Source organism: Schistocerca gregaria, chromosome 9, assembly GCF_023897955.1.
Source record: "Schistocerca gregaria isolate iqSchGreg1 chromosome 9, iqSchGreg1.2, whole genome shotgun sequence".
NCBI lineage: Eukaryota > Metazoa > Arthropoda > Insecta > Orthoptera > Acrididae > Schistocerca > Schistocerca gregaria.
In genome coordinates, this window is record NC_064928.1 from 112,398,326 (window position 1) to 112,542,504 (window position 144,179).

Genomic DNA, 144,179 nt, shown 5'->3' on the forward strand with positions numbered 1-144,179 from the left:
GTTGGTAGAGGAAGGAAGTTTCTCATAAAAGCTTTTAGATTTGGATCGGATCTTCTTTGGATCCATCTTTATTTGTAAGTCTTGTGAATCGTGGTGCTCCTAACTAACCATAGAGCACGCAATATGGTAAGCAATACCTTGTTTAGAACAACTTGAAGTTTGTGGAGATGTGTAGTTGCGGCGTGTCCCCATGTGGGTTAGGCATACAACAAGATTGGTCGTATTACCGATTTATAAAGTAGGAGACTGTTTTTCCAGTTTAGAGAAGGGATACGTGCCAGCTAATACATTTTGTGCTCTATTCGCGGAGTCGGTTGTATCTTTCTTAAAAGTAAGACTTTTATCGAGGTGAACTCCTAGATCTGTGGCGGAATCAGTCCAAAGAATTTCTTTGTTGAATAGATGAAGCGGGTTTTGTAAATCCTGTCTTTTTCTTGTATAAAGCGTGGCTTGACTTTGGCCACATTTATAACTGCCCGCCATGCCGTAAACCATTTCTCAAGCAGTTGTAGAGCCTGCTGGAGTTTAGCATTAATGTTCGGTACGTTGTCAGTGTAATATTTCGCCGTATAATCAGCGAAGGAAATTTTAAGATAAAAGGCTACCACGAAAAACAGCAACAAATAATAAACCAATTACACCAAATGAAATATGTCAGTCCCAAAAGGGAACCTTGTGGCACGCCGGTGCTTGTAGGTGAGACATCAGGGGCAGTGTCACCAATGAATATACTAAAAGTACTATCACTAAGATAGGAACTAATTAATCTGACAACGGAATTGCAGTTTTATTAACTACGAGAGTTGAAACGTTAATAGTGGTAACTGTTTATTTACAGCTCGTACAAAACAGATACGTGTTTCAAAGTTTTACTGACCTTCAAAGTAGTCACCAGCATTGTGTATAACTCGTTGTCAGCGATGTGGAAGGCGTAGGATACTCTTAGCAGTGCCAGTTGTGTTGACAGTTCGAGCGACGAATTTGTAGCAGTTTTGAAGCGAATGCCGTGAAGTATTTCATTCAGTTTAGAAATCGAGGTGGTAGAGCACTCAGCAGACCCATCAGTCAAACAAATCAGTAAAAGCTTGCACTGTACGTGCTTGAGCATTGTCCTGCAAAATGATGGTCAGGTCGTGCAGAAAGTGTCATCACTTCTGTCTCTGAGCTGGTCATAAGTTGTTTTCCAAAACTGAACAGCATACGAGCTGTAAATAAATAGTTGCCACTAATAAAGTTTCAACCCTCGTAATAGCGTAAAGGCTTGAGCAATATCCAGGTATGTTAGTGCCGTTCATTCAGCAGCTTTATAATCACTAGTAACTGCTTACACTAGTCGCAGATGAAACCCAAAGTGCGTTATTTGGTACAACTGATTAGTAGTTCAATGGTCGCCGAGCCGAGGAAGTATGACCCGCTCCGCTACTTTCGAAATGGATGATAAGAAAGTAACTGCCCCGTATTTTTGGGATACCTATGTAGTTGTTGTGATCTTCAGTCCTGAGAATGGTTGATGCAGCTCTCCATGCTACTCTATCCTGTGCAAGATTCTTCATCTCCCAGTGCTTACTGCAACCTATATCCTTCTGAATCCGCTTAGTGTATTCATCTCTTTGTCTCCCTCTACGATTTTTACCCTCCACGCTGCTCTCCAATGCTAAATTTGTGTTTCCTAGATGCCTCAGAACATGTCCTACCAACCGGTCCCTTCTTCTTGTAAAGTTGTGCCACAAACTCCTCTTCTCCCTAATTCTGTTCAGTTCCTCCTCATTAGTTATGTGATCTACCCATCTAATCTTCAGCAGTCTTCTGTAGCACCACATTTCGAAAGCTTCTATTCTCTTCTTGTCTAAGCTATTTATCATCCATTTTTCACTTCCATACATGGCTACACTCCATACAAATACTTTCAGAAATGAATTCCTGACACTTAAATCTATACTCGATGTTAACAAACTACTCTTCTTCAGAAACGCTTTCCTTGCCATTGCCAGTCTACATTTTATATTCTCTCTACTTCGACCATCGTCAGTTATTTTGCTCCCCAAATAGCAAAACTCCTTTACTATTTTCAGTGTCTCATTTCCTAATCTAATTCCCTCGGCATCACCCGACTTAATTCGACTACATTCCATTATCCTCGTTTTGCTTTTGTTGATGGTCATTTTATATCCTCCTTTCAAGACACTGCTCATTCCGTTCAACTGCTCTTCCAAGTCCTTCGCTGCCTCTGACAGAATTACAATGTCATCGGCGTACGTCACAGTTTGTATTTCTTCTTCGTGGATCTTAATTCCTACTCCGAATTTTTCTTTTGTTTCCTTTACTGCTTGCTCAATTTACAGACTGAATAACATCGGGGAGAGGCTACAACCCTGTCTCACTCCCTTCCCAATCACTACTTCCCTTTAATGTCCCTCGACTCTTATAACTGCCATCTGGTTTCTGTACAAATTGTAAATAGCCTTTCGCTTCCTGTGTATTACCACTGCCACCTATGTTCCCATAAGCTAAACGCTGTTCAGTGAAACTGGCGCTGGCTTATCGGTCAAGACATCTCATTGGGGAGTTCAAAAATGGTTCAAATGGCTCTAAGCAAGGTCATCAGTCCCCTGGACTTAGAACTACTTAAACTGAACTAACCTAAGGACATCACACACATCCATGCCCGAGGAAGGATTCGAACCGCGACCGTAGCGGTCGCGCGGTTCCAGACTGAAGCGTCTAGAACCGCTAGACCGCAGCAGCCGGCTTCACTGGGGAGTATTTTTATTTGTAACTGTGTTTTTTTTTCCGTGTCGAAGTGGGTAGAAATAGAGGAGAGTGATAAGGTAATCCTATGATAACATCACCTGAAAAATCGGTACTGATAATTTACAATGTATTGTGCTACGTATCGTCATTGTATCTGCGTGGTTGGGCATTACTCTCTGGATTTCCAGAAACACATTGCAATTCTGAAGCCTCGAAATAAACTTCTCTCTCGCGGCCGCGACTGCTACGGTCGCAGGTTCGAATCCTGCCTCGGGCATGGATGTGTGTGATGTCCTTAGGTTAGTTAGGTTTAAGTAGTTCTAAGTTCTAGGGAACTGATGACTACAGATGTTAAGTCCCATAGTGCTCAGAGCCATTAGAACCATTTCTCGCAAACAAGCGTCGCGCGATCCGCTGTCTGCTGTCCCTCGTGACAGGAGTTGTAAAATTACCGTAGACTACCGTAAGTTAACGTAGACAACGGTAGTTTTTCTAGAAGCTTTGGCGGCTTAATATCGCACCTGCGTTACCCGTGCTTTACGTGTGTTGCATACCTATACGCGTTGCGTCATTTCAATCGCTTTCTTTGTGTATGTGATCCGTGCCTTACTAATCCCCTCCAGAACTGGAAGCGGTGAACTGCCTACATCTACATCTACATCTACATCTACATCCATATTCCGCAAGCCACCTGACGGTGTTTGGCGGAGGGTACCCTGAGTACCTCTATCGGTTCTCCCTTCTATTCCAGTCTCGTATTGTACGTGGAAAGAAGGATTGTCGGTATGATTCTGTGTGGGCTCTAATCTCTCTGATTTTATCCTCATGGTCTCTTCGAGAGATATACGTAGGAGGGTGCAATATACTGCTTGACTCTTCGGTGAAGGTATGTTCTCGAAACTTCAACAAGAGCCCGAACGGAGCTACTGAGCGTCTCTCCTGCAGAGTCTTCCACTGGAGTTTATCTATCATCTGCGTAACGCTTTCGCGATTACTAAATGATCCTGTAACGAAGCGCGCTGCGCTGCGTTGGATCTTCTCTATCTCTTCCATCAACCCTATCTGGTGCGGATCCCACACTGCTAAGCAGTATTCAAGCAGTGGGCAAACAAGCGTACTGTAACCTACTTCCGTTGTTGTCGGATTGCATTTCCTTAGGATTCTTCCAATGAATCTCAGTCTGGCATCTACTTTACCGACGATCAACTTTATATGATCATTCCATTTTAAGTCACTCCTAATGCGTACTCCCAGATAATTTATGGAATTAACTGCTTCCAGTTGCTGACCTGCTATTTTGTAGATAAATGATAAGGGACCTATCTTTCTATGTATTCGCATCACATTACACTTGTCTACATTGAGATTCAATTGCCATTCGGTGCACCATGCGTCAATTCGCTGCAGATCCTCCTGCATTTCAGTACAATTTTCCATTGTTGCAACCTCTCGATACACTACAGCATCATCTGCAAAAAGCCTCAGTGAACTTCCGATGTCATCCACCAGGTCATTTATATATATTGTGAATAGCAACGGTCCTATGACACTCCCCTGCGGCACACCTGAAATCACTCTTACTTCGGAAGACTTCTCTCCATTGAGAATGACATGCTGCGTTCTGTTATCTAGGAACTCCTCAATCCAATCACACAATTGATCTGATATCCGTATGCTCTTACTTTGTTCATTAAACGACTGTGGGGAACCGTGTCAAGAAACACGGCATCTACCTGTGAACCCGTGTCTAAGGCCCTCTGAGTCTCGTGGACGAATAGCGCGAGCTGGGTTTCACACGACCGTCTTTTTCGAAACCCATGCTGATTCCTGCAGAGTAGATTTCTAGTCTCCAGAAAAGACATTATACTGGAACATAATTCGTGTTTCAAAATTGTACAACTGATCGACGTTAGAGATATAGGTCTATAGTTCTGCACATCTGTTCGACGTCCCTTCTTGAAAACGGGGATGACCTGTGCCCTTTTCCAATCCTTTGGAACGCTTCGCTCTTCTAGAGACCTACGGTACACCGCTGCAAGAAAGGGGGCAAGTTCCTTCGCGCACTCTGTGTAAAATCGAACTGGTATCCCATCAGGACCAGCGGCCTTTCCTCTTTTGAGCGATTTTAATTGTTTCTCTATCCCTCTGTCGTCTATTTCGATATCTACCATTTTGTCAACTGTGCGACAATCTAGAGAAGGAAGCACAGTGCAGTCTTCCTCTGCGAAACAGCTTTGGAAGAAGACATTTAGTATTTCGGCCTTTAGTCTGTCATCCTCTGTTTCAGTACCATTTTGGTCACAGAGTGTCTGGACATTTTGTTTTGATCCACCTACAGCTTTGACATAAGACCAAAATTTTTTAGGATTTTCTGCCAAGTCAGTACATAGAACGTTACTTTCGAATTCATTGAAAGCCTCTCGCATAGCCCTCCTCCCACTACATTTCGCTTCGCGTAATTTTTGTTTGTCTGCAAGGCTTTGGCTATGTTTATGTTTGCTGTGAAGTTTCCTTTGCTTCCGCAGCAGTTTTCTAACTCGGTTGTTGTACCACGGTGGCTCTTTCCCATCTCTTACGATCTTGCTTGGCACATACTCATCTAACGCATATTGTACGCTATCTGTACTTGAGACAAAACGTTTGTGTTGAGCTGTAAACTGCTTTTTGTCACTTTTGCTAAACAGAAAAATCTTCCTACATTTTTTAATATTTCTATTTACTGCTGAAATCATTGATGCAGTAACCGCTTTATGATCGCTGATTCCCTGTTCTGCATTAACTGATTCAAATAGTTCGGGTCTGTTTGTCACCAGAAGGTCTAATATGTTATCGCCACGAGTCGGTTCTCTGTTTAACTGCTCAAGGTAGTTTTCAGATAAAGCACTTAAAAATATTTCACTGGATTCTTTGTCCCTGCCACCCGTTATGAACGTTTGAGTCTCCCAGTCTATATCCGGCAAATTAAAATCTCCACCCAGAACTATAACATGGTGGGGAAATCTACTCGCAATATTTTCCAAATTATTCTTCAGGTGCTGAGCCACAACAGTTGCTGAGCCCGGGGGCCTATAGAGACATCCAATTACCATGTCTGAGTCTGCTTTAACCGTGACCTTCACCCAAATCATTTCACAATTCGAATCTCCGTCAATTTCCTTCGATACTATTGCACTTCTTATCGCTATAAACACGCCTCCCCCTTCACTGTCCAGCCTGTCTCTGCGGTATACATTCCAATCTGAGTTTGGGATTTCATTACTGTTTACATGTGGCTTCAGCCAACTTTCTGCCCCAGTACTATGTGTGCGTTGTGACCGTTTATTAATGAGAGCAGTTCTGGGACCTTTCTATAGACGCTCCTGCAGTTTATTATTAGCACACTAATATTGTTATTCCATGTGCCCCATCTCAGGAGGTGTCTTGTCGGGCCTAGGGAGGGAATTCTCTAACCTAAAAAAACCGCATGTGCACTCCACACGTACTCCGCTACCCTCGTAGCCGCTTGCGGCGTGTAATGCACGCCTGACCTATTCAGGGGGACCCTACATTTCTCCACCCGATAGCGGAGGTCGAGAAATTTGCACCCCAGCTCTCCGCAGAATCGTCTGAGCCTCTGGTTTAAGCCTTCCACTCGGCTCCAAACCAGAGGACCGCGATCGGTTCTGGGAACGATACTACAAATAGTTAGCTCTGATTCCACCCCGCGAGCGAGGCTTTCCGCCTTCAGCAACTCCGCCAACCGCCTGTACGAACTGAGGATGACCTCTGAACCCAGACGGCAGGAGTCATTGGTGCCGACATGAGCAACAATTTGCAGTCGGGTGCACCCAGTGATCTCTATCGCCGCCGGTAGGGCCTCCTCCACATCTCGGATGAGACCCCCCGGCAAGCAGACAGAGTGAACACTGGCCTTCTTCTCCGACCTTTCCGCTATTTCCCTAAGGGGCTCCATCACCCGCCTAACGTTGGAGCTCCCAATAACTAATAAACCCCTCCCACCGTGTGCCTGCTCGGACCTTGCTGAAGGAGCGGCCACATGTCCACTCACAGGCAGAGCGGGCGATGCCACACGGACAGCCTCCACATTGACCCTCCGCCTCGTGCGCCGCGAACGCCGCTGAACCCGCCACTCCCCTTGGGGAGAGGGTGGCCCAACCGCGCCCGGTACCCGCGAAGATGTCTCGACAGCAGGGACAGTGGGTGAAGCATGTAACACCTGGGGTGTACCTTGCGACGCACCAGACTCCCCACTGCCGCTACACTCCGAGGCAGCAGCCTGAAGACGGCTGACCGCGGCCTTCAACACGCTCAGCTGTTCGCGAAGAGTGGCCAGCTCCTCCTGCATCCGTACACAGCAGCCACACTTCCTAGCCATCCTAAGGAATCAATTTACTGAAGAGACTTAATCAACTTTTAACTAGACTGCTAATTCACTAAAGACGGCTGATTATTGACTAAACTGTGATTGCTAACCACTGCTTGTAGAAAACAATGAAAATAGCACTACCTGTCTCTGGACTGTATTGAAAACAAACACTAGCACTACTAGCACTATGGCTGACTAAAGGGACTCTCTCTGACTGAATTCAAAACAAACACGAAATCTATGGAACACTAATAAGCTTCCTAAAAGCAAAAACACACCGAAGAAGAAGTGACAAGTGAGAAAAATACAGTTAATACTTAAATTAAGGTAGCTCGCTGCACAGGAGACGTGAAGCAGACGGCGGTTAGGGCGACACTGAGGATATTGAAAGGACCGTTTAACCTATGGGATATTTTTTTCTACATGCTAATTGTGTCTGTTTCTTGAAAATAAACAGTATTCATAGCAAAACTGAAATGGTCAATGTTTCTTTCAGGTTTTATTTGAAACAAAACAGAGAAATGTTGTAGTAAAAATAAAGAAAACAATACAGATGTATCATTCAGCACTAGAAAACACAATATACTCAACAAAGAGCCGAAAAAAACACAAAATAAAAATGTATCAAACATCGCTTCAATACTTCATCGAACTTATATAAAACATATTTCTGTTATTCAGAAACAACTTTCGCAATTATCAATAATAACATGAAACCGTCGCGTTTGATCACAATGAAGAACGTTCCATTAAAAACAAAATAACAACAATAATTGTATTAACCTTATGTTTTTGCATGTAAAATGCTCCTGGATCAAAAGTAATTGCTTTGGGTGCATAAAAACTGAGAAGTTAGGCGAGCATCTAATTTTTCTTATTTATAAAACGCAATTAATATTTTTAAGAATGTAAAATACACAATGGACTAACATTTAATGAAGTGAGGTTCTAATTATATGCAAAACAAAGAATCAAACAAAACAAAAGAACAAAGACAATCTGTCGGAACTCAGTTCCTCTCTTACGCATTCATTTATGTTACTTTCCCTATCAATGCTACCAATGTGCCATTTATGTAGTGTACAAAACTATCGAACGGTAGTTTTGGTAGGGCAACTTATTATGTCTGACTGTTTAGAGGCACAAAACGCGTGGGTATTTTCAGCTCGTTACTAAATGCAAATAAGTAGGAGGCTGAGTTGATAGGAGCTGAAGGAGTCCAGGTTGCAATAATATGCGGTACCGCACACTGTTAGAGAGAAGGATTATTATTCAAGAAACACATAGTACAATGAAAATTACTTATTTTCAGTAGTTTGTAGAGCTGCAGCTACAGCTATAACTAACAGGGACTAAGCCTGATGGGCTCTCCTCAGAGAATCAATGAAAACATTGCAGAACTGCCTGAGTGCCGATTATAAAAGTGCGTCTACCTAGGTTGGAATCTAGCTAAGAAGTGAAGGAGGCACACGCCAGTTCCGTCGAGTTGCACAGCCCGGCAGAGTGCGCTGTGCTCGGCAGACGACGGGCTGCCAACCTTGTGTTGGCGCGGCGTTGTAGCAGTATCTGTGGCAATGATACTACACAACTACCCTCGCGACGAATTGGCAGCAGTCTAACTCGTAGCTCTTATCATAGAACGACCCTTAAACATTTAATTCTTCACTAATCCAAATGAATTGCGAAATTAAAGATGCGAGTCGGCAGATCCTGTGTTCCGAGGGGCCAAATGTGGCGTCCTCGCTGCTAATGATAAATGGGTGGAAAGTTTCCAGAGATCTGTCGCCGTACGAATCTATACACGGAAGCAAAATGTTTATTGACACAATTGTACTTGAACAGATATACAGTGTTCTACTTGTGGATGAAGAAATTCTGCTCTGTTGACAACTCGTGGCAGACGCGGTTAGCTACAAGCAGAGCCGGACACTGGCGTGCGTCTGCCTACACTGAAAGTTTGCCGGCAGAAGTGTCAACAGCCCGGTTAACTTTTGGCACCTACTAGCAACTAGAAGTAATCTTGAAGTGGAAGACTTGTGTCCAGGTGGCTGCGGCTTATAACACCGTTCTGGAGGTCGTCATTGGTCGGCGGCCTGGATCTGCATTGGCGGCGATTTTCAAAGCGCCGCTCGTGGCGTTTGCACGAATATACATCGATGCGCCGACTCCGACAGTATCGATAGCTTACGACACTGCAAAATTTGTTCGCCTACTTTGTTATTACTCCTTATTGTTATTCTTACCTTGTTAGCCCTCCTATTCTATCAACTTCGAAAGTAAAAACGTGCAAAGCAGAAAAGGGAGCAAAATACATTTAAAAATCGGACACGGGTCCTCTGCTTGCCAGCCAGATTTCTTGGTAGCCAAACCAGCGGCGCTTTCGCTGAACAGCGTTCTAACTTCTGGGCACATAAGCAGCAGCCGCAAGAGTTTCTTTCCTCGATTTCTAGCAAAATATGGGTTTGCATACACCATTCACAGTATAATGATGAAAAATGTTCAGTTTTCAATTATCTGTCGACCTCGTGAATTTCAAGTCGATTGCTCGTCTTGAACTTTAGGGGTAGTCTTCGCAAAAACGGGGTGGGGATTTGAACCAAAATATCTTCAAGCCTTAATTTTTAAGTTCCACACAAGCGACCTGTCAAATGCGTGCCGAATCGGTTGGCCGTGTCTGAGATCTTCCCTTGTCAGTGACAAGTACCAGGCGCATTCAATAAGTGACGCAACACACTTTTTTTTTTTCTCAACCTATTTTGGTTCAATACGGTGGAACATACGGCTTCGGCCGCTATAGTTTGATGTAGTTCCGATAGATGGCAGCTCTGTAAGTAGCCTTCAAAATGGCGTCTGTAACGGAGGTTTGTTCCAAGCATAGGGCTGTCATTGAGCTTCTTTTGGCGGAAAACCTGAGCATCCTAGATATTCATAGGCTCTTGCAGAATGTCCACGGAGACTTGGCAGTGAGTCGTTGGGGGAGGGAAGTGTCTTCATGCCAAAAGAAGGGAGTGAGGTGGTCCACTGGTTAGCACACTGGACTCGCATTCGGGAGGACGACGGTTCAATCCCGCGCCCGGTCATCCTGATTAAGGTTTTCCGTGATTTCCCCAAATCGCTGCAGGCAAATGCCGGGATGCTTCTTTTGAAAGGGCACGGCGATTTCCTTCCCATTCTTGACACAATCGCCGGCCGCTGTGGCCGAGCGTTTCTAGGCGCTTCAGTCTGGAACCGCGCGGCCGCTACGGTCACAAATGGTTCAAATGGCTCTGAGCACTATGGGACTTAACTTCTGACGTCATCAGTCACCTAGAACTTAGAACTACTTAAATATAACTAACCTAAGGACATCACACACATCCATGCCCGAGGCAGGATTCGAACCTGCCACCGTAGCGGTCGCACGGTTCCAGACTGTAGCGCCTAGAACCGCTCGGCCATTCCGGCCGGCGCTGCGGTCACACGTTAGAATCCTTCCGCGGGAATGGATGTGCATGATGTCCTTAGGTTGGTTAGGTTTAAGTAGTTCTAAATTCTGGGGGAGTGATGGCCTCAGATGCTCAGAGCCATTTGAACCCTATGACACAATCCGAGCTCGTGCTCCGTCTCTAATGATCTCGATATCGACGGGACATTAAAACCAATCTTCATTCCTTACTTCATCCAAGAAGGTCGCCCAAACACGTCTAATCTCCCGCGTGCCAGCCGCCCGCACACAGCTGTAGCCGTTGTCGTGTTGGAACGTGCCTGCTTCCTGACTCGAGGTCGTCTAATCACAAACAACTCGCTGCTCAACTAGACCTCTCTGTTAGTAGTGATGACGCACTCCTGCTACCTTCAGGAAAAATGCTCGTTATTCTACGAGAACACTTGCCTTCACACATGTCTGCGAGACCCGCGAGGAGCTCGCAAAACTTAACAGTACTGTTCTTGGTGATGCGCTCTACAGCCTTGATCTCGCACCTTTCTACTTCCATCTGTCTGTGCAATGAAGGGTGCACTCCGGAGCAGGCAGTAAGTGGATGATGCGGAGGTTGTTGACGTAGCGAGATGTCGGCGCTGACTTCGACTGGCGCAGCGGTACCGTGCTGGCCTACAGGCTCTCCGAGGAAGGTGGCGTAAGGCCTCTGCGTTGAACGGAGGCTGTGTGAACAACTACGTTTTGTAGCCAATAACACGGTGTGTTGGAATCCTGAATAAAACCAACCTGATCTCAGAAGAAAAGTGTTGCATTATCTGGTGGATGCCTCGTCTCTACTGCATTGACCGGCCCAGTAATCCGGCCCCCCCTCCCTCGTCTGGGACTGCCCGCAGCCAGTGCCCCCCTGTGGCAGAGTTCAGTGGCTTCTGGGAACGCCGCACTCTTCTGGCCCAGTTGGCATCTCCACAACGCGCCAAACCGCGATCAATACTGTCGCGCCACACTGTGTTCTCCTGCAGTATCTCCGCTCGTTTCGCCAGTACTGCATTCTTACATTGTGCCGTAGCTTCACTGCCTATCGTTAGGCCGCAGGGGTCTCCAAACTACGGCCCGCGAGGGCCGGCAAACCGGCCCGCGTTAGCTCGCTGGACATCCCTGGTACCCGGCCCGCCAAATGTTTGAGGTGGTGCCTGTACTGCCAACAATTGAGTTTCGAGGCCTATCGTGACATTGTCGGAGCTCTATCTTTACAAAGCAGAAGGTCGTGGTTAAACTTGTAGCTATCCACAATAAACAGACAGACCTTTCTCCCTGCGATAGTGAAAAAGAAAAAAAGGTTAACAGACTAGTTTGGCGAAAACAAAATGGCTCTGAGCACTATGGGGCTTAACATCTGTGGTCATCAGTCCCCTAGGACTTAGAACTACTTAAACCTAACTAACCTAAGGACATCACACACATCCATGTCCTAGGCAGGATTCGAACCTGCGACCGTAGCAGTCGCGCGGTTCCGGACTGCGCGCCTAGAACCGCTGGACCACCGCGGCCGGCGGCGAAAACATCTTAAGTAAAAAAAAAAACTCTTTGCATTTTATTCTGCTCACGAGTCTGGTGCAAGTCTTTCAAATGGACGCCACTTCGGCGACTAGCCTTAGTAATCAATCATTATGGAAGATGCTTCTTAAGCGAGGTTTCACTTTCGTTACGTATTACGATTTTCCGATTTTCTTGCCTCTTCGAATTCAAACTTTGAATTGTTCCACACCCACTAGTACAGCGATAAAACACTAAAAAAACTCGTGGGACACTCGCAACATAGACACAATCATGCAACAGAACTATCAAATACATGCTCTGGCTCTGCTACTCGCTACAAGACTACGTAACTAAACTTATTGTTGCACTGCTTGAAATAACAATGCTTTGACATACTCTACCTCTGTTACGTCTTGCAGTAATAGTGTTGCTAACAATGATTTTGAGGTTTCGTTAACTTTGCACGACGCTTTCGTGAAGAATGTGCAGTGACATACTTTTTTGTTAGTGAAATTCGCCAGAATAAAATATGCCAGAAATTCGGTCAGGTTCGTCCACCAATCAAAATTATGTAATTAAATAAAAATCGTAGTTCGTTTCAGTGCTAGCTATTCCCACAACCTTAGATTTTTGCGATTTCATCTTTCCTTTAGCCTTACATTACTGTGGTCATGGAGTGTTAGGGTTCTTTAATCCCACGAGGTAGATCTTGGCCCTTATGACTTCGTGGAGGTATCAGTGTGGCCCGCAGACTAAAACGTTTGGAGACCCCTGCGTTAGGGACGTCCAGTATCTGCTCAGGCTTGGAGGATAGCGACATGCCTCGACAAGCCAATCTCCCAGGTTCAGTTGCCCTTACGGATGTGGTTCGCGTCTAAAATCTGATGACCTCGATGTTGAGCGCCCATAAGCCCCAACACACCTCGCGTCTAAAATGCTGCTATCCTGTACACAGCGTCTTTGACACGAAATTTGTCGTAAAATCGATTAGTAGACTGAAAATAATCAATGGGAACAATCAAAGTGAAAAGAAGACGATCCTCAAATACTGAAGAATGATCAAGTTGGTTTGAAGTTTCCTTAGTGAGTAGACACTGAAATAACAAGTATAGCAGTAGGCAGTTATAGAGAGTAACCTCTAAAAAGGTTAGTCAGTGAAGTGATACCTCAACCGATATTGAGAACAAAACAAAATATTCTGGGGCATTACTTTTCAGCACGACGTCCTCGTTTCAGGAGTACTCTGAGAAAGTAACGACTTTTTACAATACGCTTAAATGATGTAGGTGGATAATGTCGCAAGCTCTATAGAGCTTTTCGCAGGTACCCATTTGTTTATAAGGAAGTAACAACACAAGAAGACTAGCGAATAGCAGGGATTAGGGAAGGGACTGGTAGTTTGTCGTGAACTGTTGCGTAGCGCGCACATTCGTACGTAGGCCAGCACATCCACTATTGTTCCATTACCCACTTGAACTGGTAACTGGCGTAAAATACCTAGGATTACTTATCCAGAGAGACTCAAAGTGGATTGGCCATACAAAAAAAAAAAAAAAAAAAAAAAAAAAAAAAAAAAAAAAAAAAGGGAAAGAAAATGGTACGCTGATTCATTGGAAAAATCTTAGAGAAATGTAAATCCTCCACAAAAGAAGTGGCTGACAAAATACTTGTCCACCAACCTGGGACTCTTACCTAGTAGGATTATTGGAAGAAATAGAGAAGATCCAGCGAAGAGCGGCCTGACAAAAAATGAATGACTCAGAAGGGGAGGAGCAAACGAAAAGGTGTGTTATCTTAGCGAACTGATTACAAAACCGAGTCAAATTTCCAAAGAATTTGGCAGTATTAGTCCACATATCACCACGACCCTGGATACATGCACCTATTCGTCTGGGAAGGGCGTCATAAACACATCGCATTCTCTCCTGAGGAGAGATATCCCGGACACCGGCACTTGGACAGTGTTGATTTCCGGGATGATACCCAGGACAGATTTCGAGATCTAGCTCTCCATCTGAATATCTCAACATCACGCACACGATTCTTAGAGACTCGTGCAATGTGAGGACGAGAATTATCCTAAGGAAAAATGGCACCAGGGTACAGTCGAGTGAAGGCAACACACAAGATAGCAGGATGTCCGTGACGTACGCTTTGCCATCGGAATGCCCTCAATCAACACCAGCCGTGACATGAAGTCAAATCCGACGGCTCTCCACACCGTGATGCCAAGAGTAACATAATCCGATATTTTTCCACGAGATAACACAAGAACGCATGTTGTGCTTATTTTGTCCTAACCTGCTTCAATACGGAGAGCGTTCGAATCTTTACCTGGCCAGCACATCCTCCAAATATTTCAGCGACTGAAAACAGCGGGACACAGGCTGTTCAGCGACGGCACGCAACACCTTACTAGCCGCCTCTGGCGCAGAGTTGAAGCAGCATGGAATGACGCACCTGCAAGTGTCATGCAAGCTCAGTTCCTATCCCTGTCAGAACCTTTGTTTGTTGCTCCTACAAACTGAACCATGTGTTCTTCGTACTGTATTCTGCACGCGCGATAAGTAAAACTTCGTTATTTCCTGTACCAGTATAAAGGTCAGCGGCGTATTTCGCTGGAACCGCCCCGGTTTGTTTTCACACCTATTGAAAAAAGTCTGGTGATTTGCTTAACCCACTAAGTCAAAGTGGCCAACTTCGCCGGCACAAATGGCACCGTGGTTGACACACTGAACCCCGTCTGTTTGTCCAGATTCAGGTTTCCATGAATACCTTGAGTCGGTGAAATCGGTTGTCAGAGTGGTTGCTTTGAAACGGGAACGGCTGATTCACTTCCCCATCCTGCCACTGTCCGAACTCTTGCTTTGACCTTTCTGTCATTGGTTAAAGTGTACTCACCCTTCCCTTCTTAGCGAAAAACGTTGGATATAATTCGTTAACGAACGCTAGTTTGAGCCTATCTTTCGCTTGCCTTTGCTGTAATCAACTGAGCTATCTACGTACAAATCATGACCGGCCCCTAAAGAAAGGTTCAGGGTTCAAGATACAGTGCTGCATACAATTATTAATAGCCAGGAAGTTTAAAAAACCCGACACTGTTGCACAGTGAATGATTTTTTTTTTTTTTGGAAAGAATCCGGCAGGCTAATCCACTGGTCTACATCTACAGGGTGTCCGAGGATGAATGGTCAATATCCAGGGGTATGGCAGGAACCAGCATTTGAGCCAAAAAGTCTAGTAAACATGGCTCTAAAATGCGTGCCTTAAGAACTATGACAACTCGTTCTGTAGAAGAGACGTGTTTCAAAGTAGAAAAGGTGAATGTTCATGCTCTTAATGTATTCATTTTGCAGCCAGTGTTTACTGGACACTTTTGGTGCTCTTTCGCGTCATACACCTGAATATTGGCTATTCGTCCTGGGACGCCCTGCACACTCCCTCCGCAAACCACCAAACGACGTGTGGTGGAGAGTACTTCTAGTATCTCCAAATTTCCCACGCTTCCCTACTGCATTCGGTAATGATGTGTGGGAAGAACCTACGTATTAGTTCTAACTTCTCGCTTGTGTCATTTTCTGAGACGTGTGGGAGGAAGTACGGTGTCTCAGTCTTCCCGGATCGCACACTCTCAGAATTTCAGTAACAAACAATTCTGCCATATACACTCCTGGAAATTGAAATAAGAACACCGTGAATTCATTGTCCCAGGAACGGGAAACTTTATTGACACATTTCTGGGGTCAGATACATCAAATGATCACACTGACAGAACCACAGGCACATAGACACAGGCAACAGAGCATGCACAATGTCGGCACTAGTACAGTGTATATCCACCTTTCGCAGCAATGCAGGCTTCTCCCATGGAGACGATCGTAGAGATGCTGGATGTAGTCCTGTGGAACGGCTTGCCATGCCATTTCCACCTGGCGCCTCAGTTGGACCAGCGTTCGTGCTGGACGTGCAGACCGCGTGAGACGACGCTTCATCCAGTCCCAAACATGCTCAATGGGGGACAGATCCGGAGATCTTGCTGGCCAGGGTAGTTGACTTACACCTTCTAGAGCACGTTGGGTGGCACGGGATACATGCGGACGTGCATTGTCCTGTTGGAACAGCAAGTTCCCTTGCCGGTCTAGGAATGGTAGAACGATGGGTTCGATGACGGTTTGGATGTACCGTGCACTATTCAGTGTCCCCTCGACGATCACCAGAGGTGTACGGCCAGTGTAGGAGATCGCTCCCCACATTACGATGCCGGGTGTTGGCCCTGTGTGCCTCGGTCGTATGCAGTCCTGATTGTGGCGCTCACCTGCACGGCGCCAAACACGCATACGACCATCATTGGCACCAAGACAGAAGCGACTCTCATCGCTGAAGACGACACGTCTCCATTCGTCCCTCCATTCACGCCTGTCGCGACACCACTGGAGGCGGGGTGCACGATGTTGGGGCGTGAGCGGAAGACGGCCTAACGGTGTGCGGGACCGTAGCCCAGCTTCATGGATATGGTTGCGAATGGTCCTCGCCGATACCCCAGGAGCAACAGTGTCCCTAATTTGCTGGGAAGTGGCGGTGCGGTCCCCTACGGCACTGCGTAGGATCCTACGGTCTTGGCGTGCATCCGTGCGTCGCTGCGGTCCGGTCCCAGGTCGACGGGCACGTGCACCTTCCGCCGACCACTGGCGACAACATCGATGTACTGTGGAGACCTCACGCCCCACGTGTTGAGCAATTCGGCGGTACGTCCACCCGGCCTCCCGCATGCCCACTATACGCCCTCGCTCAAAGTCCGTCAACTGCACATACGGTTCACGTCCACGCTGTCCCGGCATGCTACCAGTGTTAAAGACTGCGATGGAGCTCCGTATGCCACGGCAAACTGGCTGACACTGACGGCGGCGGTGCACAAATGCTGCACAGCTAGCGCTATTCGACGGCCAACACCGCGGTTCCTGGTGTGTCCGCTGTGCCGTGCGTGTGATCATAGCTTGTACAGCCCTCTCGCAGTGTCCGGAGCAAGTATGGTGGGTCTGACACACCGGTGCCAATGTGTTCTTTTTTCCATTTCCAGGAGTGTAGAATGCCTCTCTTGCAACGTTATCTAATGGGCGCTCTCCCGTCCACTGGTCAGTTCCGTAGTTAAAGGTGCCTCTCTTCGTTGGGTCGTCTCTGGGTCTTCCATTAAACCTAGGTGGTAAGAGTCCCAAGGCGATGACCAGTACACGATAGCCATTAGAACAAGCACTTTGTCAGCCACTTTTTGTGGAGTGTTTATATTTCCTTAAGATTTCTCCAGTTTTATTTTCCTACGATTTGTTTTATGTGGCCAGTCCACATTAAGTCGTACCACATACTTACTCCTAGGTATTTTATGCTAGTTACCATTTCCAGCGATCTGCCGCCAATTGTGTAACCGAATAGTACTGGCCATGTTCGCCTGTGAATCCGCACTACTTTAAGTTGAGGGCCAACAGCCTGTCCCTACACCAGTCGGCCCACGGCGAGTCTTCCCGCAATTCGCTACACTGTTGCGGTGTGGTTATCTTCTTGTAGACAACCACACCGGACGCGAACAGCTTCAGGAAGTTTCCGAAATCATCCTCCAAATCATTTATATACACACATCAAAAAACTTTTGCAACCTCTCCGTTCCACGATTTCCGGAACCTGTGCAGAAAATTTGAATAGAGATCAAGATAAACATCATTTCCGCCCTTTTTATTGCTAATGAAAACCATTCAATGCATGTTGTACCACCATACAGTGACACATTCAGAGGTGGTGGTTCAGGATACTGTACACACCGGTACCTCTAATACTCTGTAGCACGTTCTTTTGCATTGATGCATCTCTATACTCCTTGTGGCATACTATCCACGAGTTCATCAAGGCAGTTGGTCCAGATTGTCCCACTCCTCAACGGCGATCGGCATAGATCCCTCAGAGTGGTTGGTGGGTCACGTTGTCCATAAACAGGCCTTCTCAGTCTATCCCAGGCGTCTTCTATAGAGTTAATGTGTGGAGAACATCCTAGCCACTCTAGTCAAGCTATGTAGTTATCTTGAAAGAAGTCATTCACAAGATGTGCACGATGGGGGCGCAAATTGTTGTCTATGAAAACGAATGCCTCGCCAATATGATGCCTATGTGGTTGCACTATACGTCGGAGGATGACATCCACGTATCGTACAGCCTTTATGGCTCTTTGCATGACCACCAGCGGCGTACGTCGGCCCCACATTATGCCACCCCAAAACAGCAGGGAACCTCCACCTTTCTGCACTCGCTGGACACTGTCTAAATGGCTCTGAGCACTGTGGGACGTAACATCTCTGGTCGTCAGTCCGATAGACTTAGAACTACTTAAACCTAACTAACCCAAGGACATCACAAACACCCATGCCCGAGGCAGGATTCGAACCTGCACCCATAGCAGCAGCGCTGTTCCAGACTGAAGCGCCTAGAACCGCTCGGTCACACCGACCGGCCGCTGGACACTGTGTCTGAGGCGTTCAGCCTGACCGGGTTGCCACCAAACACGTCTCCGACGATTGTCTGGTTGAAGGCACATGCGACACTCGTCAGTGAAGTGAATCTGATGCCAATCCTGAGCGGTCCAATCGGCATGCTGTTGGGCCCACCGGTACCGCGCTGCATGGTCTCGTGGTTGCAAAGATGGACCTCGCCATGGACGTCTGGAGTGAAATTCCGCCTCATATAGCCTATTGCGCACAGTTTGAGTCGTAACAGACGTCCTGTGGGTGCACGAAAACCAGTATTCAACATGGAGGCGTTGCTGTCAGGGTTCCTCCGAGCCAAAATCCTTAGGTAATGATCATCTACTGCAGTAGTAGCCCTTAGGCGGCCTGAGTGATGCATGTCAATGAGAGTTCCTTTCTTTGGATGTCCTCCATGTTCGAACAACATCCCTTTGGTTCACTCCGAGATGCCTGGTCACTTCCTTTGTTGAGAGCCCTTCCTGGCAGAAAGTAACAATACGGACGCGCCCGAACCGCGGTATTGACCGTCTAGGCACGGTTGAATTACAGACAACACGAGCCGTGTACCTCCTTCCTGGTGGAATGACTGGAACCGGCTGTCGGATCCTCTCCGTTTAATAGGCGCTGCTCATACATGGTTGTTTATATCTTTGGGTGGGGACGGTCGGTGTGGCCGAGCTGCTCTAGGCGTTTCGGTCTGGAACCGCGCGACCGCTACGGTCGTAGGTTCCAATCCTGCCTCAGGCATGGATGTGTGTGATGTCCTCAGGTTAGTTAGGTTTAAGTAGTTCTAAGTTCTAGGGGACTGATGACCTACGATGTTGTCCCATAGTGCTCAGAGCCATTTGAACCACCTTTGGGCGGGTTTTGTGACTTCTCCGAACAGTGAAAGGTACTACGTCTGTGATACAATAGCCACAGTCAACGTCTATCTTCAGTTCTGGGAACCGGGGTGATTCAAACCTTTTTTTTATGTCAGTGTATTGTAAATACTAACGGTTCTATCTTGGGATCCTATTGAAACTATATTTAGATCTGTCGATTTCGCTCATTAACAGCGACGTGTTGAGTTATGACTGCAAGGAAGTGGCGCGTCCATTCACAATGTAGACAAGTGTAATGTGCTGCGAATACATAGAAAGATAGATCCCTTATCATTTAGCTACAAAATAGCAGGTCAGCAGCTGGAAGCAGTTAATTCTATAAATTATCTGGGAGTACGCATTAGGAGTGATTTAAAATGGAGTGATCATATAAAGTTGATCGTCGGTAAAGCAGATGCCAGACTGAGATTCATTGGAAGAATCCTAAGGAAATGCAATCCGAAAACAAAGGAAGTAGGTTACAGTACGCTTGTTCGCCCACTGCTTGAATACTGCTCAGCAGTGTGGGATCCGTACCAGATAGGCTTGATAGAAGAGATAGAGAAGATCCAACGGAGAGCAGCGCGCTTCGTTACAGGATCATTTAGTAATCGCGAAAGCGTTACGGAGATGATAGATAAACTCCAGTGGAAGACTCTGCAGGAGAGACGCTCAGTAGCTCGGTACGGGCTTTCGTTGAAGTTTCGAGAACATACCTTCACCGAAGAGTCAAGCAGTATATTGCTCCCTCCTACGTAAATCTCGCGAAGAGACCATGAGGATAAAATCAGAGATATTACAGCCCACACAGAGGCATACCGACAATCTTTCTTTCCACGAACAATAGACTGGAATAGAAGGGAGAACCGATAGTGGTACTCAGGGTACCCTCCGCCACATACCATCAGGCGGCTTGCGGAGTATGGAAGTAGATGTAGATGTAGAATGAATAACTTTCGTACCTCTTCAATAAATTTGTCATTCACTTACTTGTCACTATTCTGTACTAATTTTTTCTATAGCTTCATATTTCTTTCAGATGCCAATGCTTGGAGGAGGAATTCTACTGGACACCTGACTTGATTTTATTTTTCTGTATACTCATTTTTGGTCAGCAGCCTCATGCCGTCTGATACGTATAACAAGTCCTGGCAAGACTCTTATTCTTCGAATAACTACTGCAATTTACATCCTTCTTAATGTGCTTGCTGTATCATCTTTTGGTCTCTGTCTACGATTTTTATCCTATACACTTCCCTCTAATATTAAACTGCTAATCACTAGACGTCTCAGAATGTGCGCTGTTAACCGATCCCTTATTCTGGTCAGGTCGCGCCACAAATTTCTTGTCTCCCGAATCATGTTCAGTATATTCTCATTAGTTACACTATCTGAGCATCTAGTCAGCATTCTTCTTTAGCACTATAATCCAAACGCCTCTATACTCTTCTTGTCTAGACAGTTCATCGTCTACATTTCACAATATTTAAATTACTTTTTACATGTGAAATTTTGTTATTTCTAGTGAACCTCAGTACCATGAATTCAGTTTGTTGTGTGGTCTTGTATTCTTTCATGTAGAGGCTCTATATTATTTATTAGTTTGACTTGTATCAATCCTCGCTATCTAAAATCATTATATTCAGCTAGATGTGCGCAGCATTAATTCTTTTTTTTTTAACCCCGTCGTGATCCAGAGTGAATTTCTCATTCCTCGCTATGGTATGGAGTGACATGTGGTCCGGCTCCAGTGCTATTTAGTTGGCATGCACATTAGCTGGAGAGATCTCGGGACCGCCATCTAACAAGTGCTGTTGTTTGGTATTAAACAAAAGCTTGCAGAATTTTACTGTCAGTGTCCCTCTTGCATTTCACTGTCGATCTGATAGACTAACACTGGTGCATGACACTAAACCTATTCTTAAGTAGATCAGGATCCATGTGTATAAACAGGCTTTCCCTGCTCGTCATCAGGCAGATTGACTCTACCAGCTAGGATTGATCAGTCAGCAGTGCTGATAATGTTCTGTTCGGTATTAACCTTTGGTAGTAAATAACTAGATTGATGAACGCTAAATTCATTGTCAATCAAGGTTATTCCGAATTCCTTTTCTTTTATAGAGGAAACATGTTAAGTAAGTTGCTTGCTAAGAATTCATATTGAAGTAAATAAATTCGTCACTACATGGTGGTCTCGGATTTTAGCTTTTCTTCTGTGTTTGCTTTGCCTGGTCTGCCTACCAAAATCATAGGGCTTCACGTTTGATAATGAAGTCATAATCTAGAATGACCGCGCACATGTAGTGAAGGAACAATTGATAAAGCGATGTGGTAAAGTCAGCGTAGCTAGTGCTTTCAATTAACAACCGCTGTCAGTTAAAAGATCACCCTCTTTAAGTCGGCTCTTTCAGCCGTGATCAATTAAAAATAAATATGGGAATCGTTTCAACAAATCTAATCCGATGCAGGACATCAGTCTTGGCACTATGCTAAGTTTCGCGAGATGTCTGGTCCGAGAATCCATGGTGCTTTTTATAGAGGAGATTTTCGTTCTCCAAAACCGTCATAATTCACGGACATAAAACATGTTCTTTTTCTTCCAAGAGTACTAGAATAGAGCATCGTATGCAGGAGAGGTACATAGTTCGGCAAGTCTATTAGTTAAGTGCATGGCTACATCACTAGAAATTAATATCTGCAGGTACCTCAAACTACAAACACATATTCAGGATAGGAATGCAGTCTATTTATCCCTCCGTCATGACTAAGAGCTCTGTTGGTTCGCCACGGTAAGCTCTCAAAGGACATTCTTGAACTACGTGGTGAACGATTTGCTTTTCAGTGCCGCAACCACAGCGTGGCCAAGTTATTCTCTCCCACTTATGCAGAGCCCCGTCATACCTGCCAGGTTTAAATCTTATTCGATTAAGAATTGACCAGATCTTGCGTAGTAGTTTAACGCCAGGTGGCTTGTCGATATGCTCCGCACCGTAACTTGTTCCGTCGTACCATTACTCTGCCATGTATTTCTCCAGCAGTCATTAGCATTGAGGCCGTTGCCAACTAACATCTTTACAGTTTTCTGTGGTGGGTGACGAGAGCGAAGCATTGCTTTACTGACGGACTATCTGTGTGAAAATGGATGTGAGAATTTTTCTGTAGTTTTTTTCCCGTAGAGGGGTACTGGCAAAAGTGAAGCTGTGAGGGCGGGTAACTCATCATTCCTGCCTAGATCAGATAGTAAGAACATTGGCCATTAAAGACAAGGTTCTGTGTTTGACTACCAGTCAGGTGCACAGGCACAATCCACGAAAATGTTCCAAGGCATAGGACTCATTATCACCATCTTGTCCAGTATCACATGAAAATTAGCTGGAAAAAAGGTCATGGTGCCCAATAAACATCCGCAATCGACGTTAGGCATCCCAAAGAATAGTTAAGAGTTCCTGGCTTGTGTGAACTTTCGAACCAGGAAGGTTTCGGATTTTTTTCCAGTTCTTTGCTTATAATTCAAAATCGATGATTCCTGCAGAAAATTTTCGAATATCATAATAAAACAGCATAAAATGTGGGGTAGAATGACCAACTTAAAAGCTGAAAGCGGTTCATCCGATCGTCAAAGGTCGGCAATTTTTATCAGCTGGGTGGAAAGGTGAGTGATGCTCATGTTAAAACTACTATTCCAAAAAACAGCTACTTCGTGTGAAGAGTGTCATGCACGAAAGTTGTAGAGCTTCAAATTCTGCATAAAAAGAGCTAGATTTTAAGATACGCTCACTACTGTGGAAAGATACCAATAAAACATGCAAGTGTTCGTAGTGATAAATTCCTGCCAATATATTTATGTGAACTATTTTCAAAACTGTACAGAAGTGCTTTTCCTGAGGAACAATCGAGTAGTGCGCCCCTGAGCTGTGAAGTATACAGTTAAGGTGAGCGGTGAACCGGTCTGTGTCAGTCCCGATACAATTTTCGTCGAATCCTTTTGGACAACAGCTGAAGTCATATTTCTGCTTTGTCTTAGTCCATCCGCCTGGCAATCGATGTGTCCGCACACCAGGCAGGCCGTGCGGGCAGCCGCCTCGCCAGGAGGACGTCTGTAAACAACCCTCATAAACACCGAGATACTTCCTTCCATGGCCTGGGCCGTTTGCTACGGAGCTAAGGTCGATTCACACTTACCGGAACGTCACCGTCACCTAACTGTCACGTTTTTGAACGTCGATGGTCAGAGGAATTCCTGAGCATTTACACTACTCCGAAGAGCATCGTGACGCTACTTCATAAAATGCTCACCAGAGACGCTACTTTGTACTTTGTGGCAGATCGTCATAAAATGGCAACTTTTAGTTTAACGCAGTTTGCAGTGATTGAAGTTGCACTTGATGAGGATCAGAGAGCAAAAAGAGTCTGGGTTAGAAAAATGTAAGGAAATCGAGACTGTGAAGGATAGTTCTGCAGTCTTTACAGGGAGCTGGAAGAGGAGGAGTCAGCGTTCTACAAATATTACAGAATGTCTAAACAACAGTTAAGCGAGATACAAATAAACATTATGAAGAGAAATTCAAGCTTCACAATTCCAGTTTCACTTTGATAGAAGCTGATCGTTTCCCCACAATACACCTAGATGTGCCGTTTTAGTATACTTGAACAATGTTTACGTACATTCCTGCTACCTGCTGTTCGTTATTAATTTACTACCAATCTTATTTTAAATTTCTGCATACCACATGAGCTTTACTACCAGTTTGTCTTTTCGCTATTACAGTGGAAAAATCAAGAGTGAAGCACTGAACAAGACATGAATCGTTTATTTTGCAGTGTATGCCTTCAGTGTAAGAAATATGAAAAAATACTTTAAGTTAGTATTGTCTTCCAGTACATATCAAGATCTTTTCGCAACAGCAGTCAGTGGGGAATACTCTCGTAATACACTGAAAAGCAAAGGAGACTGTTATACCTGCCTAATATCGTGTAGGCGTCAACACGGCATGGACTCGACTAATGTCTAAAGTAGTGCTGGAGGGATCGGGCACCATGAATCCTTCAGGGCTGTCCATATACCCGTAAGAGTACGACTAGGTGGCTATCACTTCCGAACAGCACGTTGCAAGGTAATCCAGATATGCTCAATAATTTTCATGCCTGGGGAGTTTGGTGTCCAACGGAATTGTTTAAACTCAGAACAGTGTTTCTGGAGCCACACTGTAGCAATTCTGGACATGCGGGTTGTCTGCATTGTCCTTCTGGAATTTCCCAAGTCTGTCGCAATGCACAATGGATATGAATGGATGCATGTGATCAGACAGGATGCTTACGTCACCTGCCAGAATTGTATCTAGACGTATCTAGGGGTCCCATATCACTTCAAATACAAACACCTCACACCACCAGCTTGAACAATCACATGCTGACATGCGGGGTGGAGGTATTCGCGAGGTTCTCTCCATACTCGTTCATCTCCATCTATTCGATACAATTTGAAACGAGACTCGTCCGACCAGGCAACATGATTCCAGTCAAGAACAGTCTAACGTCGGTGCCGACAGGCCAGGCGTGGTGTAAAGCTTTGTGTCGTGCAGTCATCAAGGGTAGACGAGAGGGGGTTCTTCGGCTCCGAAAGCCCATATCGATGATGTTTCGTTGACACTTGTTAATGGCCCAGCACTGAAATCTGCTGGAGGCTATAGTTCTGTCACGTTGAACGATTCTCTTCAGTCGTCGTCGGTCCTTTTCTTGCAGGATCTTTTTCCGGCCCCAGCGGTGTCGGAGATTTTACCGGATTCCTGATGTTCACGATGCACTCGTGAAATGGTCGTACGGGAAAATCCCCCCTTCATTGCTATTTCGGAGATGCTGGGTCCCATCGCTCGTCCACTGCCTATAACACCACGTGCAAACACAGTTAAATCTTGATAACCCGCCATTGAAACCGCAGTAACCGATCTAACAACTGCGTCAGACACTTGTGGTGTTATATAGGCGCAGCCGACCGCAGCGCCGTATTCTGCCTGTTAACGTATCTCTGTATTTGAACATGCATGCATATACCAGTTTCGTTGGCGCTTCACTATAGCTCACACTATGTACTTCACGTAACAGTTGCTCGCCAAGCAAGCTCGCCCGTCGAAACATTCTTGCCGAGAAACCTTGACGGGACCTAACATGACGTGACTTATCGATGATGTTCCGTTGACGGCGCGTATGAATGCCGCCGTTTGAAGTAGAGAGGAGAATCTTTTGACGTTCTGTCACGTGTGAATCCACCGCTACCCGGCGCTTCCTCAGCGTCTGGGGGCGCCAACGTCGCCGACAGTCAGTGTGCCTTCTGCAGCAGGGAGCGGTATCGCCAGGGGACTATATTATAACGCGGATCACGTGCCTTCGCGGCACCGCAAGGGTAGCCATCCGCTCACAATTAGGCCACCGCCGGACGCTGCGAAGTCAGTCAGTTGCGCCCTTCGCTCTAACAGCAGCTCCACGCGGCCTGAGTCCCAGCGCTAGCAGTTGGCAGCACTGCCATTTTGTCCCGTCTCTCCATACGCCGGCAGCACAGGCCCAGCAACGTCCCGGATGCTCAGGCCGCCTCCTACCACGGCTCCAGGGTACGTCGTGTGGTTACATCACAGACGTCGTCACAGGAGTAACATTTGTGTTGTATACAGGGTGTTACAAAAAGGTACAGCCAAACTTTCAGGAAACATTCCTCGCACACAAAGAAAGAAAATATGTCATGTGGACATGTGTCCGGAAACGCTTACTTTCCATTTTAGAGCTCATTTTATTACTTCTCTCCAAATCACATTAATCATGAAATGGAAACACACGGCAACAGAAAGTACCAGCGTGACTTCAAACACTTTGTTACAGGAAATGTCCAAAATGTCCTCCGTTAGCGAGGATACATGCATCCACCCTCCGTCGCATGGAATCCCTGATGCGCTGATGCAACCCTGGAGAATGGCGTATTGTATCACAGCCGTCCACAATACGAGCACGAAGAGTTTCTATATTTGGTACCGGGGTTGCGTAGACAAGAGCTTTCAAATGCCCCCATAAATGAAAGTCAAGAGGGTTGAGGTCAGGAGAGCGTGGAGGCCACGGAATTGGTCCGCCTCTACCAATCCATCGGTCACCGAATCTGTTGATGAGAAGCGTACGAACACTTCGACTGAAATGTGCAGGAGATCCACCGTGCATGACTCACATGTTGTGTCGTACTTGTCAAGGCACATGTTCTAGCAGCACAGGTAGAGTATCCCGTATGAAATCATGATAACGTGCTCCATTGAGCGTAGGTGGAAGAACATGAGGCCTAATCGAGACATCACCAACAATGCCTACCCAAACGTTCACAGAAAATCTGTGTTGATGACGTGATTGCCCAATTGCGTGCGGATTCTCGTCAGCCCACATATGTTGATTGTGAAAATTTACAATCTGATCACGTTGGAATGAAGCCTCATCCGTAAAGAGAACATTTGCACTGAAATGAGGATCGACACACTGTTGGATGGACCATTCCCAGAAGTGTACCCGTGAAGGCCAATCAGCTGCTGATAGTGCCTGCACACGCTGTACACGGTACGGAAACAACTGGTTCTCCGGTAGCACTCTCCATACAGTGACGTGGTCAACGTTACCTTGTACAGCAGCAACTTCTGTGACGCTGACATTAGGGTTATCGTCAAATGCACGAAGAATTGCTTCGTCCATTGCAGGTGTCCTCGTCGTTCTTGGTCTTCCCCAGTCGCGAATCATAGGCTCAAATGTTCCGTGCTCCCTAAGGCGCCGATAAATTGCTTCGAACGTCTTCCTGTCGGGACACCTTCGTTCCTGAAATCTGTCTCGATACAAACGTACCGCGCCACGGCTATTGCCCCGTGCTAATCCATTCATCAAATGGGCATCTGCCAACTCCGCATTTGTAAACATTGCAGTGACTGCAAAACCACGTTCGTGATGAACACTAACCTGTTGATGCTACGTACTGATGTGCCTGATGCAATGAGTCGCATGTCAACACGAGCACCGAAGTCAACATTACCTTCCTTCAATTGGGCAAACTGGCAGAGAATCGAGGAAGGACAGTACATACTGACGAAACTCAAATGAGCTCTAACATGAAAATTAAGCGTTTCCGGAGACATGTCCACATAACATCTTTTCTTTATTTGTGTGTGAGGAATGTTTCCTGAAAGTTTGGTCGTACCTTTTTGTAACACCCTGTATAGCTGTGTCAGCACTCATACATTATAACCGAATTGTGGCTTTGTTAATAAACCGAGACTCGAACTCGGGCGTGAGTCGTGCTTCGGTAGCTCAGTTGGTAGAGCACTTGCCCGCGAAAGGCAAAGGTCCCGATTTCGAGTCTCGGTCGGGCACACAGTTTTAATCTGCCAGGAAATTTCATATCAGCGCACACTCCGCTGCAGAGTGAAAATCTCATTCTGGAAACATCCCCCACGATGTGGCTTGCCATGTCTCCGCTATATCCTTTCTTTCAGGAGTGCTAGTTCTGCAAGGTTCGCAGAAGAGCTTCTGCAAAGTTTGGAAGGTGTTGTTGTTGTTGTTGTCTTCAGTCCTGAGGCTGGTTTGATGCAGCTCTCCATGCTACTCTATCCTGTGCAAGCTGCTTCATCTCCTAGCACCTACTGCAACCTACATCCTTCTGAATCTGCTTAGTGTACTCATCTCTCGGTCTCCCTCTACGATTTTTACCCTCCACGCTGCCCACTAACGCTAAATTTGTGATCCCTTGATGCCCCAAAACATGTCCTACCAACCTATTCCTTCTTCTAGTCAAGTTGTGCCACAAACTTCTCTTCTCCCCAATCCTATTCAATACCTCCTCATTAGTTACGTGATCTATCCACCTTATCTTCAGTATTCTTCTGTAGCACCACATTTCGAAAGCTTATATTCTCTTCTTGTCCAAACTAGTTATCGTCCATGTTTCACTTCCATACATGGCTACACTCCAAACAAATACTTTCAGAAACGACTTCCTGATACATAAATCTATATTCGATGTTAACAAATTTCTCTTCTTCAGAAACGCTTTCCTTGCCATTGCCAGTCTACATTTTATATCCTCTCTACTTCTACCATCATCAGTTATTTTACTTCCTAAATAGCAAAACTCCTTTACTACTTCAAGTGTCTCATTTCCTAATCTAATTCCCTCACCATCACCCGATTAAATTTGACTACATTCCATTATCGTTTTGCTTTTGGTGATGTTCATCTTATATCCTCCTTTCAAGACACTGTCGATTCCGTTCAACTGCTCTTCCAAGTCCTTTGCCGTCTCTGACAGAATTACAATTTCATCGGCGAATCTCAAAGTTTTTACTTCGTCTCCATGAATTTTAATACCTACTCCAAATTTTTCTTTTGTTTCCTTTACTGCTTGCTCAATATACAGATTGAATAACATCGGGGAGAGGCTACAACCCTGTCTCACTCCTTTCCCAACCACTGCTTCCCTTTCATGCCCCTCGACTTTTATGACGGCCATCTGGTTTCTGTACAAATTGTAAATAGCCTTTCGCTCCCTGTATTTTACCCCTGCCACCTTTAGAATTTGAAAAAGAGTATTCCAGTCAACATTGTCAAAAGCTTTCTCTAAGTCTACAAATGCTAGAAACGTAGGTTTGCCTTTCCTTAATCTTTCTTCTAAGATAAGTCGTAGGGTCAGTATTGCCTCACGTGTTCCAACATTTCGACGGAATCCAAACTGATCCCCCCCGAGGTCCGCATCTACCAGTTTTTCCATTCATCTGTAAATAATTCGCGTTAGTATTTTGCAGCTGTGACTGATAGTTCGGTAATTTTCACATCTGTCAGCACCTGCTTTCTTTGGGATTGGAAATATTATATTCTTCTTGAAGTCTGAGGGTATTTCGCCTGTCTCATACATCTTGCTCACCAGCTGGTAGAGTTTTGTCATGACTGGCTCTCCCAAGGCCGTCAGTAGTTCTAATGGAATGTTGTCTACTCCGGGGGCCTTGTTTCGACTCAGGTCTTTCAGTGCTCTGTCAAACTCTTCACGCAGTATCGTATCTCCCATTTCGTCTTCATCTACATCCTCTTCCATTTCCATAATATTGTCCTCAAGTACATCACCCTTCTATAAACCTTCTATATACTCTTTCCACCTTTCTGCCTTCCCTTGTTTGCTTACAACTGGGTTGCCATCTGAGCTCTTGATATTCATACACGTGGTTCTCTTCTCTCCAAAGGTCTCTTTAATTTTCCTGTAGGCAGTATCTATCTTACCCCTAGTGAGATAAGCCTCTACATCCTTACATTTGTCCTCTAGCCATCCCTGTTTAGCCATTTTGCACTTCCTGTCGATCTCATTTTTGAGACGTCTGTATTCCTTTTTGCCTGCTTCATTTACTGCATTTTTATATTTTCTCCTTTCATCAATTAAATTCAATATTTCTTCTGTTACCCAAGGATTTCTAGCAGCCCTCGTCTTTTTACCTACTTTATCCTCTGCTGCCTTCACTACTTCATCCCTCAGAGCTACCCATTCTTCTTCTATTGTATTTCTTTCCCCTATTCCTGTCAATTGTCCCCTTATGCTTTCCCTGAAACTCTGTACAACCTCTGGTTCTTTCAGTTTATCCAGGTCCCATCTCCTTAATTTCCCACATTTTTGCAGTTTCTTTAGCTTTAATCTACAGGTCATAACCAATAGATTGTGGTCCGAGTCCACATCTGCCCCTGGAAATGTCTTACAACTTAAAACCTGGTTCCTAAATCTCTGTCTTACCATTATATAATCTATCTGATACCATCTAGTATTTCCAGGATTCTTCCATGTGTACAACCTTCTTTTATGATTCTTGTACCAAGTGTTAGCAATGATTAAGTTATGCTCTGTGCAAAATTCTGCCAGACGGTTTCCTCTTTCATTTCTTTCCCCCAATCCATATTCACCTACTAAGTTTCCTTCTCTCCCTGTTGCTACTCTGGAATTCCAGTCACCCATGACTATTAAATTTTCGTCTCCCTTCACTACCTGCATAATTTATTTTATCTCATCATACATTTCATCAATTTCTTCATCATCTGCAGAGCTAGTTGGCATATAAACTTGTACTACTGTAGTAGGTGTGGGCTTCGTATCTATCTTGACCACAATAATGCGTTCACTATGCTGTTTGTAGTAGCTTACCCACATTCCTATTTTCCTATTCATTATTAAACCTACTCTTGCATTACCCCTATTTGATTTTGTGTTTATAACCCTGTAGTCACCTGACCAGAAGTCTTGTTCCTCCTGCCACCGAACTTCACTAATTCCCACTATATCTAACCTATCCATTTCCCTTTTTAAATTTTCTAACCTACCTGCCCGATTAAGGGATCTGACATTCCACGCTCCGATCCGTAGAACGCCAGTTTTCTTTCTCCTGATAACGACATCCTTCTGAGTAGTCCCCGCCCCGAGATCCGAATGGGGGACTATTTTACCTCCGGAATATTTTACCCAAGAGGATGCCATCATCATTTAATCATACAGTAAAGCTGCATGTCCTCGGGAAAAATTACGGCTGTAGTTTCCCCTTGCTTTCAGCCGTTCGCAGTACCAGCACAGCAAGGCCGTTTTGGTTAATGTTGCAAGGCCAGATCAGTCAATCATCCAGACTGTTGCCCCTGCAACTACTGAAAAGGCTGCTGCCCCTCTTCAGGAACCACATATTTGTCTGGCCTCTCAGCAGATACCCCTCCGTTGTGGTTGCACCTACGGTACGGCCATCTGTATCGCTGAGGCACGCAAGCCTCCCCACCAACGCAAGGTCCATGGTTCATGGGGGGGGGGGGGGGGAGACGAGATACTGGTAGAAGTAAAGCTGTGAGTACCGGGAGTGAGTCGTGCTTCGGTAGCTCAGTTGGTGGAGCACCTGCCCGCGAAAAGCAAAGGTCCCGAGTTCGAGTCTCGGTCGGGCACACATTTTTAATCTGCCAGGAAGTTTCATATCAGCGCATACTCCGCTGCAGAGTGAAAATCTCGTTCTGGCAGACTAACATTAGTTATAATCTTTCAGTACTCATCTTACTATAACCGGTGATATATATATATATATATATATATATATATATATATATATATATATATATATATAGAAAGACAATTTAAATGAAAAGAAATAAATCAGTTTATATTTGGACATTTATTTTCTAAACTGGTGTCTTATTTAGGATTCTGTAAATGTGAGTTTGTAATCTTACGGAACACATCAAATAGGGAGTCAAGATTGGGAGACTACATACAACACGGCATTCATAAAATAACACATGAAGAACGTTGAAACATATGCAAGAGGAAATTAACCACAACCACTCTATTCAATTTTCACCCATAGAAGTTACGTTCGTAGCGCAATCCTGTCCGTCATGAAATTACCACACACTGGTATACTAAGTTCATACTAACTCTCTGTGAAATCTTCCCGAAAAGAATATCTGAGGGCTACTTTGATGCTTACACCACATGCTTCACGTGGTCAACTTGGTTTACACAAAGAGTGTGACTCCACAATAATTTTGATAATTTAAATAAATTACATCGTAACGCAATTTACAAAAGAAAAACCTCAAACTGGTTACTATCGTCTTACTATTAACCTGATGGGTCAAACAATTGTATAAGCACGTGGTGCTGGTCTCACAAAGTACACCCCACGTGGGGTGACCAGCGAGGCAGTTTCCTATACCAACATGACAAGGGACGGACAGGACCATACTAAGAATAGAAACCTCTCTGCTTTTAGAAAGCGTAGCTACCTGTTCCGACGTTGGTCCTACTGTTCTCTAGCAGACAGGCTTGTCTGCTGCAATCAAGCAAGCAACTATAAATACATTTGCTCATTCATCGTCTCACACAGAAGGGAAGGGGAATGACAGTATCTTATCATATACAGTATATAACAGAAAGCGGATGTAGGTTCCGTATGAGAATGTGTGACATGAATTACATATAAACTGTGTTTTAAAGTGTAGTAGTATGACAGATCGTTCTTGTTTATGTGTAAAAGTAACACGTTCCACTGCTCAGTATCCTCCCAGATAGAGTCAGAAACACCACAGTAAATTTAGAAGTGGAATGTATGCCGTAAATGACAACACATTTAAGAAATTAACATGAAAGGAATCCAACAGAGACCTTTCAAGTTTTACTTTAATTTAAGTACGAAAGCTGTTTGTGCAAGAATGTAAATATTATTGTCCATCGAACTTAGCAAACATTTTCACGTTGCAGTGGATTTTTGTTTTACTGGATATACGCCGACTAGCTTTGAAGCGTAAGAGTATCTTTACTATATGAAAATGTTTTCTTTTTTTTATCCTGCTAAGCTCTCATGGAAATGATCCACTTTTAAATATACTTTACGATATGTTCAGAATTTATCACTTTTTCTGAATGAAAATTTACAAAAGCTGCAGCTTGTATCCATCTGTGAATGCACAAGATAAAATCCACTATCTCTTTTTATTCTGCGTCTAGAATATTATGAAGAGAAACACTTAATTATTTTCCTTTACCTCTACCTTTACCCTTTTTAGGATGTGGTCGTTATTTCGATCGTATATTTAAATCTGCCGCTGCTGCAGACTGCTCGCTCGCAGCAAAGCTCCGCACCGCCAGCGATATCCAATAAAATGCTGAAATTTCTTAAATAAAATTGGTATTGTCCGGTGCGAACTCTGCAGTAGTTGTGACAAACAGATTTTACTAGATAAATCTGTTTTAACAGAAGCAATTAATATCTTTAGACACCTTTTACAATCCCAGCTAGAAATGGCGTCGATCATCAACTTATGACAAATGAAGACTACCTAAGAGCCTAATGCAACGTCACGGGTTCCTCTCCCTTTCAGTCAGTGCAGAAGACAAGCGATTCTATTACAATATATTGCCTATTTATATCTAACTAATCCTTGTACAGTCTTTGTCACTTTTAATTTCACTTCTGGCCATTAAAATTGCTACACCACGAAGATGACGTGCGACAGACGCGAAATTTAACCGACAGGAAGAAGATGCTGTGATACGCAAATGATTAGCGTTTCAGAGCATTCACACATGGCTGGCGCCGGTGGCGAAACCTACAACGAGCTGACGTGAGAAAAGTTTCCAACCGATTTCTCATACACAAACAGCAGTTGACCGGCGTTGTCTGGTGAAACGTTGATGTGATGCCTCGTGTTGTGATGCCACGTTTCCGACTTTGATAAAGGTCGGATTGTAGCCTATCGCGATTGCGGTTTATCGTATCGCGACATTGCTGCTCGCGTTGGTCGAGATCCAATGACTGTTAGCAGAATATGGAATCGGTGGGCTCAGGAGGGTAATACGGAACGCCGTGATGGATCCCAACGGCCTCGTATCACTAGCAGTCGAGATGACAGGTATCTTATCCGCACGGCTGTAAAGGATCGTGCAGCCACGTCTCGATCCCTGAGTGAACAGATGGCGACGTTTGCAAGACAACAACCATCTGCACGAACAGTTCGACGAGGTTTGCAGCAGCACGGACTATCATCTCGGATATCACGTCTGCGGTTACCCTTGACGCTGCATCACAGACAGGAGCGCCTGCGATGGTCTACTCAACGACAAACCTGGGTGCACGAATGGCGAAAAGTCATTTTTTCGGATGAATCCAGGTTCTGTGTACAGGATCACGATCGTCGCATCCGTGTTTGGCGACATCGCGATGAATGCACATTGGAAGCGTGTGTTCGTCATCGCCATACTGCCGTGTCACCCAGCGTGAAGGTATGGGGTGCCATTGATTACACGCCTCGGTCACCTCTTGTTCGCACTGACGGCACTTTGAACAGTGGACGTTACATTTCAGATGTGTTACGACCCGTGGCTCTACCCTTCATTCCATCCCTGCGAAACCCTACATTTCAGCAGGATAATGCACGACCGCATGTTGCAGGTCCTGTACGCGCCTTTTTGCATAGAGAAAATGTTCGACTGCTCCCCTAGCCAGCACATTCTCCAGATCTCTCATCAACTGAAAACGTCTGGGAAATGGTGGCCGAGCAACTGGCTCGTCACAATACGCCAGTCACTACTCTTGATGAACTATGGTATCGTGACGAAGCTGCATGGGCAGTTGTACCTGTACACGCCATCCAAGCTCTGTTGGACTCAATGCCCAGGCGTATCAAGGCCGTTATTATGGCCAGAGGTGGTTGTTCTGTGTACTGATTTCTCAGGATCTATGCACCCAAATTGGGTAAAGATGTAATCACATGTCAGTTCTAGTATAATATATTTGTAGAGTCCGCGGCTCGTGGTCTCGCGGTAGCGTTCTCGCTTCCCGAGCACGGGGTGCCGGGGTCGATTCCCGGCGGTGTCAGGAATTTTTCCTGCCTCGAAATGACTGGATGTTGTTGTGTCGTCTTCATCATCATCATTCATCCCCATTACGGTCGGATGAAGGCAACGTCAAACCACCTCCACTAGGACCTTGCCTAGTATGGCGGCGCGGGTCTCCCGCGTCGCTCCCCTGCGCTCTGTATAGAAGTATGGGACTCATCATCATCATATTTGTCCAATGAATACCCGTTTATCGTCTGCATTTCTTCTTGGTGTAGCAATTTTAACGGCCAGTAGTGTACATATCGTTTCTTCTGTGGCGGTTTTCACAACCTCCGCCACAGATAGTATTTCACACTCTTTGAATAATCATTATTATGGCATAAATCATAATTATCTTTTTCCTCACAAAAGTAAGTACCCTTTTGAAATTCAGTTAATGCAAATACATATAAATTATTTGTTACAGTGAGCATTATACATCGAAATGTTCTTTTAACTTCCACTTTGGATGCGTGCTGCCTGAGAACGTCAGTGCGAGGATCCTTTGTCTGTTTCCAGTAACTCGTTTAGATGCAACGGCGTAATACGCAAGATAAGAAAATCCGTTCGCTTTAAAGTGTTCAGTCCAATCAGGGTTAAAATCACAAGCAGCGGATACTTCTCCCTTGACGGTGGGTTCCTCTTACCCCGTACTGAGTACAATCCATCGTTGAAAAGTAGGCGAACATCGTCAAAAAACACTTTTGGTTCAGGTGTACCGTAGTGTTGGAACAACCTGAGGAGAGAGCTGAAAAAACATTAAATCTGTTGAACGTGACCGAAGACCGTGCTTTATATCATCTGCTTCTGTTTTGTTCGACGAAACAATGTGAACAACTGTGCCAAAATTACGTTTCTTATTTAAATGAACTTAATAAGAAATTTCTTATTTCAGTGCAGACAGAAGAAAATGTATGGTGTCGAGCATCAGATCAAGCAGGTCATCGAGAAGGCAGACCCCTTGATTGTGGGCAAAGCCATGGAGAAGCCGAGATAGGGAGGCAACGCTTTCATTGTAGGGGGATATACTGGTTTGTTGCTCCTGCTCACTCACTCACTCACTGCTGATAGTAGTGAACATAAAGACACGATCACCAGTATCTTCCTTATGAAGCCTGGAAAGGCGACCAAGAAACATTCACACCCCCAACAGTTCTAAACTCCCCACAGAAGCCGAAATACGCGTATTATTTCCCACGCCTTCGTTGGCTCTGGGAATCACCTCAGCCTTTTTCTACAGGGCAAAATCAAATTTATAAAGACATTTCAAAATAACACGAACCTCCCGCACGTTCCTCAGACTTCATGTATTCCGACGCTACACCTGCAGGAGTGCAGTTCATTGTATGTGTGTGTGTGTGTGTGTGTGTGTGTGTGTGTGTGTGTGTGTGTGTGTGTGTGTGTACACTTACGCAACTCCGAACCTTTGAATGAAATTCCTGTGCAACTGTTCCAGAGAACATTATCGAAAAAAGAAAAACTTCAGTTTCGCATGTTCGTCTCCCACTGAAGCTGCCTCTCGGTCTACTTGCAGGCTCAGATCTGGGGTAACAATCACCTAGATCCGTAGAAATAGGGATGAAAGACCGCAAAAACGGTCTGGAGGCTCAGATCTGGAGTAACAATCACATACATCCGTAGAAATAGGGATGAAAGACCGCAAAAACGGTTTGGAGGCTCAGATCTGGGGTAACAATCACCTAGATCCGTAGAAATAGGGATGAAAGACCGCAAAAACGGTCTGGAGACTGGGATTGCAACCAGCCAACCATCATCGCAGTATCCTGCCAAGCGTCTTGCTCCTGCAGGAAAGCATCCATAAAGTGTTTGGCTAAATCCAGCGATTACAAGGGACTTTTGTGCCTTAACTATGTAACAGAAGAAGATATCTTCCTTGATTGGGCAGTAATCGCCGATGACGTCGACATCGTCGAGGAAGGAATCGATTTGGATCGACGTTACGTTGCCTACTGAGACAATCTGTCCCGAAACGCAGGTTCAAATGGTCCAATTGGCTCCGAGCACTATGTGACTTAACTTCTGAGGTCATCAGTGTAGTGTCACCACCAGACACCACACTTGCTAGGTGGTAGCCTTTAAATCGGCCGCGATCCGTTAGTATACGTCGGACCCGCGTGTCGCCACTGTCATTGATTGCAGACCGAGCGCCGCCACACGGCAGGTCTAGTCTAGAGAGACTCTCTAGCACTCGCCCCAGTTGGACACCCGACTTTGCTAGCCATGGTTCACTGTCTACATACGCTCTCATTTGCAGAGAGGGCAGTTTAGCATAGCCTTCAGCTAGCAAGGCGCCAAATTCAGTTACTATAATCTGAACAGATAATATTGTGAATCATGTACCGTCAAGGGCGACGTTCATCATTAATGGATAGAGTTAAGTATCAAACTAAGTACGTCCGCTTTCTGAATTCTAATTCCTTGTCATGTTCCAGACCTCACGTCAGTATAGTTCTTCCCTCCTCACGCCAGCCTGCGTGAGCTAAAACGCGTGCATTTTGGCCTCCTCTACTAACACGGTGTTGGCTCTTCTGCCAACACAACAATCAGTCTCTTAGAACTTAGAACTACTTAAACCTAACTAACCTAAGGACATCACACACATCCATGGCCGAGGCTGGATTCGAACCTGCGACCGTAGCGGTCGCGCGGTTCCAGACTGTAGCGCCTAGAACCGCTCGGCCACTCCGACCGGCCGAAACGGAGGAAAACATAAAAAAAACTATAAATGAATGTAAATGCAGGCAATAACTGCTTAATGAACGTTTGTAGAAAATGTATTTCATTAATTGCATACATTTTTTCCTTTTTAAATCTGTTGATTATGAATGTGGCCCGGCATAGTAATTAATTAATATTCATAGACAGAGCTAATTACCCAGGTAGGTATTACCTAACAGTCCCCTTAAATGTAAATAGTTGCACGAATGTGGATGATTAGAGGTCAAAAAGTAATTTGACTTCACAAAAAAGCACTATCAGGAATTTAGCACTAGGAATACTTCCAAGTTTTTATTCGTATCGTTGCATAGCAGTGAGCAAATTTTAATAGTTAGCAGCTCTTTTTACACAGAATTTGATGACACACAATTTTCGTCAATGAAATTTTATTATTGGAGTAGCCGTTTTTGAGCTTTTTTTTTGTCATCAATCTACTGACTGGTTTGATGCGGCCCGCCACAAATTCCTTTCCTATGCTAACCTCTTCATCTCAGACTAGCATTTGCAACCTACGTCCTCAGTTATTTGGTTGACGTATTCCAATCTCTGTCTTCCTCTACAGTTTCTTCCCTCTACAGCTCCCTCTAGTACCATGGAAGTCATTCCCTCATGTCTTAGCAGATGTCCTATCATCCTGTCCCTTCTCCTTATCAGTGTTTTCCACATATCCCTTTCCTCTCCCATTCTGCGTAGAACCTCCTCATTCCTTACCTTATCAGTCCACCTAATTTTCAACATTCGTCTATAGCACCACATCTCAAATGCTTCGATTCTCTTCTGTTTCGGTTTTCCCACAGTCCATGTTTCACTACCATACAATGCTGTACTCCAGACGTACATCCTCAGAAATTTCTTCCTCAAATTAAGGCCGTTATTTGATATTAGTAGACTTCTCTTAGCCAGAAATGCCTTTTTTGCCATAGCGAGTCTGCTTTTGATGTCCTCCTTGCTCCGTCCGTCATTGGTTACTTTACTGCCTAGGTAGCAGATTTCCTTAACTTCATTGACTTCGTGACCATCAATCCTGATGTTAAGTTTCTCGCTGTTCTCATTTCTACTTCTCATTACCTTCGTCTTTCTCCGATTTACTCTCAAACCATACTGTGTACTCATTAGACTGTTCATTCCGTTCAGCAGGTCATTTAATTCTTCTTCACTTCCACTCAGGATAGCAATGTCATCAGCGAATCGTATCATTGATATCCTTTCACCTTGTATTTTAATTCCACTCCTGAACCTTTCTTTTATTTCCATCATTGCTTCCTCGATGTACAGATTGAAGAGTAGGGGTGGAAGGCTACAGCCTTGTCTTACTCCCTTCTTAATACGAGCACTTCGTTCTTGATCGTCCACTCTTATTATTCCCTCTTGGTTGTTGTACATATTGTATATGACCCGTCTCTCCCTGTAGCTTACCCCTACTTTTTTCAGAATCTTGAACAGCTTGCACCATTTTATATTGTCGAACGCTTTTTCCAGGTCGACAAATCCTATGAACGTGTCTTGATTTTTCTTTAGCCTTGCTTCCATTATTAGCCGTAACGTCCCTCGTGCCTACTTTTCCTAAAGCCAAACTGATCGTCACCTAACGAATTCTCAATTTTCTTTTCCATTCTTCTGTATATTATTCTTGTAAGCAGCTTCGATGCATGAGCTGTTAAGCTGATTGTGCGATAATTCTCGTACTTGTCAGCTCTTGCCGTCTTCGGAATTGTGTGGATGATGCTTTTCCGAAACTCAGATGGTATGTCGCCAGACTCATATATTCTACACACCAACGTGAATAGTTGTTTTGTTGCCACTTCCCCTAATGATTTTAGAAATTCTGATGGAATGTTATCTATCCCTTCTGCTTTATTTGACCGTAAGTCCTCCAAAGCTCTTTTAAATTCCGATTCTAATACTGGATCCCCTATCTCTTCTAAAGCGACTTCTGTTTCTTCTTTTATCACATCAGACAAATCTTCACCCTCATAGAGGCTTTCCATGTATTCTTTCCACCTATCTGCTCTCGCCTCTGCATTCAACAGTGAAATTCCCGTTGCACTCTTAATGTTACCACCGTTGCTTTTAATGTCACCAAAGGTTGTTTTGACTTTACTGTGTGCTGAGTCTGTCCTTCCGACAATCATATCATTTTCGATGTCTTCACATTTTTCCTGCAGCTATTTCGTCTTAGCTTCCCTGCACTTCCTATTTATTTCATTCCTCAGCGACTTGTATTTCTGTATTCCTGATTTTCCCGGAACATGTTTGTACTTCCTCCTTTCATCAATCAACTGGAGTATTTCTTCTGTTACCCATGGTTTCTTCGCAGCTACGTTCTTTGTACCTATGTTTTCCTTCCCAACTTCTGTGATGGTCCTTTTTAGAGACGTCCATTCCTATTCAACTGTGTTACCTACTGCGCTATTCCTTATTGCTGTATCTATAGCGTTAGAGAACTTCAAACGTATCTCGTCATTCCTTAGTACTTCCGTATCCCACTTCTTTGCGTATTGATTCTTCCTGACTAATGTCTTGAACTTCAGCCTACTCTTCATCACTACTATATTGTGATCTGAGTCTATATCTGCTGCTGGGTACGCCTTATAATCCAGTATCTGATTTCGGAATCTCTGTCTGACCATGATGTAATCTAATTGAAATCTTCCCGTATCTCCCGGCCTTTTCCAAGTATACCTCCTCCTCTTGTGATTCTTGAACAGGGTATTCGCTATTACTAGCTGAAACTTGTTACAGAACTCAATTAGTCTTTCTCCTCTTTCATTCCTTGTCCCAAGCCCATATTCTCCTGTAACCTTTTCTTCTACTCCTTCCCCTACAACTGCATTCAAGTCGCCCATGACTATTAGATTTTCGTCCCCCTTTACATACTGCATTACCCTTTCAATATCCTCACACACTTTCTCTATCTGTTCATCTTCAGCTTGCGACGTCGGCATGTATACCTGAACTATCGTTGTCGGTGTTGGTCTGCTGTCGATTCTGATTAGAACAACCCGGTCACTGAACTGTTCACAGTAACACACCCTGTGCCCTACCTTCCTATTCATAACGAATCCTACTCCTGTTATACCATTTTCTGCTGCTGTTGATATTACCCGATACTCATCTGACCAGAAATCCTTGTCTTCCTTCCACGTCACTTCACTGACCCCTACTATATCTAGACTGAGTCTTTGCATGTCCCTTTTCAGATTTTCTAGTTTCCCTACCACGTTCAAGCTTCTGACATTCCACGCCCCGACTCGTAGAACATTATTCTTTCGTTGATTATTCAATCTTTTTCTCATGGTAAACTCCCCCTTGGCAGTCCCCTCCCGGAGATCCGAATGGGGGACTATTCCGGAATCTTTTGCCAATGGAGAGATCATCACGACACTTCTTCAACTACAGGCCACATGTCCTGTGGATACACGTTACGTGTCTTTAATGCAGTGGTTTCCATTGCCTTCTGCATCCTCATGTCGTTGATCATTTCTGATTCTTCCGCCTTTAGGGGCAATTTCCCACCCCTAGGACAAGAGAGTGCCCTGAACCTCTATCCGCTCCTCCGCCCTTATTGACAAGGCCGTTGGCAGAATGAGGCTGACTTCTTATGCCGGAAGTCTTCGGCCGCCAATGCTGATTATTTATCAAAATTTAGGCAGTGGCGAGGTTCGAACCCGAGACCGAAGACGTTTTGATTATGTATCAAAGACGCTACCCCTAGACCACGGGTACTTCCCTTGTTTAGCCACAGGCGTTAAAACGTGAGCATAACTCACTATTTCGCTAAGTGGGTAAAAATTTCCCTTCTTCACTATCGAATTTGAAGGGAGGCAGCTTCTCAGCCAAGGTCACAATTGTAAAACTTTTATTTACGATGACCAGTTCTAGTAAACAGATTTCACCATCATCTGATCTCGGTAAAGATTAACACACGCTTGCAGTTAAAGCTGTAAAGGCATTCCATATCTTACTTATCCGGGTAGCTGGTGTGGCATGCATCGGCAGGTCAAAGTTAAAACTAGTACTTACCGTCGCTCTTGGCGAAACATATCGTAATATTGGTTTTAACTATCTGGCTAAATAAGATACGGAGTACATTTATAGCTTTAATTGGGTGCTTTTATTAAGCTCTAGCGAGATCACATGGCAGTAACACTGTTTACCGAAACAATAAATAAGGCTTCTACTAGTGCTATGTACGCCGAGAAATTGTCTTCCTTCAAGTTGAATGCCTACAGATCGACTCTCAGTATAAACAAGTTAACTTTAACTACCGATTGTAGGTAAACTGACAAACCGATTTCAACTTTTAGGCAGGTCACTCTACGTGACACTTTACGCTCTTTAATTTTGATATTCGAAAATTTTCTGTAAGATTCATCGTTTTCGAGTTATAAGAAAAAACCCTGAAAGAAGTCCAACATTTTCGTGGTTTTGTTGTGTTGGCAGAAGAGCCAACACCGTACTACGAGAGGAGGTCGAACTGCACGCGTTTTAGCTCACGCAGGCTGGCGTGAGGAGGGAAGGACTATACTGACGTGAGGTCTGGAACATGACAAGGAATTAGAATTCAGAAAGCGGACGTAATTAGTTGATACTTAACTTTCATCCATTAATGATGAACGTCGCTCTTGACGTTTCATGATCCACAATTTTATCTGTTCAGATTGTTGTTGTTGTGGTCTGCAGTCCTGAGACTGCTCTCCATGCTACTCTATCCTGTGCAAGCTTCTTCATCTGACAGTACCTACTGCAACCTACATCCTTCTGAATCTGCTTAGTGTAGTCATCTCTTGGTCTCCGTCTACGGTTTGTACCCTCCACGCTGCCCTCCAATACTAAATTGGTGATCCCCTGATGCCTCAGAACGTGTCCTACCAACCGATCCCTTCTTCTGGTCAAGTTGTGGCACAAACTTCTCTTCTCCCCAATCCTATTCAATACTTCCTCATTAGTTATAGACTATAGTAACTGAATATGGCGCCTTGCTAGGTCGTAGCAAATGACGTAGCTGAAGGCAATGCTAAACTGTCGTCTCTGCAAATGAGAACCTATGTAGACAGTGAACCATCGCTAGCAAAGTCGGTTGTACAACTGGGCGAGTGTTAGGGAGTCTCTCTAGACTAGACCTGCCGTGTGGCGGCGCTCGGTCTGCAATCGCTGACAGTGGCGACACGCGGGTCCCACGTATACTGACGAACCGCGGCCGATTTAAAGGCTACCACCTAGCAAGTGTGGTGTCTGGCGGTGACACGACATATCTGGAATGCGAAATCTCGATTAAAATTATTTTCAGTTTGCGCATATTTACTGGGCAGCAAGGGTCTGATTTTCCTATACTGTAAGCGAAAACCACTAAACGCTAGTACCTTCCTTGGTGAATAGCTAGAGTACGAACCAACTCTCTCTTTCAAGATTTTGAACGCAATTTCCCCAATTACTTATCAAAAACAGAGACACAGACCCGTTTTCATAATGACAGATTCAAGTAGCTGTGAAAGTCAGTCTCCACGTTGGTGTATTTTATCACTAAATAGCAGACTCCCTTTCCGAATAATAACGCCGTCGCTGGGATGCTTAGCCCCAGAGATGCTCTTTTTTTATCCGCCCTCTTTAATGTCGGCCGGCAGAGTCAGCTTTGTAGGCGGCCTTTCAGGCAGCGAGTTGCTGCGCTTCTCGCACTTCACTCGGCCTTTCGCCATCTTTTTGATGGTACGGGGGAAAAATGTAAAATTTCATTTGACGGAATTTTCGCTCATTTGCGTCAGAGTGCTGTACATTTTTGCTTTTATTTTTCAATTAGTTGTAGTGAAAAAAAAATATCACATATATTAGCGCCTAATTTAAATCAAACCGCACGCGACGTCATCGATTCGCGCTTCGAGACGAACGCATCGGAATCTGCTACACAATAATAATATAGAATTAACGGAGATGGTTTTTCACAGCTCTCGGCATAATTAACATTTTATTTCCGACGCGTTTGCGGTGTAGTGTACAATTATCACGAATTTTCTGCCGTTTATTTTGCCAGGTTTCGGCGAGTTGCGAGATACCAGGCGAATATTAACTGGCCCGGTTCAATTCTTTTTTTTTTTTTTTAACTTTATGCAGCCTCGCTTCCGTTTGACTTCAAATTGTACGATTCACAGGCTGAAAATTATTTATTCCTCCAGTTGCAATTCAAAGTTGATAATGACATTAATTAAAATTTAAAGGAGGACAGCAGCCAGCGGAAAAAATACGTAGTTTATTGCAGCAGATCTAGATTTCGATTATAACACAGTCATGACTAGCCGTTTCCCTCAGCTGCGCCCGCGCGGCGGAAAAATGAAATCAGCTGTGTGGGTTTATCGTCCAGGAGACCCCATTAGGGATGTTCGGCGGCTCGGTGCAAGTTTTTTATTTGACGCCAATTGGGCGACTCTCTCTCTCTCTCGCTCTCTCTCTCTCTCTCTCTCTCTCGCTCTCTCTCTCTCTCTCTCTCTCTCTCTCTCTCTCTCTCTCTCTCTCTCACACACACACACATACACACACACACACACACACACACACACACACACACACACACACACACTTCTGAGCTGAGAGAATCCGAAACGGCCCTGGGAATCGAACCCGGGACCAGGGATGAAGTGTCAGGAAAACAAAGGGAAAGACCACAAACTGTTGACACTTCTCAGCAGTTTTGTGACGATGATTGATGGTGATGGCACTAAAATAATGTGCATTTACTAAAATCATGAAATAGCGTTAAACTGAGGAAGGAAGAAAATAAATACTTTATAGTTCCGTGCAGATCAAATTTGCATTTGTACGTGCAATACTGTCAGATACCATCACGTTTGTGCCTGTTACCCGCGTCTGAGCTTGCGTATCATAATCAGATGTAGCGTCACTAAAATCTTGCCACGTTCTACATTATCATACAGTATTTAAAGGACGTAGTAATTGCGAGTCTTCAAGAATCTCAGACTCTATTAAGAGGAGGGTGAATGTTAGTGACAAAAATGCGACGGGATTATGACTGAAATTAAAATAGAAGTGCGGAATAAACACGTTGAAATCGTATGAGTATTGTATCCACTGCGCAGGATCGTCTTATGAAGAACATATCCGACAGTATAAGTATATTCGTAAATATGACAAAGTTCAAAAATCAAAGAATAGTTTTTCTTAAGAGCAGTTGTTGTGCCACATTTCGCTCTACATTCCTCAAATCAATAAATTTCTTTTACTAAACGCTTTCTACAGTAGCCTGTATTCTTCCCCAGCGCTAAAACATATCTGCCTAACAAATTTCATGAAAATAGGTTCAGCGGTTCAGCCGTGGAAGCGTAACAGACATACTTTCGCATTTATAATTATACACTGAAGCGCCAAAGAAACTCGTATACGCATGCGTATTCAAATACAGACATATGTAAATATGCAGATTACGGCGCTGCTGTCGCCAACGCTTATTTAAGATAGCAAGTATCTGGCGCACTTGTTACATCGGTTATTGCTGCCACAATTGCAGGTTACCAATATGTAAGAGAGTTTGAACTTGGTGTTATAGTCGGTGCACGAGCGATGGAGGACAGGATCTCTGAGGTAGCGATGACCATTTCACGAGTGTACCGTGAATATCAGGAATCTCCGACACCGCTGCGGCTGGAAAAGATCCTGCTAGAACGGGACCAACGACGACTGAAGATAATCGTTCAACGTGACAGAATCGCAACCCTTCCGCGAATTGCTGCAGATTTCAATGCCCGGCTATCAACAATGTCAGCGTGCGAACCGTTCAACGAAACATCATTGATACGGGCTTTCCGAGCTGAAGGCCCACTCGTGTAACCTTGATGACTGCACGCCACAAAGCTTTACGCCTCACCTACACTCGACAACACCGACATTCATCTGCTGATGATTGGAAACATGTTGCCTGGTCGGACGAGTCTCGTTTCAAATCGTATCGAGCGGATGAAGGTGTACGGATATGGAGACAACCTCATGACCCCATGGACCCTGCATGTCAGGAGTGACTGTAGAAGCAGGTGCAGCCTCTATAATGGTGTGGGGCGTGTGTTGTTGGAGTGATATGGGACCTCTGATACATCTACACTACTGGCCATTAATATTGCTACACCACGAAGATGACTTGCTACAGATGCGAAATTTAATCGATAGGAAGAAGATGCTTTGATATGCAAATGATTAGCTTTTTGTGTAATACGTCTATTTCTTGGAGTGAAGAAGCAGGAATTTAGGTACTTGTTTTAACCCACACCACGCTGAACACTATAATGAGCCCTTCACTGAATGGGAATTCTTGCAGACTCTTATTTCTTCATGTGACATGGCCCCAGGCCCGGATTCCATCCACACTTGGACGTTACCCAGACACAACATCTCCTTAGGGCCACGGCTGCTTTCCTGTCGCAATAGCGAGACAGTATAGTTATCCCTTTCATTAAAGCCGGGAAGACCCCAACATCTCTCGACAGCTGCTGCCCGATTGGCCTGACGAATGTACTTTGTAAACTGCTCGAGAGGATGGTTAGCTTCAGATTATGTTTGGTACTCGAATCTTGAAGCCTTTTGTCCTCTTATCAGTGTGGCTTCCGGGAAGGACGATCTCCAACTGGCCATTTAGTCAGACTGGAAACAGCAATCAGACAGGCTTTTACTAACTTCCAGCACCTTATCGCGGTCTTCTTTGACCTATATAAGGCATATGACATGGATTGGCGCCGTTAGCTACTCTCCATGACAGGGGCTTCTGTGATCCCCTTCCGATTTTTATCCGTGGGTTTTTATCTCACTGGCTCTTCTGGGTTCGACTCGGCACTACACTCAGCGCCCCTTGCATTCAGGAGAACGGTATCCCACAGGCTTCTGTGGTAAGTGCCACACTCTTCCTCATACTCATCAATGGGTTAATCACAATTGTTGAGCCTGTGGTTACCCCGGCGTTGTACGTCACGATTTTTGCATCTGGTGCAGCTTCCACTTGCTAGCATCTGCTGAGCACTGTATCCGAGGCTCCATCCGACGCATCTGTGGGCGGGCCTTCTGCCTTGGATTCCAGTTTTCTCCCTCCAAAACGCGGGTTATGCACTTTTGTCATCGACCCACTATACACCCCGATTCAGAACTTTATTTAGGCGACCAGCTCCTCGATGTAGCACAGTCCCACTTTTTCGGTTTTACTGACGTGGCTGTCCCATGAAAGTGGTTTTCTCTTTCAGATATAAGGTTTATCTTTACTCCTGGAAGAGGGGCAAGGTGGTTGTGGTTGGGACCTCTCTTCATGTTTTCTCGGTCTGTAACCCATGACCACTGCTCCTTGCAAAGACCACTCTTTTATCCCTGTTTTCCAAGTTTTTAGATTGGGGCTACTCTTTTATACCTCCTACTGCGTTTGTTTTAACTTCCTCATTTTATAATTTGATTCCTCCCTACTTTTAGTGGATCCTCTCTCGTCCATGTGTAACTTTGGAATCGCAGGACGACCTTACCTTTTAGTCCCATACCCCTTCCCTCAATCAATCATATGCAATAAAGTTAAGAGCGTTACGAGAATGGAAGCAATATCTCCAAACTAAATAGTCACTTAAGTGCATTTCGCGAAATATTCACCAGCTCAAAACAGTTCAGAGTTCAACATGATGATTCGTAAATTAACACACGTGATGCAAAGAATAGTATCTCATACTCTACTCTCAGTTCCGAAAATCAACCACCAGAAGTTAGGGTCCTACTCTGCGGCACATTCAGACTTCTCGAAGTCCCTTCAACAGTTGGAGTATTCTAGCGGCCATTCACCGCCCAGAATCAATCACTTAGACGATGGACTCACACCTGTTACTCTAGACAGGTCTGCCTTCTTACAGAAGTCGTGTAACATTGTCCGTAATCGCTCCCTTGAGCTCCTCACTCGAGAAGTCCCAGTCTCCAATTGACTCTCGTAGTGTTGCGCTACTGCCCGCTTTTCCATTGGCTAACGGCCATCCCCATCAAAAGTACGTTGTCCTCAAACTGTACAGACACTGTATGATTTGTCTTGACCACTTCCCAGACTAAACTAATATGGTACATCTCAGGTCATTGACAACAAATGTAAGTAATAGTTAGTATATAAATAAATAAGCCTCCATTCTTATTTAAGTGTGCTCACATTGAGAGATAACACATTGTCCTTAAATATTGTTTAAACTGTTATTTATGCCTTCTTGACAGAAGCATGTTTTGGTTCTTTTTCAATTGTGGTGTCAGCAGACACGTGCGAATGTCCACTTTTAAATTAGCACAGTTTCTTAATATCACTTGAAATCAACATTCAAATAAACTGGAAAAATAGTGAATTGTTCATTATATAAATACACAAGTATGACACATATGAGGTACTGATGCTGTGTCCATTTAGTAGGTAAAAGTGGAGAATGCAATGTTCAAACAAATTTTTGCATAATAAGAGATATAAAGGCGTAATAAATCAAGAACTAAAGTAGATACAGATACACAGCACTCAGTGCAATGCTGTCATCTGAGATATCGTATGCTGCAATCGCATGAGGCATTTAAAAGTTGTGAATTCGGAGTTTCACTGTATAAATAGTTGTTCATTGTGAAATATTAACTTCCGTAGTTTTAAAGATATTGAAATAAAGTTTTGTCACTAGATGCGCCGCATTCTTCGGGCATATCCGATGTATCTACACTGAAGCACTAAAAACTGGTATAGGCATGCGCATTCAAATACAGAGACATGTAAACAGGCAGAATAGGGCGCTGCGGTCGGCAACGCCTATATCAAACAACAGTTACCTGCCGCGGTTGTTAGGTCGGTGACTGCTGCTACAATGGCAGGTAAGCAAGATTTAAGCGACTTTGGTGTTATAGTCGGCGCACGAGCGATGGGACACAGCATCTCCGGGGTAGCGATGAAGTGGGGATTTTCCCGTACGATCATTTCACGAGTGTACCGTGAATATCAGGAATCCGGTAAAATGTCAGATCTGCGACATCGCTGCGGCCAGAAAAAGATCCTGCAAGAACGGGACCAACGGCGACTGAAGAGAATCGTTCAACGTGACAGCAACTGCTGCAGATTTACGTGCTGGGCCATCAGCAAGTGTCAGTGTACGAACCATTCAATGACACATCATCGATATAGGCTTTCGGAGCCGCAGGCACACTCATGTACCGCAGGCTGGAGTGGCCGAGTGGTTCTAGGTGCTACAGTGTGGAACCGTGCAACCGCTACGATCGCAGTTTCGACCCCTGCCTCGGGCATGGATGTGTGTGATGTCCTTAGGTTAGTTAGGTTTAAGTAGTTCTAAGTTCTTGGGGACTGATGACCTCAGAAATTAAGTCCAATTGTGCTCAGAGCCATTTGAACCATTCGTGCACCTTTGATGAGTGCACGACACAAAGTTTTATGCCAGACTTGGGCCGCCAGCTTTGACTTCGGAGTGTTGATGTTTGGAAACATGTTACCTAGTCCGACGAGTCTCGTTTCAAATTGTTTTGAGCGGATAGACGTGGACGTGTACGGGTATGGAGACAACCTCATGAATCCATGGACCCTGAATGTCAGCAGTGGACCGATCAACCTCGTGGTGGCTGTGTAATGGTATGGGGCGTGTGCAGTTGGAGTGATATGGGATCTCTGGTATGTCTAGATACAACTCTGACAGGTGACACGTACGTAAGCGTCCTGTCTGATCACCAGGATCCATTCATGTCCATTGTGCATTCCGACAGACTTGGGCAATTCCAGTAGCACAATGTGACACCCCACACGGAATTGCTATAGAGTGGCTCCAGGGACACTCTTCTGAGTTATAAACACTTCCACTGGCCACCAAACTCCCCTGACATGAGCACTGTTGAGCATATCTGAGATGACTTGGAACGTGCTGTTCATGAGTGATCTCCACCACCTTCTTCTCTTACAGTCTTATGGACATCCCTGCAGCATTCATGGTGTTAGTTCGCTGCAGCACTACCTGATACGTTAGACGAGACCATGCCACGTCGTGCTGCGGCACTTATGCGTGCTCGCGGGGGCCCTATACGATATTAGTCAGGTTCTAACATTCATGGTGGTTTCTGTTTGTTCTAAGTCGTGTCTCCCTACCACTGTCGCACAACGATGCTCTGAGCCTGTTTTTTAGGGAATTGTCTAGTTTGAACCTGCGACCTGTAGCTGCTAAGGAGACGCCAGACCACACATGACATGTAGAATTCAGAAGAGTTCAGTGAGACTAGCGATGATATAACCAAATACTAAATGATCTCAGCGTCAGCTCCACTGCACCCCCTGTAAAAGAATCTTAATACTAACTAAATTTAGTGGAAGGGGTTCAAGACTTTCCTATTTTTAGTTAGCTGGTAAAATAACGTCGAAAAAGTAGTTACCATTGGAAATTTTATTCTACTCACAAAGCATCGTTTATAAATTGCACTATTGAATAAAGGAAATGTTTTAATACAGGATGGCAAAAACCAAATTCGTTCAACAAAAATGTGAACGAATATTCCCTGAGTGGGTTTCCAAGTTCTACAATGGATCGAAGGATGACCTATGCCATATCACATCTATAGTCTAGGTTTAAATTAAGTTTCACAAAAGACAAAACTATCAAAATGGTCTACAGTGACCTTCAATTATCTTTAATTACTTCTCTAACTTGTCGTAAATTACAGTGGCTGATGTGCCTTCTCAATAATTATATAACAGAAAGATCATCGCGTTTCAGATTTTTACTTCAAGTGGCAAATGTGAACACCATGAGCTTTAATTTACGATCGACACTAGTATTACGCAAAAAGGGCGTGCAACAGATGAGACTTCTGCAGTTCTGAGTGAAGCTTTATGGGCTGTTATGCGGCATCGCGTGCGTTCATTACCTTGTCGTTGGTTAGGCAGCTTCAGGGGGGCAGCGGCCGGCGCAGCAGCCATCCAGCTCGCCGTCTCGGAACTGACACCTCTCCTAGCTTATCGTAAGATCTATACTGTTTTTCTGGAGGGCTCTAGCTTCTAACATGGGCTGGGGGGTGGTCCTAACGTAATAGAGACGCGAAAACGTCTCACGCTAAAACTTGCAGGTGGTGTGGCCCTAGTGGTTAGCTGGCGACGTGGGTGTCCAGTCCGTCCCTTATCGTATGGCCTTCTAGCTTAACACGGTTCTGCTCTCGGCTTCTGTCCTCGTGTCTCCCCTCGGAACTGCGTCTGACTCACGGTGGGAAGGTATGACATGCATTTAGGCATTCTTGTGTTAGTCTGTGGTATTCCATTTGCTCACTCGTTACTCGTGTTACTTTGGTTAATTTAATGTCACGATTTATTCGGAGCTATGTGACATACTACTGGATTTGCTTATCATGTCAGGGGTTTCACGGAAGGTGTTGGATTTGCCTGACACCTTACAAGGTGTACCACTTTCTTTGGCTGTTCAGTGTAGATCTGCATTAATATTTGAACGTAAATGATTATAGTTGAAGAGCCGGGCGCTGTGGCGCTTCAATCTGGACCCGAATCCTGCCTAGGGCATGAATTTGTGTGATGTTCAAACGGCTCTGAGCACTATGCGACTTAACGTCTGAGGTCTTCAGTTGCCTACAACTTTGAACTAATTAAACCTAAATAACCTAAGGACATCACACACATCCATGCGACCGTAGCGGTCGCTCGGCTCCAAATTAGCGCCTAGAACCGCACGGCTGTGTGTGATGTCCTTAGTTTAGTTACGTTAAAGTAGTTCTAAGTTCTAGGTGTTAAGTCCAATATTGCTCAGAGCCATTTGAACCATTTATTACAGTCGAATCTCAAAGAGGTGTAAGTTAGCCAAGATTGTTTGACACTCCTCTATTTCTTGGAACACTGTCTCCTGCACAAAGGCGAGTGACAGCCGTCCATATTCCCAGTGTTGTGATTTTCTTCTTTCTGGTGACACTGCTCTGCCCTGCTCTACACTTGGACACGCCTAGGGCTGCTGAGTGACTTCCCCGGCCAGCCGACTCACACCCAATGCAGCAGGCAACTGCAGTCCCCCTCAGTACTAGGTGGACGAATAACTCGCCTATGTAGTCGTAACGCTACAGCCGGCTCATACCTCATTGTCTGTTAAGAGGTTTCTACAGTCCGATCCAAGAATGATGGCGGTTCGCACAGCTCGCGAGATCACAGCGCTGCCGTTTCCGAGCGGCGGTTCCGGTAAGCACGTACACGTGGTCTGCAATTGAAGAAAGCGAGTATACTTAAAATGATGGCTGTCGCTCGCTTGTGCAGAACTTGTCGCTTCTTGTTGTTGTTGTGGTCTTCAGTCCTGAGACTGGTTTGATGCAGCTCTCCATGCTACTCTATCCTGTGCAAGCTTCTTCATCTCCCAGTACCTACTGCGGCCTACATCCTTCTGAATCTGCTTAGTGTATTCATCTCTTGTTTTCCCTCTACGATTTTTACCCTCCACGCTGCCTTCCAATGCTAAATTTGTGATCCCTTGATGCCTCAGAACATGTCCTACCAATCGGTCCCTTCTTCTTGTCAAGTCGTGCCACAAACTCCTCTTCTCCCCAATTCCATTCAGTACCTCCCCATCAGTCCTGTGATCCACCCATCTAATCGTCAGCATCCTTCTGTAGCACCACATTTCGGAAGCTTCTATTCTCTTCTTGTCCAAACTACTTAACGTCCATGTTTCACTTCGATACATGGCTACACTCCATACAAATACTTTCAGAAAGGACGTTCTGACACTTAAATCTATACTCGATGTCAACAAATTTCTCTTCTTCAGAAACGCTTTCCTTGCAGTTACTAGTCTACATTATATATCTTCCTTACTTCGACCATCATCAGTTATTTTGCTCCCCAAATAGCAAAACTCCTTTACTACTTTAAGTGTCTCATTTCCTAATCTAATTCCCTCAGCATCACCCGACTTAATTGGACTACATTCCATTATCCTCGTTTTGCTTTTGTTGTTGTTCATCTTATATGCTCCTTTCAAGACACTGTCCATTCCGTTCAACTGCTATCTGTCTCTGACAGAATTACAATGTCATCGGCGAACCTCAAAGTTTATATTTCTTCTCTATGGATTTTATTACCTAGTACGAATTTTTCCTTTGTTTCCTTCACTGCTTGCTCAATATACAGATTGAATAACATCGGGGAGAGACTACAACCCTGTCTCACTCCCTTCCCAACCACCGCCTCCCTTTCATGTCCCTCGACTCTAATAACTGCCATCTGGTTCCTGTACAAATTGTAAATAGCCTTTCGTTCCCTGTATTTTACTCCTGCCACCTTTAGAATTTGAAAGAGAGTATTCCAGTCAACATTGTCAAAAGCTTTCTCTAAGTCTACAAATGCTAGAAATGTAGGTTTGCCTTTCCTTAATCTAGCTTCTAGGATAAGTCGTAAGGTCAGTATTGCCTCACGTGTTCCAGTATTTCTACGGAATCTAAACATCTTCCCCAAGGTCGGCTTCTACCAGTTTTTCCGTTCGACTGTAAAGAATTCGTGTTAGTATTTTGCAGCTTGTCGCTTAGCACCTCCATTAGCAGTGACAATTCGCAACAAACGGAACGAAAATTCACTGAATAACTCGCTACGGTCACGTTTCATGCTCGCACTGGCTACAACATTCATAACAGAGTGCTGGGAACACTACTGAACCGCCATTGTTCGTCGGAGAACGCTTGACGTTGAGGCGCAGAACGTGCCTAAACTCGACGTCCATCGTTCGTGACTCCAACTATAGCGGAGTACAATACCCCAGTGTTAGACCACTCACTTTATTCGGTTTTCCTTGCACCATGTGGCTTTTATCTATTCTTAAAGGTCGAATCTGCATTAAAAGGAACAGGCTTCAGTCCGGTGAAGCCGTGAAAGAAAAAGAGGCACCTGTCGCAGGGAAACGCTTTCGGCAATGTTTCTATCAGTGAACAATTCGCACGGGAATATACTGAGCGTGACAGTAACTAAACATGCGTGTTTTTGAAATGAAATGTTTTCCAGCAGTGGTCCTGTTATTTTATATCCACAGCTCATACTGGACAGTCAGAAACGAAAACCTTATACGGATGTTGCAGGGTACGTTGTGCTGGGAAACAACTGGTTCAAATGGCTCTGTGCACTATGCGACTTAACGTCTGAGGTCATCAGTCGCCTAGAACTTAGAACTAAGTAAACCTAACTAACCTAAGGATATCACATACATCCATGTCCGAGGCAGGATTCGAACCTGTGACCGTAGCGGTGACTCGGTTCCAGACTGTAGCGCCTAGAACCGCACGGCCACATCGGCCGGCGGAAACAACTGTTAAGAAAGAAAGTCGAAAGTTTGCGCCGTTTCCGAGCTAACTAGCAATGGAGTTAGCAGTTAGGTCGTTGTGCGTGCAAATTTATGCGGCCCGCCAGATACAACTACTGTCTGTTGTTCTCATGGCATAGATGCCAGTATATGGGAATGCCCAGCTTTTGGCTAGGGTCCCGTGCTCACTACCGATCCATGTCCAATTTTTGCTCTCTCTTTTTCGATTTCAGGAAACCTAACGAAGGACACGTTTGGTGGCACTGTGTCTGGCTGGCCAATTGAATCTGCTTGCGCAACTGCCTTAACCATATGTGACCTGCCACTTCCTCGCAATGTCACAAAACTGCAGTCCGTCTTAGGGAAAATGAACCATTATATTCGGTTCATACCGAATGCTGCGCGAATGGCAGCTCCATTGCATAGCTTGCGTCGCAAGAACGTCCCAATGTTTCGACAGTTGAGTGCCAAGAAACTTTTCAAAAACTTATAGATACATTGCTCACAATCGAGCATCCCCATTGCAGCCCCCTCAGATTTAGTTATAAGTTGGCACAGTGGATAGGCCTTGAAAAACTGAACACAGATCAATCGAGAAAACAGGAAGAAGTTGTGTGGAACTATGAAGAAAATAAGCAAAATACATAAACTGAGTAGTCCATGCGGAAGATAGGTAACATCAAGGATAGCGTAGGCTCAAGGGCGCCGTGGTCCCGTGGCTAGCGTGAGCAGCTGCGGAGGGAGAGGTCCTTGGTTCACTGTAATAAGTTTAGTGTCTGTGTTTTGCGACCGCACCGCAAAACCGTGCGATTATTAGACGAAAGGACGTGCCTCTCCAATGGGAACCGAAAACATTTGATCGCAAGGTCGTAGGTCAACCGATTCCTCCACAGGAAAACACGTCTGATATATTCTATACGACACTGGTGACGGCATGTGCGTCACATGACAGGAATATGTTGTCGACCCACCTAACTTGTACACTTGGCGAATGGGTAAAAAGATTCCTCTACCTTGCCCGATTTAGGTTTCCTTGGGATGTGATAATCACTCCCAAAAAAGTTATGACGGACAGATAATAATTGACTGAAAATAAAAAATCAAAGCTTTCAGTCGAGAGAAGACTTGAACTTAGGACCTCTCGTTCTGCATCTGCTCACGCTAACCACAGGACCACGGCGAATCTGAGCTCGCATTATCCTTCATGTTGCCTATCTTCCCCATGGACTACTCAGTTTGTATATTTTGCTTAATTTTTTCATAGTTCCACACAACTTCTTCCTGTTTTCTCGATTGATATGTGTTCAGTTCTTCAAGGCCTATCCACTGTGCCAACGTATAACTAAATTTGAGGGGGGTGCAATGGGGAGGTTCCCTTGTCAGTGATTGATGGTTCGTTCTCTTTGATCCTGACAAACCAGTTGTACTGCACGTTGACGCTTCGCCTTACGGAATCGGTGGAGTGCTTTCGCACAGATTTGGTGATAAAGACAGGCCTATTGCTTTCGCATTGTCCAAAGCTCAGTGTAACTATTCAGAAATAGAGAAAGAAGCATTGGCTATTGTGTATGTTGTCACCAAAGTCCACCATTATTTGTATGGCAGAAAATTCTGGTTAGTAACAGATCACAAGCCATTGCAGTCCTTGTTTCATCCGGTGAAGTCGGCTCCCGTAGGAAATGTCCAAAAACTGCAAAGATGGGCTTTGTTGTTGTCTCTATACCAGTACGAGATTGTGTATCGTCCGATGGCTAAAAATGGTAATGCGGACGCACTTTGCCGACTTCTGGTTGACCCTGATACGGAAATTGACGCTTCTGTTGTGTCTTGCTGTCACATCGATGCTCACGATTCCGAATTGCTTCAATCCTTACCTCTGAACTACAGGAAAATTGCACGGCCCACGGAAGCTGATTCAAATTTTAACATTTTGCTAAAATATATGCGCACATCTAGGCCTCTCTCATTGCATAGCATAAAGAACTGTGTAGTGCGCAGATACTTTGCACGTCTGCATAGTTTCGCCCTACAGCAAGGTGTGTGTGTTCAAATGTGTGTGAAATCTTATGGGACTTAGCTGCTAAGGTCATCAGTCTCTAAGGTTATACACAACTTATATTCTAAGGACAAACACACACACACCCATGCTCGAGGGAGGGCTCGGACCTCCGCCGGGACCAGCCGAGCAAGGTGTGATTCTTGTTCAAAATGATAGTGGACAGTCACGTGTATTGATAGCTTAAACTTTGCAAAAAGAAGTGTTGCAGTTACTTCACCAAGAACACCGGGGGGTTGTTTGTACAAAACAGTTACCACGTCGACACTGTACTTGGCAGGGTATGGACGCCCAAATATAACAGATGACGTCACAGTGTCACGCATGTGCAGAAAATCAGTCCACTCCGCCACAAAAATTCTCTGCTTGGCCTGAGTCGCAATCACCACGGCAGGGTGTGCACACAAACTTTGCGAGCCCTTTTTGAAACACCCGTTGGTTGACTGTCTTATAGCAAGTTTCCTTTTGCTGTGCCAGTGAACTCGAAAACCTCACGTAGCACAATTCAGGTGGTATCCTCTATTTTTTGCGTTGAAGGTTTGCCTGAAGTCATAGTGTAAGACAATGGCCGTCAGTTCACATCAAATGAATTTGAAACACTTTATGAACGGAATGGCATACAGCATGTAACTAGTCACCGCTCCATCCACAGTCAAACTGCTAAGCGTAACGTTTTGTCAGAACATTGAAGCAGCAGATGGCCAAACTTCGGAGCGCACACATCACGGATCAAGCAATGCAACTGTTTCTCGCCTCCTATCGTTCGCATCCACAAGGTGGACCATCGCCTGCGGAATTTCTTCCACCTTCCTCAGCATCCATAACGCAAGGAAGGCCGCAAGTATCGCTTAGCGCCGGATGATATTGTGTTTTTAGCAGCAACAGACGATGAGCGCGAGGCCAGATCCTTCGTCGGGTTGGTGGATGCATGCATATACTTCATTTCAGGCCCAGACGGATTGCAGCGCCGACATCAAAGTCAGGTTCGCAAGTGTCATGTGCACGGTGAAGCTTCTGTATCTCTTCCCTCATAAAATTTTAAAAATTGTTTTACGTAAAACGTAGTTAGTGAGCTGTGGTAAAAATTGCTGTTTTGAAGAGCGCGCCGCAGCGCATAGTGTGAAGCAGTCGCCCTCCGTTTCTGGCGGTGGCGCCGCTGTGGCAATCGCAGCTTTGGTGTCTCCCTCTGGTGGGAAAGGGGAAAGGTTGCCTGTTCACGTGCACTTAAGGGGCGCTATGAGCTCGCCAGTTGGTCAGTCTGGGTCAGTCTCTTGCTAGTCTGTCTCTCGTCCGCATTTGTTAGGTAGTGTCTGTCTGTCGTTCGGAGTGATAGTATGTCTGTTGTTCGGATCACCCTTTAAAGCCGGCAAAATGAGAGTCTTGCCACTCCGCCAGTAAGAGAACTCAGCGAGTGGTCGCCCAGTCGGGGCTCCGTTCCTGCATCTGAGTCTGCGCGTGAGGCCGCCAGTCTGCTAGAGTTTGCTCAGGCAATGGTCATTGGCGGTTGGATCGATCGGTTGGTCGGTCGGTCGCGCACTGAGACACAAGATGACTTGACCGGGGGTGGAAGTTGTGCGGTCAAATCCACTTAAAACGTGAGGTCTGCACTCCATTCCGGATGTTATAATTTTCGGTAAACTCTTCTGTTCCTTGACAAATGCAGTAATAGCAGGTTTAAATAGAAAAAAATAAAAAAATCGTTTTGTCCCACGACATCAGTCTGGCCAGTGCGAGCTGCGACGCCGTGAGACGGGAGATGGGCGCGCCTACCTGCGTCCGTTGAAGCGGCTGGCAGTGGACGGTTCAGGAGAGCGATTTGGGGGTGCTGCGCCATGTCTTCTCGAGAAATCGCAGTTTATTAGAAGTTACGTGATTAGTGATAGGTTGTTTGATTTACTCTTGTTAAATTCTGCTTGTTTTCTTGGTATGGTCACCAGCCGTTTTGCTATGGGATCGTCCCACCATTCTTCTCCGTTTGCGCACCCGCGGGAAGGTGGTTGTTTATAAATTGGGTGGTCCGTATTTCCCTTGTGGAGTAGGGGCGGGTTAGAGCAACCTGCGGTTCGGGTTGTTCGGTAATCTTCCTACCAATGTACCGTACGTTAGTAGCTTCCTCTGTCATGTTTGTCGGTTTTGGTGTATTAACGAATTTATTGCTTGGAGTGTAACGGCCTAATACCTGAAATATGTTATGATCTTTGGACACTTTGATATTATTGCCTATGATTTTGTGAGGCGGTATCTGCATACTTTAGAGCATCTTAACTATTGTATGGCCAACCTTGTAGAATTTTATATAAGATGCATTTCATGGGCTTTTATTTAAATGATCATTTTAGTATTTTTAAAGTTGCCACCCTTTCTCCGTAAGACTTTTCTTAGAAGTTAAAATCAAGTTGCACCCTCGGCGGCAAGGTTAATATTTTAATTGTTAGTGTTTTATCCCATTTCCATCCCTCCTACAGGGGGTGCATAGTTTGTGTGCTTGTGTAAATTGTTAAAACTCTTAATTTAAAGTAATTTGGTGTGTTGCAAATTTGCACCAGTGTAGTCTTTCAGAAGCTGTTGTGAGCGGTCGTAACTACGGCTGTGTCAAAATGGAGCGGCAAGGTTCTCTGCCCGAAAGCTCATACAGTCAAAGCGTGTTTCTTTCTGCCTCTGAATAAATTGTAACTTTGATATTTAGAGGGTGCTTTCTGATTGCAATTTAAAAAAAATGCTTTTAGGCACTATTAATGTGAATAAATTTCCCATTTATTAAAAGGAATTTGGTTATGATATCATCAGTTACTCCCTGGCAAGTACTTCCATGCTTACATAGTGTGATTAAATGTGTTAATGGTCTTGATGAATCGCTAGTAAATAAAATCAATTCTTAAGAATATTCTTTGAAAATAAATCGCGGTTCAGTCAGAGCCTTACAGACCAAAGTTAAACGAAGCCAACATTAGCGCAAGGACAGCCATGTGCAAAGTGTTCAACGAATTCGAAAGTAAAATTCTGTCTACCGACTTGACAGAAGATCATAAGAAGATCTGGTCTTAAAATGTCGAAATACTAAACGTCTTTTTTCCAAAGCTGTTTCACAGAGGAAGATCTTACTGTGGTGTCTCTTAAATCGTCGCGCAAACGACAAAGTAGCTGATATCGAATAAGAGACAATGGGATGGAACAGCAACTGAAACCGCTCGAGAGAGGGAAGGCACTCTCGCTGGCTGCACGACACAAAGCTTTACGTCTCGCCTGGGCCCGTCAACACAGACACTGGCCGGTTGATGACTGGAAACATGTTGCCTGGTCGGTCGAGTCACGTTTCAGATTGTATCTAGCGGATGGCCGTGTACTGGTATGGAGACAAATCCATGGATCCAGCATGTCAACAGGGGACTGTTCAAGCTGGTGGAGACTCTGTAATGGTGTGGGGTGTGTGCAGTTGGAGTGATATGAGGCAACGGTTACCTCTAGATACCACTCTGATAGGTAATACCTACGTAAGCATCCTGTCTGATCACCTGCATCTATTCAAGTCCATTGTGCATTCCGACAGAGTTGGGCAATTCCAGCAGGACAACGTGACAACCCAGATGTTCGGAATTGCTACAGAGTGGCTCCACGAACACTCTTCTGAGTTTAAACAACTCCGCTGGCCACCAAACTCTCCAGAAATGAACATTATTGAGCAAATCTGGGATGCCTTGGAACGTGTTGTTCAGAAGAGATCTCGACCCCCTCGTACTCTTACGGATTTATGGACATTCCTGCAGGATTCATGGTGTCAATTCCCTCCAGCAGTACTTCAGACATAAGTCCACGCCACTACCAGATAGTAGGGGGTCGGAAGTTTCATGAGGCTTTTCGTGGATGATGCTTTTGTATACAGAGAAGGTGCAACACTAATTCATGTTTCCCGACGGCAATGGCATTTTTCAGCAAGAAAATGCACCTTGTTACATGCCCATGAGTATGATGGAGTGTTTCGAGCATCACAATGCCGCGTTCCAATTGATGCTCTCCCCCCCCCCCCCCCCTCCCCCTCCCAAACTCGCCAAATTTGAACCCGATCGAGCACATCTGGTATGTGATTGAACGAGGTGTTAAAGCCCCTCCCTCGAATTTACGGGAATTAGATGACTTATGTGTGCAGATTTGGTGTCAACTCACTCCAGCAACCTATCAAGGCCTCATTGCTTCTATGCCACGATACGTAGCCGCTGTTTTCCGTGCCAAAGTTAGGCATACCGGCTGTTAGATCATAATGTTCTCGTTGATCAGAGTAGATGTTTGCTCGTACAATTTCCATTGCTTTGAAATATTGGATTACTATAGAAATTGGGAAAAGCGATCAGCACTATTTTAATGAAGCAAGAGCGGTTTCTGCGGCAGCCTCAACCACATATCGATCGTGATCTGCTACTCCCGCATGTTCATTAGAAGTTTTATATCGTTGTTGGAAGTCTACGTTTATTACTGGAAGTATCAGCAACATAAAACTGAAAGTCATTTTTTTTCAGAAATCTGTTATTTTGAGCGGTTTTAAAAGCCGTGTCAAGCTGGAGACTAAAAGAACCGGTGTAATCGAAAACCGGTTACTTCGGCAATAAGGTACCGAGCGGTGAGACGCAGTGGTTAGCACACTTGACACGCACCTTCGGTGAGGGGAAGGGGGTGGGGGTGGGAGGATCAAAACACAGTCCATCCGACTAATTACAGTTTTCCGTGGATTCCCTAAGGTGCTTAATGTAAATGGCGCGATAGTTCGTTTGACGTCCATCCTTCGCTCCTCCTAATTCCTGCTACGTCTCTAATACCTATGTCTTTGACGGACGTTAATGTTATATACAAATGGAAGATAAGTGTTTTCTTCCATTTGTGTATAACATTATTGTTAGCGAGACCGGATGCTAGAAGAGTTATTTTGTGGCTGAAGGTGGACTTACTGCAATCGGTAGCGATTACAACAGATGCAGAATTTCTTTCTTTTTCTTTCTTTGCAAAGTTCCAAAGTCACGCATGAGCGGTGGAACATGATCACTGGAGAAGCTGGGTAAATTGCGCCAACACGAATGTGGAGAGCGTTAAAAAATAAATGAGTTATTGGCTGAAATCACCTTATGCATGGGTCGAAAGATTAACTGGGCATACCGAGAGGTGCGGGCGGTATTAAATCATTCGACAGTTGTTTAATTATCGTAAGGAAAAGTGCCCACATAGACAATGTGTATGAGCTAAAGCAGGTAGCAGAGTTCTTTGGCACATTCGTTTTCTTTTGTTTCGTTTTGTACTCTCAGGCTCTCGCATTCGTTGATGCCCGTTATAATATCTGCTTTGTAAGATTCTCTACGAGGAACTTCTATTTATGTAGGTGCGGAACAGATAACGAAAGCAATTCTAAAAAGAAATTGCGGCAGGTAGTATAATTTGTTCATAAAGTTCGTTTCATTACTGCGAAACTCCAGTGCTACTGTGGCGAAATCTCTTTAACGTACGCGGACGATGTTTTACTTGTTTTATTTCGCCCTCCGACAGAAATGAGTGGAAACTGCTGCACTAGACTGTCGAAAATTAAAGACCTGCGTTGTTCTGCGTTCTCATACCTGTTGTTGCTTAAAAAGCTCGTGAAAAACGTGTATTTTTCTCCTTTTAGGACCAAAGGTTTTGTGCAACCGGCGAGTGTGGTATTTTTTTGCGACATAGTAGATAGCTGCTAATTACCAGGCCTTGGCCGTTGGTCTCTTCAGTCTGCAGTTTGAGGAGGCTCTGCACATGTTTGTGTGTTCCTCTCTGGTAAATCGTTGCGTCGAGATGAACGTGACATCTCTGTAACTAGAACTGTCGCATCGTTTCTGCTGCACTAACAAGAATAGTAGAACTGTTGATTAAGGGGGGTAGGACGTGAAACGGGCTGACTTGGAGCTGGAGAGGCACCACAGGACATTTTAATTTGCACTGTCTATACTTTTACAAATAAATTCATAAACCTTTGTTAGCATGACCAGGAAGGATTCAGGATTCACACTCATAGCAGAGGTAGTCAAAAACATAACAAAACAATTTTTTTTTACATGTGAGAGTTCATTATTTTTTCACTTGGTATTAGCTGTATTTGTTGCTCTAGGTACACTTTTAATTATAAGTAAGAGAGATTTTTCGATGAATTTTGCACACCATACAAACCATACTTACAGGTGTATGAAACTCTAGAATTTCCCAAATCTGTTAAAAACTGTGGTAAAAATTGAGATAATTAACTATAAAATTCGAGTTTTCTCTAAACACGAAGTTTAAAACGTAACAGCCCATTCATTTTTCCATAGATTAAATTAATTCTAGAGTTTCATACACCTGGAAGTATGGTTTGTAAGCTGTACAAAATTCATCGAAGAATCTCTCTTACTTATGAAGAAAAGTGTACCTGTAGCTACAAATGCAGTAAGTGAAAAAAATCATGAAATTACACATTTAAAAAAATATTATTTTTCGTGTTTTTGAACTTCCACTGCTATGAGTGTGAATCCTGAATCATTCCTGATCATGCCGACAAAGTTTTATGAATTTATTTGTAAAAGTATAGACAGTACAAATTAAAATGTCCTATGGTGCCTCTCCTGTTCCATGTCGGCCCGTTTGACGTCCTACCCCTCTTAACGAAGAAAATTATGCACGACTTCATAAAAATATATTTTCATCAGCACTAACTAATATAGGTGCAGGATCTTACCATCTTCTGCGATTGGAAAGGTTGTGCTTCTTTTACGCACTCTCAATCAGACCTGTATTTGCTGGCTCCATTAGAATTTTTTTTCATACTTAACAGAGAAAAATATCACCTTAGAACATTTAAGGTTTAACATACTCTGAAAGAAAATGCTACACCTGCCTAATATCGTGTAGGGCCCGCGCGAGCAAACACAAGTGCCTCAATAAGACGTGGCATGCACTGGTCTTATGTTTGAATTAGCGGTGAAGGAAATTGACACCATGAATCCTGCAGGAAAGTCCATAAATTCGTTAAGAGTTAAAGAGGATGGAGATCTCATCTGCATACCACGTTGCAAGACATCCCAGATATGCTCAATAACGTTCACCTCCGGGGAGTCTGGTGGCCAGCTAAAGAGTTTAAACGCAGAAGAGGGTTCCTGAAAGCATTCTGTAACAATTCTGAACGTCTGGGGTGTCGTATTGTCCTGCTGGAATTGCCCAAGTCCGTCGGAATGAACAATGGACGTGAATGGATCCCAGTGATCAGACAGGATCACCTGTCAGAGTTATCTACACGTATAAGGGATCCCATATCACTTCAACTGCACACGTCCCACACCATTACAGGGCCCCCACCAGCTTGAACAATAAACTGCTGACATGCAGGATCCATGGATTCATGAGGTTGTATCCACACACGTACCAGTTCATCCGCTCGATACAATCTGAAACGAGACTCGTCCGACCAGGCAACATGTTTCCAGTCATCAACAGTCCAATGTCAGTGTTGACGGGCCCAAGCGAGGCGTAAATATTTGTGTCGTGCAGTCACCAGCACTGCAGGAATTTGCGGAAGGGTTGCACTCGTCGTTTTTTCAGGATCTTTATCCGTCGGAAATTTAATTTTTTACCGGATCCCTGATATTTACGGCACACTCGTGAAATGGTCGTACAGGACAGTCCCCACTTCATCGCTACCTTGGAGATGCTTTGTCTCATCTCTCGTGCACGGACTATAACACCACGTTCAAACTCACTTAAATCTTGATAACCTGCCGTTGTATCAGCTGTAACCGATCTAACAACTGCGCCAGACACTTGTTGTCTTATATAGGTGTTGCCGACCGCAGCGCTGTGTTCCCTGTTTACATATATCTGTATTCGAATACGCATGCCTATACCACTTCCTTTGGCGCTTCAGTGTAGCATCGTTTAGTATGCCATGGACGAGTATTTTCCGGGTAAGTGAATTAATAGCCGCGTTAGAAAACTACTTGGTAAACAACTAGAGCTCCATCTCAGAGTCAAGAGTATTGATAACCTAGTTAACAAACAAATGCTGAATGAAGCATGAGTGAGTGTAAGGAGAGCAATGAGAAAGGCATTCAGTGACTCTTAAAGTAAAATTTCGTCAGCCGAGCCGTCGGGACAAGAAGAGGTACCTACAAGTTTGTACAAAGATTTCGGGAACGAACTTGCTTCCCATCTAGCAGCAGTTCATTGTAGTTCGCTGGAGCAACTGGAAAAAGAGATCATACTTCATACCCGTGTTCAAGGAGGACAGCGGGACAGATGCACACAATTATAGACCTATGCCGATGACGTCAATCTGTTGTAGAGTTATGGAACATGTTTTATGCTCAAGATTGATGACATCTTTGCAGAACGAAAATCTCCTCTTCAAAAATCAGCATGGATTTTGAAAACAGAGATATGCGAAACCCAGCTCACTGTTTATCCGTGAGACCCACAGCGTCAGAGTCAGCCGCGCTCAGGTTGTCGCCGTGTTCCTTGGATACAGGAAGACGTTTGACACGGCCCCTCACTACCGTTTAGTGAAAAAAAAAACAGCTTATCGAGTACTGAAGCAGAGTTGCGACTGGATTCAAGAGTTCCTTGCAGGTAGAACTCAGCACGTTGCTCTTACCGGAGGAAATCGACGTATGTAAAGGTAATTTCCCCAGTATCCTAAGGAAGTATGATTGCCTACAGTGTGTATAAGTGCTCTAGTTGAAAGTGTTGGAAGCTGTTTAAGATTGTTCGCAGATGATGTTGTCCATAATAATGTAGCAACGTGTTAAATATGACGTATTGCGCATACATAGGAGAAGAAATTCATTACGATACAGCGACATTATTAATGATAAATTGCTGGAAAGAATATCTAAGGGAAATATCTAGAAGTAACTATCCAGTGCTACCTTAAGTGGAATGACAACATTAAACAAAAAGGAAGAAAAGCAGATGCTAGACTGACAGTCACATGCAGAATCTTAAGGAAATGTAACTCATACACGAAGGAAGTGGTTCAAAAGGCTCTTGTTCGAACGATTTTTGACTATTGTTCATCAGTCTGGGATCTTTCTCAGGTAGGATTGATAGAGAAGATCCAACGAAGAGCGGCGCGTTTCGTCACGGGATCGTTTAGTCGGCGCTAAAGCGTTACGGAGATACTGAGCGAACTCCACTGGCAGACGTTACAGGAGAGGCGTTTTGCTTCACGGAGAGGTTTATTACTGAAATTTCGAGAGAGAACTTTCCGGAAAGAGTCGGCCAAAATATTACTTCCTCTCAAATACATCTCGCGTAGTGACCACGAAGAGAAAATCTCTAGAAATTATAGCCAGTACAGAGGTTTACTGACGATCATTCTTCCCACTCGAAATTCGCTAATGGAACGGAGTGAGTGGGTGGGTGAGGGCAATCATTTAGTGGTACCAGAAGTCCCTTCCGCCACTCAAGTGGCTTTCGGAGTATGATGTAGATGTAGATATTCTATTCTACGAATTACTTAAAAAAATGTACGGTTTAATGAAGTGATGAGGATAAGCAAACAAAAAGAATTAAAATCAATGAGGTATTGAACACCATTTATTAACGTCGCTGTGGACACCTATAATTTAAAAGAAAAGAACAAAAAGTTAAGATTCGAGATACATCCTTGGCCATCAATGAAAGTACTTATCACACAAACATTAAAAAAAAAGTTTTGCGTCACCTCGGTTCAGTGAGTTCCGGAACCTGTGCAGAAAATTCGAATGCACATCAACATAAACATCATTTCCGCTCTGTTTATTGCTCACGAAAACCACAAATTGCATGTGTACCTCCATACAGCGAGACCTTCAGAGGAGGTGGTCCAGACTGCTGTACACACCGGTACCTCTAATACCCAGTACCAAGTCCTCTTGCATTGATGCATGTCTGTATCATGGTGCCATACTATCCACAAGTTCATCAAGGCACTGATGGTACAGATTGTCCCATTCCTCTACGGCGATTTAGCTTAGATCCTTCAGAGTGGTTGGCGGGTCACGTCATCCATAGACAGTCCTTTTCAGTCTATCCCAGACATGTTAGATAGGGTTCATGTCTGGAGAACACGCTGACCACTCTAGTCTAGCGATGTTGTTATCGTGATGGCAGTCATTAACAAGATGTGCACGATGGGCGGGGGGGGGGGGGGGGAGGGGGGGAGTTGTCGTCGATGAAGACGAATGACTCGTCAATATGGTGCTGATATGCTTGCACTATCGATCGAAGGATGGCATTCACTTGTCGTACAGCCATTACGGCGCCTTCCATGACCACCAGCGGCGTACGTCGGCCGCACATAATGCCGACCCAAAACAGCAGCGTAGCTAAACCTTGCTGCACCCGCTGGACGGTGTGTCTAAGGCGTTCAACCTGACAGGGTTGCCTCCAAACACGTCTCCGGTTGAAGGCACATGCAACACCCATTGGTGAAGAGAAGCCCGCATCTTGTGGTCGTGCGGTAGCGTTCTCGCTTCCCACGCCCGGGTTCCCGGGTTCGATTCCCGGGGGGGGGGGGGGGGGGGTCAGGGATTTTCTCTGCCTCGTGGTGGCTGGGTTTGTGTGATGTCCTTAGGTTAGTTAGGTTTCAAAAGTTCTAAGTTCTAGGGGACTGATGACCATAGATGTTAAGTCCCATAGTGCTCAGAGCCATTTGAACCATTTGGTGAAGAGAACGTGAAGACAATCCTCAGCGGTTCATTCGACATGTTGTTGGGCCCATCTGTACCACGCTGCATGGTGTAGTGGTTGCAAAGATGGACCTCGCCATGTACGTCGGGAGTGAAATTCCCCATCATATAGCCTACTGTGCACTGTTTGAGTCGTAAAACGACGTCCTGTGGCTGCACGAAAAACATTATACAACATGGTGGCGTTGTTGTCAGAGTTCCTCCGAGCCATAATCCATAATCTGTGGGTAGCGGTCTTCCACTGCAGTAGTAGCCCTTGGGCGGCCTGAGCGAGGCCTGTCATCGACAGTTCCTGTCTTTCTGTTTCTCCTCCATGTCCGAACAATATCGCTTTCGTTCACTCAGAGACGCCTGCACACTTACCTTGTTGAGAGCCCTTCCTGGCACAAAGTAACAATGCGGACGCGTTCGAACCGCGGTATTGACCGTCCAGGCATGGCTGAACTACAGACAACACGAGCCGTGTACCTCCTTCCTGGTGGAATGACTGGAACTGATCGGCTGTCGGACCCCCTCCGTCTAACAGGCGCTGCTCATGCATGGTTGTTTACATCTTTGGGCGGCTTTAGTGACATCTTTGAAGAGTCAAAGGGACTGTGTCTGTGATACGATATTCACAGTCAACGTCTATATTCAGGAGCTGTGGGCACTGGGGTGACGCAAAACTTTTTTTGAGGTGCGTATCTTACTTTCCTTAAAACACCTGGTCATATACCGTAACACGCAGTGCTGCAGCTAGACAGACCGGAAGGTGTGCCAGAGTCGAGTCGAACCTGCGCGGCAGATTGACAACCGTGGCTAGTGCACTGGTCGGACTAAGTGTAGCTGTTAGGCGGCTTCTCGCTCTCTCGTTCAGCCAAATCTGTCTCCTCAGAAAATACGATACGCAAAATGTTGAAGTATGACAACCCACAGTGTAGACGATTCACAGACAGATGGCTCACTAGACTTCCACCCTTCACGTCACGATCAGAACTGTGATGAACAGTTCAAGTTCCTAGGCGTTCGGATAGATAGTAAGCTGTTGTGGAAAGCCCATGTTCAGGATCCTGTTCAGAAACTAATGCTGCTTTATTTACCATTAGAAGAGTCTCTGAAATAAGTGACAGTTCAGCACGAAAAGTATTCTACTTCTCATATTTTCATACGATTATGTCATATGGTATTATTTTTTGGGGTAATTCTTCTGATTCAAAAAGGGTATTTTTGGCTCAAAAGGTTCGAGCTATATGTGGTGTAAGTTCGAGAACCTCTTGTCGACCCCTGTTCAATAGTCTGGGAAGTATTCTGACATTGCCCTCACAGTATATATTTTCTTTAATGTCGTTTGTTGTTTGCAATATTAGGCTATTCCCAAGAGTTATCAGCTTTCACTCAGTTAAAACTAGGCAGAAATCAAATCTGCATGTGGAATGCACTTCCTTGACTCTTGTGCAGAAAGGCATGCAGTATTCTGCTGCTACCACAAGAACTCCAATGTTACATTGCTGATTTTCTTTATTTAAACTTACGACTTGGCGTCTGAATATGTTTTTTATATTTCATTTTATCTGTTTCTACTATCGTGTTATAATTTCATGTATTGACTCGTTCCATGACCATGGAGACTTCTCTTTAATTTGGTCCCACGGAACAATAAATAAATACATAAATAAAATAAATGAAGGATGTCCGGCTTCACAGCTAAATAAGGTAACTAATAGACTGACTGGGCATGAAAGCAGACTGAGAAAGAAAGATTGCACCTTTGCTGAACATTCTCTGAATGTCATTCATATCTGGTTTTCCATGTGAGCTCTTGATATTCACCTATGCCCGCATCTACATCATACTCAGCGAGACACCTCATGTTGGGTGGCGGACTGTACTTTCGGTACCACTATCTGATCCCTCCAATCCTGTTCAACTCGCGAATAGTGCGTGGGAAGAAAGATTCTCGAATTTTCTGCTCGTGGTCAATACGCAAGATGTATTTGGGGGGAAGTAGTATGTTCTGACTCCTTCTGAAAAGTGCTGTCCCGAAATTTCAATAGTAGATCTCATCGTGCTGGACAACGCCTCTCTTGTAACGTCTGCCAGTAGACTTTGTTTAGCATCACCGTTACGCTCTCTAGCCAGCTAAAGGATCCCGTGACGAAACGCGCCCCTCTTCTTTGGATCTTCTCTATCTGATCTATCAGTCATACCTGATAGGGATCCCAGATAGATGAACAATACTCAAGAATCGGGCGAACAAGCGCCTTATAAGCCACTTCTTTCGTGGATGAGTTACATTTCCTTAAGATTCTTCCGGTGAATCTGAGCGTGGTGTCTGCTTTTCCCAATATCTATGGTCATTCCACTTAAGGTTGCCTAAATTTTACTGCAGAAGCTGTCTCAAGCTGTTTGTCATCAACAGTGTAGCTGTACAGCAGTGGATTTCTTTTCCTATGATGCGCATTATGTTACATTTATTTACGTTCAGGGTCAACTGCCAGATTCTGCACCATTCATCAGTTCTCTGAAGGCCGTTCTGCAAATTGTTACTATCTTCTGGCGTTGATACACTAGTGTAGACAACTGCATAATCTGCGAATACCCTTAAAGAGTACCTGACGCCTTCTACTAGATCATTTATATGTATTGTAAACAGCAGCGGTCCTCTCGCATTTCCGTGCTGTACTCCCGATTTTATCTTTACGACCTGTAGAGTAAAACTGAAGAAACTGCAAAAATGTGGGAAATTAAGGAGATGGGACCTGGATAAACTGAAAGAACCAGAGGTTGTACAGAGTTTCAGAGAGAGCATAAGGGAACAATTGACAGGAATAGGGGAAAGAAATACAGTAGAAGAAGAATGGGTAGCTCTGAGGGATGTAGTAGTGAAGGCAGCAGAGGATAAAGTAGGTACAAAGACGAGGGCTGCTAGAAATCCTTGGGTAACAGAAGAAATATTGAATTTAATTGATGAAAGGAGAAAATATAAAAATGCAGTAAATGAAGCAGGCAAAAAGGAATACAAACGTCTCAAAAATGAGATCGACAGGAAGTGCAAAATGGCTAAACAGGGATGGCTAGAGGACAAATGTAAGGATGTAGAAGCTTATCTCACTAGGGGTAAGATAGATACTGCCTACAGGAAAATTAAAGAGACCTTTGGAGAGAAGAGAACCACGTGTATGAATATCAAGAGCTCAGATGGCAGCCCAGTTCTAAGCAAAGAAGGGAAGGCAGAAAGGTGGAAGGAGTATATAGAAGGTTTATACAAGGGCGATGTACTTGAGGACAATATTATGGAAATAGAAGAGGATGTAGATGAAGACGAAATGGGAGATACGATACTGCGTGAAGAGTTTGACAGAGCACTGAAAGACCTGAGTCGAAACAAGGCCCCCGGAGTAGACAACATTCCATTAGAACTACTTACGGCCTTGGGAGAGCCAGTCATGACAAAACTCTACCAGCTGGTGAGCAAGATGTATGAGACAGGCGAAATACCCTCAGACTTCAAGAAGAATATAATAATTCCAATCCCAAAGAAAGCAGGTGCTGACAGATGTGAAAATTACCGAACTATCAGTTTAATAAGCCACGGCTGCAAAATACTAACGCGAATTCTTTACAGACGAATGGAAAAACTGGTAGATGCAGACCTCGGGGAGGATCAGTTTGGATTCCGTCGAAATGTTGGAACACGTGAGGCAATACTGACCTTACGACTTATCTTAGAAGAAAGATTAAGAAAAGGCAAACCTACGTTTCTAGCATTTGTAGACTTAGAGAAAGCTTTTGACAATGTTGACTGGAATACTCTTTTTCAAATTCTAAAGGTGGCAGGGGTAAAATACAGGGAGCGAAAGGCTATTTATAATTTGTACAGAAACCAGATGGCAGTAATAAGAGTCGAGGGGCATGAAAGGGAAGCAGTGGTTGGGAAAGGAGTGAGACAGGGTTGTAGCCTCTCCCCGATGTTATTCAATCTGTATATTGAGCAAGCAGTAAAGGAAACAAAAGAAAAATTTGGAGTAGGTATTAAAATTCATGGAGACGAAGTAAAAACTTTGAGGTTCGCCGATGACATTGTAATTCTGTCAGAGACGGCAAAGGACTTGGAAGAGCAGTTGAACGGAATGGACAGTGTCTTGAAAGGAGGATATAAGACGAACATTAACAAAAGCAAAACGAGGATAATGGAATGTAGTCAAATTAAATCGGGTGATGCTGAGGGAATTAGATTAGGAAATGAGACACTTAAAGTAGTAAAGGAGTTTTGCTATTTAGGAAGTAAAATAACTGATGATGGTCGAAGTAGAGAGGATATAAAATGTAGACTGGCAATGGCAAGGAAAGCGTTTCTGAAGAAGAGAAATTTGTTAACATCGAATATAGATTTATGTATCAGGAAGTCGTTTCTGAAAGTATTTGTTTGGAGTGTAGCCATGTATGGAAGTGAAACATGGACGATAACTAGTTTGGACAAGAAGAGAATAGAAGCTTTCGAAATGTGGTGCTACAGAAGAATACTGACGATAAGGTGGATAGATCACGTAACTAATGAGGAGGTATTGAATAGGATTGGGGAGAAGAGAAGTTTGTGGCACAACTTGACTAGAAGAAGGGATCGGTTGGTAGGACATGTTTTGAGGCACCAAGGGATCACAAATTTAGCATTGGAGGGCAGCGTGGAGGGTAAAAATCGTAGAGGGAGACCGAGAGATGAGTACACTAAGCAGATTCAGAAGGATGTAGGTTGCAGTAGGTACTGGGAGATGAAGCAGCTTGCACAGGATAGAGTAGCATGGAGAGCTGCATCAAACCAGTCTAAGGACTGAAGACAACAACAACAACAACAACTGTGGAATGGTTCCGTTAAGAGCGACGTGTTGAGTTCTATCTGCAAGAAAGTCTTGAATCCAATCGCAGGTCTGCTCCGATACTCCGTAAGCTCAAATTTTATTCATTAAACGGCAATGCGGGACGATGTCAACTGCCTTAAATGCCTTATTGAAATTGAGGAACACGGCATCAACCTGAGTGCAGTTGTCCATTGCTCTGTGGATCTCATGATAGAACAGATCGGAGTTGAGTTTCACAGGATCTCTGTTTGCGGAATCCATGTTGATCTTTAGACATGAGATGTTCATTTTGCAAGAACGTCATAATTCTTCAGTATAAAACATGTTCCATAATTCTACAACAGATTGACGTGAACTATGTAGGTCTATAATTGTGTGGATCTGTCTTACGGCGTTTCTTAAAAACGGGAACGACCTGCGCCTTTTTTCAGTCGTTAGGTACCTTTCGTTGCTCAAGCGATCTACAATGAATTATTGCTAGAAGGAAAGCAAGTTCTTTGGCATAATCTTTGTAGAATCTAATAGGTATCTCATCTGGGCACGAAGCCTTTCCAGTACTACTAACTGCTTTTCAATTCCGCGGCCAGTTGTGAAACGACCCCTTCGAAGAATTATACACGACTGTGCTTAAACTGACACACAATATCTTTAGCGCAACGCAATCTGACTTCCAAAAATCCCTACGAAAGAATGGCCCTGACTAGCATTAACCTATACGTTTCACAAATCACTTACCTCACAAAAATCTTCGTTACTCAAGCTACTGCAATACAGCGAGCGCCACTACTGCCAGCCAAATAAAAGATTCAAACTACTGAAGGCACTAACTACTGATAGGCATAGTTAGGAAATGAAAGATTTTAATAGAGAACAAACAATGTATTTACCTCACTAGTCATAATATATATAGCAGTTCATGACACCAATTCTTACAAATTTCAAAACTCCGCCATCTCTCTCCCCACGTCCACCACTGCTGGCGGCTCACCTCCAACTGCGCAACGCTACGCGCTGTTAGCATTCATCTGCCGCTGCCCGACACTACAATGGCAGACAACAATGCAAACTAGCCACAGAATGCGCACAGCACAGCCAGTGATTTTTCATACAGAGCGCTATGTGGCGTTACCAATAAGAAAACCTAAACAGCCTACTCACATAGCCCCCATGCTCCCCACAAAAAATTTACAAATTGTTTTGAGCAGTGGCCAATACAGATTTGAAAAATTTTTTCATAATTACAATAACAAAGAAATGAAATGCACACACTTATCGATACAATGTTGGTCAAAAGCTAAAATTTTATCACAGTCCATAAAGACAGTCCTGATCATTCATCAAAGTAAAATTGCAGTGTTTTTCTCAAAGTCTGAGTAGTAAAAGAAAATGCACACGGAAGTAGTGGATTTCCATGCAGTCTTGGAGAAGTAGTGCTGTCCTTCCAATGGAAAGACAGTGCTGACTCTTGACATGCAGACAGGTAATGGGCCACAACAGAGCAAACCCACAGCAGAGTCAGTCGAAGTTTTGAAGAATATTGGTAGGTAGGTCATCACAGAGTGGACCCCTTGTAGTCCTGGTAGAGATTACGGTATTGGTGGGCCACCAGAGGTGCAGACCCATTGCAGTCCTTGTAGAAATAATGGTATTGGTGGGTCATCAAAGGTGTAGACCCACTGTAGTCCTTGTAGAGATGGCCAGCAGCCATCTGTTTGAGTGTGCAGGTGCACAATCACCATCGAAGAGTCTTGCGGAGAATACAGCAAGTCCATAAACCACCACTTGTGCACTCACATACTGTTTGGTATGTCCTTAGAACCAGCAATGCTGTTACCCAGTCCCTTACTGAATTATTAACACACGTGCAAACACTATCAGTCCCTACTTCTCACATATTGTCCATATACTATGACCAACAGAAACGTGTGCAGTGAAATGTAATTTACAAGTTACTTAATTTGATGAACTGGTGTCAATTACAATTTTATAACATAAGAATGTAATAACAAAGGTACAAAATACATCTTTAAAGAACATAACAATACAGATAACATTTGCAGTAGTACAGGCTTTACAAAAGAATCGAAATAGCAAATACATCAGTGTTACAAAAATTACGACATAAGTACATACATAAAAGATCAGAATAACTTTTGAAACATCAACTTCACACATGAGCATTAGAACATAACAGAATAAATAATGTGTAAACATCTTTACAAAGTAAATAACATGTTATTAATGCAAATTATATTTGAGGATAACAGTATTCCTCATCATAGTGAATGTAGCTTAGTATTATAAGAGAAAAAAATGTATGAAACAGTACACAGAGACAGGAAGAAAACAAATACACAAGGGTACACAAACACATAGTGGGATAACACAAAGAAAGGACAGGGTTTGTTTTACTGCAGTATTTTGCAAACAAAACTTTCTTTACTTCTCAGAGATCTCCCTTCATTCTTCATTATTTCCAAAAAGTCATATCGAAGCCTGCTTTCTGTATTATGCTCACATCCTCTTTCAAAAATAGTTTTTCTCCACTATACACTACTTTTTTTGGCCAAAACATTTTCTTATAGTTTCTCAATGCATTTCTTCCAATTCATCATAGTTATTTTCTTATATAGTCTACCCCCTCTTAAGCTAACTTAAATCTACTGAGCTCAGATGCTAAACTAAGGGACGACGCAATGCAGCAGCACAAAACAATTAATACAAACAGCAATAACAAAAAAATAGAAATTGGCAAAAAAAGGCAGCAATATTACAACTAATATAAGACAATGCGCAGCAAACAAGAAAAATAAATCATTTATAAAATTGGCTTAACCTAGTAATACAAAGTGACATTCAGTAGCACTATGCATGGCAAACAGCAGCAGCAAATGCTATAAGTTATACCTAAACATGACATAGCTCAAGCAGAAAAAATATTACACTAAAGACAACAATGCAGATAAGGGAAATGTATATTCACATCTTAATTTCTATATATTTAAAGTGGTGCACCACAAAAACTTATTGTAAATAAATATTACCGTGTACTTGAAAAGAAAATTCTGTATGCAATTCCTGTGAAGGGAAATGTATTTTTGTGCTCCCTCATTTTTTTGGAAGTAAATCTCATTATTATTATACACTGGATCTGTAGACAGAAAATATTTATATTAGTACATCTATGAAATTTTATTTTAACAAATGCTGCAATGCAGCTAGAAACTAGATATTAAACAAAATAGGCAAAGCAAGGCGTGAAACGTCATTCGCTAGCCATAAGGCATTTCATAATGCAGTAAACAATCTTCCAACTAGCAAGACAATAGACATGAAACGTTTCCCATCATTTCATTTCAGTAAATATCATAAATTAAGAACTCTACCGAGTAATCATGTTTTCAAGTTTGAGGGTGTCATATTTACGATGCTTTCTACAAAGGAATGTCAATAGCGAGGATAATTGCTTTTTTTTTTACCTGTGCCTCTGAAAGGCACACACTAATGGCTTTTTTCCCAGGCGACTATCGCACAGCTGGGTGCCCACGACGCATTACGTGCACGTGGCCACTTACCTTTCATACCGAAATATTTACGACAGCAGTTTCCGCTACAGTGACAGTCTCATATAAAAATATTTTCACAGGTTGAGAATTTGCGTTACAAATGTTTAGAAAATAAAATCCTATAAATATAATAGTGTCCAAAAACTTTTCGCCAGCATAGTGATACATTCACGCATATACACACATTTCATAACACTTAAAGTACGATTCTCGGTTTCCAACAACCTTTTCACAAACCGAGGTCCCTAACCACTACTCATTTTTCCTTACCTTATTACACATATACATATTCGTCAACACTTCTTCAATATTTCATCATAACAAATACATAGCATAATCAAATTCCTCATATACGGTAGCATTATCTTATTGATCATAAACATATCTCAACAGCATAATACACATCGTCGTCGTAATAATATCATAACACCTCAGTCAATTCTCAAAATCGTCGTAGCTCCTCCAATAATTTCAAAACCTATAAAAAATTCTCTGCTCATGTCAAAAGTGTCATCTGCCTTAAACGTACTTTAAAAATCATGATCCCATACCAAATACATCATTCAAAGCTCTCATAGTATCACAATGTTTCCGAAGAAATATGAACAGCTCACGAAGTACAGACAAAATACAATTTCGTAAGTGTGAAGTTATCCAACTGTGTAATTACGTAAACATCTGTCACTGATGTAGTAAAAAAAATGTTTGTCTCTCAATTAAATGATCAGATAGCTGTGTAATTCTGTGTTAGAGAATTATGGTACCGATGTGTAAAGTTGTATAAGCAAATACCATATTAGCTAGGGCTCCTTGTGCTTGCCATACACATGGTACACAAAGAAAGCGTGTACCCCCCTGAGGATCAATGTAATTATACGCTCAGGTGTTACAGATTACAGCAATGGAATGAAATATATCACGGAAAACTTTCTTTGTAATTAAAAAATCTTGAAAAATAAATGGTTTAAGTACAAAATTGGTCACTCAAATACGCGTACTGTAGCGCTAAACTGTGCGTCGTGTTGTAAGATAATCTCTGTGGAAGAGTCGTAGTTATCGTCCTCCGAAAGCTAAGTTCTACAGAAGTCAATGTACTTACCTCATGATAAACAAAAGTGAAATGCTTTGAGTATAGATATCGTAGTTACTACGCTTATTGCCATGATGAAGTAAGTACTGTACTGTAACGTATTGTTGTGCTACAGAAAAGGCTGTCTCATTGTAGCTATACCACAAAGTTACTACTAAAACATGTTTTACTTTCCAGAATAATACAGAAAAACTGTGCAGATATAAAACAGATACAGTGCAAAAGCAACATTGTAAATTGTCACTCATTAGTAGCGTCGTGATAAAATCGTGTAGCTGTCAAATAAACTAACCACTGAGTCATCTGGTATCTCACAGAAAGTACTTTAAATCCAGAATTTATTTTCAAGTAAACCAAAATGTTGCATTAAAATCTCATTAGCAGTACTGGTAACTGTTCTAAGTATGTCAGCTTTATAGTCGTTACGTAATCGTGCAACTAACAAGCAAGAATGTACATGCACAATAACACTGTGACGTCTGTTCACTATAACAATGCATTCGTAATTTCTGTTTAAATAAGTTCTCTTGGTTCTTGACTGGACATTTAACTTCAAACATGGATGCATGTTAACAGATTCTAAGTCTGACAAATTGTACTAGTAGCGTGAAGTGAAAAATTTTATGGCAAAGACAAAGTTAAAAAGCGGATTATCTTTCAATAAACGGTTTTACATGTGAAATGTGGTGTAAACCTTTACTCTTCCTAGTACGCAGACTGTCAACTGAAAAGCAATTATCATATGATTACGTCGGTAAGGAACACTGGAATTTTGCTCAATGTTAGCTTTTGTTATTTTTCTCTGAGCCAGCCGGCGCACGCGGCTGCCTGCGGTGCGAGTCATTGTCTGTTTTTTTGTTGGCGCGCATCGTTATTGGGATTAGGAGACCTAACTTCTACAAATTCACCTTGCCCAGAGGACTCTGCTCTGTTTGAATCCCGCCAGTTCTGATGCAATTCAGGTCTGTCGTTACGATCATATCGTCTGTCGTCATGTCGGTAATTTCTGTAATTAATTTCTTGTCGGTCACGTGGTGGAGAATTTCTCCCTGAATCGTAACTGCGCGCTGGACCGTTGCGTCTGAAGTTATTCCGTCTCCTTTGATAATAATTATTTTGGTTCCCGTATTGTCTGTTTCTCTGATTGTCTCTGTGATATTCATTACTACGGAAATGCGATCTTTCTCTGTAATTATTACTCTACCAGTGGTTGTCATATGGGTGGTGTCTGTTTTGGTCACGATTTGTGTTGTGAGAATGGCCTTGTCGTGTCCAGTTGTTGTTTCTTTCATCGTGGAATTGCCACGGATGTGACCTGTAGTGATTGTTTTCCTGTTTTCGCATCCCGCGACTGTCAGTGTCAATTTCTAATTCTTGTAAGAGTCCCTGAAAAGCTTCAATGTCGTCTTTGCAACGCCCTGCCAAAATAATATTCCTTAAATGTTCAGGCAATTTGATTAAGCAAATGCGGATGAGTTCTGACGGGCTGTATGGGTTTGAAAGTTCCTGGTTCTTATGCAACATGTCTTCAAAATATTTGACAAAACTGGAAAATTCAGATTGTTCAAAGTGTTTCATCATCATGATGCTATGTTTTACTCGGTCTTGTGTAGCTTGAGACCAATATGCTGAGAGGAAAGCATGATAAAATTCTCCTTCACTGTGACAATTGTGAATGACCGATCGCATTCTTACAGCTGGTTCATTCTCCAAGTAGCCACACATAAATTCTAATCTGTGTTCTAATGACCAGTTGGGAGGAAAACAATGTGAGAATTGATGAAGCCACGCTTGTGGATGAATGTCGTTGCCAGAATTCTTAAATGTTTTGAATTTACATGTAGTAATGAACAGCTTATAGTCAAAATCATCATGTCTGCGAGTCGCATGTCGGTCATTGCTACGTCGTTTCGGCGGTTCCATCTCAAAATTCGGTGTACTTTGCCAATTTCTTTCATAATTTCCGAAGTGCCCTGTGTTATTATTTTGTGGCTGTTCCGTATTTCTATGTCCCTCTTCCCGTATTGGAGCGCGAGTGTCCTCTGAAATACGTAATTGTTGTATTACCTGTATGTCAGCTGATCTTGTACTTCCTGGAATTCTCTTTGGTGTTGCGTACTAATTTGATTCAGACTTTGTTTGAATTTCCTAATTTGTTCGCACTCTTCTGTGTCATTAAAGACTACCGGTTTTGTGTCATTCAGATTATCATCTACCTTCGTAGATAAATTAGTGAACTGATCCAAAAGTTCGGCTACTTTCTCCGATAGTGAACACATTTCCTCAGTGTGTTTTTCTGAACCAAGTTTCAGAGTGTCCATTTGTGTTGAAATCGAATCTACTGTGTCCTTTAAGTTTTCCTGAGTTCTTGCAAGTTGCGTAACCGAATCGGTGGATGCAACTGAGTCCATTTTAGCTTGCAAGGTGTCGTGATTTTCACGAACAACAGTTTGCAATTCTTTTATGGCTGCTTCGTGATTCTGTAATGCGTTTTCATGCCGCGAAAAAATAGGTTGAAAATGCTCACAAATTTGTGTTTTTACGTCATTACAAATTTTTTGACATTTCGATTCAATGTTATGTAACTCAGTAGTTAAATCTTCACGGGTTTGTTCAAGTGTGGTGTCTAACTTCCGAAGATTTTGTTCCATTGTGTCCAACTGTTGCTGTGTTTGTCTCTGATTTTTTTCCATTGTGTCTAACTTTTGAAGATTTTGTTCCATTGTATATAACTTTTGAAGATTTTGTTCCATTTGTTTCTGATTTTGTTCCATTTGTTGCATTAATTGCATATGCTTTTTGGCAGTGCATTTTCACCGGCAACATTTACATTTTGACAGGCAGAAAATGTGTCTTGACTCATTTGAGAAAACGGTGAGGTCCCATAACCTAAGTCTACAGTATTTTTCAATATGGTGTTCTGTCATTTCGGATTTCTGAGGCGAGCTGTTGCCGACTGATCGATCGATAATTGTTCCCTGTTCACTACTTGTTTCATTGTCTACACCATTATTTGCCGCCCGCTCCATTTCCCTATGCACAATTACCAAATTACTACTTCGGATGTCTGTTAATTCACTACACAGTGGTGCTGATAAGCGACGCTCGTCGTCACTTTTATTTCTCAGTTTACTTTGGAGCCTAGTGTTACGTTTTTCACACGCCATTTTTGTCACAATATTTCACACGATAACACATAAAAGCACAATTTGAAGAGCAATAATAAGAGAACACATTAACATAGCACTGAAAATAATATCTAGTTAATTGCAAGCGAAGCTGCGAAATACTTTTTTGCAAATCTACATGCATGCCACAACTGTTTTACTTTACAACAATGAAAGACTGCAACTACAAAGGAAATTCTCTCTATGACTATGCGCTAGCAATAAACAAAGGCTACACTAACTACACAAACTACAAGAAAATAATCAGAAGATTCCAGTGAGGTATCCTGGCAGGGTCGCCATATGAAACGACCCCTTAGAAAAATTATACAAGACTGTGCTTAAACTGACACACAATATCTTTAGCGCAACGCAATCTGACTTCCAAAAATCCCTACGAAAGAATGGCCCTGACTAGCATTAACCTATACATTTCACAAATCACTTACCTCACAAAAATCTTCGTTACTCAAGCTACTGCAATACAGCGAGCGCCACTACTGCCAGCTAAATAAAAGATTCAAACTACTGAAGGCACTAACTACTGATAGGCATAGTTAGGAAATGAAAGATTTTAATAGAGAACAAACAATGTATTTACCTCACTAGTCATAATGTATATAGCAGTTCATGACACAATTCTTACAAATTTCAAAACTCCGCCATCTCTCTCCCTACGTCCACCACTGCTGGCGGCTCACCTCCAACTGCGCAACGCTACGCGCTGTTAGCATCCAGCTGCCGCTGCCCGACACTACAATGGCAGACAACAATGCAAACTAGCCACAGAATGCGCACAGCACAGCCAGTGATTTTTCATACAGAGTGCTATGTGGCGTTACCAATAAGAAACCCTAAACAGCCTACTCACAGTTGTCTCAATATCTGCCATTTCGATGTACGTACAACGATTGAAAGGAGGGACAGTGTTACGATCTTCCGCGGTGAAAACTTCGGAAGACCGAATTCAGTATTTCGGTCGTCTATCTGTTATCTTCCGCTTCGCTGCCGGTATGGTTGCTGAAAAAATGAACAGATGATTTTGACGTGCTTACTGATTTTACGTACGACCAAAATTTCTTAAGGTTTTTGCTCAGATCGGTTGACAACGTTTTACTTTCGAAGTCACTGAACGCATGTCTCATTGCTCTCCTTACGCTCATTTTCGCTTTGTTCAGCTTATGTTTGTGAGCTAGGTTTTTCTCTCTCTTGAATCTGAGATGAAGCGCTCTTTGTTTATGTAGCGTTTTTCTAACACAGCTATTAAACCATGGTGGATCTTTACTATCCCTTAAAATCTTTCTCGGAACATACTTGTCTAGGGCATATTGAACGATGCCTTTGAATTTTTTGTACTCCACATCTTCGTTCTCGTCGCCGAATATTTGGTGCTGACTGCTGAGATATTCTGAAATTTGTATCCTGCCACCCTTGCTGAGCAAATATATCTTCCTATCTTTCTTAACATTCCTTGTAGGAGCCGTCGTCATAGATGCTGTCACATCCTTTTGATCACTGATACCTTCCTCTAACTAATTCGATAAGTTCAGGTCTGTTTGTTGCCAGGAGGTCTAAGTTTTGGTTCTCTAACTAGTGTGGAGTGATTTAAAATGGAATGATCATATAAAGTTGATCGTCGGTAAAGCAGATGCCAGACTGAGATTCATTGGAAGAATCCTAAGCAAATGCAATCCGAAAACAAAGGAAGTAAGTTACAGTACGCTTGTTCGCCCACAGCTTGAATACTGCTCAGCTGTGTGGGATCCGTATCAGATAGGGTTGATAGAATAGATAGAGAAGATCCAACGGAGAGCAGCGCGCTTCGTTACAGGATCATTTAGTAATCGCGAAAGCGTTACGGAGATGATAGATAAACTCCAGTGGAAGACTGCAGGAGAGACGCTCAGTAGCTCGGTACGGGCTTTTGTTGAAGTTTCGAGAACATACCTTCACCGAGGAGTCAATCAGTATATTGCTCCCTCCTACATATATCTCGCGAGGAGACCATAAGGATAAAATCAGAGAGGTTAGAGCCCACACAGAGGCATACTGACCAATCCTTCTTTCCACGAACAATACGAGAACCGATAGAGGTACTCAAGGTACCCTCCGCCACACACCGTCAGGTGGCTTGCGGAGTGTGGATGTAGATGTAGATGTAGTGTGATGTGAAGCGTGATAATCTCCTGAAGGCACTAAAGGGAGAAAATTAACATTATTTGAAATTATGTGAATTAATAGACACCAATTAAATAATTCTGACCTGGTCCTTAATGACCAAACACAGTTCCATTACTCCCCCTTATTAATGCAGCAGCCTGTTATTATTCCTTTCACCATTGGCTGATAAGCTTCTTATAACTGTTTCATACCCACATTCCATAAACTTCTTTCTTTCCGTCCCTTCATTCGTTCTGTTCGTCATATTCACCAGCTTGTCCATACGACATAGTAGCGTGTGCCATTACTTACTTGAAGAAGATTACTGTTTTATACATTCACATAGCTTTAATATTTGAATATACTGTAATATAAGATTTATTTTCCTCAGAGGCTCTTTAGGTATGGCATCATGCTTATATTTTGTTTCGATACAGTCATAAAATGACACATATCTTTGAACAGCTATGAATTACCGCTGAAGTTCTGTGGACTATCTGTGTGGTTTTAAGTTATCTACCGATGTCCTAAGAAGCTGTAAGCCGGTTCATAACGAACTAATAAATATTGCGTTGGAACATTAATAATTTGTGTTCAAGTTATTAATATATCTATCTTTCTCGAAGCACCAACGGCATATCAATAAAAATTAGGTAAAATAAATTTGGCAAATCTTTGACTACAGCGATCATGTACTGAAAGGGTTCACGCTAAGGAAAAGAAGAACATCTGTCTTAAAACATCACTTTCAATACTGAGCTAAGTCTAACTGTTCAGTCTGTCTTCTAAGGTCGAGGTTCAGAGCCTGTTTTTGGTCGACTTCAGTTTTAAAAACGACCTTTTTCTGCTCCGTTGTTTGCGGTTATAAATGGTAGGAAACCTACATTTTTACACCCAAACCTGCAGATGTCAGACATTCAGATCGATGCCAAACGTAGTATTTCAATAGAGTATCAAGCAAAACACCGATTCAGGTCGTGCTGTCTGCTGTCCTCCAGTAGAACAAGCGTACATGTTAGTTAAGTCTAACGCGAGAACTACAGAGACCACAGGAGAAGCATAACTGTGAGTAGCTAATACGTATAGCTTCTGCGAGGAAGTTGGTGGGGCATTACATCGCCGTATCAAGGGTCCTGGGTCCAAACCGCAATGATGACAATTTTTTTTACTGTTTTATGCTTGAAAGTGTTATATGGGACTATTAATACTTTCGCATGTATGATGCAAATGTTTCTTAATTCTACTGTTCCGATTGTATATGTTTTTTGTGAGACTACAAATGCACTAGCTGCTTCATCACGAGTGGTGTCTGTTCTGCCGTACATGTCTGACAGAACACCACACCTATCTATACACATGTGCTTTGTAGGTTTGCTACTTTAAACTAACAAGCGAAAGCAGACTGCGAAAAGAAAATTGTTGCACACTCGTAAAACTCCTTTTACGTGTCAGGCAAATGTCCTCTCGTGTAACAGTTTCATGCATAAACAGTGAAAAGAAATCTTCATCAGTGAGGTTTGAATGCGGGATCTTTGACACGACGACCTCACACTCTACCATCTCACTCACGCGAAATCTACAGATGAGTAAGTCACATATACATCTTTCCCGTACTCCGTAGTTCTGTTGTTACTTGTAATTACCGTTTACGCGTGTTGTACTGTACGACAGCACACAGCACGAACTAAATCGGAGTTTTGGTTGATACGCCATCGACATACAAGGTTTGGTACCGATCTGAGTGTCTGACATCTGGAGGTTTGAGTGTTGGGAAGATCCAGTTATGGGGCGACGGCGGACTACGAACTCACACGCCGGTGCAGGGCGACATGACATTTAGTGTTGTGGTAGGCTCACTTCCTTCAGTGCGGCAGGATCCTCATGTCAGCGCACCCACTGCTCGGGGAAGGCGAATTACCTCTGTGGCAGTGGTGGCTTCTTTGTTGGTTTTGTTTTGCTTTAAGGAGCAAAACACAGCTGGGTTCCTACACGCCGAAGTCAAAACTGTAGAACACAAAGACAGAGAGGAGTTGAAAAACGACTATACGTCAGTCCCAAGTGACATTAGAGAAGACCGCTAAAAACAGGGACGTGGAGAAAGGGATAAAAAAGACACCGTGCAGAAACGGAGTTCCAAACAAAAATTAAATGGCCTTCGGCATATTGCTTTGGCGGATAACAAGTAAAACGCAAAACGCGGTCGACAGCCCGCGCGCCATTTGCTAAAACGGCCGATAACTCAGACGGCAAACTGAAGCGGGAACGTAATCGGTTAAAAATGGGCATTTCGTCAGGAAGTAGCGGACAGTTAAAACTTGGGCGCAACGTGTAAAAAGTGGTGGGGTAGCGCCACTTATCAAATGAGGAAGCCTAAATAGGCAGTGCCCATAATGCAGCCTAGTTAAAATGACCTCCTGCCGGCGGAAGAGCCGAGAGGAGGTCGTCCAAATCGGTGGGATAGGCTTAATAAGCGGAAGCTTATTCCCTTGAAGGAAGGACCATTGGCGATGCCAAAAACACACCACCTACTGACTGACGGCAACACAGAGGTTGTCAGAGGCAATATAAGAACTAGCGGGCTGTGGTACGAGGACTGCAGCCTTGGCAGCAGAGTCAGCACCCTCGTTTCCTGGCAGACCGACAACCAGGGACCCACAGAAACATCACAGTGGCTCCACCAAGAGTGAGCAAGTGGCAGTTTTCCAGGACCCACTGCACTAAGGGATGAACAGTGTACAGCGCACATGGACTTTGGAGAGCACTGAGTGAGTCAGAGCAGAGGACACAATTGAAAAGTCTGTGTCGCCGGATGTACTCCGTGGCCCGATACAGGGCGAAGAACTCTGCTGTAAACACTGAGCAGTGTGCCGGAAGCCGATACCGAAAGACACGGGCGCCAATGACGAAGGCGCACGCGACCCTACGGTCAGTGGTGGTGGTGGCTATTGTTTAACGTCCCGTCGACAACGTGGTCATTAGAGACGGAGCGCAAGCTCGGGTTATGGAAGGATTGGGAAGGAAATCGGCCGTGCCCTTTCAAAGGAACCACCCCGGCATTCGCCTGAAACGATTTAGGGAAATCACGGAAAACCTAAATCAGGATGGCTGGAGACGGGATTGAATCGTCGTCCTCCCGAACGCGAGTCCAGTCTACGGTCAGTCCGAGAGCCATCAGTGTATACAAAGGTACTAACGCGAAGTTCCATGCGAAGGTCTTGAAACTGGAGGCAACACAGCGAGGCTGGAGAAGTGTCCTTAGGAAGGGAATGAAGACCAAGGTTAAGATTAGATTAGATGAGATTTATTTTCAAAATGGCACCTAGCTTCTGAGGTCATCAGTCCCCTAGGACTACTTAAACCTAACTAACCTAAAGACATTACACACATCCATGCCCGAGGCAGGATTCGAATCTGGGACCGTAGCGGTCGCGCGGTTCCAGACTGAAGCGCGTAGAACCGCTCGGCCACCAGCGGCCGGCAATTGGTCAGTACTGAGGAGGTCTTTCAGGATGTAGAACATGTCAGAAAAACAATAATACATGGCAAATACTTACAACTCAAACAAATAAGCTAATGTACCTTCCACAGGTCCCAAGTGGAATGACCGTCATTTTTTTAATGAACACTATATGAAAGAATTATTTTACAATTACTAATGATATGAATTTAAAATAAAAATGGTTTTTATTTATTTATAAGGTAATAAGCTACTATAATACTTATTTGCAATGAACACTTTACTGCACTGAAATGGTGCAGAAGTTAGATTGTACTTACCCCCCCCCACCCACACACACTTATTTACAATGAACATATTACTGCACTGAAATTGTGTAGAAGTTATATATACTCACAAAATCACAAATCAGTTGGTTCTACTGAGAAATTCATCAATGGAGTAGAAGGAGTTGGACACCAATAAATCCTTTATGCTTCTCTTAAATTGAATTTCGTTGGCTTTTTATGGCTGCTGGCAAGTTATTGAAAATGTGTTCCTCAATAATGCACACCTTTTTGTACAAGACTTAAGTGACTTTAAATCCTTGTGAAGATTATTCTTATTTCTAGTATTGATTCCATGAAGTGAGCTGTTGGTTTGAAAAAGTGATATGTTTTTAATGCAAATTTCATTAAGGAATAAATATATTGGGAAGCAGTAGTTAGTATCCCTAGTTCCCTAAACAGGCTTCTGCTGGATGTTCTCGAGTTCACACCGCATATAACTCTTACTGCACATTTTTGTGCCCGAAAAACTTTAGCTTGGCTTGATGAATTACCGCAAAAAATAATTCCATATGACATTATGGAATGAAAGTAAGCAAAGCAAGCCAGCTTTTTCTTTTTCATATCCTCTATGTCTGACACAATTCACATTGCAAACAGAGATTTGTTAAGACGTTTCAGCTGTTCTGTGGTGTGCTCGTCCCAGTTGAATTTATTATCAAGCGGTAATCCCAAGAATTTAACTGTCAACTTCTTCTATCTGCTTGTCATCGTATGTTAGGCATATACTCGTGGAACACCCCTTACAAGTTCTGAACTGCATGTAGTGTGTTTTTTCAAAGTTTAGTGATACAGAATTGGCTAGGAAGCAGTGATAAATGTCCACAAATATTTTATTAGCCTATCTGTCTAAGACTACACTTGATTTGCTATTTATTTCAATGTTTGTATCATCGGCAAACAAGACGAACTTGGCATCTGATAATGTTGCTGATGAAAGATCATTGATATACACAAGAAAAAGTAAGGGTCCTAAAATGAAGCCTTGTGGGACCCCACATGTAATTAGTTCCCAGTTGTATGATGCCTGGTAGCTTGATACATGTCTCTTTGCTAATAACACTCTTTGTTTCCTGCCAGAGATATAAGATGTGAACCATTTTGCAGCATTTACTGTTACACTATAGTATTCTAATTTACTCAAAAGGATATTGTAATTTACACAGTCAAATGCCTTTGACAGATCACAAAATATACCAGTTGCCTGCAATTTTTTGTCTAATGAATTAAGCACATTGTCACTGTATCAGAACCCTTTAGAAATCCGAACTGTGACTTTGACAGTGTGTTATTTGAGATAAGATCCTTATAAAGCCGATTGCACATTACTTAACATGGCCCGCTTCACGAAGCCAAGGTGGAAAGTCGCCCACCGGGAAAGTTGCAGGTAGCGTGAAGTTAAGCCGCCGTAGCAAGTGCCAAAGCGGACCGCGGGAGTCCCGTAGTGGCGATCATGGGACTCATTTAAGAAGAAGGCATAGGATGGATTGCCACGCAAGGCAGACAAACGGCACGCATACCTGCCGAGGAGACACTCACAGCGGTAGTTCGGCAGCTTCTGCATTCAGACTCTCGACCGGGCTGGTGTAAAAGGCGCCAGTGGCCAAACGGATGCCGTGGCGGTGGACGGTTGTACGCGGCGGCTGTGCCGGGGTGGCGGGCCGCCCGCATCCCCAGACAGCAGACACGGCAGCGGCCGCCCTGGTGAGTATCGAGTGTCTCCGCTATTGTCATCCGGCCGCCTGCCGGCCGCTGCCTCGGCGCCTCCCTTCCGGTGCTCCACGCGGCAGGGGACACTCAGCGCCACGAGGGGCTCTGCCGCCGCTTCCTGGCTACCGTGGACGCGGGAAAAACCCCATCTCCGGCCACATTTCCGACGCTCGTCTTCACGTTTCGGCTCGCGCAGTTGCAGGAAGGTCACCGGACCGTTCTGCTGTGATGCGTGTCGGCGTGCAGTTTTTGCAAGGAAATGGAGGAATGAGAGAGTCACACGCAGACTGCCATTACCAGCGATTAAATTGCTGGCCATTTAAATCCCGACACCGTAAAGGATAGCAGATAACGATACTTTACTCACAAGGGAACCTTCCCATCGCACCCCCCTCAGATTTAGTTATAATTTGGCACAGTGGATAGGCCTTGAAAAACTGATCAATCGAGAAAACAGGAAGAAGTTGTGTGGAACTATGGAAAAATAAGCAAAATATACAAACTGAGTAGTCCATGGGCAACATAGGCAACATAAAGGATGATCTCAGCACAGGCGCGCCGTGGTCCCGTGGCTAGCGCGAACAGCTACGGAGCGAGAGATCCTTGGTTCAAGTCTTCCCTCGAGCGAAAAGTTTACTTACTTTATTTTCGCAAAGATGATCTGTCCGTTCGTTCATTAACGTCTCTGTTCACTGTAATAAGTTCAGAGTCTGTGTGTTGCGATCGCACCGCAAAACCGTGTCATTAGTAGATGAAAGGACGTGCCTCTCCAATGGGAACCGAAAACATTTAATAGCAAGGTCAACCGATTCCTCCACAGGAAAACACGTCTGATATATTCTACACGACACTGGTGACGGCATGTGCATCACATGACAGGGATATGTTGTCGACCCACCTAACTTGCACACCTGCCCGATTTATATTTTCTTGTGGATGTGATAATCACTTCCAAAAAAGTGATGAAAACATAAGTGTGTCACATCAGCTGCAACAAATGAATGCAACAGTTTCACAATCGCACAGTTTTCTCTGTGCTCTGTCAAGAGATATGTTTTTAACATTTTCAACTTTTTCCGTGTGTACACCGTCAAGTCCTGTATATGTCCCAGCAAATAGGAACACGTCCTGGAATTTTGGAGAGAGAAGTTGATTATGTGTGAGTGCCTGAACTCTGATAATTGTTCCTCAGCTGGTCACGCTAACCAGGAGACCAATCCTGTGCGCACATCGTCCATGATGTTGCTTATGTTGCCCATGGACTGCTCAGTTTGTGTATTTTGCTTATTTTTCCATAGTTCCACACAGCTTCTTCCCGTTTTATCGATTGACCTGTGTTCAGTTTTTAAGGCCTATCCACTGTGCCAACTTATAACTGAATCTGAGGGGGGTGCGATGGGGAGGTTCCCTTGTCGGAAGGTGTGGTACTGGCAGAGATGCGGGAATATTTGTATACTGCCCAAAGCATTAGTAGGAGGGTCACACCGAAAGAAATGCACACTATTTAAAAAAAAAATCCATCTTGTATTCTACACATTTAAAAGTTTTACAGTGTGTAGATACATCCTTTAGGAAGAATATTTTCGTTTCTCCACATAATTTCCATCCCTCTCAACTGCCCTACGCCGTCTTGGAACCAGCGCCTGTATACCCGCACGGCAAAATTCTGGACCAACCTGTTGGAACCACTGTTTGGCAGCTCGCACAAGGGAGTCGTCATCTTCAAACCTTGTTCCAAGAAGAGAGTCTTTCAGTTTTCCAAAAAGATGATAGTCACACGGAGCCAGGTGAGGACTGTAAGGCGGGTGTTTCAGTGTTGTCCATCCGAGTTTTGTGATCGCTTCCTCGGTTTTTTGAGTGACATGTGGCCGTGTATTGTCGTGCAACAGCAAAACATCCTGCTTTTGCCGATGTGGTCGAACACGACTCAGTCGAGCTTCTTCAGTGTCGTCACATATGTATCAGAATTTATGGTGGTTCCACTTGCCATGGTGTCCACAAGCAAGAGTCCTTCGGAATCGAAAAACACCGTAACTATAACTTTTACAACGAAGGCGTGGTTTTGAATTTTTTTTTCCTTGGGTGACTTTGCATGATGCCAATCCATTGATTGCCTCTTCGTCTCTGGTGAAAAATGATGCAGCTATGTTTCATCACCTGTCAAAATTCTTACAAGAAATTCATCTCCACCATTCTCGTACTGTTCCAAAAGTTCGCTGCATACCGTTTTTCTTGTTTCTTTGTGAGCCACTGTCAACATCCTGGGAACCAACCTGCCGCAAACCTTTTTCAACGCCAGCACTTTCAGTATTCTGCAAACACTTCCTTCCCCTATCCCGACGTAGCGTGACAATTCATTCGCTGAGATGCGTCTGTCAGCAGTCACCAATTTGTTAACTGTCTGCACATTGTCTGGAGTGTGTGCAGTATGAGGCCTCAATATTGCCGTGCCCGCTTTTATCAAGTAATCTGCTTGCCCACCGACTAACTGTATTGTGATTGACAGCAGCATCTCCATAAACCTTTTTCAACCTCTTTTGGATGTTTCCCACTGTCTCGTTTCCACAGCACAGGAATTCTATGACAGCACGTTGCTTCTGACGAACGTCAAGTATAGCAGCCATCTTGAAGACATGCTGTGACGGTGCCACTCGCGGGAACAGGTTGAACTAAGTTTGAAAACAAGCGGGAAGGATGTATCTACACACTGTAAAACTTTCACACATGCAGGATAAAAGATGGATTTTTACAAAAATAGTGTGCATTTCTTTTGCAGTGACCCTCGTATACCAGAAGTACGAAACCGGAATTTGGTTGCAGTAATTACACGTCTGTCATTTGAAACTGATAAACAATATTTTATTCAAAAGAATCGCCACTGTTATTTATACATTTCCCCCACCTCTCCGACAGGCTATGGATGCCACGCAAAAAAAAAGAAAATAAAAAAAATAAACAGTTCTTCTTTTGAAGCGAACCAGTCAGTGGTCCATTTTCGTACATTTTCATACGAACTGAAGTGTAGTTCGGCCAGCGTGTCCCAGTAATGCAAACAGATGATAATCGGCCGGAGCCAAGTCTGTAGAATAAGCCGGACGCCCCAGTATTTTCCAACTGAACGCCTCGATCGTTTCCCTGGCCCGTTTATCTGTGTGTGATGTGGCGTTATCGCGGAACAATGTAACTTTGTGTTGCATTCTTCCATATTCCGGTCGTTTTTCACGTAATTCTCGATTTGAATGGATCATTTATTGGTAGGGATCAGTGTTAACAGTTTCACCAGGTTTCAGCAGCTCGTAATAGATACACTCTTCTCATCCCGCCAAACACAGAGCATTGTCTTATTTTTACAAAGCGACTTGGTCTTGTATGATTTACGAGACTTAGGATTCTCAAAATATATCCATTTTTCATCAACTGTCACTATTCGATGGAGAAACGACTTTCTTTTGTATCTGGTGAGCAGCATATCACAAGCGGTCTTTCCATTTAGTTGCTGTTTTTCATTTAGTTCATGTGGAACCCACTTTTTCCGCTTTCTGCACCTTTCCCATAGCTTTCAACCGAAGAGAAACGGCTTTCTGCGTCACATTCCATTGTTCCTGTTAAGACTATCATCTTCATCCAATAAAGCCTGAAATTCGTTGTCTTTGAGCTTTTTCTGTGGTTTCCCGTGTTCGTCGTTTCGCACGTCAAAATCAACACTATTGAATTTTTGGAACCATTCGAAACGCCGTGTTTTCCCAAGAGCATGTTCGCCGAAAGCTTCGACAAGCATTGGATGCGATTCTGCAGCGGTTTTCTCCGGTTGATAACAGAAAACCAATCCTGTCCGCAACTCGTATTTTATAGGCACAAAACTGGACATGTTTACGCGTTTGAATCAGATACCGAGTATGGAACTGGGGTTACTGTGTGTTGACATTCGTCTTCAGGCGTTACAAGAAGCAGACGCGGTCTCACGTGCCCTACAGTGGCGGCTAGCACCATCTATAGGGAAATTCCGGTTTCATACTTCTACACCTGGAAGTACAAGGGGCTTTCTGTAAGTAATACGCCAACATTTCTGTTGAAAAAATGTTACATTTGTTGTAGGGCACCGTGGAATTCCCTAGAGTTCCATGAAGTTCCGATATGCCACCTCGCTGTATACAGCCCTCAGAATGGCGTCTGTAACGGAGGTATGTCCGAAGCAGAGAGCTCTCACTGAGTTTCTTCCGGCGGAAAACGAGACCATCGTAGATATTTATAGGCACTTGCAAAATGTCTACAGAAACCTGGCAGTGACCAAAACCACGCCGAGCTATTGGGCGAGGAGCCTATCATCATCGCGGAAGTGTCGCGCAAATCTGTGCCATTTCCCGCGTGCCGGCCGGCCACACAGAGCTGTAACCCCTGCAGTGTTGGAACGTGCGGACACTCTCACTCGAATTGATCGACAGGTCGCAGGCAAACACCCCTCTCCCCCTACACAGCCGGACGTCTCTATTGGTAGTGCTGACACACTCGTCCACCAGTTGGAGTACTCAAAGGTGTTTGTCTGTTGGGCTCCTCACCGCTTAACAGAACACCATAAAGAGCACCGAATTGCTTGCCGTGTTAAGACAATAATCGTGACAGTTTTTGTATAACATTGCCACAGACGGTGAAACATGGGTCCATCACATCTAACCGGAAACGATACGGCAATCCATCGACTATCGCTACACCACCTCTCTTCCGAAGAAAAAGTTCAAAGCCAGTAAAGTGACGGCGACGGTCTTCTGGTACTCTGAAGCGGTCACTCTGTCTGATGTCCTCCAGCATGGTGCAACTATCAACTCTGCAGCGTATCGTGCTGCCCCCAGTATACAGAAAAAACAATTTCAGCGTGTTCTTCTGAGGCCACGTTCACCATTATTCAATTTGTGATGCTTTGAACTAACTATGCGCTGCGTGCTGATTATTTACCATTGGAATCCATCGGGCCAAGATCGATGTTGTATTGATCTAGGACAACTACTTCGAACCCATATTTTCACTTCTTTGCACCGCCGCACAACCTAAACGCTCAGCACTCTGCATATACACTGATCAGCCAGTATATTACTACCACCTACCTAATAGGCGGTGCGTTCCCCATTGGCATGGATAACAGCGGGGACGCTTCGTGGCACGGAAGGAATGAGGTCTTAGTAAGTCACTGGAGGGAGTTGGCACCACATCTGCACTCACACAAAAGTCACCCAATTATCATAAATTCCGGGGAGGGGGGCGATAAGCTCTGAGGCCACATCTCAGATGTGTTCGATCGGGTTCAGATTAGGCGAGTTATGGAGCTAGCGCACCATCTGGAACTCGCCACTCTGCTCCACGAAGCACTCCATCACACTCCTGACCTTGTGACATATCGCATTATCTTGTTGAAAATGGCAGCTGCCCTCGTCGTAAAGGGCTGAATGGGTGTATGTCGTCTGCATCCAGTGAGCGAGGTCCCTTGGCCATCATGGTGACTTGCATGAGTTCACGGATTCCCACATGAATGTTCCCCATAGCACAATGCAACCACCACCAGCTTGTCTCCGTCCCGCTGTACAGGTGTCAAGGGGCTGTTTCCCCGGAAGACGATGGATTCGCGCCCTCCCATCGTCATGATGAACAAAGTATCGGGATTCATAAGATCACACAGTGCTCTGCCAGTGCGCCAACGTCCACCTCCGATGGCGACGAGCCTATTTCAGTCGCAATTGCCGGTGTCGCGTTTTAACGTTGGCACATGCATGGGTCGTCGGCAGCGGAGGCCCATCGTTAGGAGTGTTCGCTGCACTGTGTGTTCAGACACACTTGTACTCTGCCTAGCTCTGGTATCACTTTCGCCGCAGTTCCCCTCTTGTCCTGTTTTACCAGTCTACCCAACCCCACGACGTCTGGACGAGGTTCCACCTTGGTTTCTCCACGTGTTGTAGACACTCACCAAAGCACTCGTGGAACACCCTAGAAGTCGAGCAGTTTCCAAAACGCTAGTCCTCGGGCCATCACATTTGGCCCTCGCTCAGACTCAGCTAGATCACGTGTCTACTCAATTCTGCACACGGACAGCACCTCCACTGATACCACGGTGCCTGTGTCTAACTAGCAGTCATTCCTCGTCAGGTGACGATGCTATCGCTTGGGCGGGTTTATAACGATAGACGATCGGTGGTCATAATATTCTGGCTGATCAGTGTGGAAAGCGCACACAAGCAGGAACTATCCAAACACTAAGGTCTCCAGCGTAACTCAACCTGGAAATAACTAATCAGAGTCAAGATAACACAAGATTTTAGCACTGTAATCATATCCCAACTGTATTTGCTTTCAGAAAGCACAACTTAATCATTTATTTCGGTATGGGTTTGCCATTGAACTGCTGACACGAAGCACAAGCATGGACTTCACATTCTCACATTAAAATTTGAATATTCTCAGAAATTTCATCCTCAAATTAAGTCCTATGTTTGATACTAGTAGACTTCTCTTGGCCACGAATGCCTTTTTCTCCAGTGCTAATCTGATTTCCATCTCGCTCTTGCTCCTTCGGTCATAGTTTAATTTGCTGCCTAGATAGCACTGTAAGATGGCTATAATTTTGCACCTTAGAAGCACTCATCCACATATTTTGCCGTTGAAAGGACTCCGTTGGATTCCTTTCATGTTAAATTCTTAAATCTGTTGTCATTTACGGCATAAATTCCTCTTCTAAATTTACTGTGGTGTTTCTGACTACCTGGGAGGAGACTGAGCAGTGGAACGTGTTACTTTTACACATAAACAAGAACGATCTGTCACACTACTACACTTTAAAACACAGTTTATATGTAATTCATGTCACACAGTCTCATACGGAACCTACATCCACTTTCTTTTATATACTGTATATGATAAGATACTGCCATCCCCCTTCCCTTCTGTGTGAAAGGATGAATGAGCAAATGTACACTCCTGGAAATTGAAATAAGAACACCGTGAATTCATTGTCCCAGGAAGGGGAAACTTTATTGACGTATTCCTGGGATCAGATACATCACATGATCACACTGACAGAACCACAGGCACATAGACACAGGCAACAGAGCATGCACAATGTCGGCATTAGTACAGTGTATATCCACCTTTCGTAGCAATGCAGGCTGCTATTCTCCCATGGAGACGATCGTAGAGATGCTGGATATAGTCCTGTGGAACGGCTTGCCATGCCATTTCCACCTGGCGCCTCAGTTGGACCAGCGTTCGTGCTGGACGTGCAGACCGCGTGAGACGACGCTCCATCCAGTCCCAAACATGCTCAATGGGGGACAGATCCGGAGATCTTGCTGGCCAGGGTAGTTGACTTACACCTTCTAGAGCACGTTGGGTAACACGGGATACATGCGGACGTGCATTGTCCTGTTGGAACAGCAAGTTCCCTTGCCGGTCTAGGAATGGTAGAACGATGGGTTCGATGACGGTTTGGATGTACCGTGCACTATTCAGTGTCCCCTCGACGATCACCAGAGGTGTACGGCCAGTGTAGCAGATCGCTCCCCACACCATGATGCCGGGTGTTGGCCCTGTGTGCCTCGGTCGTATGCAGTCCTGATTGTGGCGCTCACCTGCACGGCGCCAAACACGCATACGACCATCATTGGCACCAAGGCAGAAGCGACTCTCATCGCTGAAGACGACACGTCTCCATTCGTCCCTCCATTCACGCCTGTCGCGACACCACTGGAGGTGGGCTGCACGATGTTGGGGCGTGAGCGGAAGACGGCCTAACGGTGTGCGGGACCGTAGCCCAGCTTCATGGAGACGGTTGCGAATGGTCCTCGCTTATACCCCAGGAGCAACAGTGTCCCTAATTTGCTGGGAAGTGGCGGTGCGGTCCCCTACGGCACTGCGTAGGATCCTACCGTCTTGGCGTGCATCCGTGCGTCGCTGCGGTCCGGTCCCAGGTCGACGGACACGTGCACCTTCCGCCGACCACTGGCGACAACATCGATGTACTGTGGAGACCTCGCGCCCCACGTGTTGAGCAATTCGGCGGTACGTCCACCCGGCCTCCCGCATGCCCACTATACGCCCTCGCTCAAAGTCCGTCAACTGCACATACGGTTCACGTCCACGCTGTCGCGGCATGCTACCAGTGTTAAAGACTGCGATGGAGCTCCGTATGCCACGGCAAACTGGCTGACACTGACGGCGGCGGTGCACAAATGCTGCGCAGCTAGCGCCATTCGACGGCCAACACCGCGGTTCCTGGTGTGTCCGCTGTGCCGTGCGTGTGATAATTGCTTGTACAGCCCTCTCGCAGTGTCCGGAGCAAGTATGGTGGGTCTGACACACCGGTGTCAATGTGTTCTTTTTTCCATTTCCAGGAGTGTATTTCTAGTTGCATGCTCGATGGTAGCAGACAAGCCTGTCTGCTAGAGAACAGTAGGACCAACGTCAGAAAAGGTAGCTACGCTTTCTAAAAGCAAAGAGGTTTCTATTCTTGGTATGGTCATGTCCGTCCCTTGTCATGATGGTATAGGAAGCTGCGTTTCTGGTCACTTCTGTTTGTATGTGTGAAGCATCCTCGGTAGGGGCCCATGCCACTCTGTCCGCGGCGAGCGTCTGAAGTGGTAAGATCTCGGGCTTATCGTGTGTCTGCTAAGTCCGTAGGACAATGGATTATTTAAGTTCAGCCTAACTGAAAATTTAATCACCTTTACTTCAGGTTTAGATCTAAAATGTCTTATGTTATTTTAAATTGCAATGCAGTGTAATTGGAGTGTGAAGTTTAGAATATCTTCCAGTAGTTGCTTTGTCTCTACTTTGTGAGTAAAGTGGAACCAAGTGTTGATGATCCGTAACTCTAACTAAGATCATCAATCTTAAATGCGAATGTGTGTGAGATTATAACGTCTCTTCTTGACAATATTTTTCAATATAGCAACTTTTATTTATGTTCAATCCATGTGGGGTGTACTACGTTAGACCAGTACCACGTGCTCATATAATTATTTGACCCATAGTATTACGAAAGTAACCAGTTCGAGGTTTTTCTTTTGTAAATTGCGTTTCGATCTAATTTATTTTAATTATCAAAATTATTGTGGAGTTACACTCTTTCTGTAAACCAAGTTGACTACGTGGAGCATATGGTGTAATCATCAAAGTAGCCCTCAGCTATTCTTTTCGAGAAGATTTCAAGACAATTAGTATGAATTTAGTATACCAGAGTGAGGTAATTTCACGAAGGACAGGACTGCGCTACTACCGTAACTTCTTTGGGTGAAAATTGAGTCGGTTGGTTGTGGTTAATTTCCTCTTGCGTATGTTTCAACGTTCTTCGTGTGTTATTTTATGAATGCAATGTTGTATGCAGTCTCCCAATCTTGGCTCCATATTTGATGTGTTCCATAAGATTACAAACTCACATTTTCACAATCCTAAATAAGGCACCAGCTTAGTTATGAGTCAAGTTTAATATGCTGAAATTTTAGCGGAACAATGATCAATGTTGAAGTAAATGTCTAAATATAAAGTGATTTATTTCTTTTTTATTTAAATTCTCTTCTCACCTGTTGTCGTAAGATGACTATTAAAAGATTATAATTAATGTTAGTCAGGTTGGGAATTTGGTAAGATAGACTCGATACCTGATGAAACAGTTGCTCAGTAATGCAAGGTTAACTTCCCCAGATAGCTCAGAGCCTTTAACCCGCTTTTATTGTCTTGAATATCAGCACCGCTGTCAGAACAACTTAATGCATCAACATTACACCGTGACCTACAACCACATTAGATATTATTTGACAGGTGGTACATCGTATATATCAATATACACTCCTGGACATTGAAATAAGAACACCGTGAATTCATTGTCCCAGGAAGGGGAAACTTTATTGACACATTCCTGGGGTCAGATACATCACATGATCACACTGACAGAACCATAGGCACATAGACACAGGCAACAGAGCATGCACAATGTCGGCACTAGTACAGTGTATATCCGCCTTTCGCAGCAATGCAGGCTGCTATTCTCCCATGGAGACGATCGTAGAGATGCTGGATGTAGTCCTGTGGAACGGCTTGCCATGCCATTTCCACCTGGCGCCTCAGTTGGACCAGCGTTCGTGCTGGACGTGCAGACCGCGTGAGACGACGCTCCATCCAGTCCCAAACATGCTCAATGGGGGACAGATCCGGAGATCGTGCTGGCCAGGATAGTTGACTTACACCTTCTAGAGCACGTTGGGTGGCACGGGATACATGCGGACGTGCATTGTCCTGTTGGAACAGCAAGTTCCCTTGCCGGTCTAGGAATGGTAGAACGATGGGTTCGATGACGGTTTGGATGTACCGTGCACTATTCAGTGTCTCCTCGACGTTCACCAGAGGTGTACGGCCAGTGTAGGAGATCGCTCCCGACACCATGATGCCGGGTGTTGGCCCTGTGTGCCTCGGTCGTATGCAGTCCTGATTGTGGCGCTCGGCTGCACGGCGCCAAACACGCATACGACCATCATTGGCACCAAGGCAGAAGCGACTCTCATCGCTGAAGACGACACGTCTCCATTCGTCCCTCCATTCACGCCTGTCGCGACACCACGGGAGGCGGGCTGCACGATGTTGGGGCGTGAGCGGAAGACGGCCTAACGGTGTGCGGGACCGTAGCCCAGCTTCATGGAGACGGTTGCGAATGGTCCTCGCCGATACCCCAGGAGCAACAGTGTCCCTAATTTGCTGGGAAGTGGCGGTGCGGTCCCCTACGGCACTGCGTAGGATCCTACGGTCTTGGCGTGCATCCGTGCGTCGCTGCGGTCCGGTCCCAGGTCGACGGGCACGTGCACCTTCCGCCGACCACTGGCGACAACATCGATGTACTGTGGAGACCTCACGCCCCACGTGTTGAGCAATTCGGCGGTACGTCCACCCAGCCTCCCGCATGCCCACTATACGCCCTCGCTCAAAGTCCGTCAACTGCACATACGGTTCACGTCCACGCTGTCGCGGCATGCTACCAGTGTTAAAGACTGCGATGGAGCTCCGTATGCCACGGCAAACTGGCTGATACTGACGGCGGCGGTGCACAAATGCTGCGCACCTAGCGCCATTCGATGGCCAACACTGCGGTTCCTGGTGTGTCCGCTGTGCCGTGCGTGTGATCATTGCTTGTACAGCCCTCTCGCAGTGTCCGGAGCAAGTATGGTGGGTCTGACACACCGGTGTCAATGTGTTCTTTTTTCCATTTCCAGGAGTGTATAAAGGAGACTGACATTGTCATGTACGTCTTGTAAATAATAGTTAACGCTTGCCGGCCGGTGTGGCCGAGCGGTTCTAGGCTCTACAGTCTGAAACCGCGCGACCGTTACGGTCGGAGGTTCGAATCCTGCCTCGGTCATGGATGTGTGTGATGTCCTTAGGTTAGTTAGGTTTAAGTAGTTCTAAGTTGTAGGGGACTGATGACTTTATAATTAAGTCCCGTAGTGCTCAGAGCCATTTGAACCATTTGTTAACGCTTATTGCATGAAAGGTGACGGAGTTTCTTTATTATAAAACCGGCGTAATGAATGATAGCCTATATTGGTAGAGGTTGGAATGCCAGTGGAGATGAAACGGCCGCCAGAACTCAAGCTCTAGGTGGAAGACCCGCACAGGTGTTGGTCCTGCTTAAACACTGGAAGTAGCAATACGGACGTCGTGGCCTCGGAGCTCTGGAGCACAATAGGGTGACGGCCGGCCGCCCTTGTAGTAGGGGCCGGAAGGATAACCGGATAATACTTCCGAACGCTGAAAATCTTTGACGCAGTTGAGAGGAACGAAGAAGCGGCACCTCGTAAACCACGCAGGCTGTGTTATTTCCAAGGATTTTTACTCAGGAGCGTACCATTGTACGAGTACAGGTTTTTCCTCGCAACCTTTCCGCGTTGGACGACAAAAGACTAAAATATGGTTGGTCGGTGTTCGGAAGAATCTGTATAGAGGAAGAATATTCCGTGGTTTCCGGAATATGATTCGTTTTCGGAATTACGAGGGCGGGGAGCCAAGCCTTGCTGGGAAGCCAGCGGCGGAGAGACGAGGTCTTCCTTTGTGAGCGCCCGTGTGTGACGGTCCGGTCGCTGGATATCAAGTTTTGTTGGTACACGAGGACTTGCTGCCTTTGCTCTCAGGAGAGTTTGTAGTTAGAACAGTTAGGCACTGTACTGTTGCGAACCTATGCGATTCTGGACTTCACCTCCGGGTTGGAAGTCGTCGATGAGTGCACAGCGTTCAGTAATTGGGAGCGCTTCCTCTGGCTATACTTACGTTGAGACGTTATCTGAACTCCGTCCTTGTGGCTGGGAGTTCGCGTTTCTCGTCTGTAGAACACAGAGAGGAGAAGACAATATTAGAGTGTATTAGTCAGAGGACCGCCTTTTGCTGTCCTCGTGTTTGAAAGAGTTTATTTGTGGCTGGAGTTCTTCAATCGTCGCTGACGAGTACAAGAACCGTCACTTCAACGCACCGGACGCAGTACATACGGTGATGTCGCAGATTGGTTCGGCTTATTAGGGCTATAAAAACTGAACAGCTGTGGTCAGGTTAGTTTACACTGAGGTTCCACACCACCGTAGATCATGTTTGAAAGTAGTGTCTTCTAGTGTTTGGTACGTAGATTATGTCAGTCATTTCGCGTTATTGGTACCAGACCGCACAGGCATAATAAGGAGCAGAGTTGGGCAACTGATTAGTAATTTTACTTTGTAATATAGAGGCTTTTTTATCTACAATACATATACAAGCAGGGACAACGTTTATCATTTAGTAGGATTAGTTGCCTTCATCGTTCATTTATGTTTAGATTGTAATTTATAGTATTAAGGGATCCTAAGATCTGCTTCAGGGGGTAGTCAGGGCCAAATCTTCATTTTAGCGTTTATTATTTTCCGTTGCGCACATTTACACCCGCCTGGAGTAGCATCTTGGAGTAAAACTTCGTGATCCCAACTGTAATGTTACGTTTCTCGCTGTTCTCATTTCTGTGACTTATTACTATTTACATCTTTCTTCGGTTTAGTCTCAGTCTGTATTCTGTACTCGTTACACTGTTCATTCCGTTCAACACATCCTGCAGTTCTTCTTCTCTTTCACTCAGGATATCAATGTCATCAGCAACCCTTATCACTGATATCCATTCACCCTGAATTTTAATCTCATTCCTGAACCTCCTTTTTATCTCCGTCATTGCTTCTTCGATGTGTAGATTGAACAGCAGGTGCGATGAACTACATTCTTGGCTCACACCCTTTTTAACCCAAGCGCTTCTTTGTCTCCCAGTCTTACCGTTCCCTCTTGGTTCTTGTATATATTGTATATTACATATCTTTCCCTATAGTTTACCCCTATTTTCGTCAGAATTTCGAACATCTTGCACCATTTTACATTGTCGAACTTTTTTGCAGGTCGAAAAGTCCCATGAACATATCTCGCTCTTCCTTCAGTCTTGCTTCCGTTATCAATCGCAACATCAGATTTGCCTCTCTGGTGCCTTTACTTTTTCTAATGCCAAAATCTTTGTCATCTAACAGATCGTAATTTTTTTTCCATGCTCCTGTATACTATTCTTGTCCGCAACTTGGATGCATGAGTTGTTAAGCTGATTGTGCGACAGTTCTCTCATTTGTCGGCTCTTGCAGTCTCCGAAATTGTGTGGATTACGCTTTTCCGAAACTCAGATGGTATATCGCCGGTTTCACACACTCAATACTGACAGGTATTCGCGACCTATTCGTCAAGTCGTTCAGTGGGCCTCTTAAAAGGAAGTGCTCTCCCGAATGTTCCCGAATGTTTACGAAACACGCCACTCAGAGTTTGAAGTACGATAAGAAAGTTCACTCACAAATTACATGCGTACTTACTTAAAATGTCCAAACTCTGAATAAAAGGTGCAAGATGTTCTTCCTCTTAACAGAAATTGGTGTGGCTAGGTTCCACAACGATCTGCACAGTAAAACGAATCCCGTGGGACAGCTGGAGTCGTAGAATTGTATCACGAAGCACTACACAAATCGCGGGCGATGCTTGACTCATATTGGCTGATGATGTAGGCAGCCAGTCAGTAGAGCTGAAACCCTCAAATACTCTCGGTAATTCATAGGTCATCCAATAGAATCAGGAAAACAGTTTATAAAAGAAATTCTGAATCTACTGATCCAAATTTAATTTAGATAAAACAAAGTACGAATTGTCCCCAGAAATGAATTACTAATTGATTTACTAGCCAACGTCTCTTCTGCCTGTCTTTATACAAAAGTGTGGACATTAGGACTTACGCCACTAGATTTCATATTGCACAATAATTTTTCCTACGAATACATTTTACATAGTCTTTCACAAAGTAAAACATTCACACTTTACTTATGCCCCCTATACACTATCTCATTCTTTCCATATCATTCAAACAACGAAAGATAATTAAATTATTGTTCTGAACGTGATTACTGCTACATTAGGTGGTATTGTAATGAGAGGAAAGAAAAGTCTAGAAAAACAATTTATATGAAATGACCTTTTTCTTCATAGATTGAACTGAAACTATGGATGAATACGTTACAACGTCTATCTCTTTTTTATAATACGAGAAAATCTATTGTGGGTTCTAGATAAAAAATTGTATCTCGAAAAGTATTGAATCTACTGAACTGAGATTTTACAGTGTAGTTGTATTATTAATACAAGTATCTATATGGGATGTGAAAAAGTTCGAATGAAATTTAATGTTTTTTATTTAGATTTATAGGGAGTGTGCATAACGGACTATATGCGTGTGGTAGACTAGTTAATTATTTTGTGAGTTACACGTTCCATAGATCATTTGAAATCATGTGGGACGAGCCAGTTTACAGGATATGTATACAACATTAGTGTTACCGTTGGTGAACATATAATTATTTTTAGACACTACACTACTGGCTGTCAGTTTTTAAATAGAAATTTGCCAATAAAATATAAGGAGTTATCCAGGAGAAATGATTTTAAATTGTTTAAACTAGATTTATAATTTGTTTCGTTACCTGACAGAAATTTTATGTTATTGGGAAAATGATGAAAAATTTTTGTTGCGGCATATTGAATTCCTTTCTGAGCCACTAACTGCTTTAACAATGGGTAATACAGGAAATTTTTCCCTCTAGTGCTGCAGGTATGGACATCAGTGCCCGTCTCAAATTTTGATGGACTATTGATGACGAATTTCATTATCTGACACATGTATTGCGACGGCGCAGTAAAAAGATCTGTCTCCTTGAAGAGGTACCTACATTAGGTCTGTTGGCAAATGCCATGTTACTCTTACTACTCATTTTTGTGTAATCAGTACTTACTTTCCAGGGAAACCCCAGTGTGTGTGTGTGTGTGTGTGTGTGTGTGTGTGTGTGTGAGAGAGAGAGAGAGAGAGAGAGAGAGAGAGAGAAACTAACCGCTCTCCTCATGTCTAAACAATAAGACACTCTTAAAGATTGCTTACTTCACTGCAAGGTGTAAAGGCTCCGAATAATTTTCTACACTACAACATACCAGCATACTAGGTATTGGGCACACATGATAATGCTGAATGGAATCTGAGAACTACTGTGTTCCTTGAAGACTGCAACTGTGCATACACCCATCAGAATGCTGCATGCAAAACCGTGATTTGTCTCAAATTACAACGTAATGTCACTCCTGTGCTGTGTCCAGTGTTGCGGTCTGTTTTTCCACCATCCACACGCCTCTATCTCTTTCTGCCTGATGGACGTTGCAACTATGGTCACAGAGCTCATAGTCCGTGGTGCAACAGTTCGTGGTGGTACAGTCTGTAGTCGTACAGTTCGTGGTGGTACAGTCTGTAGTCGTACAGTTCGTGGTGGTACAGTCTGTAGTCGTACAGTTCGTGGTGGTACAGTCTGTAGTCGTACAGTTCGTGGTGGTACAGTACTCTGGCAGTACAGTCCTTGGTGCTATAGTCCATGCTGCTATAGTCCGTGGTGCTATAGTTGTGGTGCTGTAGTCTGTGGTGCTGTAGTCTGTGGTGCTGTAGTCTGTGGTGCTGTAGTCTGTGGTGATGTAGTCTGTGGTTCTGTAGTCTGTGGTTCTGTAGTCTGTGGTTCTGTAGTCTGTGGTGCTGTAGTCTGTGGTGATGTAGTCTGTGGTGCTGTAGTCTGTGGTGCTGTAGTCTGTGGTGCTGTAGTCTGTGGTTCTGTAGTCTGTGGTGCTGTAGTCTGTGGTGCTGTAGTCTGTGGTGCTGTAGTCTGTGGTGCTGTAGTCTGTGGTGCTGTAGTCTGTGGTGCTGTAGTCTGTGGTGCTGTAGTCTGTGGTCCTGTAGTCTGTGGTGCTGTAGTCTGTGGTGCTGTAGTCTGTGGTGCTGTAGTCTGTGGTGCTGTAGTCTGTGGTGCTGTAGTCTGTGGTGCTGTAGTCTGTGGTGCTGTAGTCTGTGGTTCTGTAGTCTGTGGTGCTGTAGTCTGTGGTGCTGTAGTCTGTGGTGCTGTAGTCTGTGGTGCTGTAGTCTGTGGTCCTGTAGTCTGTGGTCCTGTAGTCTGTGGTGCTGTAGTCTGTGGTGCTGTAGTCTGTGGTGCTGTAGTCTGTGGTGCTGTAGTCTGTGGTGCTGTAGTCTGTGGTTCTGTAGTCTGTGGTTCTGTAGTCTGTGGTGCTGTAGTCTGTGGTGCTGTAGTCTGTGGTTCTGTAGTCTGTGGTTCTGTAGTCTGTGGTCCTGTAGTCTGTGGTGCTGTAGTCTGTGGTGCTGTAGTCTGTGGTGCTGTAGTCTGTGGTTCTGTAGTCTGTGGTGCTGTAGTCTGTGGTTCTGTAGTCTGTGGTTCTGTAGTCTGTGGTTCTGTAGTCTGTGGTTCTGTAGTCTGTGGTGCTGTAGTCTGTGGTGCTGTAGTCTGTGGTTCTGTAGTCTGTGGTTCTGTAGTCTGTGGTTCTGTAGTCTGTGGTGCTGTAGTCTGTGGTTCTGTAGTCTGTGGTGCTGTAGTCTGTGGTGCTGTAGTCTGTGGTGCTGTAGTCTGTGGTGCTGTAGTCTGTGGTCCTGTAGTCTGTGGTCCTGTAGTCTGTGGTGCTGTAGTCTGTGGTGCTGTAGTCTGTGGTGCTGTAGTCTGTGGTGCTGTAGTCTGTGGTGCTGTAGTCTGTTGAGGTATAATCTGTGTAGCTATAGTCTGTAGCACTCCAGATGTCGTCATGCTGCAAACAAGCCTGTTCTGTGATTCAGTGCACATGAGGTGACTGTATGATCCTGCAAAGCCCAGCGAACTCTACATCTCTTCTCTCGGACACTAGCCTTGTGAGGCTGTTGAGCTCCTGCATGTCAGTGAGAACAGCCCTCCTGAATCGTCTCTTCCATGTTTGCGTAACAGTGGTGGGACCCTGGTGCTGTAGAATTCAGACATTTCTCGTCACACAAATTTCTCACAAGCACCCATTACTGAAATGCAAATGGTGTCCTAACGCAGGGACGGCCGAGAATTCGGAACGCTTACAGGTCTGTGGCTCGTGTGCTGTAGCTCGCTCACCTGGCTGCACATTTCCCCCAGCTCGCTGTTAGAGGATGGAGAGGGGGAAGAGGAGAAAACTATGAAAGCAATACGTTTCAATGGCTACGCAGACGCTATGCATATGGTTTGATTTCATATTTCTCAACTACATAATTAGCAAGCAAAACAGATTTTCAATACTGTTCGATTATTTTTGGCGTGCTTAAGCCATAATATAAGTTTTATCTGGTACAAACTGTCGGCTTAGGGACAGACGCAGACAACTCCCCAGATTTCTACTCTCAGTTTTCTGCACACTGACAAGCCAAAATATTATAATCACTGTCCACTGTGACGTTGGATGCCGCCTGGTGGGGTTGCGGGCACGTGATGCCGTAAGAAAAGTACGTATGCGGAGCAGAAACGGATGGGGGTTCACGTTAGCAGATGTATGGGCTGCAAATGGGAAATCCATTGCGACAAGTGACTTTTACAACGGGCAAATTATTATTACGCAGAGCCTGTGAACGAGTATCTCTAAAATGGCGAAGGTGATCGAATGTTCAGGTGAGCATCTACAGAAAGAGGTAGAGGAACTGTGAAACTACCACTAGACACTAAATGGTTCGACGTCCACGACTCTTCACAGAACGTGAGGTTCGCAGGCTTGTCTGCTCGATAAAGTAAGCTAGCTGTCGATCTGTGGCACAGTGCTGGCGGATACAGAAGTGTTTCAGAGCTCACCGTTCGTCGTACATTGTTGAAAATGGAGCTCTGCAGCAGACCATCCATATGTAATCGCATTTTGACTCAACGACATCATCAGTCAAGATTGGAGTGGGCGCTAGGACCACAGGGAGTCGACCGTCGATCATGGATACGTGTCGGGTCTTCGGGTGAAAAACATTTTTGCTACACCAGGTCGATGATCATCTGCACAAACGCCATCATCGAGGTGAACGGTGGCTCGAAAGGCCACGGGCGCAGGCTAGCGGGAGCAGTATTATGCTATAGGAGACCTTCTCTTGCGCTTGCAGGGGACATATGGTAGTAATTAACGACACGCCGAAAGCTGCGAACCATCTGCATCCCTTCATGCTTGATCTCTTCCCCGACGATGATGTCACCTTTCAGCAGCACAACCGTTGGTTTGAGGAGCGTTCTAGCGAGCTCACATTGATGTCTCATGACCAAATTCGCGTGATGTAAATCCTATGGAATCCATCTGGATCGCTGTTGTGCGCCCTCACCACATACGCATGTCAGGGGCCCGTTATTTATGCGAATTATGTGACCTGTGTGTAGCCGCATACCTCCGCAAACCTACCAACGAAATGTGCTATGCCTGATACGCAGAATCAGCAATGTATTTTGTTCCGAAGACGGACAAAAAAGGTATTCAGCAGATGGTCAAAATGTTTTACCTCATCATTGTAATCGTGACTTATTTAGTTTCATAATCGAAAAGAGCCCTTCACACATATGAGTTGACGGAAATATGCTATTTTATTTGCAATCTCATTACGGAGATATGGAAACGCTTCTGGAAGAAATCAACACACTCTCTTGGACCGTTTTAACGTAAAAATATTTCTCATGAAAATGAAAATTACCTTGCAGGTCAGTAAGTTAACCAGTACGTGCACAGGGGCACTTTGAACAGCAAACCGTCTCAAAACCAGCTCGAAAACTCAAAAGTCATAGAAAAAAATTCTTTCTAGGCTGCAATGAACTCTTCAAACCTCGCATTTTCTGCAACGCCTGCGAGCTTAGGGAACTGACGGTGTCGTTATTTTGTCAGAATTTGCTCCTTACAGTGTGCCATTTTCGTTTTTTAATGCATCCTCGTCCACCAACTCAGATGTAAATTGCTTCTCATCTTAAAGTGTCTCATTACGGGCGTTGTGCGGTTATTTGTTTAATCGAATGCCCCCCACCCTTCCGCCGGGCAGGCCTTTTGCGGAGTGCCGGTCTTCGACGACCTGCAGTCGATGAGGATGATAGGATGATGATGGGGACAGCACGACACCAAGTTCCTGGGCGGAGAGAAGTCCCCGACCCAGCCGGGGGCCAGAGGATTGACAATCCGTCACGCTGACCCTTCAGCTACCGGGGGTGGAAGTTGTGCGGTCAAATCCACTTAAAACGTGAGGTCTGCACGCCATTCCGGATGTTATAATTTTCGCTAAACTCTTCTGTTCCTTGACAAATGCAGTAATAGCAGGTTTAAATAGAAAAAGATACAAAAAATCGTTTCAGGCTTGTCCCTCGACGGAACCAATGTACTTTGCCGTAATGCTGCGTGTTTCAGAAATAAGTAAAGAATTTTTATGGGATGATAGGTTGGATGTAGGCAATCATTTTAAGTATACGTACATGGGGACGCTGAAGCATATTTACGACGGTAGGGGACCTCGAAAAGTCATCGTTACGCCTAGTGGTGCGATAACCGGCGTCACATCCCTGTGAGTTTGGATGTCTAGTGTCATTTGTTTTCGTTGGCACCAGCGCCCTCACGAGGAAACTCTGTGCTAGTTCGTTTTGTCCTCATTCGGTGCTGTGTACTTGAAGTGAGCTGTCGTTTGTGTAGTTTGCTTCCTCCTCGACGTAATTCGCAACTGTTATCCCAAAGGTAAGGAAGTATGTTATGGAACAATGGTACAGTATGCACTTGCAAACGTAAGAAACTGTTTACTTTGTATTATCATGAGTAGGACATGGAACGTTTCACATGGAATGAACATGGCCTCTGGTGCTGCAGAAACTATGGAAGGAGCACAACGTTTGTAGTCAGAACATTGTCGAAACAGACCTCCGTGAAAGGTGCACATTGGAGGGAGATTTCCATGTTAGAGGTCGACCGCGGAGTGTACGCAATCCTGGTTTTGAGGAAAGAAGACTAAAAATATTCGACAACAGTCCTTCAGACAGCGTAATCTCCGATGCTCATGTACTAAATGCTAGTTCTAGCACTGGAGAGCTCTGCGTGATGATCATCGTCGTCCGTACAAGCTGTATAAGGTAAGACGTTCTACCCATTGATTTTCCCATTCGGAACAACTTCCCCGTATGGTTCTTGCAGCAAAGAATTCTAACTTCCCACTTCGAAAACATTGTTCTGTGGACCGGAATCGGCTTTCACCCGGAAAGGAAAATTCAGCAGTCGTAACTCCCATGTATGGACTCGTGAAAATCCTCGAGGTACGGCTGTCCATCATTTTCAAGAACGATTTTCAGTTAATGTTTGGGTTACAACTATGGACAACCAAGTAGTGGGCCCTTACATTCTTCCACGCTCTCTAACTGATCGTGTTTACCTCGTGCTTCTCCAACACATACCGACTTGCCGCGCGCAGTCGCCGCGCGGTTTGAGGAGCCATCTCACGGATTGCGCGGCCCTGCTGGCGGAGGTTCGAGTCCTCCCTCGGGCATGGGTGTGTCTGTATGTGTTGTTCTTAGCAGGTTAAGTAGTGTGTAAGTCTATGGACCGATGATCTCAGCAGTTTGGTCCCTTGGAATTCACACACATTTGAACATTTCGAACACATACTTCCTGGTCTGCTCGAAGAGGTGCCGCTTCAAATCAGAAGACGAATGTTCTACAAGCATGATGATGCACGTTCCCATTTCACAAATCGGGAGAGGAGGTTCTTGGACAAACGATACCCTGGACCTTTCACTGGCATGCGAGATCCCCAGATTTTTTTGTTAGAGGTGGAGCCCCTCCACGCCCACACCGGCATGATGGCCAACTGAAAAGATTTACCGCCATATCTGCGTTGAGGGTTAATTTTCAATAATGTGATGTGTCGCAGGGTGTGGGTACTGTGATGTTTGCGTACGTCTGGTTAAGGTCAACTATTAACACGCGCTCATCTGGAGATAGGTTGGGTCGAATGTCGAACGAAGAGTTGCGGTTTGAAGGGCAGCGGAAAAAAGTGCCAAGGCAGGAGATAAGGGAAAAAAAACCAGTGCGATACTTAGGTTGGGTGGTAAGAGCAGTAGCGGATGTCTTGCTGCCTGCGATAGGTCGTGCAAGGGTAGGCTTTGTTAGTAGTGGGTATCATGCATGTCGATACCTTTGACGTTGTGCGGTGGTGTTGCTCGGAGGCTGGCGCTGGGTGCCGGTGTAGAGCTCTCCTTCAGTGTCAGCAACCTGCAACAGTTAGGTTCATCATCGTTTTGTGTCCGATAGGTCATATATCGGATGCACAGTGTAGGGTGATGTTGGCGATTTGTCTGTGCGTCAGTGGGTGACCTCGACGGTCTCCGTGCTGCAGCCTGTTGGTCGGCGTTAATAGCTGCTGGTCTTTCCAGTCAACGTTGCTGATACACAGGTGCTTACCGACGTTAGTAGCTTGTCGGTGTATGTTACATTGCCATTGCTGGTTATGCCATAGCTAGTAGTGTCTTTGGCCGATTATGTTTCACCAGATGTCAAACCACTTGATTTTTATCTTTGTAGCCATGTGAAGGCTCCTGTGTATCAAACTCATGTAAACACTTTGGAAGAACTCGTAGCTCAAATTGCTTTTGCTTCAGGAGACGTCGGAGATCAAGCCAATGAAACATTACCAAATGTTCACCGTTCGAGAGTTCGACAACTTGAGTTATGCCATCAAGACAGTGGCGCACACTTCGAGTATTTACTGCAGTAATCGTAATGTACAGTGGCGTTTCCTCCAGGCAAAGCGAATGCGTTTTGGCGTCGTCTAGCGCATTAACTGTGTCAGTGACCCCATGGTCGTGTACTTGAAAATGGTGGGCTACATCCTAGCTATCCTCTTACAGAAATTTTGTGTTTATTTCTGCAACACCCGGTATAGTAAGTCTTCATATTCTTCTTTGAATTCCATCGAAAACTGTTGCAAATGACGGTCGAGTTAATCTTCAAATCCTTTTTGCATGCTATTGGAATGCCATTCCATTATAAATTTTGCGATGCACGTGGATTACGTGCCTGTACAATATTTTTTGAACTCGTCCTTCCCTTCTGTCATTCCTATTCCGTTTTAAAGGCTTATGGTAGTAGGCCGCTAAACTGTCTCTTTTTGTGCAAACGCTACTGGATCTGTGGACTGCTTTTATGCCCCGAATAAATAGCGAAGATTAAACAGTGACGACGCCGCGATTCTCCCGAACTGAAGAAAGCCGTGCTGACCCAAACATACAGCACCGCAACGCTAAATGAAATGTCGCGCTGTACCGGGTACTTCCGAGAAGTACCGAACAAAGCCGAGACAATCCGAGCCTCTGCCCGCACGCCGCCCACACGTATGGTTCGCGTGCAGTCTGCCACACCGTAGGCCAGGCTGCTGCAATAGAACTGTGGATGCTTACCCTGTGTAACATTTGGAACAGCGTATACCTGCAAATGAGATTTGTGTCCATCAGTAAATGCGCTCACATCAACAACACAAAACTCATAGTTGATTTCAGAAAGCGAGATGAAATTCAGGGCACTCTTGCACCCAGTAATCATCAGGTCGAAACTGTTTCGGCGTAGGGTGTCGCATCAACGATAACAGGGACTTCACCGAATTCGCTCCAAAACAACAGGCCTAAACTTCTTCCCAGAAAATAAAGGAAGTTTTGATGACCCATGATGTAAATATTTTGCTACCCATTGACAACTTCAGTGTTACGTATTCAGTATACTACTCTAAAGAGGAGAATGATGGATGTTTACCGCAGTTTTAGATCAGGAACTGGAGACATATGAAATGTGGGTGTGTCAAACTACATTAAGGACGTCGTGGACAGATAAAATCACAAATGTGCCTGTGTTGTGGTGCATCAATAAAGATTTAGAAATTCTCAATATTATCAAGAGAAGAAACCTCGATTTTTTACATCAGATCTCTGACTGGTTTGATGTGAGTCAGCACAAATCACTCCCCTGTGCCAACCTCTTCATCTCAGAGTAGCACTTGCACACTACATCCTCGATTGTTTGTTGAATGTATTTCAGTCTCTGTATTCCTCTACAATTTTTACCCTTACAGCTCCCTCTAGGACCGTCGAGGCTATTCCCCGCTGTCTTAACAGATGTCACGCCACACTGTCCCTTCTTTTTATCACTATTTTCCTCATGTTCCTATCTTCGCCCACTCTGCAGAGAATCTCCTTGATACTTATGTTATTAGTCTACTTAATTTTCAACATCCTTCTGCAGCACCCCATCGCAAGTTCGAATCCTTGCCTCGGGCATTCATGTGTGTGATGCCCTTAGGTTAGTTAGGTTTAAGTAGTTCTAAGTTCTAGGGGACTGATGACCTCAGATGTTAAGTCCCATAGTGCTCAGAGCCATTTGAAACTTTTTTTTTGCAGCACCACATCTCAGATATTTCGATTCTCTTCTGTTCAGGTTCTGCCACAGTCTTTGGTCCACTTCCAAACAATGCTTTGCTGCAGGTTTCTTTCTCAGATTAAGTCCTTTGTTTGATACTAGTAGACTTCTTTTGGCGAGGAATACGCAACGAAAAATACAACTAATACTTTATGGAACCATTGCCGTGCCATTCTCAGAAATTTCTTCCTCAAATTAAGTCCTATGTTGTCCCTACCGCAATAAAACATTTATTTACAATGGTCACAGGTTCGGTCAGAATGTGACCACCTGCAGACCATTTATATCATGATGGTAAGCGGTGGCGGTGAACGGAGCAGATGTTACGATTCCACGAACGGCTACTGCTCGTGGAGGAAAAACACCTTTCACCATCAGACCATTGTAAACAAGTGTTTCTTGTGGTCGAGAACGTTTTGATTCCATTTTTGAAGCACTTTTCTCCACGGGAAACATTCTCAAAAACTAATGCCCTCTTAGCTTTGTATACACAACTAGCAAATGATGGAAATATTGATGATAGACGTGTTTCAGACCGTAGAAGACCATCCTTACTGAAGAAGTTAAGCCCCTGGTTTGAAATGAGGAAGCAATAGCTGCTCAAGAAGGCCATGGGCAAACAGAAAATCGCGCTATTGATAGGCCGTATTCTTGGAGGACTAGACACGTAAAGGAGAGGGAGAGTAGATGGATCTTTGGCATTCTTCCCACCCATGGAGCATAGAAGTAAACAGCGTGACCCTCGGGACAGGTGAGGTGTGTGAAGCCTGTCGCTTCACGCAGCTCGAATCGTACAATGCTCGGGGAGTAAAATTTCAAGTAGTCCGATTTCCCGCAGAATTGTTCTGTGTGGATGGAACAAAGCTACACCTGTCTCTGTAGTCATTTTCATAGTGAAAATTTAACGTTTTGCGTTAAAAAAAATTAAAAAAACATCTGTTTTGGGATTCTTGCGTCTTTCTAATTTGATTTTTAGGAATCTCTCTCTCATAAGTCGTTGTGCTTATTGCTGAGCGTCGCGACCCCATGAACCAATTGTCTCCATCCGGACGGTTGGCAGCTTCTCTTAACGCCCGCTGAAGAAGTAGACTGGAGATTTTTCTTGATTTGATCCATCCATCTGCTATCTGTTCTTCCTCTTGGTCTCGTGCCCTCGATATTTCCTTGCAAAATTATTTTCTCTACATTTTCTCCATCTCTTCTCACAATATTGGCAAAGAACTCGAGAATTTTTTCGGTGACTCCAGAAAAGGCGTCTGCGGACGTCGAGTTGTTCAGTAATGGACACATTTGTTTTTCCTTCGGCCCATTTTATGCGTATCATCCTACGCCAGCACCAAAGCTCAAACGCTGTTTGTCTCTGGCCTTGAGTGTCCATGTTTCGCAACCATGAAAGAAGACAGAAAACAAGAGTGTTTGAACTAGTCGGTTGAAAATGATTCAAATGGCTCTGAGCACTATGCCATTTAACGTCTGAGGTCATCAGTCGCCTAGAACTTAGAACGAATTATACCTAACTAACCTAAGGACATCACACACATCCATGCCCGAGGCAGGATTCGAACCTGCGACCGTAGCGCCTAGAACCGCACGACCACTCTGGCCGGCGTCCTAGTCGGATCTTTGTGCTATTTCTTATTGCTCCGTTCTGCCAGATCTTGGTGAGCTTCTTCATAGCCACTCGCCCTAGAGTGATCCGTCTACACAACTAACTTCCCGTGCTGCAGATGGTTGACCCAAGATAGATGAAGGAGTACACGACTTCCATTTCCGTTAGTCGACCTGTAAGCTGGTTCTGTTCTTGATAAATTGTCATGAGTTCGGATTTGCTGAGGTTGATGTCTAATCCATATGCTAATGTCCTTTGTTCTTGTTAGTAACTCAGCACGTTCATCTTCGCTTTTGGCTAAAAGCACAGTGTCACCACCAAAACGAAGGTTGTTGATAGAGCTTTCCTAATGACATGTTCTGCATATATGTGCAGTTGTGGGGATGGGACACAACCCTGTCTCACAGCTTTTGATACTCTGAAGGAATCAGACGTGCCGGCACTTGTCATTACAACTGCGAAGTGATTATTATATAGACTTTTCATCAATGCTATCAAGTGGGGTGGGACACCAAACTCTGAAGCATCTGCTACAACTTTTCCCAGCCAACACACTCATAGGCTCTCCTATAGTCAAGGAAGCAGATGAAAACAGGAACACAAAACTCTCGCGATTTTTCCTTTATTTGTCTTATGTTGAGGACCTGCTCACGAGTTCCTTTCTCTTCAACAAAACCTGCTTGTTCTGTGGATATGTGAGGCTCAGTGTACGGCTTCAAACGTTGGTTCAGGATGTAGAGTAAAATTTTACTTGTGTAAGTTTTGAGGGCAGTAGTTAGGTAGTTGGAAAGGCCTTATAGACCCTTTCTTGTGTAAGGGGATGAAGAGAGACTTTGACCAGTCATCCTGCCACTCCACAGTTTCCCATATTCTCATACACAATGAATGCAGCACATCAATACCTTCCTGTCCCATTTGTTTGATCATTTCTACTGATATACCATCTACACCAGGGGCTTTATAATTCTTCAGATGTTGAATCGCATTCTGTATCTCACTGCTTAAAATTGTAGGATCCAAAGTAAGCTGCTCAACTCCTTGATTGTCCGTACTGTTGTTAATTCCAGAGTACAGCTTTCAACAGTACTGTTTCCACCTCCCTACAACGTCTTCCTTGCCTTCGATAGGGTTACCCCTCTCGTCATCAACCACCCACGTACGAGGATTTTCTTGAAGGGATCACGTACCTGATTGTGATTCTGATGCCGTTCTATTTCGTTACAAATATCATTAATGAAATGTGCTTTGTCCTTTCTACAGTTCCGTTGTATTACTCTGGACAGGTTCTGTATCTGTCTTGATCCTGGGTAGTGTGGATGCCAGGTTTCTTCAAATGACTTCTTTCTTCAATTAACTGTAGCGTGGACTGCGATATCCAGGGATGTTTTTCACTCTGTGATTGTTCTGATATCGGAAGTGACGAGGAAACAACATTCTTCATTCGGTCCGATATTTGTGATGCTGGTGCTTCCTTATCAAAACTGATCTTGTGAAGTTTTCGTCTTACAATCTCACCAGTTTGCGAATAGATTCCTTGTTTCTGGATCTTAGCTGTCTTTCTTCACTCTTCTTGGTAGATTTAAACTTAATGCGCATTTACATGGACAGCAGAATGTGATCGCTATCACCGTCAGCTCCAGGAAAGACTGAAGTCTTTCAGTGTCTTAGCACTAGGATGCAGTCAATTTGGTTTCTAAATCTATCACCAGGTGATATCCAAGTGTACAGTTGTCTTCGGTGATTTTGGAACATTGTATTACAGATGGAAATGTCGGTGCTCACACAGAAATCCAGTAAGTTCCTGGCTCGTTCATTTCTCTCACCAACACAATAAAGTCCAACGACGGATCGTAAGGGCGAGTCTTGTGTAGTATCTCCAACTTTAGCATTGAAGTCGTCTTGGATTACTGTCTGTTCTTTGGAGGGACGTTACTAAGGACTTGCTCCAGTTGGTCATAGAACCTCTCCATCTCCTCATCTGACGCTGTAGCTGTAGGACCATAGATCCGAATTATGTTGAGTCTGCACAGGGAAGCACTCAGTTCGATAGAGATGATCCTGTAATTAATGGGTTTGTAACCTACAACACAGTTGTTCAAATTTCTAGGAACAACTATCACAACGCCGTTCTTACTTTGGTCACTACTCCCTGAAAAGTACAGAGTGTTCCTTCTTGAGTCACGAAATGGCCACTTCCTGTCGAGTCTCAATGAGCACAAGAATATCCAGGCCATGCAGGTCCATTTCTTTCTACAGTGGCAAGTTTTCCTGTCTGATTTGGCCCACTCACATTCCATGTCGCAATATTTCTTACAGTATGCAGGCGTAATTTGCACTGTGATGCTGGTCTACTGACTTCTCTCAATCGTATCCCCTCCGGAGATCCGACTGGGGGACTTGAAGCTCCGGATAATTTAGAGCTGAGCAAAGCCATGCGGTTCTCATGGGAAACGTATCAGTGATGGTTTCCCGTTGCCTTGCACTGACCTCCAATTCCTATCTGCCCACCCACTCAGTTTCCCGCTGGGGTTGGTTACCCAACCTTCCTCTCAGATGCTCAGCTTAACTGAGGCACCACTTTGGAGAATTGAGGTGATAGAGGCAAAGAGAACTCTCTTGCTGAGTTCTTCCAATCGCGTATCATCCCCATTGTTTTGCCAGAGACTCAAGGTGTTCGAGAGACTCCCCCCTTTAGGAGTCTATCTGGGGAAAAAAATTATTTATCCGAATCCTATAGCCACATATTATAGCTTGATAATGAACTTGGTTTCTTTTCGTTGTTGCCCATAGTTATTGTAATAGATAAAAGTAAAATACACTTATTTTGAAAAATTTGCAGTGAAAAAAATGGTCCCTTGCGAGTTTACGTTTGGTACGTTTTACGCCATACATTGCTGTGTACGACATATACACTACTGGCCATTAAAATAACTACTCCAAGAAGAAATGCAGGTGATAAACGGGTATTCATTGGACAAATAGATTATAAAAGAACTGACATGTGATTACATTTTCACGCAATTTGGGTGCATAGATCCTGAGAAATCAGTACACAGAACAACCACCTCTGGCCGTAATAACGGCCTTGATACGCCTGGGCATTGAGTCCAACAGAGCTTGGATGGCGTGTACAGGTACAGCTGCCCATGCAGCTTCAACACGATACCACAGTACATTAAGAGTAGTGACTGGCACATTGTGACGGGCCAGTTGCTCGGCCACCACTGACCAGACGTTTTCAATTGGTGAGAGATTTGGAGAATGAGCTGGCCAGGGCAGCAGTCGAACATTTTCTGTATCCAGAAAGGCCCGTACAGTACCTGCAACATGCGGTAGTGCAGTATCCTGCTGAAATGTAGGGTTTCGCAGGGATCGAATAAAGGGTAGAGCCACGGGTCGTAACACATCTGAAGTGTAACGTCCACTGTTCAAAGTGCCGTCAATGCGAACAAGAGGCGACCGAGACGTGTGACCAATGGCACCCCATATCATCACGCCGGGTGATACGCTAGTATGGCGATGACGAATACACGCTTCCAATGCGCGTTCTCCGCGATGTCGCCAAACACAGATGCGGCCATCACGATGCTGTAAACAGAACCTGGATTCATCCGAAAAAATGACGTTTTACCATTCGTGCACCCAGGTTCGTCGTCGACTACACCATCGCAGGCTCTCCTGTTTGTGATGCAGCGTCAAGGGTAACCGCAGCCATGGTCTCCGAGCTGATAGTCCATGCTGCTGCAAACGTCATCAAACTGTTCGTACAGATGGCTATTGTCTTGCAAACATCCACATCTGTCAACTCAGGGATCGAGACGTGGCTGCACGATCCGTTACAGCCACGCGGATAAGATGCCTGTCATCTCGACTGCTAGTCATACGAGGCCGTTGGGATCCAACATGGCGTTCCGTATTACCATCCTGAACCCACTTCTTCCATATTCTGCTAACAGTCATTGGATGTCGACTAACGCGAGCAGCAATGTCGCGATACGATACACCGCAATCGCGATAGGCTACAATCCGACCTTTATCAAAGTCGGAAACGTGTTGGTACGCAGTTCTCCTCTTTACACATGGCAACGCCGCTCAACTGCTGTTTGTGTATGACAAATCGTTTGGAAACTTTCCTCATGTGAGCACGTTGTAGGTGTCGCCACCGACGCCAACCTTGTGTGAATGCTCTGAAAAGCTAATCATTTGCATGTCATAGCATCTTCTTCCTGTCGGTTAAATTTCACGTCTGTAAAACGTCATCTTTGTGGTGTAGCAATTTTAATGGCCAGTAGTGTAGTTACAAACTGAAATTGTTTTTAACGGTGTCAGGAGAGCGATGCCCCTATCTATTCTTGAGAAAATAGCTGAGATGCACTGGAGGTTATCTGTGACGAGGCAGGGAGCCAACTTCGAGACGCGCGGCTACTATGCGGAGCGCAGAGCTGTCGCGTACTTCTCCTCTTCGTATGAAGCCAATACAAAACGAAGCTAGAAATAAAAGATAAATTTAACGCAATAAAAAGACACCGGCGGTCATCAGCTCATGGCGCTGAGTGAATGTCTTTAGCCTTCTGAACACCAATCGGTAAAAATTGAATCCTTATAGGATCACTATCTCATCAGTCTGTGTGATTGTCTGCCTATCTATTCGACTGTGGCGAATCAGTTTCCTGACATAGGAGTCAGGGTATGGAGCTGAAGTTAATGAAGCATACCAAGGCCTACGGTCTCCTACACTCCCGACGAAGATCTTCAGTAAAACGTCCTAACACTTAAATCTATATTTAATGTTAACAAATTCCTCTTCAGAAACGCATTACTCGATTTACAGGAGACTCTGTTACCTATATTATTTTGTTCTCAATGTTGCCTAAACTGAAGGGCCAAAGAAAGTGGTACAGGCATGTGTATTCAAATACGGAGATATGTAAACAGGCAGAATATGATGCTGCGGTCGGCAACGCCTACATGAGACAACAAGTGTCTGGCGCAGTTGTTAGATCGATTACTGCTGCTACAATGCCAGGTTATCAAGATTTAAGTCAGTCTGAAAGTGGTGTTATAGTCGCCGCACGAGCGACGGGGGACAGCATCTCAGAGGTAGCAATGAAGCGGGGATTATCCTGAATGACCATTTCACGAGTGTTTGATGAATACCAGGAATCTGGTACAACATAAAAAATCCGATATCGCTGCGATCGGAAAAAGATCATGCAAGAACTGAAAGGGCGACAGCTGAAGAGAATCGTTCAACGTGACAGAAGTGCAGATTGCTGCAGATTTTAATGTTGGGCCATCAACAAGTTTCAGTATGCGAAACATTCAACGAAACATCATCGATATTTTTCAAATAACTTCCGGGAATTCAGCCAGGTAACACTCTCAGCGACCTCCGATATTTCGGCGGGAGAACACCCCGCCATTTTCAAGGCAAACTGCGGGGTGTTCTCCCGCCGAAGTTTCGGCGATCGCTGAAAGTGTTACCTGGCTGAATTCCCGGAAGTTATTTGAAAGTCGTATACGCCAGGAGAAACTCAGGTCTCACATCATCGATATAGGCTTTCGCAGCCTCGATTGGGCCGGTCAACACCGACGTTGGACTGTTGATGACTGGAAACATGTTGGCTGGTCTGACGAATCTCGTTTTAAATTGTATCGAGCGGACATGTAAGAGTATGGAGCCAAGCTCATGAATCGATGTATCCTGCATGTCAGCAGGGGACTGTCCAAGCTGGTGGAGGCTCTGGAATGGTGTGGGGCGTGTACAGTTGCAGTGGTATGTGACCCCTGATACGTCTAGATACGACTCTGACAGGTAACACGTACGTAAGCATCCTGTCTGATCAAGTGCATCCATTCAAGTCCATTGTGCATTCCGACAGACTCGGACAACTCCAGCAGCACAATGCTACACCCCACATGTCCAGAATTGCTACTGAGTGGCTTCAGGGAGACAGTGTAGCCTACCGGAGTGGCCGTGCGGTTCTACGCGCTACAGTCTGGAACCGAACGACCGCTACGGTCGCAGGTTCGAATCCTGCCTCGGGCATGGATGTGTGTGATGTCCTTAGGTTAGTTACGTTTAAGTAGTTCTAAGTTCTAGGTGACTGATGACCTCAGAAGTTAAGTCCCTTAGTGCTCAGAGCCATTTGAGCCATTTTTTTGAACAGCGTGTAAACACTTCCGCTAGCCACCAAACTCCCCAGACATGAGCATTATTGACCATATCTGGGATGCGTTGCAACGTGCTGTTCAGAAGAGAACTGCACCCCCTCGTACTTTTACGGGTTTATGAACAGTCCTGGAGGATTCTTGGTGTCAGATCCCTCCAGCACTACTTCAGACGTTAGTCGAGCTCATACCACACCGTGTTTCGACACTTCCGTGTGCTCGCGAGGGCTCTACACGATATTAGGCAGGTGCACCAGTTTTTTTGGCTCTTCAGCGTGGTTTCTGTCTGTTCTAAGTCGTCTCTCCCTACCACTTTCGCGCAACGACGCTCTGAGCGTGTTTTTTAGGGAATTGACTAGTCTGAACCTGGGACCTGTTGCTGGTAAGGAGGCGCCAGACCACACATGACATGTATAATTCAGAAGAGTTCAGTGAGACTAGCGATGATATAACCAAATACTAAATGATCTCGGTGTCAGCTCCACTGCACTCCCTGTAAAAGAATCTTAATACTAACTAAATTTAGTGGAAAGGGTTCAAGGCTTTCCTGTTTTTAGTTAGCTGGTAAAATAACGTCGAAAAAGCAGTTAAGTTTACCATTGGAAATTTTATTCTACTCACAAAACATTGTTTATAAATTGCACTATTGATAAAAGGAAATGTTTCAATACAGGATGGTAAAAACCAACTGCGTTCAACAAAAATGTGAACGAATATTCCCTGAATGGGTTTCCAAGTTCTACAATCGATCGAAGGATGACCTACGCCATATCACATCTATAATGTAGGTTTAAATTAAGTTTCACAAAAGAGAAAACTATCAAAATGGTCTACAGTGACCCTCAGTTATCTTTAATTACTTATCTAAGTTGTCGTAAATTACAGTGGCTGATGTGGCTTCTCAATAATTATATAACAGAAAAATCATCGCGTTTCAGATTTTAACTTACGTAGCAAATGTGAATACCATGAGCTTCAATTGACGATGGACACTAGTATTAAGCAAAAAGGGGATGTAACATATGAATCTTCTGCACTTCTGAGAGAAGCTTTATGTGCTGTTATGCGGCATCGCGTGCGTTCATTACCTTGTCGTTGGTTAGGCAGCTTCAGGGGGGCAGCGGGCGGGGCAGCTGCACCTTTCCCGTCTCGGAAACAACTCTCCCCTAACTTCTCCTTACTACAATTTACCGAAGTTGGTTTAAAAAAACCCTGTCTGGCTGTGTTTTCATCTGACCACTCAGGATCTCAATGTTAACCTTAAGCTCCACCTACAAAAATTCTGTCTAGCCAATGAGAAACGTTATACTTTTCCTGGTGGGACAATGTTATTAACGTTTGCAACGTAACAGAGATTTGAAAAAGTCTCACGCGAAAACTTGCAGCTGGTGTGGCCCTTTTTGTGTTATCGTGAGATCTACTCTGTTCTTCTGGAGGGCTCTAACTTGTAACATGGGCTGGGGGGGGGGGGGGGGGGGGCTCCTGTCGGTTAGCTGCCGACGTGGGTGTCCAGTCCGTCCCTTATCGTAGGGCCTTCTAGCTTAACATGGTTCTGCTCTCGGCTTGTGTTCTCATTTCTCCCCTCGGAACTGCGTCTGTTTCATTGTGAGAAGGTATGACATGCATTTAGGCATGCTTGTGTTAGTCTGTGGTATTCCATTTGCTCACTCGTTGCTCGTATTACTTTGGTTAATTTAATGTCACAATTTATTCGGAGCTGTGTGACGTACTACTGGATTTGCTTATCATGTCAGGGTTTTCATGGAAGGTGTTGGATTTGCCTGACACCTTACACAGTGTATATTATTGAGTGTATTCACTGCTTTGTGTAGTTAACTTAAAAACTAAGAAATCTAAAGGGAAACCGATAGAAAGGCGAGATGAGGTAGTGAGTAAACGACCAGACGTAGACAAAATAGCAGCTTGGTTGCTGCGTCGCTCGACGCCTTTGACACCAAAGGGAGGAGGGGGTGGGGGGAGGGGTAGTGGGGGCGCACACCCTTCGCCACCGGAAAGGCCCTTCTGCATACTTCTAAGTTACTTACTTTTATGTACTGTGTATATACCTTGACAGGGCGCGCGCGCGTTTGTGTGTGTGTTCAAAAATAGTTCAAATGGCTCTGAGCACTATGGGACTCAACTGCTGTGGTCATCAGTCCCCTAGAACTTAGAACTAGTTAAACCTAGCTAACCTAAGGACATCACACACATCCATGCCCGAGGCAGGATTCGAACCTGCGACCGACTGGCTGCGCGCCTAGAACCGCGAGGCCACCGCGGCCGGCTGCGTGTGTGTTCTGCAACGCCCCTCTGCCCCACGATGCTCCAGTCGCCAGCAGCTGGTAACTGCACGGACGAGGCGCGTCCGCTCACCGTGCTTACACAAACGCGCCGGCCCGGCAACTCGCGCCGGCCCAGGATTAAACGCGGCGCGTGATCGATACGGGGAGACTGCAGCGCGAGCGAAATGAGCTGCCCGTTTGTTTTCGCTGCCTCAGCTGTCTGCGGAGCGGTGCTGTCCGCCTCAAACGGAACTCGCCCACCGCAGAACTGTGTGTTTGTTTGTACACACGCCCCGGAGTAAACATCAAAACCCGAGTGCGGACATCTGTTTACACATCTCCAGCCAACGCGCGTCTGTCTTGTTCGAGGTGGGCGGATGGATCAGTTTACAAAAGAAGCGCCTATAATATGTGCCAAGGTCACACAGACTTTGAATGCAAGTGCTGACAAAGAGTCTGTTGGCATGTGTCTCTCCGTATCTCTCTCTCTGTTTCTCTGTCTCTCTTTCTGTCTCTGTCTGTGTGTGTGTTTATGTGTGTGTATATGGGTCAGACCATGTTTTCAAATCCCTCCTGAATTTGCACTGTCTGATTGAAAGCATCCAGACACCATTACCACATGCAAAATTGACCATGAGATGTCATGAGAGGAGGTTCCGTCACTATAAAAGGAGGACAGGACTATTCTGTTGGTAGTAGAGTTGCAAAACTAACACTTACTACTGTAGACTATCACAAGTAAGGATAGTTTTCTGTAGTTTTCCTAGCAGCCCCCTTTCAGTTATGAGCATAATCTTGTTACCTGTATGTCATGTGTGTTGCACACGTGTCGGGCGTTACCTCATTTCGATCGCTTTGTTTGCACATGCAGTCAGTGTTCTACGACGTTCCCAAGAAACCGTGAAACGGTAAACCGTCTATAAACTGAACGAGGATATACAGGGTGCCTCACCTAACATTACCGCTGGATATATTTCGTAAACCACATCAATTACTGACGAATCGATTCCACAGACCGAACGTGAGGAGAGGGGCTAGTGTAATTGGTTAATACAAACCATAAAAAAATTCACGGAAGTATGTTTTATACACAAATACGTAATCAGTGCCGTTTGTTGCATTATAAAATGTTAATTACATCTGGAGTTATTGTAACCTAAAGTTGACGCTTGAGTACGACTCCTCCGCTGTTCTGTCGTGTGTATCGGAGAGCACCGAATTACGTAGGGATCCAAAGAGAACGGTGATGGACCTTAGGTACAGATGAGACTGGAACAGCACATTACGTCCACATGCTAACACCTTTTTATTGGTCGTTTTCACTGACGCACATGTACATTACCATGAGGGGTGAGGTACACGTACACACGTAGTTTCCGTTTTCAATTACGGAGTGGAATAGAGTGTGTCCCGACATGTCAGGCCAATAGATGTTCAATGTGGTGGCCATCATTTGCTGCACACAATTGCAATCTGTGGCGTAATGAATGTCGTACACGCCGCAGTACATCTGGTGTAATGTCGCCGCAGGCTGCCACAATACGTTGTTTCATATCCTCTGGGGTTGTAGGCACATCACGGTACATATTCTCCTTTAACGTACCCCACAGAAAGAAGTCCAGAGGTGTAAGATCAGGAGAACGGGCTCGCCAATTTATGCGTCCTCCACGTCCTATGAAATGCCCGTCGAACATCCTGTCAAGGGTCAGCCTAATGTTACAGATCATTCTGTAGAAACGCGATGTATGTTGCAGCTGTTTGGGCCCCTGCAATGAGGTGAGGACCAATGAGGTGGTCGCCAGTGGTTCCGCACCATACAGGCCGGCCGCTGTGGTCTCGCGGTTCTAGGCGCTCAGTCCGGAACCGTGCGACTGCTACGGTTGCAGGTTCGAATCCTGCCTCGGGCATGGATGTGTGTGACGTCCTTAGGTTAGTTAGGTTTAAGTAGTTCTAAGTTCTAGGGGACTGATGACCACAGCAGTTGAGTCCCATAGAGCTCAGAGCCATTTTGAACCGCACCATACATCTACAGTCCACGGTCGCTGTTGCTCTATCTGTCTGAGCCAGCGAGGATTGTCTACAGATGTTCTGTAGATTCACTGCCCCGTAGTTTGTGAAACCCGCTTCATCGGTAAACAGGTAGAACTGCAACGCATTCTTTGTTAATGCCCTTTGACAGAATTGCACTGGATGATTAAAGTCATCACCATGCAATTGCTGATGTAGCGACACATGAAACGGGTGCAAGCGGTGACGATGCAGTATGCGCATGACACTACTTTGACTCAGTCCACCGGCTCTCGCAGTGTCCCGTGTACTCATGTGTGGGTTCATGGCAACAGCAGCTAACACACCAACTGCACCCGCTTCTCCTGTGACGGGCCTGTTACGGACTCGTTTGCATGCTACGACCATACCTGTTGCAGACAGTTGGCGGCAGATGTTTTGCAATGTGCGGCACGTTGGATGTTATCTGTCCGGGTACCGTTCTGCATACACCCTTCAGGCTTCAGCTGCATTTCGTCGACACTCGCCATAGATGAGTATCATCTCTGCCTTTTCAGAGTTCGAATACACCATGGTCACAGTTCCTACACTATCACAGACATCTGGTAACACGGTGTACTATAGTTGGTCTGCGTGCGGAGACGAACGCAGAGTAACAATAGCAGCAAGCGCTGCACGCGGACACTGCGACAGCTAGACCAAACCACAACAGTGCACTACACTCGTAAACACGGTCGTCATCGTAAACATGTCCCTGCAGATGCTGCTCGCCGACCGTGGCCCGTGTTTGTTGCAACAGGCAACTGAACGTCGGAGGTTTCAAGCTTCAACTTTAGGTTACAATATCTCCGGATGTAATTAACATTTTACAATGCAAGAAACGGCACTGATTACGTATTTTTTTATATGTTCAGATGTGCTAACAAAACTAACGTCGTTCCATTTAAAAAACCGTAGGTTTGTGTTGGAAAACATACTTCCGTGCATTTTTGTATGGTTTGTATTAAAAAATAGACTAGCCCCTCTCCTCACGTTCGGTCAGTGGAATCGATTCGTCAGTATTTGATGTGGTTTACGAAATATATCTAGCCGTAACGATAGGTGACTGACCCTGTATAAAGGACGCCGCGCGGGAGTAGCCGAGCGGTCTTAGGCGCTGCAGTCATGGACTGTGCGGCTGGTCCCGGCGGAGGTCCGAGTCCTCCCTCGGTCATGGGCGTGTGTGTTTATCTTCAGGATAATTCAGCTTAAGTAGTTTGTAAGCTTAGGGACTGATGACCTTAGCAGTTAAGTCCCATAAGATTTCACACACATTTGAACATTTTTATAAAGGACCGCGTAAGCTATGGAACGTTTTTACTCTACCTAGTTGTCCTCCTCAATGTTACTTACAGCAAAACTCAGATTGGCAGGCTGTAGAGCAGATGTTATTCGAAAATTGTTGATCTTGAATGTGCAACAAGGGGATCGTGCTGTAGAAATAAAAAAAACAATACAGATTTAACATGTAGCGCCAAAAAACGGAATTTCCTCGAAAAAGGTAAAATTGAAAAAAATCGCAGAACAAAAAAATATCAAACATCACTTCAGTTCTCTGTCGCAGTTATATAAAGCATGTTTATGTTATTCATAATCTAGCTTCGCACTTATAAATAATAACACTAAACTTTTGCATTTCATCATCGTGGAGAGCGCTCTACTGAGCACAAAATATCAGTAATTATATACATTTTTTAAAGTTTGTGCATGTAAAGTGTACATGCGACGAAAGTAATTGCAGTGGTTCTAAAAAAACGGACACGGTAGCACATCAGGTAATTCTTATTACTTATAAATTGCAATTTATACACCTCCCTAATATCGTGTAGGGCTCCCGCGAGCAAGCAGAAGTGCCGCAGCACGACGTGGCATGGACTCGAGTAATGTCTGAAGTAGTGCTGGAGGAAACTGACACCATGAATCCTTCTGGGTTGTCAATAAATACGAAGGGGTGGATATCTCTTCTGAACAGTATGAATATCAGGGATCCGGTAAAACATCAGATCTCCGACATCGCTGAGAGAGGAAAGATATCCTGCAAGAAAGGGACCAACGATGGCTGAAGACAATCGTTCAACGTGACAGAAGTGCAATCCTTCCGCAAATTGCTGCAGATTTCAATGCTGGGCCTTCAACAGCTGTCAGCGTGGGAACCATTCAACAAAACATCATCGATATTGACTTTCGGAGCCGAAGGCTCACTCGCCTCAATAATGTTCATATCTGGGGTGTTTGATGGCCAGCGGAAGTGTTTTAACTCAAAAGACCGAACGTGGAGCTGCTCTGTAGCAATTGTGGACGTCTGGGGTGTCACAATGTCCTGCTGGAATTGCCAAAGTCTATCGGAATGCACAATGTGATCAGACAGAATGCTTAGTTACGTGTCACCTGTCAGAGTACTATCTAGCCGTATCAGGGGTCCCGTATCACTCCAACTACACACGCCCCACACCATTACGGGGCCTCCACCAGCTTGAACAGTCCCCTGATGACATGTAGAGTCCATGGATTCATCAAGTTGTCTCCATACCCGTACACGTCCATCCGCTAGACACAGTTTGAAACGAGACTCTCCCGACCAGGCAATATGATTCCAGACATCAACAGTCCAACGTCGGTGTTGACGAGTCAAGGCGAGACGTAAAGCTTTGTGTCGTGCTGTCATAAAGGGTACGCGAGTGAGCCTTCGGCTCCGAAAGTCAATATCGATGATGTTTTGTTGAATGGTTCCCACGCTGACAGTTATTGAAGGCCCGGCATTGAAATCTGCAGCAATTTGCGGAAGGATTGCACTTCTGTCACGTTGAACGATTGTCTTCAGCCATCGTTGGTCCCTTTCTTGCAGGATATCTTTCCTCTCTCAGCGATGTCGGAGATCTGATGTTTTACCGGATCCCTGATATTCATGGTACACTCGTGAATTGGTCGTATGGGAAAATCGCAAATTCATTGCTACCTTGGAGATGCTGTGTCCCATCCCTTGTGCGCCGACTATAACACCAAGTTGAATTTCACTTACATCTTGATAACCTGCCATTGTAGCAGCAATAACGATCTAACAATTGCACCAGACACTTGTTATTTTCTATAGCCGCAGTATTCCGCCTGGCCGGCCGGAGTGGCCGAGCGGTTCTAGGCGCTACAGTCTGAACCGCGCGACCGCTGCGGTCGCAGGTTCGAATCCTGCCTCGGGCATGGATGTGTGTGATGTCCTTAGGTTAGTTAGGTTTCAGTAGTTCTAAGTTCTAGGGGACTGATGACCTCCGAAGTTAAGTCCCATAGTGCTCAGAGCCATTTGAACCATTTGAACCATTCCACCTGTTTACATTGTTTTTGAATACGCAGGCCTATACCAGTTTCTTTGGCGATTCAGTGTATTTTGAAAAGATATAAAAAACACATGGACTAACACTGAACAGTGTTCTAAGTACGTGCAAAAGAAAAAAAGAGAACTTGCCAACCCCCAGCTTCTCTCTCACACATTCATTTATGTTTCTTTCCCTCTCAATGCTACCTATACCACCAGTAACCCCACCGTTTACTGTGTCTTTTTTGTAATGTACCAAAACTGCCGAACCGTAGTTTCGTTAGAGCACAGCACTAGTTCTCAGTAGAGAGCCACGCGGGATTAACAGAGCGGTCTGAGCCGCTGCAGTCATGCATTGTGCGGCTGGTCACGGCGGAGGTTCTGGTCCTCCCTCGGGTATGGGTGTGTGTGTTTGCCCTTAAGATAATGTAGGTTACGTAGTGTGTAAGCTTAGGGACTGATGACCTTAGCAGTTAAGTCACATAAAATTTTACAAAAATTTGAACATTTTCTCAGTAGACAAGCAGTAACAGGAGAATGGGTCGGCCAGGAGAGCTGGCTCACTTCGAATGTGGATGTCACCTGACTAACAGAATCATGACGGACATTCAAACCCTTGGAAAACTGCCGAATCGACTGTTGGCGGTTGGTGTTGCAAAGCAGAAACGCGAGAGTCGAGCTACAGCTGAACCAAGACCAGGCAGACGTAATGTACCGAAGGTTGGGGAGGTATCTGCCTTGAGAATCGCTGCTTCCTGGCATCTATGGCCAAATTGTCTACGGACACGCAGATGCCGAGCTGACCGTCGCAAGGTAGATGCGCGAGTCTTCAGTGAACTCTGCAGTATGCCAGTCAGTATCTTAGTTGCCTCTGGCTCTATGCCAGGCACGTTTCTGTTGCCCTGCCTTCGGTTTTTTTTAGCCATCAGCCTTCTGACTGCTTTGAAGGGCGCGCCACAACCTGTTCTACTCTCTTCATCTCGGCACTTACGACCTACGTCCTCAATTATTCGCTTGATCTATTCCTATCTCTGTCTTCCTCTACAGCTCCCTGTACTGCCATGAAAGTCATTCCCTGATGTCTCAACAGATGATCTATCATCCTGTCCCTTCTCTGTGTCAATGTTTTCCACATATTCCTTTGCTCTCCAATTCTGCGCAGAACCTCCTCAGTCCTTACCTTATCGGTCCACCTAATTTTCGGCATCCGTCTGTAGCACCACATCTCTAATGCTTAGATACTCTTCTGGTTTTCTCGTTTTCCCACCGTCCATGTTTCACAAACATACAATGCTGCGCTCCAGACGTACATTCTCAGAAATGTCTTCCTCAAATTGAGCCCTTTGTTTGATGTTAGTAGACTTCTCTTGGCCAGGAATGCCCATTTTGCTAGTGCTAGCCGTCATTGGTTATTTTTCTAACTAGGTGGTCAGCTCCTTCGTGACAATCAATCCTGACGTTAAGTTTCTCGCTGTTCTCATTTCTGTTATTTATCATTACTTCCGTCTCTCTTCCATTTATTCTCAATCCATATTTTGCACTCACGAAACCGAATGTTTCGTTCTGGAGATGATATAATTCTTCTCCACTTTCACTGAGGATAGCAATATCATCAGTAAATCGTATCATTGATATCCTTTCACCTTGAATTTCAATTCCGTTCTTGAATCGTTCTTTTATTTTCATCACTGATTCTTCGATGTACAGATTGAATAATAGGGCTGCAAGACTACATCCCTGTCTTACACTCTTTTTAATCCGAGCACTTCGATCTTGTCGTTCACTTTTATTATTCCCACTTGACTCTTGTGCATATTGTACATTACCCATCCCTCCCTATAGCTTCATAGAATTTGTCGACCTCGAAAAAGGGTTCGACAATGCAACATCTTTCACTCTGTTGAAAGAACGCTTTTTCGAGGTCGACAATTTCTATGAACGTGTCTTGATTTTTCTTTAGTCTTGCTACCATTATCAACCGTAACGTCAGAATTGCCACTCTGTGCCTTTACCTTTCTTAAAACCAAACTTATCGTCATCTAACACATCTGCAATCATCTTTTCCATTTTTCTGCGCATTATTCTTGTCAGCAACTTGGATGCATGAGTGATAGATAATTCTTGCACTTGTCAGCTCTTGCAGTCATCGTAATTGTGTTGATGATATTTTTCCGAAACTCAGATGGTATGTCGCCAGACTGATACATACTATATACCAACGTAAATAACCGTTTTGTTGCCACTCCTCTATGATTTCAGAAAATCTGATGGAATGTTATCTATACTTTTTGCCTTATTTGATTTGAAGACCTCCAAAGCTCTTTAGAATTCTGATTCTCATACTGGAGCCCAAATTTCTTCTTCTATTACTGCAGATATACCTTTCCATCATTGAGGCCTTCAGTGTATTCTTTCCACTCGTCCACTTTCTCCTCTGCACTTAACAATGGATTTCCCTTTGCACTCTTAATGTTACCACCCTTGCTTTTAATTTCACCGAAGATTGTTCCGACTTTCTTGTATGCTGAGTCAGTCCTTTCGTTTTCGATTTCTTGACATTTTTCGCACAACGATTTCGTCTTAGCTTTCGTGCACTTCCTTTTTATTTCATTCCTCAACGACTTGCATTTCCTTTGATACCAGCCGCGAAAGACGCGTGACATCCAGAGACCTCAATTCATCTCCTAGTAATCTGTTCCCAGCGATTCATGGAGACAACAGCTGATATTTTCAGCAACATGCATACATCCTATGTGGCCTGTTGCAGCCAATTTTTAATGTATTCACAAACTGATATTAATCTCTAACGCTATTTATTGATTTTTACTGCCTTAGTGTTTCAGCCTTACGTCATTCTCAAATACTTCACAACGAATGTGTTGAAAGGGTATCAGTAAAAACACGTACAGGGTGTTTCAAAAACAACCGGTATATTTTAAACGCAATACAAACTAAACGAGCAGCGATAGAAATACACCGTTTGTTGCAATATGCTTGGGACAACAGTACATTTTCAGGCAGACAAACTTTCGAAATTACAGTAGTTACAATTGTCAACAACAGATGGCGCTGCGGTCTGGGAAACTCTATAGTACGATATTTTCCACATATCCACCATGCGTGGCAATAATATGGCGTAGTCTCTGAATGAAATTACCCGAAACCTTTGACAACGTGTCTGGCGGAATGGCTTCACATGCAGATGAGATGTACTGCTTCAGCTGTTCAATTGTTTCTGGATTCTGGCGGTACACCTGGTCTTTCAAGTGTCCCCACAGAAAGAAGTCACAGGGGTTCATGTCTGGCGAATAGGGAGGCCAATCCACGCCGCCTCCTGTATGTTTCGGATAGCCCAAATCAATCACACGATCATCGAAATATTCATTCAGGAAATTAAAGACGTCGGCCGTGCGATGTGGCCGGGCACCATCTTGCATAAACCACGAGGTTTTCGCAGTGTCGTCTAAGGCAGTTTGTACCGCCACAAATTCACGAAGAATGTCCAGATAGCGTGATGCAGTAATCGTTTCGGATCTGAAAAATGGGCCAATGATTCCTTTGGAAGAAATGGCGGCCCAGACCAGTACTTTTTGAGGATGCAGGGACGATGGGACTGCAACATGGGGCTTTTCGGCTCCCCATATGCGCCAGTTCTGTTTATTGACGAAGCCGTCCAGGTAAAAATAAGCTTCGTCAGTAAACCAAATGCTGCCCACATGCATATCGCCGTCATCAATCCTGTGCACTATATCGTTAGCTATACGCTTAATACAGTAGTAGTGATACATTTCATTGATGCAATGTATTTTTAAAATAAACATTCTGTTATTCCTATTACGTGACCCAGTTTACTATTTAACAAAAACCCATCTGGTGTAAGGAGACTGGCGAAAATTATCACTCCAACATGGCGTCAATGTATATAAATATAATTAACATAACTCAGCATCTATCTGTTCAATAAACTAATGTGTTACAAGAAATGCATAAATTTAGTATCCATTAATACATACATAAAAAAGTTAAAGTATATTGTTATTCCAGTCATAAAATAAAACAAATTTACAAAGTTAAGTGGAGATTTGTCAGAGGTAAACCCCAGTGTATATAATAAAACACAAAATGTGATGTAGCTAAGGACAGGAACACATCAGATGATTGTGTATTTAATGTACAGGTCAAGATAATATTAAAAATTAGCATCTGTCAAATCTTGTGACCATGCAGGATGTGCAACCTGTTGCTCAAACGCTGTGATGTAAAGCACACTCTGAGCGTACCAGAAAAAAACCTGCCCGGATTTGAAGTCTCATCAGTCGAACAACCTACTATCTCCCCGTCGTGTCATCATTCTGGTAGGACCCATACTTGCTGTTCTAGTCACACTATTGGCCCACCTCGGATTACTTGATCTGCAGTCAGTTGTCTGTGCGGTTTGTCAGTACGATGTTCCCATGTCGATCAAACCCCATAAGGTGGCTTATCGCAAGCGTTACGTTCTGTGTGTATGCTGGGTTGCCATCGCCGTCTTCCCCAGTAACCATCATCTACTCTCACCATACTTTGTCTCTAGGAATATCCTCTTTTGTTCTCAAAATAAGCTCTCGGACTTCTGAAAGAATGTAATACTTATAAATCTAAAAAAAACTCAGGTGCTCACCGGTGTTAACATCACCGAACTATCATTTTAATAAGTCATGCTTGTGCTATACTGACACGAATTGTTTACGCTAGAACGAAAAAAAGAAAACTGGTAGAAGCCACGGAGGTGAAGATGACGTTGGGTTCTGTACAAGTGTAGGGTCACACGAGGCAGTACTTACTTTAAATGTTGACTTAGAGATAGCTATTGACAGCGTTGACTGGAATACACTGACATTCTGAAGTCTGCGGGGACAGAAAATTTATATACAACTTACAGAAACCGGACAGTAGGGCATGAAAGGGAAGCAGAGGTTGAGAAGAGGATCAGACAGGGTTGTACTGTGTGCATTGAACAAGCAGTGAGCGAAACCAAACATACATTTGGAGGAGAAAATAATGTTCAAGGAGAAGCAATAAAACTTTCTAGACCATAAGAAAAGGTAATCACAAACACACATTTGACATATACAGAAAACCCACAACAAGTGATACTGTCTTAAACGCAGCCTCAATGCACCTGCTGGATCAGAAACAGGCGCCAGATTGATACATGGTACACTTGGTACACATGGTACACAGGCTGAACCGGATCCCCCTTCTGATTACCAAAAAGAGTAGGCAACTATAAAACAGATAGCACTGGAAAATGGACACAAAGAAACGCCGATAGACATGCTAAACAGGAAAATAAAGGCAAAAATAATTAAAAAACCTAACCAAATACATCAGCACATACTATGTGCACAACCACAAAAATGGCATACAGTGACGATCGATAGCAAATTCACAAATAAAATACGTAGCATAATCAAAACGAAGCATAAACACTCCTTAGAAAATAAACAACTCAATACAAAAACGAAGCCCAAAAGTGAAATCAAAAAATTTACAGGTACCAACAATGTAGTATCTATCGATTCAGTTGCAGAGACTGTGAAAAATGTATGGCACATTGGGACATCTCCTCCCTTTCCAAGAAAACTTCCATGCAAACAAACAATTAACACAAACAGTTGCTCAATGACAAAATAAATATTGGAAACCAGGCACTGTATGACATAACTTGTAAGGTGTCAGGCAAATCCAACACCTTCCATGAAAACCCTGACATGATAAGCAAATCCAGTAGTATGCCACATACCTCCGAATAAATCGTGACATTAAATTAACCAAAGTAATACGAGTAACGAGTGAGGAAATGGAATACCACAGACTAACACAAGAATGCCTACATGCATGTCATACCTTCCTACCGTGAGACAGACGCAGTTCCGAGGGGAGACACGAGAACAAAAGCCGAGAGCAGAACCGTGTTAAGCTAGAAGGCCCTACGATAAAGGACGGACTGGACACCCACGTGCCAGCTAACCACTAGTTTTTGCGTGTGACTTTTTCGCGTCTCTGTTACGTCAAGGACCACCCCCCCCCAACCCCCCCAGCCCATGTTAAAAGCTAGAGCCCTCCAGAAAAACAGTATAGATCTTACGATAACGCTAAAAGGACCACACCAGCTGCAGGTTTTAGCGTGAGATTTTTTCGCGTCTCTGTTACGTTGCAAACTTTAAAAACATTGCCCCACCACGAAAAGTATAACGTTTCTCATTGGATAGACAGAATTTTTGTAGGCGGAGCTTAAGGTTAATATTGAGACCCTGATTGGTCAGATGAAAAAACAGCCGGATAGATTTTTTTTAAACCAACTTCGGTAAATGGTAGTAGGAGAAGTTAGAGTTGCTTCCGAGATGGCGAGGTGACTGGAGCTGTGCTGCCTGCTGCCGCCCTGACGCTGCCTAAACACCGACAAGGTGCATAACAGCGCATACAGCTTCACTCAGAACTGCAGAAGTCTCATCTGTTACAAGCCCTTTTTTTGCGTGATACTAGTGTCGATCGTCAATTACAGCTCATGGTGTTCACATTTGCCACTTGAAGTAAAAATATGAAACTCGTTGATTTTTCTGTTATATAGTTATTGGGAAGCCACATCAGCCACTGTAATTTACGACAAGTTAGATAAGTAATTAAACATAATTGAGGGTCACTGTAAACCATTTTGATAGTTTTCTCTTTTGTGAAACTTAATTTAGACCTAGATTATAGATGTGATATGGCATAGGTCATCCTTCGATCCACTGAAGAACTTGGAAACCCATTCAGGGAATATTCGTTCACATTTTTGTTGAACGCAGTTGGTTTTTACCATCCTGTATTAAAACATTTCCTTTTATCAATAGTACAATTTATGAACGATGTTTTGTGAGTAGAATAAAATTTCCAATGGTAGACATAACTGCTTTCTCGACGTTATTTTACCAGCCAACTAAAAATAGGAAAGCTTTGAACCCCTTCCACTAAATTTAGTTAGTAATAAGATTCTTTTACAGGGGGTGCAGTGGAGCTGACGCTGAAATCATTAAGTGTTTGGTTATATCATCGCTAGTCTCACTGAACTCTTCTGAATTCTACATGTCATGTGTGGTCTGGCGTCTCCTTTCCAGCAACAGGTCCCAGGTTCAAACTAGTCAATTCCCTAAAAAACACGCTCAGAGTGTCGTTGCGCGAAAGTGGTAGGGAGACACGATATTGAACAAACAGACACCACCATGAATGTTAGAAACTGAAGAAATATTCTGAGATGCCAAGGCATAGTCAGTTTGGTACTGGTAGGGAATGTGTGGAGAGAGGGGGTATAAAAATTGTAGAGGAAAACCAAAGGATGACTGCAGGAAGCTGGTCGAAGATATCAGGTTGCACCGAGGGCGGAGTCGTACCAAACCAGTCTTCTGGCTGAAGACCACAACAAAAATAAGGCCGAGATGTTAAACAGCGTATCCCACAGTCACCTCTCCATACTGGAGTTCTACTTTCTGTAGCGTTCGGACAAGTAGTTCGGCCCCCTCCGTCGATGAGATTCCCTGCCTCGTAAGAAGCTGCGCCGATTTCTGTCACACTTGCGACGGCGGCAGCGGTCAGCGGCAGTTTCCGTGTCGTGTCCTCAGGCTGCCACGGCCTGTATGACGTCCGCTGATTGGGTGAGTCAGGCAGCGTGATTCAGCGGCTGCCCGGAAACGAGACAGTGGAGACCAGGCCGCACTCTCACTGGAAAAGCTGCTGTAAGGGAACCCCAGGGCTCTGGCCACGTCACTCGGCGCACATCTGCAGGGGCGGGGCCCTTCAAGACAAGCTAAGGGAGTGCTGGGTACGGATGCACACTTAAGGAGGAAAATGCCAATCTTAGTGTCAGAACTGCCCATTTCTTTTATTACTATTTACCTATATAGACACCAATCTACCAACGAAGCTCATAAAAGATGATCAGTATAGAAATAAATGCATCTTAAGACAAATAGAATAACAGAGACAACTTTACAAGTCAAGGCTTCCGACTCGACTGATACGATGCAGTAGAAATTCCTCTCCTGTGCTAACCTCTTCATCTCGGAGTAGCACTTGCACCCTGATTCCTCAGTTGTTTGTTAGACATATTCCAGTAACTTGGGGAGCAAAATAACTGATGGTCGAAGTAGAGAGGATATAAAATGTAGACTGGCAATGGCAAGGAAAGCGTTTCTGAAGAAGAGAAATTTGTTAACATCGAGTATAGATTTAAGTGTCAGGAAGTCGTTTCTGAAAGTATTTGTATGGAGTATAGCCATGTATGGAAGTGAAACATGGACGATAAATAGTTTGCACAAGAAGAGAATAGAAGCTTTCGCAATGTGGTGCTACAGAAGAATGCTGAATATTAGATGGGTAGATCACATAACTAATGAGGAGGTACTGAATAGGAGCAGAGGAGTTCGTGGCACAACTTGACAAAAGACGAAGGGACCGGTTGGTAGGTCATGTTCTGAGGCATTAAGGGATCACAAATTTAGCATTGGAGGGCAGCGTGGAGGGTAAAAATCGTAGAGGGAGACCAAGAGATGAATACACTAAGCAGATTCAGAAAGATGTAGGTTGCAGTAAGTACTGGGAGATGAAGAAGCAGTCTCAGGACTGAAGACCACAACAACAACATTCCAATAACTGTCTTCCCCTACAGTTTTTACCGTTGACAGCTCTCTCTAGCACTATGATGTCTTGAAAGATGTTCTGTTATCTCGTCCCTTCTCCTTTTGTCAGTGTTTTCCACATATTTTTTCCTCGTCACTTCTGTGGAGAACCTCCTCATTTCTTATCTAATCAATCCAGCTGGAGTTGTAAAACTACTGTAGGCTACCGTAGACCATCATAAGTAAGGAGTGACTACCGTAGTTTTCCTAGAAGCCTTGGCCATATAAGGTCACAGCCTCAACACCTGCACATTAAGTGTGTTGCAGAGCTATCAGGCGTTACCGCATTTCCATCGCTTTGTTCACATATGTGATCACTGTTTAGCAGATTCCCCTAGAAACCGGAAGCGGTGAGTGGTCTAGAAACTGATGAAGGATACATAAAGAGCCACGCAACCTACAGAACATTTTTGATTTACATTGTCATCCTCCAGTCCATTACTGAAAAATCACCAGTATTTATAGCAAAATTGAAATTGCCGACGATTAATTCAGATTTTCTTTGAAAACTGTTCATTATTAACATCAAACAGAGGGATGAAATCGTAATTTCCTTAACAACAGAAGTAATTAAATATCGCTTCAGTCCTTCGCTGAACATGTATAAAGCTTGTTTTTGATATTGAAGAACAACTTTCGCACTTATCACTATAACAGAAAACTCTTGCCGTTTTTTCCTAGATCTGTTTCAGTGGGATTAAACATATACGGCACCCTAAGCAATACTCAGATTGCCTGTCAAAACCACATGAAAGAGATCAGTGGATCAACGTGTTCATACAGACACACAGACAGACGTCGCAGTTGTAGATTAATCTTCAACTGACGATTATTTTTTTTCGTGATGCGATTTCAATGAAATAGATCCCTCACGGTGCCCTAAGTAGTACTCAGCGCAAAAAAAAAAAAAAAAAAAAAAAAAACAAAAAGAAACCAGCCAGTCCACCTAATAAACACGTTGTTGCACTGTCCGAACACGATAGCTCTCTTTCAGTACTTGGTGAAGTAATAGCCTATACAAGAAGCACATTTGTTCTTTAACTGCAAAATTCACGCCGGGCGTCGAAAACAGTCCAGTTGGTTATCCTAACTTCGCTGTTCGGATTCTGAAGCTTTCACATTATTTTTTTATGCAGTAGCTTACGACGAGAATCACTTTAAGTTCACCGTCCCCGTTGCAGGCCAAAAGACTCAGTAAACACGTTACTCCAGTGGTCGCACATCGTAGTTTTCAACTCATTTGTGGGGCGATATTTCAAGACATAAAGCACATCAATATATTCATATTTCAGCTTAACAGTTTGCGATATATATCTAAAATAAGATCACGTCATATTTCGAAACCAGTCTAAAGTTACTACTACGAAGACGACATTCTGTCTCTCAGGCACGTCACTTTGCCTCTCCATGCTCGTTTCTTTACCACTTGCCATAGTTACTTATCGATATATAACAAAGATTGTCCTCTCGCAAAATATTGTATAAATTACAATTTTCTATTAATCAATAATCGCTGATCTTCTCTTCAGTAGTTCTCTATGTACACTTAGTATTGGCATGTATTATATTCATGACATGTTCTACACACTATTTAAGTAATGACAAATGTAATGTGGTGGCGTAAACCATTTTAACCCTTATCCGTGAAGATGATCCATGACTGAAACTGGTTGATATTTCAGCACTCTTTCCCAATATTACTCGACGAATTTTCATGGGGTTTTCGCAGGTAACTTGAGCGTAATTTGAGGCACCGTACAGATTTTACTTCATCAAAATCGGATAAAGGTAAAAAGTTAACATAATTTTAAAGTCTTAGAAAACTGTTTTATGTGTCTATTTGTGTGTTTGAACAGGCTAATCTGTAAAAACACTAGGCGAATTTTCATAGGGTTTTCGCAGGTAACTTGAGCATTGCTTAGGGCACCATATACACTTTATTCAACCAAAAACGGATCACGGAAAAAAACATATCATAATTGAAATTTTATGCATAGTAATGTTGTAAATCCCAAAGGAAATCTGTTTGTTACGTATTCAAGACTAACCTACTCAAGCGGCTTCGATAAAATTTGGTGCCAAGATAGCTTGGACCCTGAGGGAGAACATAGCTTACCTCATAACTTGGGCACTACAAGATAATTAGTGATTTAAGGAATATTACGCGAATTAGGGAAGTTAATTACTCTCTTAAAACTCTTTGACTTCCTATCTTTCTTATAGTTGTGAAAACGCTTGTATTAGTTGATATGTACTACGTGACGCGATTCAATCTAATGAGCACAATGCTTGTACAATCTTCGATGTGTTTAATCCTCACTTCCACACTATTTGTTGCATAACGTGCACGTCGTGTAATACTGTTGTACCATATATGTGAGCTCCTGGGCACGCAGGTGCTTTGTGTGTTGGACAGGATTGGAGGAGGGAGAGCGCGGCGCACACCACGAGCTGTGCTCACCCGGATAGGCAGACAGGTGAGGGCAGCAGATGTTATTGCACTTACTCACCATCACTCGTCATTACAAAACTAATGGTACGCTAACACAACTGTGGGTAACAGCTACTTACAATCTTATGCACATAAAAATACTTTAACAACACGTTAGTAAATGGGTAAAGCACACAACAGCACGAACAGAAAAGTAGCTAGTCAGCAGAGGGCAGTTACAGTTAGTTGGTTTATAGAGAGAAATAACAACTATTGAAATTCTCTTTGAGTGAAAGAAAGAGAAAGGAAGGAAAAAAAAATTAGACTATAGTAGTACCTTGACAGACAGTCAAAGAGATCTCAGCGAATTCTGGAAAATCTTGGGAAATTTAAGAAAGTCTAGATGGACTTGAATTGTACCTTGATACAATGAAATGTCCTGAGTCATTTTTTTACAAAAGAGTCTGCGATTCTAGTTCGGAAACCATCAGCTGTGGAGGTATTTAACAAGATATGCAGAGTGGCATCGAATTGCAGTATTTGTCCCTACGTCCAACGCGTTCGTCGTAGTCTGGACTCTTTGTTACAGTACATGGGTTCTAGGCCCACAGGTCTGTTGCCCATGGTGTAACTGAGATTGCGGCGAAGTGTGTGAGAATTTGTCACGCAGCTATGATGCTGTCATTCACACAAAGAGCAAAGCTCGATTTTCAGAATGATGATGGGAGCAACAGTTAAGAGAATTCAAGACACGTTAATCGGATTTGACGACCTAGATAAAGCGACAATGTAAAATTGTACAAGATTTTTCAAATTCTGACGAAGTGGGTGAAAGCTGTAGGGAAAGACAGGTGTACAGTATGTATAAGAGGCAACGAAAATGTTGTCTCACCGCCAGACACCACACTTGCTAGGTGGTAGCCTTTAAAACGGCCGCGGTCCGGTAGTATACGTCGGACCCGCGTGTCGCCACTATCAGCGATTGCAGACCGAGCGCCGCCACACGGCAGGTCTAGAGAGACTTCCTAGCACTCGCCCCAGTTGTACAACCGACTTTGCTAGCGATGGTTCACTGACAAAATACGCTCTCATTTGCTGAGACTATAGTTTAGCATAGCCTTCAGCTACGTCATTTGCTACGACCTATCAAGGCGCCATATTCACTTACTATTGATACTGTGAATCATGTACCGTCAAGAGCGACGTTCATCATTAATGGATTAAAGTTAAGTGTTCCACCAGCTACGTCCGTATTTCTAAATTCTAATTAAAGTTAAGTGTTCCACCAGCTACGTCCGTTTTTCTAAATTCTAATATCCTTGTCCTGTTCCAGACCTCACGCCAGCCTGCGTGATCTACAACGCATGCCTTTCGGCCCCCTCTAGTAACACGGTGTTGGCTCTCCTGCCAACCACAACATTGGCGACGAGGCAATACCGCGTTCTTCTCTAAACTGCCCTGATTTACTTGTGTAATGACTTCGCCACAATCTCCAGATGTACTGTCCGAATTTTATCGCTTACAGAATCTGCAGACGCAAGCATTACTAGATGCCCTTGGACAGCTCGTCCAGGGTCAACGACCAATGCAAAACAATGCGGCAGCCGCCGCTCCACCGCTAACGCAACCACAACATGCATTTGTACCGACGTTCAGATCTTTTGATGCTGCTCTGGAAAGCTGGATGGAGTGGTCACGCCAATTTGGATTCCATCTCGCCACCTACAGAATTCAAGGTAACGAGCGGCAGCCTTATCTCTTATCATCAGTCGGGCTGAAAACGTACCGTGTGATAGTCAAATTATTTCCCCGATGCGACGTAGCAACTCTGTCCTAAGAAGAAATTTTGTCTGCATTAGATGCATATTTCAAAGAATCAGTCAATGTAGTTGCGAAAAGGTATACCTTCTTTCGTACAAAACGTACGGCAGGTCAGACTAATCGGGAGTGGGTTGCAACCTTGCAAAGCCTTACTAGGGATTGTGCTTATTCAGATATTTTGGTACGTGATGCAATTTCACAGAACGTTTCCGATGTTCGTATAAGGGAACAGATTTTGAACTAGTCAATCCCTCCCTTCAACAAGTGATGGGCATATTGAATCGGCAGGACACACTTGACTTTGCTGAGGAATCATTTGAAACTTCGCCAGCAGTGTGTCAGGTTAACCGGCCCGCCGGGCGAGCTGCACGGAGCAGTAAACAGCCCTCGCGCCCGGCCGCGCCGCTGCCGCCAGGCTCTCAGCCACGTGTGCCGCGCCGGCAAGCAAATGCAGTGCTAAAATCATGCCCGCAGTGCGCTACTAGACATTCGCGTGAGAATTGCCCGTCACGCCAAGCTATTTGCTTTTATTGTAATAAAAAAAGACATGTTCAGAGTGTTTGCCAGAAAAAGCTCAGATCGGAAGCTCAAAACCGTTCGAGGCCCTTTGCTTCGTGCCGGAATCGGAATCGAACCAAGGATACTCAGGCTCGCAAAACTTCGCCCATGGAAATTCATGTAGGTTCTTTCCACTCCGCGCAGTGCCACTCTCTCTAACAGTGACTGTGTTCGTCCCAAAAATAGTGTGCGTCGACATCGCCGGAACTCATGTCAAGTCGGAAGTAATTTGTACCAGTGTCAGTTCACGCTGCACGAGACAGTCGCTCTTATCGTCTTGATGGAGCAGGCCATCGGGCTTTACCAAATGGCTGTCTACAACCAGATGCACAGGTCGTATGAATGCTCGCGGTGATTTTGGCCTGGTTGTCACATCGATCCTGGACTGTACGTCCCTCAAACAGAAACTTTTTCATCGCTCGTTATACATCATGGGCAAAGCAAAGAAGGTATAAACATTAGACTATCACAGGAAAAGAGGTCATTCCTGGTCAAATGAAATCTGTTAGTATCAGACATCAGCCTGTATTTAAAAAGGAATTTCTGACAATATACGCTTGGAGCATCGCATTGGACGCAAGTGAATCACAGACTGTATGAAAACCAGAGAACAAGATAGTTTAAGTGTTCGAGATGTGGTACTGTAGAAGGCTATGGGAAATTAGCTGGAGTTGAGAGTTGTTCCGTACCGAATCTACGGTTCGGTAGTTATGGTACACTACATAAATGACGTAGGAAGTGGTGGGATTACGGTAGTACTGGTATCATTGGTAGGGTAGGAAACATAAATAAACGTTTTACACATAATTAGAGCTGCACATCCTTCGGTGTTAGTCCATTATGTTTTATATCCTTTAAAATATTAATTGCATTTTAAAAGGAATAAATTTAGTTGATTGCTTAACTTCTACGCTTCAATGTAACCAAACCTATTATTTTAGGTGCAAGTATAGTTTACATGCACAAACGTTAAAAAAACTGTTGTTATTTTTTAGTCAGTAGAAGGTTCTGCATTATGATAAAAGGCCAGTGATAAGTACTAATGTTGTTCAAGAATATCAATGTTTTACACAATTTTTTTAAGGAAATTGCATTTTCATCTCTCTGTTTGACGTTGAAAATGCATAATTTTCGAATAAAATCTGAATTAATCATCGATGATTTCAAAGAAGGAAGACAGAGACTGAATTAAATTCAGCGAATAACTGAGGAAGTGGGGTGGAAGGACTACTCTGAGATGGGGGAGGAATTCGTGGTGGGCCACATCAGACCAGCCTGGAGACTGATAAATAAAAAAATAAAAATGTGTATCTTTTATAGTTTTTGCTCAGGATTTCTAGAACAGTCTCCTCTGGCAACATGAAAGGCTCTAATCCGGTTGGGCAGCGATTCGAACTGAGCGTGGACGACATGTACAGGTACATTTCATCCTGCAGCAACTGTATACCAGAGGTATTCAACCGTAGTGGCTGGTGAGTGCTGACGTGCAAGCCTCTCAGTGAAGCTATGTTTTCAGTGTATAGGAGACGTGCAGAACATTCTGGCTGCGGCATTGGTCGAACACCCTGTGCATCGGCGTAGATCAGGTCAGCAGCAGTAGCGTTGTGTCTCGCAGTGTAAGGTTGTAAGATGATATCACAAACACAAACCTGCCGTCGAAATTAACTGTGAGAATGAGAAGTGACGGCGCCCCACCCATCACAGCATATGCTAGGCCCATGTAACGATGATGAATACGATCTGTCAACTCTTTGTTTTCTAGGGATATTCAACAACTAGGATACACACAAAAAATGGTTGAAATGGCTCTTAACGTCTGAGCTCATCAGTCCCCCAGAACGTAGAACTACTTAAACCTAACTAACCTAAGGACGTCACACAAATCCATGCCGGAGGCAGGATTCGAACCTGCGACCGTAGTGGTCGCGCGGTTCCAGACTGTAGCGCCTAGGACCGCTTGGCCACCCCGGATGGCTAGGTTACACACATACTCGTGCTTTATGCAGAACTAGGACTCGTCTGAAAACACGAAATGGTGCATGTCCACTGTTGCATTTGGTCACACCTCTCTCTGTTACCGCTTCATAGGAAGCCGCGACAACAGTTGGAGTGGATAGCAGTCCAGACATCATAGCATTCCCATTGTGGATACTTGTTGCGAAAAAGGTTATTTCCAGACCAAAGGTACATGACATGGCTGTAGGATCCTGCATGGCCTTGAAAAGTACAATATCCAGTCACATTCACGTGACCACATGTCAAAAACCTGAATAACAATCTTCTGCAGTGTGAACATCCAGTAAGAGTCAGTCAGCTTCCAGAAGGTGCAGACAGGTACGTGGAGCCATGCTGACTCTACTGCCATGGCCAGCTGCGCCATGTTTCCCAGCTGATTGTCCAAGGCGCCAACAGTCCAACTGGTGTTCTTTGAACTATGGTGGTACACTGTCAGCTGTGTGACATGTCGCATTGTCGTGCTGGTAGTTGCCATTGTGCCAGGGAAAAAAACAAATTGCGTGCAGGGGTAGGACATGGTCCCCAGCGATTGATGCATACTTTTGTTGATCAATTGTGCCCTCCAGTATGACGGGATCACTCAGCGAATGCTACGATAGCATTTCCCAGACCGTAATGCTTCCTACTTTGGTCTCGTTCCTTCCAATGAGTGTTGACGGCCATCAGTCTGATGGCATATAAAACGTGATTCATTTCAAAACATTCCAATATGGCGCCTGTCAACATCCAGTTGCGGTATTGGTGTGAAAATTCCAGCCTCCGTTGCCAATGAACGTCAATAAATGGGTGCACGGACCAGGCACTGTCTGCGGAGGCTCGTACAGAGCAATGTTCGTTGAACGGTTGTTGATGAAACATTGTTGGTGGCTTCTTGCACCATCTGGGCAGTCAGTTGCTCAACAGTTAAAAGTTTATTGGCCCATACACACCTCCACATCCGTAGTTCACTCCTTTCATTTATACCTGACAGTAGCCTCGATGCCAGCTGCCATGCACAGTATGTTTTAATCATGGTAGGGCGCAAACAATTCACAAAATTAGTCATTTTGGAAATGCTTCCACCCATGGCCCAAAAGCCAATGACGATGTCCTTTTGTCAGATAAATCGCGCCATTTCCACAGTATAGACAACGACTGCACTGTTTTCCACATCCCCCCTCCAATGCTAGATCTGCCATCTGCTGCCTGTGAGTTTTTATTGCACGTTGACGTCGAACAAAGGGTGTGGTCACATTACATGACTGGACCATGTGTATGTCTTTCTTCTCGGGATCTAGTCACATCCTGCATGTTATTAAGTATGGGCCTCCTGCATAGATTGATTCCACAATTGTGTGACAGTCGTGCTGTCCCCACTAACACGAGTAGCACTATCCTACCACTGTCGAATTGCGACATGGAGAAACTGACATTCAAAAGTTCTTTTTGAATGAGGAACCATGAGCAATACATTGCTTATATATAGAATGCATGTCGAACTTACTCCTACCTACTTGATGTGGTTGCACTGAGACGCTACATTTGTGTATGATGACATGCAATACACTTAACGCTGCGACCCTCACGGCGGTGCAGTTTCAATGGCCAGCGCTCTGGCAGACGTGACTGCTTAGGCGGCGCCGCCTGTGTTGTGCCGGCCGGCGCTCCGCAGTGCGGCAGAGCCTGGCGGGTTGCAGCCCTGCAGACGCGCCGCTGCTCCCAGGGGATCCCAGCTCGGGCCTCTGGGGGGATTCCCCTGCCTGCGGCATCGCCTCGCCTGACAGCCTACCCTCTCGCTCTCCACCCCCCTGTAAATCCACACCCCCTACCACCCACATGAAGCCTGTCCTGTCGTCGAGACTTACGCACGCCCTGGCACACACATTTTCTCCATTCCACCTGTCACTGCAGCTCATACTTTCAGACGTTTTTCAGTATCACATGTTTACCAGCTGAGTAACATCTGCTTCTTTTTTAAAATCATCAGTCTTTCGACTGTTCGTATGCTAACCTCTTGTTTTAGTGTTCCGTACCTAAGTCGGTAAAAGAAGGAACCCGTATAGGATCACTCTGTTGTCTGTCTGACTCTGTTTGACAGTCATCACCCATTCGTGTCAGGAGCGGCTAGAGGTATGAAGCTGAAATTTGTGTTACATACTAGGCTCTATGGTCCCTTGGCGGCGTGAAAAACGTAAGCTTCTAAGTCAATGCAGCTAAAATATGCGGCCATTTATGGCACATATTTTGCTACTTGCAAACTCACTATCAGTACCTATGCATCAACTATCTACTCATCTATACATAATTACCTTTGTACGGAACTGTCAGAATGCGGGTGACACTTGCACTGGTTTGGTTTTTTAACTCTTACAGCTAATGTAAATTTTTCTAGTCCACTCTGCTGTATGATTTCACCAATCTGTGTATTTTGTAATATTTTTGCGATCGACAATGTAAAAAGGCGCAAGAAGTCCAAAATTCTCAGTAACGTAG

General features: G+C 44.3%; 1 protein-coding gene across 1 annotated transcript; it reads right to left on the minus strand.

Annotated features, from left to right (window-relative positions):
* Positions 1-102,942: 102,942 nt before the first annotated feature.
* On the minus strand, positions 102,943-104,127 carry LOC126291455 (salivary glue protein Sgs-3-like). Its single transcript, XM_049984968.1, has one exon. It carries the CDS (start codon positions 104,125-104,127, stop codon positions 102,943-102,945), a length of 1,185 nt encoding a protein of 394 aa, XP_049840925.1.
* Between the last annotated feature and the right edge of the window lie 40,052 nt (positions 104,128-144,179).

Excerpts from the sequence above, each read along its gene's own strand:
- LOC126291455 (XM_049984968.1), bottom strand. The coding sequence starts at position 104,127 with ATGACGACATCTGGAGTGCTACAGACTATAGCTACACAGATTATACCT.